At 40.7% G+C, this 144,179-nt stretch overlaps 1 long non-coding RNA gene across 2 annotated transcripts; it reads left to right on the top strand.

The window, feature by feature from the left end:
• The first annotated feature begins 27,511 nt into the window (after positions 1-27,511).
• LOC141570375 (uncharacterized) lies at positions 27,512-142,259 on the top strand. 2 transcript variants are annotated; one of them, XR_012494378.1, is made up of 3 exons: positions 27,512-27,704; positions 111,375-111,473; positions 141,628-142,259. It is a non-coding gene; the product is annotated as an uncharacterized LOC141570375 (long non-coding RNA). The 2 variants fall into 2 exon arrangements; XR_012494379.1 differs by lacking the exons at positions 27,512-27,704; positions 111,375-111,473 and adding exons at positions 127,134-127,316; positions 135,784-135,882.
• The last annotated feature ends 1,920 nt before the right edge of the window (positions 142,260-144,179 follow it).

Below are 144,179 nucleotides of genomic sequence, written 5' to 3'. Positions count from 1 at the left end.
CTATACAAAAGGAGGCAAAGCCATCTGTTGAGAATGAGGGTAGGAGGTGGGGTTGGGTGGGTTGAGGACAGGGTGAAAGTTTGCTGGGTAATAATGGGGATTCATGGATGTGTTAAACAACAACAAAATTAATCTCCAAACTGAAGTCTTTTCTAAAGTAAGGTTTTATTGAGCCAAAACGCTACCCCAAAGAAGACTAGTCTTGTGGCATGGAGTCTAAACTCCCAGCAACATGGGTAGGTTGAAAAGACGCATGTCAGAATTTGTGTTTTTATTCATCAGGTGGGGGAAGTGGGAAGAAAGATGTAAACCATATAAAAGAGTTTACATTAGCTATAGGCAAGGGGGTGGGAGAAGGTGAAGCGCATCCAGCTCTCGGATAGGCCCAGGGCTCGCATAAAGAAATGTCCACTCCTGTGCGTTGACTGTGGTCAGCAGTCTGGAAAGCCCATGTGTAAACAAGCGAATCTCCTGGTTAAAATAATCTGCCGAAATAGCCACCTGGAGATCAATCCAAAGTTCTAACAGGCAATGGAAAGAAGATGAGCAGTCTTTTGTTAGCTGGCCAGCAGGCATTAACAGACTAACAGTTCTGTCTTTCACTCTCCAGCCACTGTAATTTAATTTAGAATTTTCTCCTTGTCAGATGCTAGTAGCAGCTCAGGTGGGGGACTTGTCATTTATCATTAGAGAGTTAGATTATTCCAAATTTTCACTATCACAAACAGAACAGAGAAGGAATGATTGACTAAAAACAAACTTGAAATTTTTGAGGTTAAGAAAAAAACACCTTTTAATAATTTTTCAGGAAGAGAGCCATGGAGGGTAGCATCAAAATTTAAGTAATATTTGAAAACAAAGGTCAGTAACTGGTGTCCATATTTTCCCATCAAATTTTTGTATCAACCAAATTCTGTAGTTGATTAATTTGCTTTTAGTCAAAATTGCTTTTGGCTAAATTGCTTTCTACCAAATTAACTTTTGGTTAAGTCAGTTGGAGATGGGTTTTATTGGACAGATGCAAAGTTTGGACAAGTAAACAAAAGAGCTTGTTGGTTATATATCTCTCCCTCAAATTTCATTTTTAAAGCCACAGCACTTACCTTTCGGTGTGACAGAAGAATTTTTATAGTTGAAAAAATGAAAACTTTAGGTAGCTCTTTAGTTACCTGTTTCTTATTTAGAAACAAGCACCAGCCTTCTCATCCAAATAGCTCAGACACCAGCATCACACAACTGTTAGTTGTTCAGTGGGTCTGATTTCTAGAAATCTCTCAGAATTTCCAAACTCAGTGTGAAAAATATTATTGTAAATAAGTTATCTACATCATACATTTTGAATAGTAAATAATTCTACTAGTAAATAAGAGGGGACTAAAACATTCACAAATGACGCTAAAATGTCACATTTTAGTAAACAGTGGGGACTTCTAAAATAGCAATTGCTTAAACAGCAGTCTACGTTTATTTAAAATTTAGTTTATAAGAAAGATAGCTAAGTTAGTGGAGTAAAAGCATATAAAATTTTCTGTTTCTTGGGATTTTTGATAGGAGCCCAACTAGCTTAGAATTTATTTCCCCCTGCTCAAAAATGGCAGAAAACCCCTTAGAAACAGAAATCAAATACAAATACATAAGCCATGCATAAACAAGCAAAAAGAGTTAAGCCCCTAGTTCATATTGCAACCTGGGATGGTGTATAAAGTCCAAAATAAAGTTTGGGACCTCCCGGATAGTGGCGGAATTGTTCTCCCAGGATGCCCCACAATGAAGCAAGACTTGGCTTTTGGTGCCAGCTTCCATCCTAGGTCGGGTTGAAGGTCCCTCCTGAGTCATCCAGTCCTTGATTTAACTAAATCTAAAAAAAGTTAAAAATCTTTCTCTACTTGTCCTCTGTCTCCTATCCAGATACTTCAGTTGCCTGTTGATTGATTTTTCTCTATATTCAGAGTCATTTGTCGTTTGCTGGAGCGATCCAGAGCCAGTTTTGCTTCCCATTTACAATGTTGCACAGGCAGAGAGGGCTTCATAGAACGACGCAAATACGCAGCGCCCTGTGTGTAGTGGGGTGGGGGGAGAAGCTCAGGGGGAAGCAAGGCTGGGGGCACAAGCACTCTAGAATGATGGAGGCCCACAGAGGCTCCTAGGAGCCCACGGAAGGTTGAGTCTGTTTTTTCCACATATCATGGTGTCTTTCTGCTGCACACATTTGACTCCTTCAAAGAGCCTCTGTTGGCAATTGAAATGGAAGCAGGATGTGCACTTTCCACTGCTTCAGGGTCGTGTAAAGATTTTATCATGGGAATTTCCTCTTCATGCCTATATATTATTTAAAGGGTGTGTTCTAAACATCCAGAAATTGTTTTATTTTTTTTTTAAATCAAAGAATATATGACAATTATAGCCCGTACCTGCAGAGTTCAGATAAATTTCCTTAATGGCAGTTTTTATTTAAATTTCTTGTTACTCTGACCCGATTAGCTCCCTACTTGGCTTCTTGGCAATTTCTGCCCTAAGTTCTATCCAGAAACTTCTATTTGAAGGCTGCACTTTTTTGGGTAAAATTTCCAGAATGTTCCATTTACATAATTCATTACCAGAGACTTTCCTTCTAATATTTGCTATTCTTTGAGCATCTGTGCCAGCCAAGTAGCAGTTGTACTGTTAATCAGAGTGATGTGAGATTAAGTGTAGTGGAATTTTACGGCTCTTTAGTGGTGAAGCTAACTATTCCTTAGCAGTGGGCCTCAGCTCGACATTGTACGTCATGACTGCAAGGAAGCATTTGAATTATATTTTCCCGGGGCAAGGGTGAAAAGTCAGCATGAGACTGATCTTAGATTCTCTATCTCTGTTTTGTTTCTTCATTGAGTGTGAATCAGCCATCCGTCTCAAGTGAGGATCTTTCTTGTAAAAAAATTCTGCAAGGTAAGTTTACCCCTTGCAAGTCTTCAAAGTTGTCTCTCTCTCATTGTTTAATTAATACTTGGCAAATAGTTGTAGGAGAAATCCAACATTCAAATACTGCCAACACATATTATGTACTAGGAATTAACTAGTCTTTGAGACAGAGACAAACAAGATAAGGTTCTTACCCACAAGGAGCTAATAGTTTGTTGGAGGAGACAGATATGTTTTAAATGCCATGGTAATGCTAACTCAGTCTGAGGAGTCCCCCAGGGTTTCACAACAGGGTGTATTTTAGTACATTAGGCATGGAAACATGACTGGGACTTTGGTGGGCAATATGGAAAATTGTTTTTGAATATTGGTAAAATCTGTTCATTCAATAACAAGAAATCTGTAATATTCCAAGTTAATTGCTTAAAATATAAGCTTTAGGTAGATAGAGGCAGATTACAGGGTATGTGGACACTTACTATATTGTCGTGCCAGTCTAAAAATAATAAACCCACATTCTCTAGCTACTGATCTGCCCCTTTTCTCAACCACTTGGGTCCTGGTGACAGCCATATTTTGCCCTGGGGCCTTGAACACTGTTGCCAGGACCAGAGCAGGCAGGTGATCAAGCTGGGCTGTCAGAGATTTTCCTTGGCTCTGGCCATATAGATCGGTTTAGGAAAGAACACCTGATCCAAGCTCCCAGAGTTCTGCCCCAGAAAAGTAGGTTTGGAGAGCGAGGGGAAGAGTGTGAATAAAAGCAAGTGAGAGATGCGCCATAGATAAAAATTAAAGTGGATCATTGACATAAGCTATAAAACTTCTAGAAGAAGACATAGGAGATAATCTTTGTGATCTTGGATTAGACAAAGATTTCTTTGCTAGGACACAGTGAGTAGGAACCATAAGAGAAAAAAATTCATAAATTGGATTTTATATAGAACAAAGCTACATACTCTTTGAAACGTGCCATTAAGAAAATTGAAAGACAAGCCACAGACTGGGAGAAAATATTTGCAAAACACATGTTTGATAAAGGACTCATATATAGAATATATAGAAACTCCTGCAACTCAGTAAGAAGACAAGCTACTCTCCAAAAATTGACAAAAGAATTAAACCCTTCGCTAAAGAAAAGCTCTGGCTGGCAAATAAACACATGAGAAGATGCTAAAAATCATTATTTATTAGGAAAATACAAATTAAAACCATAATCAGATACCACTGCAACCTATTAGAATGGTTAAAATTTAAAAAGACTGACAATACCACGAGCTTGGAAGGCTGTGAAGCAGCTGGAATGCTCACACAATGCTAGTGGAAACACAGCATGGTACAGCCACTTTGGAAAACAGTTTGAAAGTTTATTATGAAGTTAAACATATACTTAAAATATGACCCAGAAGTTTCATTCCTAAGTATTTACCCAACAGAAATGAAAACATAAACATAAGTCCACACAAAGACCTGTGCATGAGTGTTCATAGCAGCTTTATTCATAATAGCCTCAAACTGGAAACAACCCAAATGTCCATCAACAATGGATAAACAAATTGTGGTATATTTATGCAATGTAATGTTGCTGAGTAACAAAAAGGAACTAACCACCAATGTTCATGACAACAATATGGATATATTTCAAAAACACTATGCTGAGTGAGAAAAGTTGTGCTATATACTGCATGACTTAATTTACATGAAATTCTAGAAAAGTCAAGATGTTAGGAATAGAAAACAGATCAGTGATTGCCAGGGCTGAAAGTAGGGGAGAGCATTAACTGAAAGTAGCACAAAGGAACTTTTTGGAGTGGTGGGTATTTTCTGTAATTTAATTGTGGCAGTGGGGGCATGATTGTATGCATTTGTCAAAATTTATGAATTATATATTTAACAAAGAATACATTTTATTGTATATAACTGATACTTGATTAAAACTGACACATGCACAAAAAAAACCAAAACCAAAGACAATGAGTGTGGGGGTGGCTAGCAGCCTAGGAGCATAAACCTTGGGAGCAAGTAGGACCCTATCTTCTGCCACATGAATAGTGAAGTAGAAAAACCTGGTCTGCAGAGAGTAGAAGATAAAGTAGATGTGCAGAAAAGGCAAAGCAGGATGGGGAGAGAGATTTCTAAAGCTGAATCCCTGGTTCCAACTTGTACCTGGGGCCTAGCTGCATTCCTACCCTAGGGTTCATTCCTTCCCTAGGTTCCTTATAATAATGTTCTTTCTGGCCTAAGCATTCTCAATGGATTTCTGTCACTTGCAATCAAAAGAGCCCAAATTAATGGGGAAAATGGCACCTCTGCAGAACACTGAAAACGAACATTTCCTGTGGATGTCATCTTTAGGGACAGAGAATTTCTTGGCACTTTCCACAAGGAGTGTGTGTTTGAGAAACTATTCTTGTTAGGATTTCTGAAGGAGAGTAGTAGAAAGAACACTGTTTTGGGGTTGAGACTTTAAATCTAGGCCTCTCTCCACGACATACTAGCTGTGTAGTCTCTGGCAAGTCTCCTCTTCTCATTAGAAATTCACTTTCTCACATGTAAAAGGAGGAATTAAACTAGATTCATGGTTTGCAAACTTTTTATATAAATTAGATAAATAGCCAGATATATAAAACCAGAATGAATGGAACTGCTCTGGCCGATGGGGAGGGAGGCCTCAACCTACCTACTTGGAGTTCAGGAGTGCATTAGAAAGACAGTTTGTGACAATGGATTGTAGTGTATGAAGATTAAAGAGTGGGAAGTCATCTGTATTAGTTGGAATGTAAATATGGGAACTAAGAATGTAAACACACCTCTAAGATGATGATGGAAGGAGCTTGGCCTAAAAATAAATGTTTGGAGCTGAAGTATAAGCTAGGAGGTTGAGATAATGCTCAGAGCAAGACTGTTATCCTTCATCCTAGGGCTCTACTTCTTTTCCACCTACTAGCAACTCCTGATAAAGTAGAATCATGAGCTCCACAAGGGCAGAAGCCAAATCTGTCTTGTTTACCAGTTCCTTCATGTGCCTATACTTCCAGTTCACCCCAAAGTCCCATGAGGGCATCCCTGTCATCAACAGCTCATTGAAGGAGCCAACACTTTCTGGACATTTGGCTCCTTCCTTCTGGGAGCACCAAGCAGTTGCTAATTTCTCCTCTTCCTCTTCCTACCAGTCCTCTAGGTCTCAGGGATGGCATGAGGAGGGAGAAACAATAATGCTGCTTAGAGAGTCACCAGGGTCTTTTTACTGTGGTTCTGTCCCTCATGAACCTCATGTGAAAAGGGAGCTGCTGGGTGGACTCAAAATCTTTCCAAATCTAGCTATGGCAGAGAGAGCCAAAAGTTTGTGCTCCTCCTTACCAGTTATGTTACTGGTAAGTGGTTGTCCAGCCAACGACTACATTTTCCAGCACCCATTGCTTCTTGGTGAGGTCCTGTAAATAATCCTTGCCAATGAAGTATGAACGAAAGTGACTTCAATCAAGGTGGCGGAGGAGGTAAATGCTCACACGGCTATATCAAAATTATAACTAAACTACAGAACAATCATCACTGAGAATCACTTTAAGTCTAGCTGAACAGAAGTCCTATAACTAACGATATACAGAAGAAGCCACGTTGAGCCTGGGCTTCGGAGGAAATTTGGAAAAGCAGAATTCAGTTATTTACTTATATATACTAAAGGCAAATAGTGGGAGGAATAATCTAGTAGACTTTTTTCTCTGTAAAAAGAGATGCCTCGTAATAAAACATCTCTTTAGTTTATTGAGGCATATTGAATTAAAATTCTATCTAACTTTCCAACATTTAATGAGCACCTCAACTATGTGGCAGGCACTAAAGAGTTTAAGGGTCAATATATTTCCTCTCAAGTGTTTAATAAACATTGATGAGACCTGACCTTTTCTGACTGTGCTAAAACTTTCAACTCAGTGGTCTTTTAAGCTAAGAAATAATAATGTAACATAACAATTTGAGTATAAAATAAACTGCAGTTATTTATTTTTTGATAAAGGACAATTCTTTTTGGATATAGCTTAAACTATACTAATTAAGAATAATAGTTTATGACATTTCTGTGGATGAAAAACATCTCTAAAATATACTATCAATATTATCTTACCATCATAATTTTAAAATTATAACCCATACGTCAATGAATAAAAATCAGTGCTTTTTAAATAATGAGGGTACTATACTTAATGGCAAAATAATGAAAAACAATAAACCTCAGTAGCTTTGGGGGAAAAAAAAGACAGTGACTTGTGTCCCTTATGGATTGTGTTTGTCACTTTCCTGTTAGACCTTGGATCCATTTCCTTGCCCTCTCCTTGCTGAGCTCATTCTGTAGGGGACTGGCCCTGCCAACTACAATTTCCCAGGCTTTCAGCCCTTGTTCTGGCTGCTAGGTTGTTGTTGTTGAGGCACTGGCAGGACACGGCAGGGAGGGAGAAGGGAGAAGCCAGAGTATTTAAGCCCTTATATTTTTGGCTTCAGGTGACATCTTTGTGGTCTCAGCTCTTAACTAACAGCAGCTCTTCCATGTCTCAGTTGCCCAGCAACCTTCTCTTGTGCAGAGGAATAAGAGGCCAGTGAGCTTGTTGCTCCAGGCCTGCGAGTGGGAGTGACTTCCTGCTGATAATAATCTTCAGATTGCCTTATGTCCCATGTTTGGCTTTTCAGATCTAAATGATCTCTTTTTTTTCTGATTACCTGGCTTGGACTTTGTTCTTCTGATAAGACCCTGACTAATACGTAAGCCAAGGTGGTAAAGAAGTAGGTGTGCTCCCTCTTCTGTCTCTTCCCCTGTCTCTTGGCTGGGGCCCTCCGGGATAATGGAACCACTAGATGGAAGATGCCTGGCTTCCTGTGGAGGAGAGCCACCTGCAGGCCAGAAACTCCCACATCAAATGGCTACATGACTAACAAATGAAATTCTATGTTGCCACGCTACTGAAATGTTGAGGTTTATTTATTGTAGTAGCTAGCCTTACCTTAATATATTATACTAACCCAAATGGGAATGGAACTCTCAGATACCTTTTCCTTTAGCCTCCTACTTGTCCCTTGAGGTGGCCTCTGGGACATTGCTGTTGGCAAGAGTCTGAAATTAGGGGCGGCCGGATGGCTTAGTTGGTTAGAGCTCGAGCTCTGAGCAGCAGGGTTGCCGATTCGATTCCCACATGGGCCAGTGAGCTGTGCCCTCTACAACTAGATTGAAGACAATGAGCTGTTGCTGAGCTTCCAAAGGGGAGGCCAGATTGCTCAGTTGGTTAGAGCGTGAGCTCTTAACAATAAGGTTGCTGGTTCAATTCCCGCATGGGATGGTGGGCTGCGCCCCCTGCAACTAAAGATTGAAAATGAGGACTAGACTTGGAGCTGAGCTGTGCCCTCTCCAACTAGATTGAAGGACAACGACTTGGAGCTGATGGGCCCTGGAGAAAACACACTGTTCCCTAATATTCCCCAATTAAAAAAAAAAAAAGTCTGAAATTAATCAGAGTGGTAGAGTCTAAGTCCCTCCCAAGCTCTGTGATGCTGGGACTATGGTCACTTTAAGAACCTCCTGAGTAAGGTGATGGAGAAATTATAAAAATAAGGGACTCAATTGTAATATTCTTGAATTCAAGGCTATTGTACTTCTAAAATCATTAGTTCACTCATTAGCTTACTTATCATTTTCTGGAAGCATTTACCAAGTGCCTGCTGTTTATAAAAATCTTGCGAGGCACTGAGTTACCACTTCTAGATTTTAGTAAGGTAGGCTCAAAGGAAGGGCTTGACAGAAACTGGGCTTTGGGTAAGAGAGAATTCAAATAAAAAATGTAAATAGAAACCATGGATCTCCCGGTACAGACTCTCTGGGGCTTTTGATGCTACCTTGGTCAAGTTCATCATTCTGGAGCTTAATAAAGTGCAACAAAACCCGGTCAATGTTTTTCGAGGTAGTGTTTTGGGGAGTTTAGAGCAGCTAGTGTCATGTAACAGTCTAGCTTTCTGGTTGTAAGTCAGGGGATTGGACTGTGTCTTGCTTTTTGTGAGTAAGAAGATATGCCTGGTGTGATGGACAAACTTAGCCATGTTTTTCTTCTGGCCTATTTATGTAAATAAATTGTTACCAGTCATAGAGTAGAGAAAGGCTCATTCAGGGCCTGATTCAGGAGACTTTCTGGGTTACCCTGTGTGTGGGGTGCATGTTTGCCATGGTCCATTTGTTGCCCTGGGTCGGCTGGCTGTGCCTCGGATAGGATTGTCGAGCATCGTAGGGGACATCAGATCTGGCCGAGCTTTCAGGAGGTTCCAAGGGTAACATCCAGAGGTGGAGGGAGGCAGTTGTCAATGTGCTTAGGGCCTTTGATGGGCTCTGTGGAACTCACCGAAGGGGACGTGGGCCTCAGGCTGCCTGCGGTGTCTCGGAAAAAGCAGTCAGATGGTAGCTGTCTAGAGACTTCAGAGCTGAGTTGTTTGGGATAATTTCTTCTTTGTGCTTGGCTAAGGGGTATTCATCTTTGAAACCCCAAACATGTTATTTAACCATATGAAGTGAGAATTTTTCTAAAGTGTATGGCCTGCCCAGAGACCCTCGTGTAGCCCCCTGCCTTCCTGTGGGCTCCAACTTGACAGCCCTGAAAGGGCTCCCCAGAAGGTGCAGAAATATAGAAGAGATTGTTTCTAAAGCGCGAATAGCCTTTTCTATGTTTATAATCTGAAAATATAAATACCTGTGGAAGGGTAACACTGTAAGCACGTATCAGTCCTTTTCCTTATGAAAACACAGGGGAAAGTAGGGGGGCTCCTTCCCAGGACCCTCTGGGCAGAGCTGTGGAGCAGGCGCCTTGAAGGCAACAGTGGAGAAACCCCTGCTGGTACTTCAAGACTTAGCGTGCTCTGCTAACTCTTTTCTTGCCAGAAGGGATCAATGAGTCCATTGTTACCGAGCAGTCCTCCTCATTCGGCCTTTCTTCCATTTTGTTCACTGCAGGTTAATGTCTCTCTTTGAGACTGGTTTGTTTTTATCTTATGAATTATAGAAATAAGCGTGAAAATGCAATTTGTATTATCCTAAAGACTGGGGGGGTGGGGTGAGGGTAGCAAGGGGGCGGAGGAGGCGTGTGAGGAGGAGTCTAACTCCTGGAATGCAGGGGATGCTACAGGGCTCAGGCCACCAGCCCCTTGTGCCCTGGGCCACCCTCCAGCAGCTGCGCCACCTCCCAGTGCTCCCAGGGTCTCCGTGCCCTACGTGCCTCCTGTCACTTGCAAGAAACACCTGCGCACAACAACTGCCAAGGGCCAAGGGGCTGTTTGAGATTCCATATCCTGTTTGGGAATTGTTTCAAATGAAATCAAGGACTCTTCCCTGCATCAAAACAATTTTTTTTTTTAAGAGAGAAAAAGACAGGAGAGCAACAAGGAGTCGGACTCCAGAGAAGCAGTCTCTCCCCGTGTAGCCATCTCCCTGCCCAGCAGCCCGCACCCCATGTGACCAGCCCTCACCCCTGCCTGCTGCCTCTGTGGGCTGCAGGGCAGCAGTGAGACCTCTGTCAGGAGGCAGGAGTGTGGTCAGCTGCATGCCATCTGGGCGCCTTCTCTCTCCTTGCTCCTGTGTCAGCTTTTCCTTCTTTTCTTTACTCATTCAGTAAACATTTGTTGAGAGCCATTATGTGCCTAGGTGGGCACTGGGATGCAGACTTTGTTTCTGTTCGTATGGAGTTTGCAGTCCTTTATGCTTGCCTTCCTTTCCCTCTCTGTTTCTATTTCACTCTCCATGTATTTCTTCCTCCTCTTCTTATACTTCTCTCTTTTCACATGTTAATGGGACACCGTATTTTTTTCACTTCCATATTTCATTTTTTGGACCCACGCAGAGACAATTTAGAGTTGAGAGGGTTTGGCACAACCTAAGGCCCACCCTATGTCCCCAGTGACCTCCTGTCTTCCTTGGAGAGGATAAGGTGAGACCCAGGGGAATTCTATCCAAAGAAATAGGGATACACGGAAGCCTCGCACCTTCCATGTCTAGGTCCCTCTATTGGCTGTGAGAGAAAGTGCTGCTTCCCAGAGAAGTAGGCTCCAGGGAGGGACAGTCTGTCTGTCTGTCTGTCTGTCTCTCTGTCTGTCTCCCCCCCTCCCCCATAGGGAGTCCCTGGGGAAATGGCACAGAGAAGCACTGACTAGAGGCATTAGAAATCTCCCAAGCCCCGTTGGGCCACTCAACTCACATCTGGATGCAACCCCCAAATTTGCTCTTGAGACAGCTTCTGGCCCTTTTGGAATACTTTGTCTAAACTCCATCGGGGTGCTGTGGGCAGGAGGTGTTTTCTATCCTGGAATGTTTGGGGTCTTGCCTCTGACCAATTTGATCTAAGGACAAGTCCTCCTCATAGATGGATGTGCACAATAGGCTTTGCCTCTGCCTGTGAATCATCACTTTTCCTTTGAAAGAAAGCGTAGCTGTATTCCTGTCTTCTCTAAGCAAAATTCCAGCTGAATGGCCAAGGGGCCTGGACCAGAGCCTGAAAGGGGATTTGAAGTAGTGCTCTTCAAACCATTGGCAGCGGAAGACATGTGTGTTTTGTTCTTGTTTTTGATTTCCAATCATTTGTAAACTGATTGTATTTTTGTAAAATACAATAAGCAGTAGAGAAAAGAAAAAAAGAAAGACATACAAAATACAAGCTCTGATTTTATTATAAGATTTTATAGATAGTAAATGGCTCTGAACAATTATTATAAAAGTTCCTAAACACTTACTCTCAGTTTCTGTCCTTTTGTTGTTGCAGACCAGTAACAGATGGTGGGCTGGCAGCAGTCTGCAGACCACACCTGGTCCCCACTGCTGCCCTTGTCTCCGACCCCTGCCTGTGGCGGTAGCCAACTCCTGGCTTTGGCTGAACCACAGGAGCCTTGGCGGGCTGAGTGCTGGCTGTGGAAGTTTCTCCACATACAGTGGAGTAGGGAGCAGAAATCCCAACCTGAGTCTGATATGTGTTCTAAGATTCAGGGTTAGACAGCAATTTTAGTAATAAAGAACTGAACCTGCTCAAGTTGGTTTTAAGTACAGAACTCATGGAATCCACAGAAAAGCTGCAATGGTGGGAAGGGCAGAAGCCAGGGCAGTCCCAATGACCTTAGCAGCCCAAGTTCATGGACCTTCACTTGAGGCTGCATCATTAACATGGCTCAGTTCCCAGCTCGCTTAGTCTCTGTGCCCCTTGGCATAAATTGTCAAGAGAGAGATTCTGTGGGAAAAGGTCCACCTCAGTCTAATTAGTGGTGGGACAAGACTGGGGTCTCACAGCCTGCTTTCCACTCAGGATGGCTTGTGGAAACCAACTCCCTGAGAAGGAAGTTAACGGGAACAAGGGTAGCTTTTTGTGCGAGCTGATGCTCATGGAAGGGCTGGAACTATGTGCCAGTTCTCAAGCAGGAGAAAGGTTTTAATTACTAAATTGCAGGGAGAAATTCCTGGCGCTGCCCTGTGTAATCAGCTCATCCCTCTGGGTCTCTGAGTGAGCTGAAATGTTGCTTCCTTGCTCCTGGTCTCACCACTCATTTCGCAAACAGGAGTCTCCATGGAAGGCACTGACCTGTGATTTATGTGTCATAAAAGGGCTGGGGTATTTGATGCCTGTACTTATCTGCTTGAGAAGAAACATTAAGTGAGAGCTAATGGGCCCTTAGCTTCTAATGTGGCTGCTGCTTGCTTAATGCGCAGAGCACAAATGCTCCATTTCCACCCCGTTCCCCGGCCAGGCCACGCTGATTTTCATCCTGCAGATGTCAGTGAAGCTCAACCACAGCCACGACCCCAAGAAGCAGCACTGAAAGGCCCAGACGCTGCTGTTTGCTCCTTTCCGTACCTTCATCACGGAAGGTCTCTTGCCATGAAGATGTTTAATAAACAAACTTTCAGAGTTAAAATCCTAATGCGAAGCCAACATTTAAGGATGACATCATTTCAAATGATGATTTAACAATCTATAGTTCCAGATGGGAGGCTTCCTTGACCTTATCTTGAACGATTTCTTGTAGAGCAAGGGTTCATTTGAATCCAGAACGACTATATTTTCCTTTAGCCAGCTAGCTGGCGGTGAGTGCACAGAATTAGTTCGCTCTGGGTCTCTACCAGCAGCAGACTGTAGGTGGCACTGTAATGCAATGTTAGTGCCCTGCTATGCGTTTTAGTGTGCAGAAACCCGGGGAAGATTTAGTGCTCAGCAAGTTAAACACTTTAAGAAAAGGAGTACAAAAGTCACCACTTACAGGTTCCTGTAGAAGCCTTGGGACCACAGACCATCCTATTCAGGGACTAAATGAAGCAGTGGCGTGGATGGCATAGAAGGGAATATGGGACTAGTGATTTTCAAAGTCTTGACACAAGTTAAGAATCACAACTATCTCATGTGCCTAGGGGATAAGAAAGCAGAGAGAGAAAAAGAAAAGCCTGAGAAAACAAAATAAGATGAGAGAAGAATGGATTTTTAAATTATTACTTTATTTTAGGGAGAATTTGGTCTGAATTTATACTCTCACCGGACCATTGAATTGAATTAATGTTAGTGTAGTTAATAGAGTATAGTAGCTAGAAAGTCATGGTAAGTAACACAGATTAAAGGTACTTTTTCAAGAATGATAAAATAAATCAAGAAAGACAAAAAAACTAAATGAAACATCATTAGATATCTTTTCTCCTGGGCCACGTACTCTAAAATTTGGGCTACTCTTATGTTAGGCTTATGATATAAGGAGTAATTTAGCCCACCAGGTTTATATGGTTTGGGAGGTACACATAAGCTTACTATCTGAAGCTTATTTACCCCTACTTTGCAAGGATTTGTTCAATTTCTTTCTTTTTTTTAAAAAATAATTTTTTGGTTTTCAATTACAGTTGACATACACGTACAATATTATACTAGCTTTAGGTATACAACATAGTGATTAGACATGTATATAGCTTATGAAGTCATCACCTTGATAAATCCAGTACCCATCTGACACCATACATAGTTATCACAATACTATTAACTATAGTCCTTAAGCTGTATTTCACATTTCCATGACTGTTTTGTAACTACCAATTTGCACTTCTTAATCCTTTCCCCCTTTTCACCCATTCCCCCGAAACTCCTTCCTATCTGGCAGCCATCAAAATGTTCTCTGTGTCTATGAGTCTGTTACTGTTTTGTTTGTTTATTTTGTTTCTCAGATTCCACATAAAAGTGAAATCATATGGTATTTTTCTTTCTTTGTCTGACTTATTTCACTTAGCATAATACCTTCTAGGTCCATCCGTGTTGTTGCAGATGGCAAGATTTCATTCTTTCTTATGTCTGAGTAATATTCCATTATGTATATGTACCACCTCTTTAACCAATCATTTATTGATGGGCACTGAGGTTGCTTCCATATCTTGACTATTGTAAATAGCACCGCAGTGAACATAGAAGTGTGTATATTTTTTCAAATTAGTGTTGTGGATTTCTTCAGATAAGTAGATAAAAATAGAAACAGAAGTGGAATTGCTGGTTCTATTTTTAATTTTTTGAGGAAACTCCACACTGTTTTGCATAGTGGATGCACAAATACACAATCCCACCAACAGTGCATGAAGGTTCCTTTTTCTCCACATCCTCACCAACACTTGATGTTTGTTGGTTTATTGATGATAGCTATTCTGACAGGTGTTAGGTGATATCTCATTGTGGTTTTAATTTGCATTTCTCTGATGATTAGTGACATTGAGCATCTTTTCATATGTCTATTGGCCATCTGTACGCTGTATTTGGAGAAATGTCTATTCAGGTCCTCTGCCCATTTTTTAATTGGATTGTTTGTTTTTTGGATGTTGAGTTGTATGAGTTCTTTATAGATTTTGGATATTAACCTCTTATCAGATGTATCATTGGCTAATACTTTCTCCCATTCATTAGGTTATCTTTTCATTTTGTTGATGGTTTCCTTTGCTGTTCAAAACCTTTTTAGTTTGATGTAGTCCCATTTGTTTTTCTTTGTTTCTCTCTCCTGAGGAGGTATATCACAAAAAATATTACTAAGGGCAATGTCAGAAAGTTTACTGCTTATGTTTTCTTCTAGGATTTTATGGTTTCAGGTCTAACATTTAAGTATTAAATCCATTTTGAGTTTATTCTTTCACATAGTCTAAGAAGGTGATCCAGTTTCATTTTCTTTTTTGCATGTATCTGTCTAGTTTTCCTAACATCATTTATTGAATAGACTGTCTTTACTCCACTGTATATTTTTGCCTCCTTTGTCATAGATTAAATGTTCGTATAGACATGCGTTTATTTCTGGGCTCTCTATTCTGTTCCATCGATCTATGTGTTCGTTTTTATGCCAGTACCATGCTCTTTTGATTACCATATCCTTGTAGTATAGTTTGATATCAGCTAGCATGATACCTCCATCTTTGTTCTTTATCAAGATTGTTGTGGCTATTTGGGGTCTTTTATGGTTTCATATAAATTTTAAGATTGTTTTAGTTTTGTGAAAAATGCCATTGGTATTTTGATAGAGATTGCATTGAATTTATAGATTACTTAGGTTAGTATGGACATTGTAACAACGTTAATTCTTCCTATCCATGAGCATGGTAAATGCTTCCATTTATTTGTATCTTCTTCAGTTTCTTTCTTCAATGTCTTATAATTTTCTGAGTATGGGTCTTTGACTTCTTTGGTTAAATTTATTCCTACATATTTTATTTTATTTTTTGATGCAATTGTAAATGGGATTGTTTTCTAATTTCTCTTTCTGATAGTTTGTTATTGGTCTATAAAATGCAACTGATTTCTAAATATTAAATTTATATCCTGCTACTTTACTGAATTTATTTATCAGTTCTAATAGCTTTTTTTGGTGGAATCTTGGGGGTTCTCTCTATATCATGTCATCTGCAAATAATGACAGTTTTAGTTCTTTCTTTCCAATTTGGATGCCTTTTATTTCCTTTTCTTGACTGATTGCTTTGGGTAGGATTTCCAATACTATGTTGAATAAAAGGGGTGAAAGTGGGAATCCTTGTCTTGTTTCTGATCTTAAGGAAAACACTTTTAGCTTTTCACTGTTGAGTATATTAGCGATAGGTTTGTCATATATGACCTTAATTATGTTGAGGTAACTTTCTTCTATTCCCACTTTGCTGAGAATTTTTATCATAAATGGATGCTGTATTTTGTTAAATGCTTTTCCTGCATCTACTGATATGATCTTATGATTTTTATCTTTCATTTTGTTTATGTAGTGTATCATGTTAATTGATTTGCAATATTGAACTAAACTTGCATCCCAGGAATAAATCCCACTTGATCTTGATCATGGTGTATGATCTTCTTAATGTATTGCTGAATTTGGTTTGCTAATATTTTGTTGAGGATTTTTGCATTTATGTTTATTAGGGATATCTGCCTATATTTTCTTTTTTTGGTAATGTCTTTGTCTGGTTTTGGAATCAAGGTAATTGTGCTCTCATAAAATGAGCCCGGGGGCTTTCCCTCTTCTTGAATTTTTTGAGAAGGATAGGTGTTCATTCTTCTTTGAATATTGGGTAAAATTTACCTGTGAAGCCATCTGGTCCAGGACTTTTGTTTGTTGGGAGTTTTTTGATTACTGATTTGATTTCATTAGTAGTTATTGATCGGTTCAGATTTTGTTTCTTCTGATTCAGTCTTAGAAGGTTGTATGTTTCTAGGAATTTATCCACTTCTTCCAGGTTGTTCAATTTGTTGGCATCTAATTGCTCATTGTATTTTCTTATAACCCTTTGTATTTCTGTGGTGTCAGTTGTAACTTCTCTTCTTTCATTTCTGATTTTATTTATTTGGGTCCTCTCTCTTTTTTTTCTTGATGAGTCTGGTTAAAGGTTTATAAATTTTGTTTATCTTTTCAAAGAACCCCCTCATGATTTCATTGATGTTTCCTATTTATTTTAGAATCTATTTTGTTTATTTCTGTTCTAATCTTTATTATTTCCTTCCTACTACTCATTTTGGGCTTTGTTTCTTGTTCTTTTTTTAGTTCCTTTAAGTGTAAGGTTAGATTGTTTATTTGAGATTTTTCTTGTTTCTTGAGGTAGGCTGGTATTTCTATGAATTTCCCTCTTAGGACTGCTTTCACTGTGTCCCATAGATTTTGTGTCATTGTATTTTTATTTTCATTTGTCTCAGGTATCTTTTTATTTCTTCCTTGATCTCATTGTTAACCCATCATTGTTCAGTAGCATGTTATTTAGCCTTCATGTGTTTGTGTGTTTTTCAGTTTTTTTTCTTGTAATTGACTTCTAGTTTCATACCATTGTGGTCAAAGAGGGTATTTGATACAATTTCAGTCTTCTTAAATTTATTGAGACCTGTTTTGTGGCCTAACTTGTGGTCTATCTTGGAAAATGTTCATGTGCACTTAAAAAGGATAAGTGTTCTACTGCTTTGGGATGAAATGCTCTAAAAATATCCATTAAATCCATTTGGTCTAGTGTGTTATTTAAGGCTGTGGTTTCATTGATTTTCTGTCTGGAAGATCTGTCCATTGGTGTCAATAAAATATTAAATTCTCCTACTATGACTGTATTACTGTTGATCTCTTCCTTTATGTCAATCAATATTTGCTTTATATATTTAGGTATTCCTATGTTAGGTGCATAGATGTATACTAGGGTTATATCCTCTTGTTGGATTGATCCCTTTATTATTATGTAATGTCCTTCTTTATCTGTTATTATAGTTTTAGTTTTAAAATTTATTTTGTCTGATGTAAGTATTGCTACCCCAGGTTTTTTTTATTTTAATTTTAATTTCAGTTTCCACTAAATATCTTTTCCCATTCCTTTACTTTCAGTCTGAAGTGGGTCTCTTGTAGGCAGCATATGTATGCATCTTGTTTTCTTATCCATTCAGCTAGCCTATGTTTTTTGATTGGAGCATTTAATCCATTTACATTTAAAGTGATTATTGAGAGGCACAAAGTGATTGCCATTTTATTATTCATTTTTATGCTCTCCCCCCTCTCCTCCTCCTCTTTCTTCTTCTTCTTCTTCTTCTTCTTCTTCTTCTTCTTCTTCTTCTTCTTCTTCTTCTTGTAGTCTCTTTAACATTTCTTGTAACACTGGCTTGGTGGTTATGAATTTCTTTAGCTTTTGCTTACCTGGGAAACTCTTTATCACTCCTTCAATTTTAAATAATAGCCTTGCTGGATAGAGTAAATCTTGGTTGTAGATCTTTGCTTTTCATCACTTTGAATATTTCATGCCAATCCTTTCTGGCCTGTCAAGTTTCTGTTGAAAAATCAGCTGACAGTCTTATGGGAGCTCCCCTGTAGGTAACTAGCTGGTTTTTCTCTTGCTGCTTTTAAGATTCTTTCTTTGTCCTTAACCTTTGGCATTTTAATGATGTATCTTGGTGTGGGCCTCTTTGGGTTCATTTTGTTTGGGATTCTCTGTGCTTCCTGGACTCATATGTCTAGTTCCTCCACCAGGTTAGGGAAGTTTTCAGTCATTATTTCTTCAAATAGGTTCTCAATCACTTGCTTTCTCTCTCTCCTTCTGATACCCCTATGATGAGGATTTATTTAGCTGTTCCAATTGGGTGTATTCTGCTTTCTTATTTTCCAAATTGTTGATTCAGTTCTCTCCTTTTTCTGTTGTTGATTCCTTCTAGTGTATTCTTCATTGCAGTTATTGTATTCGTCATTTCTTATTGGTTCTTTTTTTGCATGATTTCTATGTCCTTTTTTATGCTTACTATCTATTTGTTGAAGTTCTCATTAAGTTCCTTGACCATCCTTGTACGAATTGTTTTGAACTCTGTATCTGGTAGGTTGCTTGCCTCCATTTCATTTAGTTCTTTTTCTGGAACTTTCGCTTATTCTTTCATTTGAATGTTTCTTTGTTTCCTCATTTGCACTGCCTTTCTGTTTGTTTATATATATTACGTAGATCTGCTACATCTTCCAATCTTGGTAAAGTGGCCTTGTGCAATAGTTGCCCTGTGAGGTCTACTAGCACAGTCTCCCTGATCACTTGAGCTGAATGCCCCCGGTGTGTCCCTGTGTGGGTTGTGTGTGCCCTCCTGCTGTAGGTGAACCTTGGCTAGGTAGGTGTTGGCACAATGGGAGGAATTGACCCTTGAGCTGATTGGTTGTGAGGACTGGCTGTGACTACAGTGGAGGAGCTATTGTGCAGGGGCTGACCTTATGGAGCAGGATTCACTTTAGCAGGGCTTAGTGACTACCCAGTTTGCCCTTTGAATGTGTCATTTGTGGAGGTGGTTGGGTGGTACTCTGGTGTGGTCTGAAGCAACCACTGGGTGTGTTTGTTCTTGGAACTCTTTGGAGGGTCTCCCGTGCAGGCCCAGGTCAGCTGCTGCCTATGCCTTGCTGGGGGCCACTTGGTATAAAGTACAAAGTGATCTGCAGATGGTTGCCCCTTGTGCTGGGCTTAGAGGTGGCTGTGATTGGCTAAGCTGTGAACTGAGGCTGGCTGCTGCTAGTACCATGCTTGGGAATGCCTAGTGAGAGGTATGGGGCATGCTGAGTCCAGATGCTGCTTGTTTGGGGTTTGTGGACATTTGAAAGGTTTTAGGAAAGTCTGCAGCATGAACCAAGACAGGCCATTTGTATTCAAAAGTCACTGAAAGTAGCTTGAATTGGCCCATGAGTTGGGTGGGGCAGAGTCTCAGGGTTCACTGGGGCAGGGTGAATTGTGTTAGCTAAGTTGATGGAGACTCATATGTGGTGGCTGCCTATGTATGCAGGCTGGGTGAGGGAAGGCCTCACCAAAGGGACAATGGCTTCTGCCAGCACTTCTGTTGGAGAGAAAGCTGCTCCTCTAGCCCTCACCCTGAAGCTAGACAATTCAGTTCCTCCTCATATGTCTCTGGCACCTTTTAAGCTGCTGCCCCATTGCTGGAGCTCAGAACAAAGGCCCTTTAAGAGGAGCATCTGGAACTGCAGCCACCCTCATCTCACTCAGCCACAATCTCTGCTGGTTTTCACAGCCAGAAGTTGTGGGGACTTCTCTTACTGGTGAACCCTGGGCTGGGGAGCCTGGTGTAGGGCTGGTGTGCTCTTCAGGGGAGACCTACACAGCCAAGAGTCTTTCCTGATTTTTAACAGCCACATATGGGTGTGGGACTAGCCTGTTTCGTGTCTCCACCCCTTCCTACCATTCTCAACATAATTTCTTCTGTATATTCTTTGTTATAGGACTTCTGTTCAGCTAGATTTCAGGCAGTTTTCAATGATGATTGTTCTGTTATTTAGTTATAAGTTTGATGTCATGGTGGGAGGAGGTGAGCACAGCAGTTACTTATTCCCCCGTCTTGACTGGAAGCCTATTTCTGTTTCCAATGGTGCTCTAAATCAGTGGTTCTGCAAGTGTGGTTCCTGACCATCAGCATCATATGGAAACTTGTTAAAAATGCAAATTCCTGAGCCCCACTGAGACTTCCTAATTCAGAAACTCAGGATGGGACCTGAGAATCTGTTTTAGCCAGTCTTGCAGGTGATGATGTTGTTGATGCATGCTCAAGTTTGAGCACAACTGCTCTAAAGAATCCCTCAAGTATGTGTGGGGGGAAAAGTGAGACTACATAGATTTTTCAGTAAACATTTGAGCCCCAATTGATTTTAACACTGTGATGATTGCTGGGGTGTAATGAAGAAAACATTGTTTCCCTCTCAAGCTGTTTGTAATTTAGTGGGGAAGCAGGCATACCTACAACTATAAATGTAATAACTGCTATATGAATATAGTTATTCTGCCTACCATTGAGGGAGAGGAAAACCTTAAAGGGTGGTAGGGGACATTTGAGCAGAGTCTTGTAGCTTTTAATGTTGTCTTTCATTATTGCCAAGGAGGAGCTTTGTCCACCTGAAAAATTGAAGGAGGCAAGCATGCTGAGAGAGACTATTTGAATCTTTCTTCCCCTACCATTTGGTTAATGACATGGGCTTTGCATGTCACTTATTAAGATGAAAATCTGGTTGGCTTTGGAGTTAACTGAACTCCAGAAGCCAATAAAGTAATATACACAAAGCTCTGAGAGAAAAATTGGCTCAAGAATATTATACCCAGCAAAGATGTTGGTCAAATGTAAAAATAACAGGTAAACATTATCATCTACCAACAAACTCAAGAAATACAGAAAGCATGAAAAATTCTTGGAAAAAATTACTTACTGATAAGATTCAGCCATATAAGAGGTGAATGAACACAAAGGACTCAGGAGTGGAGTAATTATAGTAAAAGACTAACGGTAATCCTTACCAGGGTATATGAGTGGAGGAGAGAGAATACAAATTTTCTCATCTTTCTTAGCAGAAAGTTGATTTTTAAAAATGACTAGCTACTTTATACTTTTTAATAATTTTTTTTTAACCTAGAGGGTTCTTTTAAGAAATAATACCATTTATAGTAAAGAAACTTCTGTCTGGAGTTTATTTTCCTTCACTTTCTTTAGCTTCATTTTCATCTAACTTCAAGTAAAAGTATGTTTTAAAATTTTCCAAAAATTAAAGCTAGTTAATAGAGTATATCTCATTTTAATTAGCTTATTTCCCCATCCATTCATCCATCCATTCATCCATCCACCCATCCACTTATCCATCTATCTTTCTATCCATCTTTGGCTAATCTCTTTCACTCTCATGGTTTTAGTATCACTTATTTGCTTGTGATGTTCCAAACTTACCTAAAGCCCTAATGAGTCTTCTTATTTTCAGATTTATATGTCGAGTAGCCTGCTGGACAGCTCTACCTTGGATGTCCAATGGGCACTGCAAACACCATATGCTCAAAACCAAAGTTATTTTCTTCATCTTCCAATTTACCAATTTGCTCTTCTTCCTATATTCCTATATTTCCTATCTCCATTTATGATGTCACCATCAACTTGGTCATTCAAGCTAGACTTGGAATTATCTTAGATTTCTCAACTTTTTTTCCAAGCAGTCAATAGCATCACTTCCTAAATATTTAGTTTTCTCTCTCCTCTTTATCCTAGCAACCATTGACCTAGGAAGTATCCTCACCAGGGTCTTTGTCAATAGCTTCTTAACTGGTCTCTGGGCCTCCTTGGCTTGTCTCCATTTATATCCATTGTTTATATTCCTGCCAGAATGACCTTTCTGAATGCGTGTTGATCTTCTTACTCTGCAGCTAACATCCTTCAGTGGTTCTCTATTTCCCTTGAGACAAATCTCAGGTTACGTGAATATACATCATCCTCAGTTTCGGGACTAATACTTTTATCCCCATTGTGCTGTGATGTGAACAACTGCTGATCCTTCTACCTGGAATTCCTTTGTGTCCTTCATAGCCTAGATGACACCTGCTTATTCATTGGAACATAGCTCATGGGCCACTTCAGGAAGTTTTCCTAGACCTTGGACCAAGTTTATCTCCTCTGTTCTCCATAGTGCCCTTCACATACCTCTAATATAGCACTTAGCATTTAAGAGCTGTTTATGTGTTGGTCTTCCCCATTATCATTTCATGTTCCTCCATGTTAAGATCTGTGTGTGTGTGTGTGTGTGTGTGTTTAAACACAGTGCCTGTTATATCCCATGGCACACAGTAGGCATACAGAGTCTATTGAAGTAAAATAAACAATCCTGGTATGTTTTTCTATCAACTGCCAGATGCAATCCCTCTCTCCCTTGGGCACAATTTGATAAAGACTGCCAAATCCAATAGTGCTCTAGTTTTCTGAACTCTGGGCACATCACCTTCTTTTTGTGGATGCATTCTTTCTTTAGATATGTTAATACTATTGATTAAGTTATAGCTCTCTTTTAGAGCAATCACATTCCAACCATGTCTCTTTAGACTGCATCCTACACTCCTTAATTGGGTTTCTTCATTCCTTCATTCATTAGTTCACTTATTCTATTCGTGGAAGGCTGTATGTTTAAAAGGTGTCTGCTAGGTTTTCAGCAAAACTGTGCCCTTTGTATTACCAGCCTTCACTGTGGAGCAGAAAGTATGAGCCCAGTGGATGCTTCATTGGGTGGGATGTATGTCTAAGGTGGGGGCCAGTGGCAGGGGAGGGCAGGAATCCTGTACGTCTGCTAAGTCCAACCTCAGGCAAGTCCCTCAGGTTCTTGAGAATAGTCTTAGGTTAAGAGCTCTGCTTTTAGAGGGAGGCAGACCTGGTTTCCAATCTCAAGTTTAGAGCTAGTGGACAAGTTCCTTACGGTGAATCTCTTTAACTGTTAAATTGGGATAATAGGACTAACCTATTAGAGTTCAGATAACTAAAAGAAATAATGTTGCAACGTGCATGGTGGGTGATAAGCATGAAACAAATGGAAGTCTATCTCATTTTTGTTATCATCATCATCAACTAAGAACAACAAATGCTCTGCATCTGGACTCAGGCTGACTGGTCTTTAGTCTCTCCTCCCCTTGGGGTGTGATTTGGTCGATAGTGATGGGAGCCTGAGAAAGATCTTATGACCATCCCATCTGCCAATTGCCTTTTTCTGCTTCCTCTGTTAGGAAATGCTTTGGGTTTTTAGGGACTCTGTTTATACAGGCATTATTTAGCATTTTTATTCTCTGAAGGTGCTGGCATAGCTTCAGTCTGTAATTCTAAGGAAAAGGCGTTTAGCTGTGCCTTTCTTTGTTTGTAGGAAACATTTCTGTAGATAAGCACCCTGCACAGTAAATAAACTGCATTGTTATTACATTGCCTAGCAATTTACCTGTAACAGACGGCTGTGCCTGCTATAATGACATGATAGCTAATCCATAGCCCTGCATGATTTTATCTTCTGCCAGAGGAGACTGGCAAGTTTAAAGAGGGCACCCTCAAGGATCAGCTAGGGGAAACCAGGTCTGGTTTCTGTGAGTGAGTTTTTTTGCTGGGGTACACCAAACGTCCTATGTCCATATTTTGAATGATTGTTTAATTTCAGGATCAATTACCTTAAGCTTCCCATAAGTAGGTTCTACCTAAAGCTTCTGTTTGATTTAATTAAGGAAGTCCCTCAGTCCTCAAGTCTGGTTAATGCAGAAGATAATTTATTTTCTTACTGCATTAGAGGTTTTGGATATGTAAATAGCTTATCATCCAACTTGTTTTAAAAGCACATAACAACTGCCTTTGGCAATCAGTAAATAATGCTGCTTTCTTTCATTTAACTTTGTTATTCACTGTATACTTTTTGATAGAGTCCTCAAAGTGACGTTATTAGGTCCAATGGCAAGAACTACTTCATAGAATTATTAGTTCAACACTGCTTATCAAAACACCAAAACAATTTGTATTATCACCATAATTTTCAATGTAAGCTACAGAACTGGACTTTCAATTGTATCTTGTTTCTTATGGTTTGCTGTTTGTTTTTCTGATTAGACTGAAAGCTTCTGGAAAAGGGAAGGTTAGGTTTGGACTTGTGCCCACTCCTGGAAAAGGAACAAACTTGGAGTTCAACCTGGGTTCAACTTCGGGCTTTATCCAATTTGGGTAAGCCCTATAACCTTGCAAGTTATTTTCCTTTCTGTGATCTTTTTTGTTGCTGTTTTCCCAAAACTGGTTTAAGATCATACTTGAACATCATTTAGCAATTACTTTTCTAAATGGACTTGGATACTTTTCACAGCTTACATATTACTGGCAATGCTTATTAAAAGAAGAACCAAAACAAGTTTCAAATTTGGGAAACTTCTCATAGTGGTGCCAATCACTTTCCCCCCATTCATTCCTCTGTGACCTTTCTCCTAGGAAAGAAAAGGTGTCTCCCTCCTCCCAGTGATGGTTAGGTAGGGTAACTGCTTGTTGATGGCCTATTTATATCTCTCTAATCTGTCTGTTTCTCTCCGTCTCCAGTGCTACCAGTAGCTAACATTTGTTGAAGGCTTACAGTGGGCCAGGCACTTCACAGCCATGATCTCATTTAATCCCCACTAAAACCATTATTATTGCCATTTCACAGGTGGGGAGTTTGAGGCTTAAAGAGGTGAAGCAAATTACCCAAGGTCATACAGCTAATTAATGTTAGACTCAGGTCGATTCTCTCTCCTAAACTAGAGTGGAGGACTGGCAGGGGCACTGACAACTATTCCCAGTATTTTGCTTTCCTCAGGTCAACCTCTTTTCCACATGGAAACAACGTGAGCTTTTGCAGAGAAAATCCCATCTCTCCTTCTATCACCGTCCCCTCCCCCACATGTTAATCTGTGCCATCTGGCTTCTGCCTGCCTCCCCTGTCTCATCTGGCACCTCCCTGCCCTTGTTCCCTGCTTTTTGTGACCTTCTATCAGTTCTGGGATGTGCCAGCTCTCCTTTGTCCTTAGATTCTTTGCAGATGTGGTTCCCTCTGCTGGAATAGCGACCCCCACCCTCCCCCACTGCTGTCTCTTTGCCTGTTTCCTCGTCCTTTCCTTCTCAGCTTTCTTCTGTGAATGAAAGACTGTTTAATTCCTCCTACTGATTGGGATGTTGCTTGATGGTGGACCACTTATATCTTTCTAGACACTACTGGTTCTGTAGCTCAAAGCTCTGTTCCTGAGCTCACATTAGGTAAGATTCCCCTGGTATGTGCTCTCAGAGCAGGCTGTGTCTTTTCTTAATGGCACTTAAGAAAAGGAGTTACAGTTTCAAAAGTTTTATCTGTGTGGTTATTTGGTTAATGTCTGTTCTGCCCTGATGGGAAGTTTTATGAGGACAGGCATTGTGTTCTCCTTAGCTCATTTTGTATCCTCGGGGTCTAACACAACACTTGGCACGTGGTATTGCCATTTACCATGTTGGGTAAAAGCTGAGCTTTAGACACTGGGAAATGCTAATGATCAATCCTGGGGTTTCTTAGCCCTTTCCTGTTCCTGGAGGAGCAAGCAGCATGTACAAACTCTACAGCCTCTGGGTCTCTTCATGAGAGTGAGAGAGAGAGAGAGAGAGAGAGAGAGAGAGAGAGGTGTGCATCTCTGAATGTGTGTGGCATGTATACATACACGCGGACACACACCCTCCCTCTCTCCATTACAGGCAGCTGAACAAGGAAGGTGAAGAATATTTTTCATGGCGTTATTTTTATGATAATCTATTTCGATGGTTAATTTGGTTTAGGACACTGATTTATCACCAGTTGATAGATCTCTCTCTCTCTCTCTTTTTATTGTCCTATTTGAATTATAAGGACGGCATGTGTGAAATGGAACTTCTTGGCCTATTGTTCTGCTTCTCACGCAACCAGTGTAGTTCAGACAATAAAATGATCTATAAAATTAATATATACACAGAGTAAGAGGAAAGAGAGGGACAGAGACAAGAGAAAATGGGTAATGCTTTGGAATTGGATACCATATTTGTCTCTCTCTGGTGAAGTTCAGAATCAAAATTTACATGTGGAGGAGGCATAAATGAAGTATGAAGATTTTGTCCTCTCGTGTGGAAAGAGGTCTAGAATTTCTAGCTTACCTTTGTTACACAGAAAATGTATTTTGCTCTTGTTTTTAACAATTCTAAGGGCTTATAACTGCTGGACTAACTTTAGAAATATGTACTCCAAAATTATGACTTGAAAGAAAATAAATACTAGGCCACTTAGATTACATAATTACTTAGTCTGCCAGGTACTTATATAGTATTATATCACTAACAGGCATCTAAAATGGATATGTGCTTGTGAATTTTTCCCAGCACCTGGTACACACCTGGCACATAGCACGTATTCAATACATATTTGTAGGACAAAAGTGTAACTGAATGAGTGCTGGGGACGTATGGCTGCTTCACTGGTACCTTGAGGTACAATCCTGACCTCACTGATCCTTCACCAGAGGAAAGATTATGTTTCTTTCCCATCATCCTCTCTGGCAGTTATACCACGTGACATATTTTTCTGGATAAGTCTCACTTCTTTTGGCTCTTGGCTTCCTTCTTGGTTTTGTTACTCTTCCCACACTAGTTATTGACGTGCTCCTTTCAAAAAATGAGATGGGAACAATTCTAGTGGTGCTGTTTATCCTTCTAATGTGCTTTCTGAGAGGGAAACAACAATCTTCCTGCCTTTTGAGGAAGTAATTTGAATGACCAGGTGGCAGTTCCCAGATGCGATTTCACTTGAGGTTCTTGGATTGACTATTTATTGCTATGCTTGAAATGATGGTTATTATTGTTACAAATATTATTATGCTGAGGAAGCCAGCTTGCAAGCACAGACAGCTGCGTTGTTTACAAACATAATTAATGAGGTGATTTTTAATATCAACAGCTCAGCACCCGCCTTCCTAAAGACTGTTTATGGCCTGGGCCACAGAGCCATTTGTAACTCGTGCAGCACTTCCATGACAGGGCCGCCTCCAAGAGTCATTTCCTTTGACTGGGCCCTGGTTTATTTTATGAATGACAAAAATAAACTTCTACTTGTTGCTGGTGAGGAATGGTTTATGTCTAGCAAGCCCAGGTCCATCAAAAGATAAACACAGGAATACTTTTCTAAGAAGTGAAGGTGCATTTCTTAGCAGCTAACTTCTATATTTATATAATAGTCATCCAACTAAGGTGGCCGTTCTGGGAGACTGGGAGGGAATGGCATGTTCTCTTTCTAAACATGGAAATGTTTTGTGTGATAGGATGCTCCGTAAATACCTGCAATATATCAATACTCAGAAAAGTGGCTTATACTTCAAATAGGTTTTCAACAGCTTAACAATTGAGACCTTTCACATGACCTCAGACTTTTATTCCATTTAATTACACTTGGGTGAAGGATTTGAACAAAAGTTTTTTTCTCCTCTAAATCTGGCCTGGCCTTTCAAAATGGACTTGAAAGCAAGCCCTTCTTCCTTGGTAAGTATTAGGTTGAACTCACCCTTTTGTCTTTATTTTTCCCCTTGAACTCCTGATTTGGAACTTTGAGGTTCTGTCAGTGATTGGTAGTTGGTGTACCCCAAATTTGAAAGATAAAGTTATTTTTATGAATTGCCTACCTGTGAGTACCTTTCCAAGCAAATAGATATATGACTCTTTCACCTGTGAAATAAAACGGGAACTAATCACCCTTCTCGGCTCTGCTGTATTCAAAAGCAAGAAAATGGCCATCAGCCTGGATTCCTGGCCTGTTTCTTACATTTCAGAGATTGGATGATTTAATGGTGTGCTTAAACTTGCCTTTTCTTTTCTCCTTCACAAACTCCAAGGGAATTATTGTTATTCTATTCCCTTTTGACCACGGAACTGCCTGATTATGTCTGGTCAGTAAAAGGCAGTAAGAGACAGAAAGATGAAAAGATTAAAAGTAATAAAAATGACTGAAGATAATTAGACAGCCATCTTATAGTTTTCTTGTAATTCTCAGGCAAATGCCTCTGAAACATAGTTTTATGATCCCAACTCCAGGTATCCTTGTTTATTACCTTAATCCATTGTTGGCTCTGGAGTGGATGATGGGAACTTTGTGAATTCCCCAGGTGTCATAACTTTAAGTCTTGACTAAGAGTGTTTATTTAATATAAGCCCACATTTGCTGAGCATCTGGAGATATATACACCCTACCCTCAGGGAATTTAACCATCTTTCAGAGGAGATAGAAACAAATAATTAAGATCTGTCTCTATATGGGCACTAATATTCTTCTAAAGTGAATTGTTTGTTTGATCTGTCTGACTTTTGGGATTTTCATTGTGCTGATTATAGTAATGAGTAAACAGGAAAAATGGAAGGTGCTAGAGAGAGCCAAATTGATTTATATACGAAAAGACATGAAGTTACCAGTGGAACAGAAAACAATAAATCTAGAAGGTAGGAGGAGGGAGCCACGGGTGGGGGTGAAGTTTAAAGAACTTGTCAGAGGAAAAGTTTGGGGAGCCAACTGCCATGATGACAGAATTTGGGGGAACAGAGAGATCCTGTGAGAATTTTGTTTTATTTTTAAAAATTGAGATATAACATAAAGTATACAAATGTTAAGTGAAGGACTCAATGCATCATTACATATGAATATACTTTATAACCACCACACACATTGAGATATAGGATATTTGCATTACTCCAGAGGGCTCCCTCATGCCCACTCCGGGTCAGTAGCCCAAGGGCCATCATTATTCTGATTTCTATCATTGTAGAACCGTTACCCATGTTTTTAAACTTCACGTATGTGGAATCATATAGCATGTAATCTTAGTTTCTAACTTCTTCCACTCAACATTATGTCTGTGAGATTTATACATGTTTTTGCATGTGTCAGTAGTTTATTCTTTTTCATTCTTGCGTAGCATTCCATTGTATGATTATACCACAATTAGTTTTCCCGTTCTCCTGTTAATGGACATTTGGGTTGCTTGCAATTTGGAGATTATTTTGAATAATGCTGCTGTGAACATTATTGTACATGTCCTTTCTTTTGGTTATATACCCAGGAGGGCAGTTACGGGGCTGCAGGATGTATGTGTATGTTCAGCTTTAGTTGATACTGCCAAATAGTTTCCCAAAGTGATTGCACCAATCGGCGTCCGCTAAAATAGTCTAAAGTTCTCCAGTTGCTCCACATCTTTGGCAACACTTAATGAGAACTTTAAGGGAGTCTTCCTGGGTGTCATGTGGTACCATTCTCCCCTTTGCTGCCCTTTATGAAGTTTCAGGAAAGACCCTGCGTTTGGAGTCAGTTTTGTGTTGGATTCCTCACATTCCCTGCCAAAAGCAGCAATCCCACGTTCCCTGGGTTTGAAACCTGGCTTCTCCACTTACTAACTGCATTCTGAGGTGAGGGTGTGTGTGTGTGTATGTGTGTGTGTGTGTGTCCTTTTTGCCTGCCGAAATTTTTATTCTTCATTTGCATTTGCAGAATGGGAATCATTCCATAGGGTTTTTATGAGGATTGAATAAGATCGTGTACATACAGCCCTTTGCCAGGCAGATAATTACATACAAGCCCAGGCAGATAATTAGTGCTCAAAAATATGGTCACTTGTGTTACCACTACCAGAAGTGAGAAAATTCTATGGAGAAAAGTTAAACAGGGATAGGTAAAGTTGGGAGACTCAGGCCAGCTTTCCTTCTCCATTTGGAGTGTCTCCTTTCATAGCTAACTCTGAAAAATTTTGGGGTTTGATTAAATAGGCAGTAATTCCCTATTGCCAATGACCTGTGCCCATTTTTTTTGCACCCAGGTGGGCAACTGTGAGTTTTTAGTCTCAGCGTGTATGAAGACACAGATGTGCTAAAGCCATCCTTGTCATGTGACATCATCAACCACCATCACTGAATAATTTTAGAAATAAGACTTAGAATAAGTAGAAATCTCCCCTCAAAGAAAATAGTAATATGCAAGCTCAGAGAAGACTGAGGAAAAAAAAGAGAAAAAAGAAAAAAAAAAGAAGCCTATTTAATTTTATGGTTGATGCAACTTGTTACATGTGTGTCCTGCCAGAATAAATCGGATCATCTGATTTTCAAATTGCCGGGTCTATTGTTTCAGAAATAGAGGATGTAAATAATTTCAGTGCAATCTCCCGGATCTAGACCTCTTTCATCCAGAACTGTTATCAGCATTAGCATAATTTATGGTGCTATCTAATAATGAAATCACTGAACACTGATTGTATAGCTTCTTAAAGCTATAATTATTGCTCATTAGGAATGGATTTCATATTGTTTGCTCCTGGCACATAACAAGTTATTGAAAGGGAAATGTTGTCAGTAGAAGTGAGAAACCAGGGAAGACACTTGTTTTGGCTCTTGAATATTCTCCCTGATGAATCCAGCCTGAGATTTGTTTTTCATAATAATAAATAACTGGCCACCCAAGATGCCATTCATTGTCTTATTTCTTTATTAGGGGAAATTATTTTAACTTCACATCATTCTTCTTTTTCAATCCATGAGGTAGTAAGTGCTCAGTAAATGTTTGTTGACTGAGTGTGTAAGGAAAGGAAGGAGTGTAGACAAAAGCCACAATGGCAGCAAGTTACCCTTGAACATTGTGTGTTTCATACAAACACTGACAATAGCAGTGCCCATTTATCTCACCCAAGAGGTTGGAATTGGCAGTTTTTCAGAGGTGTTATTCTGAAATAAGTCTTAGTGTATTCATCTCAGAACATCTTAAAGTGCATTTTTAAAAATTACAGAAGCAATGCTTGACTTTTTCACTGTAAAAGATTTGAACAATACATACGTATACTGAGTAAAATGTGGCAGCCCCTGGCGCTTGCTCTGGTGGATCGTTTTCCTGAGGGCATGGCCAGTAACACTATATGTATCCTTTAAGCCCTGATGTTTCACCTGAGGTTGAGCACTCATTGCTCAGAACGACAAAGGAAAAAAAAAAAAAAGAAAGAAAAAAGAAATCTGCTTTTGTTGGCTAGCAAATCACTTCCAGATGGACTGTAGGCTTGGGAAGGCTTAATGTTAACTCTGAAGATAGAGGTTTAGTTAATGATTCCTACTGAATATCATGGTTGGGGAGAATGACACATTTCAGCATGGGAAGTAGTAGTGACAATTATACGTTTGCAAAGTAGAGGCTACTTTGTTCATACTTCTAGGAATGGGGAAAGGGGCTTACCAATGAAGATTTGAGTTCATTATTAAGAGTGCCTTTAGCTGCGGTGGCATGAACTTCACTGGGATGTATGAGGTACTAGCTTGGCCTTGAAACGGGCCAAGACCAGATTTTGTAGCCTGGCTTTTTCCTATGCAGTTCTAGCATTCTTAGGTCTTTTGGCATGGGACCTGAAAGAGCTAAAGAAATCAAATTAGTGTATCTTTAATAGATTCTTTTCCTTACTTGTTGATAACTATGCTCTTTTCCTTAAGTACCCTCTTATCTAGGGCCTTCTCGTCCCTGAGAGTACATGGGAAATGTCAGATATGAAGAAATAAAGAAAACCTTATTTTTTCACTGGAAAATTTCAAACTTTAGTAAAACTGTAGAAATGTTTAAATTGCCTTCCAATTTTGGAAAGAAATTGGTTTCCTTTAACGCTTAACGAGATAAACTGCTATTTGATTCAAGTCATTTTTCTGCCTCTCCTTGTTGACAATCTGAGCTCCGTTTTTTTTTTTTGTTTGTTTCCTCTTGCTTTCTGATTGACTTCAAGATTGCATCTAATCTTTTTATTCTATCTTGCACGAATGCAGCCTGCAATGTGTTGTGACAAGGAGCCAGACCTCCTATTAGCATATATTTATACCTGGCCACATGCAAAGTGATGCTCGGGGATTATTAAACCAGGCTGAGCTCTGAAGGCACATTAAAGTCATCAAATTCACCCCTCCCCCTGGAAAACCCTCTATCCCAACTGTCTAACCATGTGGAGATCTAATTGTCTGGAGAAAGGGATAAATGAGGGGAACTATAAGAGCAGTTGTGGATGAAGTTAATATGATGGAAGAATTATCAGATAATCATAGGCGTGGGGAGACAAGAGAGATGATACTGTTCTCAAAGGACCTGGAGACACCTTGGAGGGAATTGAAGGTCCATTCCGTGAATCAGTTGATAACACGATCAAGTTAGCCTGGTGAGGAAGGAACTGGAACATGGAGGGATCTGGGCAGAGGTCTGGGAATAGCTAGGTTAGAGGTATTTATAATTTATAGGATTCAGAGTATGAATTCAAAGGGCCAGATGCCAGGAGATGAAGATAGGGCCTAGGATTTTAAGGCAGGGTACCTTCTGAGGTGGCTTAAGGAAAGGGGATAGGCCATATCTCTTCAGGTTCTATTTTTGCCTCCCACCCCCGCCAAGTAGAAATAAACAGAGCAAATTCTGAGCAGTATTGTGACATATGCCTATACATTCCTTGGTGTTCAAGTTTTGTTTCAGTGGGATTCTTCGCCTCCCCAGGCTCCCAGGGTTTATGAATTACTAACCTCTGTCTGCTATCAAAACTGGCAATGATCTGACATCAGTCATTTACACATGGGTTCGACCTAATTTCCCTTTACATTAACATCCCACAGCATTTCTATTTTAAGCTTGTTTAATTGCAGAAAGACAGGCTTTGTCTCCTCTGAAAGAAATTTTGAGTGTTACTAAAAAGTGAAAGAGACAATTTGGGGAAAGGAAGCTGTTCTAATGATTTGTATGCTAAGGATTCGTCTAGAAGAAACAGTATTTTTCTCTCTCCCCTCCCTAATAGTTATACCCTTAGGATGACGAGTCCCAGGGACTGTTCATGAGTGTTGCTGAGTTTTGAGGAATTTTTCATTATGATGCACATCTCATAGTCTTGTATACATCTGTCTTTTCTAACTGTCTCCGATCACTCTTGGGGTGGTGTCTTGTTCATCTGTGTTTTTCCATTGACAGTTGGTGGCCAATACACAGTTTTTGAGCTGCCCATCACAGGCATCACCTTTCACCCCAACCCCGCACCTTTAAATATTTCAGCCTTTGAGATAGGAAGTTATATTCAGGGTGCTGTTTGGGCTGAATGCCTGCAGTGTATTTGGGTGGGCTTGGCCTCACTTGGTCTGTTTCTCCAGTGGCTTGGAATAGTAAGCTGGCCTTTTTTGTTCTGGGGTTCAGCACTTAGGGCAGCTGTCCCCCAGCCCAAGCCTGCTTGGCATTTGGAAGACTTATTGTTATCTGGCTTTTTCTGGCATCTGTGACTTGGGCTGGCATATGTCCCTTATTTGGCCAGTTCCTGTCCCCTCTGTGATAAGACGTAGGACATAGGCTAGACATAGGGAATAGTCAAAGAAGGGCAAATAAACTACTTTGGGCTTGGCCTAATTAGGTCTGAATAGCTTATGAGAAGAGAACTTTCACAGTGTTCAGAAATCATTACTTTGCTGTCCTTTGTATACATCTCCCTTGGGGATCTCAGGGTTTGGAGAAGTGGCTGGGCTAAAACAGAATTTAAGAAAACTAAAAACTTGATTTGACTATATCAAATGCACATTTACAATGGACATATTTCATGGCAGGGAAGGAATGATTAGATATGTCTGATTTCCAAAGTTTAAGACCTTATTCTGTGGCAATTAAAACTCAAAATGTATATGAATAGTGACTTTTAAGTAACAAGACCAATTTCATAAGTTATGTATAAATATTAAGCTCACTAGACATTTGAAGAGTGGTGTAGGAAGTGATCAGAAGTTGTTAAGGCATTTAAGTTCTTGTCCATAATGAGGATATATATATATATCCATACACACACACACACACACACACACAAACTTGTTACATGTAAACCAGAATTGATATATGACACGGAGCATTGTCATGATGGAGGATGATTTACAGCACAGTTTAAAACAACCTCCTCTCTACTATAGCTCATATCAGACTGACTGCATCAAACAAATTGAAACTTGTCACACACTGTTACTAAGGTTTGACATGCTGCTTCCTGTATTGAAGATCCCTGCCTTTCTGTTTGGTGGCACTTGGCAGCAGCATTCACCATATTTGTTTATCACAACAGAAAGGCTCATTGTCACACATCGCTTCTGGTATGGCAATTTCTGTCAAATAAAAACATTACAGTGTGTCTTCATCCAGTTTATTCACCAGATCTGGCACAGTGTGACTTCTGGTTCTTCCCCCAAAGTCAAAATGATTCAGGACATCAAGGCAGCCACGATAGCGCAACTGAAGACACTCACAAAAGAGGACTTCCAGAACTGCTTCAGAAAGGGGCAGAATGATAGGATGAGTGTATTCAAAGCGAGGGGGAGTATTTTGAGGGGGATTAATGGCAGTGTGTCTTTTACTGTAATAAACTTTTAAAATTTAAATATTCACTGTACTTTTGAGTGATATATATATATATATATATATATATATATACATATATATATGTACATATATGTATGTAAATGTTAGACATTTTTAGCAAAAATGAGCAAAAGTATGGATATTAATGAGTTCAGGCAACTACTATAACAATAACTATGAGAGTGTGACATTTAAACCAATAGAATACAATGTAAACTAGTTAAAGGAAATCAAGGAAGATTAAAAAAGTAATAAAAGGAAAGCACAGCAAAAAGCACTAAGTAAGACAGAAAAGTGAATGTCAATGTAACAAAAATTGCAAAAAAATAAGTGAGTTTATGTGATCAAAAGACAGAAAGGCAGATTTTAAAACAATCTGAGGTCTACATATTTGATACACATAAGACTTATAAGTTTTATGTGCAGAAAGATTAAAAATAAAGGAATGAAAAAAATATACACCACGCATATATGAAGGAAAGAATCAGAGGTAACACTGTTAATATAAGAGGAAATGGAATTTTGATCTTAAAATGGACATTGTATGTTAATAAAGAAGATATAACACAATAATCATGAACATATCTGCTGTTAACAATAAGATCTCAAAATAGAAAAAAAGAACTGACAGACCTAAGAGAAGAAATAGATAAATCAACAATTGTGGTTGGAACTTAAAAAAAAAACCCTCTTAGAAACTGATAGAGAAAACAGATAAAATAAATAAGAAAAGATAGAGGACAAACATATAATACATTATTTTCAGGCTGATGTGATATAAGTAAAAAGGAAGTTTAATAAACACCAAAGGCTTAACTTCCTACAGACTATGTTCTTTAACTATCATGTGATAAAACTAGAATTTAATAACAACAGGAAAGGTAACTAACCTGAAGAGTAGAAACTAAAAATCATATCTACAATTTGCCCAAAGATTTTTAGATGTAAAAAACAAATTCAAGAACTTTTTTTGGATTCCAATCAAGATGGTGGAGTAGATAAACGCTATGCTTGTCTCCTCTTGTGACCACATCAAAATCACAACTAAACTACAGAACAACCATCATTGAGAATCATCTGAAGTCTAGCTGAACTGAAGTTCTATAACTGAAAATATACAGAAGAAGCCATGTGGACATTACCAGGAGAGGCAGAGAGCTGCTGAACTGGGCTGGTCCCACAGTCAGGTGTGGCGATTAAAAATTGGAAGGGATATCTTGGCTGCGGAGGTCCATCCTAAGGAGCAAGGAGTCCTAGCCCCACACCAGGCTCCCCAGCCCAGTGTTCCATTGCCAGGAAGAGAAGTCCCAACAACTTTTGGCTGTGAAAACCAGCAGATATTGTGGCTGATTGAGATTAAGGGCTGATGGAGTCCCAGGCATTTCTTTTAAAGGATCCATGCACAGATTTACTCGCTGACAGATTCACTCGTTCTAAACTCTAGCACTGGGTTAGGAGCTAGAAAGGTGTCAGGAACACACAGGGAGGAAATGAATTGTCTAGCTTTAGAATAAGGGCTGGAGGGTCAGCATTTTTGCAGACGGAAGTGCTAGTAGAAGCCACTTATTTTTTCTTTGAGCCCACTCAGCATGCAGAAGCAGGCAGCTGCCATATCTGAGTCTCAACTAATCTGGCTAACACTGTTCATCCTGCCCTGGTGATTTCCTGAGACCCTGCTCCACCCATCTGTGGGCCCACCCAAGCCACTCCCAGTGGTTTTTCCATACAAATGGCCTGTCTTGGTTCATGCTGCAAACTCTCTTAAAATCTCTCAAAGGTTCACAAACCTCAAACAAGCAGCATCTGGCTTCAGTGTACCTTGTACCCCTTGCTAAATAATCCCAATCCTCATAGTAGAGGCATCTGGCCTCAGTTCACAGCTTCGCCTCTCCCAGCCCCCTCCACGCAGAGCACTGGTAGCAGACATCTGTGGATTGCTTTGTGGCTCATACCAGGTGCACCAGGCAGGGTACAGGTTGCATCTAAAACTTGGCCTGCAGCAGGGCCTCTCCCAGGAGGTTCCAGGGCTGGCTTCAGACTGAATTGGAGCACCCTCCAGCTGCCTCCATGGATGATACACCTAAAGGGCAGACTGGGCAGGCACCAAGCCCTGCTAAAGTGAATCCTGCTACATAGGGTCAGTCCATGCACAATAGCTCCTCTACTGTGGTCACGCCTAGTCCTCACAACCAATTAGCCCAAGGGCCAATTCCTTCCATTAATGTGAAAACAGCAACTAAGACTCAACTGCAACAGGAGTGCATATACAACCCACATGAGGGACACACTTGAAGCACCTGCCTTACATGACCACGGAGACTGTGCCACAGGGCCCTATAGCACATCTACTACATAAGTCTACTCTGCTAAAAAGCAGCCATACCTAATACATAGAAACAAACACAGGGAGGCAGCCAAAGTGGGGAGACAAAGAAACAAATGAAAGAAAGAACAGAACAAAGCTCCAGAAAAAGAACTAAACAAAATGGAGAAAAGCAGTTTGCCAGATGCAAAGTTCAAAACACTGGTTATAAGGATGCTAAGTGATCTCAGGAAGTTCAACAGAGAGAAAGGAAACATAAAAATGGAGATAGAAAACATAAAAAAGAATTAGTCAGAAGTAAAGAATACAATACCTGAAATGGAGAATACATTAGAGGAAATCAACAGTAGATTAGATGAAGCAGAGGATCAAATCAATGATTTAGAAGATAAGGTAGCAGAAAACAGCCAATAAGAACAGTGAAAATAAAAAAGAATCCAAAAAAAATGAGGATTTTTAAGGGGCCTCTGGGACAACATCAAGTGTAACAGCATTCACATCATAGCAGTACCAGAGGAAAAGAGAGAGAGAGAGACAGAGAGAGACAGAGAGAGACAGAGAGAGAGAATGAATGCAAAGAATTGAAAATGTATCTGAAGAAATAATGACAGAAAATTTACCTAATCTGGTGAAGGAAATAGATATACAAGCCCAGGAAGTGCAGAAAGTCCCAAACAAGTGAACCAAAACAGGGCCACACCAACATACATCATAATGAAAATGCCAAAGTTTCAAGACAAAGAAAGAAACTTAAAAGTAGCAAGAACAAAGCAGTTAGTTACTTACAAGGGAGCTCCCATAAGACTGTCAGCTGATTTCTCAACAGAAACTTTGTAGGCCAGAAAGGATTGGCAGGAAATATTCAAAATTATTAAAGCAAGGACCTACAACGAAAATTACCCAGCAAAGTAATAATCTAGAATCAAAGGACAGATAATAAGCTTCCCAGACAAGAAAAAGCTAAAGGAGTTCATTATCACCAAACCAGTATTACAAGGAATGTTAGAGGGACTTCTTTAAGATGAAAAAGAAAATAAAAAACATGAATAACAAAGTGGCAATAACTATATATCTATCAACAATTACTTTAAATGTAAATAGATTAAATGCGCCAATGAAAAGATAGGGTGGCTGAATGGATAAGAAAACAAGAGCCTTACATATGCTGCCTATAAGAGACTCAAATTCAGATCTAAAGACACACAGAGACTGAAAGTAATGGTAAAGAAAAAGATATTTCATGAAAATAGAAATGAAAAAACAAAAACAAAAAATACTGGTGTAGCAATAGTTATACCAGAAAAAATAGACTTTAAAACAAAAGCTATAACGATAGACAAAGAAAAATCCAGTAGTTCCATCTCTGGGTATTTATCTGAAGAAACCCCAAACACTATTTTGAGGGGATGTGTGCATCAATATGTTCATTACAGCACTATTTGCAGTAGCCAAGATATAGAGGCAACCTAGTTGTTCATCAGTGGATGAATGGATAAAGAAGAGGTAGTACGTATATGTAATGGAATATTAGCCATAAAAAAGAATGAAATGTTGCCATCTGCAACAACATGGATGTACCTGGAGGATATTATGCTGAATGGAGCAAGTCAGACAGAGGAAGAGAAATGTCATATAATTTCATTTATATGTGGAATCTAAAGAACAGTATAAATGAACAAACAAAACAGAAACAAATTCATAGGTTCATAGAAACAAATTCATAGAACAAAGTGATGGTTACCAGATGCAAGGGTGAATAGGTGACTGGATGAAAACAGTGAAGGAATTAAGAAGTTTAGGTTGGTAGTTACAAAATAGTCATGGGGATGTAGGGTATAGCATTAGGAATATAGTCAATAATATTGTAATAACTATGTATGGTGTCAGATGGGTCCTAGATTTATCAGGGGATCACCTTGTGAGCTATATAAATGTCAAACTAGTATGCTGTACACCTAAAACCAATATAATATCATATGTATACTATAACTGAAAAATAAAAGAAATTATTAAAAAAAGAACTTTTTCTCTATATTAAGCCTGTGTCAACATATCTTTTCATTCAGGCTCTGGTGAATGTGTTTTCTGGTGTAGAGAGTGGCAAGCTCTATGATGAATTAAGATTAACTTTTGAAATAAAGAAACTCTTCTATTTAGATATAACTTCTGTAGTTAGATGGAAAATTTTTGGAAACTATGAGGGAACAGAGAACTCTAGGCAGCTCCTTAACTAAAGGTGATTTCTCTTTGGCATGATGATAGGAAATAGAGCAAATGGAGCTGCAGTGTTACCTTGGGGTTTCGGAGAACCACAATGTTTACATCAGAAACCATGTAGAACATCAAGGAATCAAGAAAAAGACTGAAATTCGTAAGTATATGTGGCACATTCAAAAGACCCTTTAAGAGAGCCCAGGAAATAGAGTAGGGCTGGAATTCGAGCTATTTTGTTTTGTGGAAGATCACTGATGTCATCTGTATTTGCCTCTAGGCTGGTGTTGCCTTGGAAAACATGAGTTACTTTTGAATTGAAATGTTTTTACCTAGGAAATGCGAGGAAATTATAAATGTTGGTATGATAGGTATAGTGGTGGGTTTCTTGGAAAGCCAACTGTGAGATGGTTATTAGCATATAAGAGGTTTATTAGTGAGTGCTCTTGGGGTCAACACTTGGAGAAGGGAAGGTGAGGAAAGGAGGAGAAAGAAGCAGGATTAGGCATAAGCAGAATCTGGGTGAAGCCTCAGCAGAGCAGACATCGTATGAGAAGTTTTGAAGCTGGGATATAATCCTTTAGAGTAGTCTTGAGTTGTGACTTTTAAGGCTCTTTTCAGCCAAGGCAATCCCCGTAGACATAATAAGGCTAATAAATCCTTCATTCCCGAAGGGAGGTATGAATGTCACATCACCGTGTCTGTCACCATAGCAGTATAATTTTGGTTCAAAACTATTTTTCTCTGAAAAAGTGAAGAGGTGGAAGAAAATTCTGGGTTCAGTAAGCAGTTGAGGGTGAAATCCTTCCCAAGCTAACACTTGATTTTACCATGGGCATACTTTAGGGAAATGGCATTATGAACTTGAATTGAAAGAACTATGCTTTATAAAGCTGTAACACAGGGAGTCCGAACATTTTCCCTCTTCGCCTCACCCCAAGCACTCTCTTTCCTGAATGTAACGCTAAAGGTGGGAGTGTACTTCCGGTTTTAATTATATTTTTTCCCTACATGTAAGAGGGAAAACATGAAATGTACTGTGTGTTTCTTTGTAACACTTTATGCATTAGTTTTGGAAAGAATTTAAAAATTCCAGTGAATACTCTTGGATTTGTTTTTTACCTGAGGACAGTCAGGGATGATTCAAAGGTAAGAAGAGATAATAGCTTATACCTAGCTCTGAAAGGCTTATTGCTAATTACTACTTTCTACCCTATCTCCCTACTTCCTCCTGGGAGGCCACAATAAGACCAACAGTGTGGTGTTGGCAGGAGAAGGACAGGACAGTAAGGGCACTCTTCCGAGTGAATGATGAAAGTTGTCTTCATCTTTGACCCCTCCTGATGTAGCTTTTATTTACTTCTGGTGCATAGAAAAGATGTACACTAGTCTTTGGACACAGATCCCAGCCGTTAGAGCCTGCACCCAGCAGGCCAGCCCATCTTGCCTGAGCACGTGGGTTCCGGGGCCAGATTCTCTGGGTTCTAACACTGGCTTCACCTCCTGCTGGTTGTGTGGTCTTGGGCAAGGAGTTTAACCTCTCCAGTCCTTAGTTTTCTTGTCTATAAAATGGGCTTGATAGTACGACATAAGTTTGTTGTTGAGAATTGAATGAATTAACCCTGTGAAACCACTTAGAACATAGTAAATACTCGTAAATACTATTTGCTGTGTCAGGCTACCTTTTCTGTTCCTTGTGTTTTCTACTTTGACAAGTACCTTTAAAATTACACACAGGGCTGCTGTACACCCAAACCTCCTACTCAGGATTCAGGGTCCAACACCTTTTCTGCCCATCATCTAAGCACGTATACAGAGGTGACCATATATTCTTACTTCTTGCATATTTATATTCTAACACAAATAATTTCCCAGGTAATCTACAGACATAATTATCTGTCCTTATTATAATTATTTCTACTCCTGAACTACAGATGAAGTCATTAGTCTTATAGATAAAAAAGGTGGGATCCTTTTTCAAGTATAGATTCCCCCCATCCCCTCTACCTCTTCCTGCCTCACCTTGATTTCCTTGGAAGATGATTTTTTTAATGAAAAAAATAGATAGACATGGATTAGAGGTAAGGACTCCCATACTAGACTAAATTTGTCCCTGATCGTTTATCCTTGATTGTCCCTCAAGCCTTTTTCACTCTCCTGATCTCTCTCCTCGTCCTGTCCTTCCTATTCCCCTTCAAGGAGGAAAAAGCCAAGAGAAGCAGGCTGGGAGACTATAAAGGATGAGATCCATTTTCATTGACTCAGAAGCAGAATAGAATGAAAGACTTTAAAAAATAAACACGGAAGCTTCTGAGCTTTACTTTATTGGCCTTAAACCTTGAAGATGAAATGTACAAAAACATATTTTAGTTTTCAGTGATAATTTATAATTTTATACTTGTATTATTTAGAGAAATAATTATTCCTTCAATTGGACTGTAGGTTTTTCCTCTGTAAAATATTAATTAAATATTTATTGAGCAAATATTTTGTTCCAGGCATCACCCTAAATACCTGGGATACACTTGTGAGTAAAAAAATAGATATTAAAAGAGGTCAAAGCTCTTAGGGAAGTTAGAGTCCAGTGGAAGGAGACAATAAATAGATTAACAAATACATGCTATGTTGGGTGGTGATGAGAAAGAGAAATAAAGTAAGGTGAGATAAATAAATAAGAAAACTAAATAAGAAAAAGAAGGAAAAATAAAGTAGGGGGAAGGGCCAGAGAGTGACAGTTGTACATGGGTATGTGCTTTTTTGGATGGAGTATTCTGGGCAGGTCTCTCTGAAAGGGTTTAACTTGAGCTGAGACCTACAGAGCATAAGGGAATGAGGGAATGTACTATATGGATGTGGGCAGAGGGAGTGGCAAATATTTGACACAAATTCTTTAAATTCAGTGATACTGAACCTTTAGTTTGATTAGAAACAACATTCCTACATTGAAAGAGATTACAGATACACAAACACAGGTTTTCTTGTCATGGTCACCAGATGAGATTTGATGAAGAATACCTAGAATTTCTTTAGACACAAGATTTTCCCTATTTGTACTGTGGTCACGTTCATAGCAAGGTTCCACATGCCTCTTCTTAGAATATATCGATGATCATTACAACACTAGAAAGTTCCTTTTCTATATTCATTTTTGTTCCACCTCGTGAGAGTGTAAAACACGGAGCCAAATATGACTCATTATTTTGAATGTTCTTACATTTGAGTGCGGAGATTCAGTACCTAAATTTTGTATTTGTTTGAAAAAATACATGTCTGTCTTTATTTATTTATTTATTTATTTATTTTTTAGAGCTAAGATTCAGAATAGCAGTAACAAGAAGGAACCAGACTGGTAGCTTTGGAACTAGCAGTTCCAGTGACTTTTATGGAAATGCTTTTTATCTGTGTAGAGTCTCTTCCAAAGGGTTGCATAGATCTAGGGTTTGGTCATCCTTCAAACTTACCTCTCTCTGGTGGCCACTTGAACACCTAAAAATCCCAATGCCTCTCTATGAAAGTCTCCTAAAGGAGATAGAGGGCCTGCTGAGTTGGGTTTTTATAGTAAATTCCCTTTGTATGTTTATGTTTCATTATGCCTTGCATTCTTACTACGTTCTCATTCATCCCGAACACACGCAACATAAAGCTATTTTTTTTCTGCAATGATATCCATCTGTCTATGACAGAAGTAGTACAGTTATTTGGGAGTGGGTGGATGTTTTTAGACTTGCAGTCCAGACTCCAGTTTTATCTTGGGAGCAGGTAGCATGCTCAGTTTGTGCTGTACTGTATTTCTCGGCTGTTTTGCCTTGGCTAAAGTAATTTTTAGAGGGTGAAATAGGTTGTGCCATACCTTCTTACATAGAATATTGGTTCCAAGACCTATAAGAGAGGAAAGAACCATCCTACATTTTACTCTAGGGCCACCAGATGGGACCCTTTCTAGTGATGGTTTGTGGGAAATAGAAGAAACAGGTTTGAGAACAGTGGAACAGATGGGCTTATTGACAGGGAAGAAATACTTTTATTATTTTCCTCCTTTGCTGATCTCTGCCCCAAGCTTCTACAAGTTCTAGTGAAGCTTTGCAAACCAATTTCATTTTCAAAGATGTATTGAGAGCAGAATCTCTGGTAGGTTTATAATAGGTATAAAGATGTCTGTGGGGTCCAGGAGTGTAAAAAGAGAACAAAAGTAGCAGGAACAGAAAAGAGAGCAAGAGACAGTGAAAAAGTAGAAAGGATTATGAAATCAGTGTCCTTTATATATTCCTGAAATATATTAGAAGAAGTTGATCCTTGAAGAGAAGAAATAGTAGTGGTGAAGGGAGGTGGTGGTGGAAGTGTTGGTGGAGGTGAAGAATACAATGGAGATGATGGAGGAAATAGTCCAGAAGGTTAGGGAGGAGGAAAAAGTGGTAGAGTTGGGGACAGAGGGCATGGAAGAGATGATGGGAGAAGTAGTGGAGGTGGAGGTGGTAGAGATGATGGTAGTAGTAGTGGTTATTGTAGAGGTGGTGAAGGTCACGTTTGAGGTGGTGCAGGAGATGGTGGACATTGTAGTGGAAGTGACAGAGATGGTAATAAAGATGGTGAAGGTGGAGATGGTGGTAGAAGAGTTGGTAGAGGTGACAGAAGTGATGGAGGTAGTGACCAAGAAGGTGAAGGAGGTGGTCAAGGTAGTCAAGGGGGTGGAGGAGGTAGTAGAGGAAGTAGAGATTGTGGAGGAGGTGATGACGTTGGTGGAGATGGTGATGGAGTTGGGTGACATACTGGAGGTGGTGGAGGACGTGGAAAGAGTGGCGCAGAAGGTTGTGGAGGTAGTAGGGGTGTCATAAGTGATATTTGTAGTGGTACCTGACATGGTGGAGTCGGTGGAGCCATTGGGTTACATAAATATTCAATCTTAATACAATGCAGAGTGGAGTCTATGTAGCAGTGCATGGGAGAACAAGTCACCATTTATAGTACTTGTAAAAAAATTCCTGCACAAGGTTTTCAGATATTTTTCTTACTAATTGCATACATTTTTGCTTTTGAGTCTAAAATTCTTATATTCTTAAATGACTCAGAGAGCAATTAAACAATATTAATGCCTATTCACTCATTCTAACTGGGTGCCTTTTATGTGCCAGACTGGATCAAGCATAGGTAATCAAAAATGAAAAACACTTTTTTTATTGAGGAGATAGACCTATAAACAGATAATTATAATGCAGTGAAGTTATACAATGATAGAGATGTAAGCAGCCAGAGAGAAGTGATAGATAAAAAAGGCGGGTAGTGTTGGGGTTGGGGGAGGCTTCCTGGGACAGGTAACATGTTAAGGATAAAAGAATTGGGGAGTAGTTCCGTGGAGAAAATGAATATTACTGGTCAAGTGAGGAACAGTGTATGTTAAATACACGGAACAATAAATAGTTCTCTAATTGACCTTCCTTCTTAAATACCTGGGTATATTCAGTTCCTTACATTATGTTGGTATTTAGAGTCAGGTTTGAACGCATCCATGGTTGCAAAAAGTAAATCTTACGTGGAATTAGGGTCTTTTGGTGCTTAGTAGTAACATGTTCAAAAGTAGAGACAATAAAGAGGAATCTAAGAGCTGGTGCCACGAAATTTTTCAACCCCATCCATTCTCATAGCTCAAGAAGTCAGTGTGAAGACAGAATTTGAATAGTTTCCTATCAGAGGAAGCAGGACAAATCGTATTTAAGCTGGGATGGGTGAACAGGCATGTAGTATCTGTGTAGAAGTTGTGTTACTCAGACGACCTGATATTCAAGAAAAAGTCAGCCAAAATAATGAGTCACTCATTAGCCTCTTTAGAAGGAGGATCATGTCAAGGCAGGGAAGGTAAGTAGCCTGGTTTACTAACTTGGATTAAGATGTATCCTTAAATATAACGCTTCTCTAAAAATGAAAAAAAATCTCAAATCTCAAACCATTATGTTGTATATCTGAAACTAGTATGTTAATGTCAATTGACCTCAGTAAAAAAAGAAAAAAAATTCTCTAAAAAAGCACAACACACACATCCTTGACCCAATTAAAATATAATATTTAAAGAAATAAGCAGATAACATATGGTTTGTCAAATGAGTGACTCAATAGAAATGCAGGAAATAGATTTGAATAGAGTTTCAAAGGTTGTTTTTCAAATAGAGAACTTATTAAAGTCTATGAAATAGACTTTAGAAATTGATTTCCTGGAATGCAGACTGCAAATGATATTCAGAGACCAGGAAGAGGGAGCTTTCTGATGTATCCCCTAGGCCACAACTTGTCCCTCAAAGGATGAGAAGAGAGGGCGATGTCAATGCATCTCTTGCCCATGGTGCCCCCACAGGGGACAGGATAAGGCCAAAAAGGCTGAATAGTGGCTTGATGCTATTTATGCAGAATTTCCACATCAGAGAAGGCAGCTTCCCTATCTGAAAGACTTGGTGTCTTTGCCCACCTACCCTGAAAGCAGGGTATGGATTGCAACAGATAAACTATTCACAGTTGACCTCTGAACCACATATTTAAATTCATTTCTGGCTTCTTCTTTCCAAGTAGCATCGAGTTTGACAATTGTGATTCAGCCATCTGCAACCCATGTTTATAATTGTTCACGCTATCATTGTCTCTGAGATTTTCCCAGTTAACGTTATTAAGGGGTGGATATATGATTTCCTGGGTGGTGCGATTCACTCTTCTGGCCTGGTTTGATAAGAAAGTGTCTACCTGCCTCAATGAGGGGCTTTTATTGGCATTTTGGATTTTCGCTTGTGAGGAAATTATATAGCAGAACTTAACCACTGCACCGGTTGCCTTTCAGGTATAGAATTCTGATTTGCAGAAATCATTTATAAATTTGAACTATTAATTCAGCCCTTTTTGCTTGCCTTACAAAGGCAGCTCTTAGGAAATAAAGCATTTGGGACCCAGTGGGAAAGATTCCAAGCTCATACTGCCGAATCTCCTGAGTTATCCTGACGCCCACGTGAGATTTGGGGGTTTTTCTGGTAAGAAGGAAGAGGGAGGGAGGGACTGGCCCATTTGGAACAGAAATGATAGAGAGTAAATAGACTTGTATGTTTTTCAAAGATAATTGTGGGTTATGAAACAAAGCTAGGTAGGTAACAAAATCCTACGCAGGTTACAAAAGATGTTTTACATTTCTGCATCAGCACACGTAATTTTAGGCCCCTAAGCAATGTCTAGTAGACCAGTTGAACATGCTAGGACAATTGTTTAATGAATCCAAGAGTAGCAATTGTTGAAATTAGATCATGGATTATAGATTCCTGGAACCGGAAAGGACTTGAGAGATTTTCTAGGCAAACCCTTTGGCTTTACAGCTGAGGAAATTGAGGCTCAGAGAAGCTTGGCTATTTCAAGAGATTACTGTGGTGGGCGGAGCCTAGGTTTCCTGATTCCTAACACTGAGCTTTGGGGTGGGGTCAACTGGACTTCAGATAATGGTCTACTGCCTTCACTGTGGGTGTTTCCCAAAACACACGCCATGGCAGGCACATGACTCTCACAGCTACTCCTGCTATTCTAAGATCATGAAGCATCTTGCTTGCATTTGTTTTGGCCAGACCTCTGCTAGGAGGGCAACATTCTCTGCATTGATGAGCCTACAAAGCCCAGCTCTGCCATTAGTTCAAGGGAGGCTTGGGGAACTTTGAGAGCCAGTTCCCAGACTGGTGCTTTCCACCCCAAACTTGGTCTTTCCCTGGGATTCTTTTTCAAGCTGAGGAGAAAGGTAGATGCTCTAGGATTTTTGCTTTGCTGAAAGGTTGATAACACTTGCAGAAGTCTTTGTCAAGTTAGTTAAACTCGCTGAGATTTCATTTTTTATATGTAAAATAAAAATAATAATTCACAGGGTTTGTGCCAAACATAGTCCTGAGTGCAAGGGAAGCATTTAATAAATGTTTGTTTCCTCTCTTGCCTTTCATAATAAAATTTCTGAACATGCTGATTTCAGATTAAGGGACATGCTTTTAATTGTTTTTCTTGCTTATGAAGATATACATCTTTATTGTAGAAAATCAAACAGTGTTGAAAATAATGAAGTCCCTCTGAATACCTATCATCCAGAAATAACTATTCTGCACACTTTTACAACATTCTACTCGTCATCTCTCTATGCATCTATGTGTATATTTGTAATTTTACATAAAACCATAATATAAACACTCTTTTGCAATCTACTCAACAAGAGGTCAGTTCAAAGAAAATGCTAATTGATCTTTTCTGCCAAATCTGGGAGCAGTTTTAGTCTTAAATGTAGGCTACAATGGATGACACAATCTTATCTCATGGGTTAAACCTTTGCTAACGCCTAATTGGCACTTTTCTCCCCAATTATCGTTTTCCTCTATTCTCCCCAATAGAGCATATGTCATTGAGTGTATACAATGTAACTTCTGGAGTTTGCAAAAGATTTGCCAACCAAGGAAGTCTTCTGCTTTTATTTACCTAACAAAGGCCTGGATAAATCAATGGTATCTACTATTTTAGTCCCCTCAGTTTGACCCTGCCCTCATTTTCCTCAGGACTCACCCATGGGAGGGCACAGATTGCTGTGCACTTCAGTCCATTGGGTCTTGCAGACCTGTAGCTATGAGTAACCTTGGTGGCCCAGTGGTTTGCCCTTGTCAGATAGACAGACTGACATTAGCCATGCTCTTTCTTCACCTGCCTCCCAGATTTATCCATATTCTCTCCTTGGGTCTATGGTAGTAGTGATCTGAGTGATGATTTAGACCAAGTATGAGGAAGGCATGCAGACCAATTCTGCCAAGCGTTTATGACGTGATACTGCTATCTGCCCGTTCATGTCAGTACCCGTTAGAAGAAAAATAGAACCAATTGAAAGTCTTTGGATATTGGGAGCCTTGGAGCCGACTGAGCAGGTGAAAAACTTCAGTATTATAACCTTGTGTGGGAATATTGAAAGGTTCTCACTCATGAAGGGAGGATGTTGTTATAACATTCATGTGTTCTCAGCTCACCAGTATATGTGAAGACGGCCTTTCTTATGCTTTGACTTCCTGTGATTAGAGTTAGCAATTTAAAAGTAGCATTTCCAGGCTTTTTCTGTTTTGTCATAATTGGGCCACCCTCTTTCCCAGAGTTTGAGTTTAGCACTTCTTTCCAGCCTCCCCTCTCCTCACCACAGGAATCTGCACTGATTAATTCATGTCAGACCTATTGAGGTGGTTTTGTTAGGCAGCTTTCATCTAGGAAGAGGTGGGCTGAGCACACCCACTCATTTCCCACCATCTTCAGAAGCAGCAGCTTTTAACTATGACTCATTGACTCCAGGGCTTCTAACTGTGACCTAAGGATGAAAGGCCCATCACCAATTTTATCTGCTCATCAAAAACCAGACAGCAATGGTCATATGCATATGAGCTCACTGGCACCTCTAATACCTGCCCTGAGAGGGTTCTACCAGGCCCCGCTGTGGAGATAAAGACATTCTGGAGTCACCGGGGTGGTTCTGGAACTTCTGATCTCCTTGTGCCAAGATTCTGTCATAATTTAAAATTATTTTGACATGTTCTCATTGGGAATTTTGGTAAATTTGAAGGAGATATAATATTTTTAAGTCAGAATTTTTTACTCTTCTGAGCTTCTCTTCCTAGAGAAAACCTCTAATTTAAATGGCTTCTTTCCTCTAAGGAGGGTATGTGTGTGTGCGCATGTGCGTTTTCTCATTCCTTTGCCCTCTGTCTTCAAATGGGTTTGATAGTAGGTGATATCTATGGTATACTGGAAGGTAGGAGGAGAGTGAGACCAGGGTATTTTTTCCCCTCAGTTCCCTTCCTACTAGGTTGCTATGGGTTGGCTATGTCCATCTACCTATGACCACAGCTCCTATCAGGAAGTGCCTACTCTCTCCAGGATAAGATAGATGCTTCCTCCTCTTGCCTTTTCAGCTACAGAGTAGTAACATCTCCTTGCTGTTGCTAGACCCAAGGTTGGTTCCCTTACACTCTGCCCTTCTTTGTAAATCACCCCTTTATTAGACTTCCCTCCGTTAGTATGTTTGATGTATCATCTTTTCCCTGCTGGATCCTGATTATTATATTTGGTGAATATTTTATCATTTGATGATAAAGAACAGAAGCTCACACATTCTAGTTCAAGTACAAAGTGAATTTACTGAAAGGACACAGGGCAGGTAAAGGACATATACCACCAAGTCACCTGGGAAGTCAGTACATGAAACCTCTTCAGTCTCTGGAGGCACCATGTCTTCTCTGATCTCAGCTCTTACTGTACCTCTGCCCTCTTCTGCAGCTTTCGGCATATTGGCATTCTCTGTATGTCCCATAGATTTTCTGATTTTGTTTGGTTATGGTACAAAGTCTGGCTTTGACCCTATTTAACCTTTCATTTCAAAGAAGCCCCACCATTTAACAGTATTTCTCTGCGTCCTATTGACAATTTCATGAGAGAAAATCTGACTGACCCTGTTTGAATTTGCTCCATTTATAGCCCACTCAGTTATGGCAGTGGAAAGGGGTATAAAGGATTGTCCTTTCCAGGAATGTGAACGGGTCCTCCAAGAAAGGTATGTGGTTGCTGGGAAATTGTTGGCATCGCCACATAGTAGAGTGAATCAGTTTCATGAAAAATATCTGTCTCAAATCCTAGGTGAGAGTGATGGCTGACCTTGTCTGACGTTATTTGGAAAGGCAGTTTATCTGCTTCGTTCTTTAAAAATTTCAGTGAAGGATATTCAATAGTTCCAGAAGCTTGGAAGAGAACTCTTCTAATGATTTCTCCTATATCTAATCTGCTGTACTCTTTGCCTATTTATTTCTCCTTTCCCACCTTTAATGGTAACCAATCCATCCACTGTTCAATGTGACACTCACAGTATCCTTCTTGGTGACTATGACTGAAAGTCATTACTGAGATACAAATACAATTCTGATCATTCTTTAGGAGAAACATGCTATCATACTTGGGGGTAAACCTATATTACAATCAGCATTTCAGTCCCCACTGCAATATGAGAAGATAACCAAAGATTATAAACCTTTTGAGAAGAGCCTCAAAGGAGAGAGAGAGAGGAACAGAAACAAAGTAACTTAGATGATCATAGACTAAACCAGGAGATAAACATTTTAGAAATTAAGGCTTATTATTAATAGGAGGAGATGGGGGAAGATATTGCAACCATGAAATAAAAAAAGAATACTATTTAAAAAGGAACATTCAATGGATAAAAAGTGACTCAGAATTAAAAATATATAGCAAAAATAAAAAATTCAATAGAAAGATTAAAGATAAGTTTGAGTAAATCTCCCTGAAATAAAGCAAAAATAAAAGGAGCTGGGAATAGGAGAAGAGATATTAATAAAAATCATTTTTAAAGATCAGTTTGAGAGGTCCAGCATCCAAATAATGAAAATTCCTGAAAAAGAAAACAGAGAAGAAACAGTCATCAAATGATTCTAGAAAATTTTATAGAGAACGGGCATAAGTTCTCAGGCTGAAAGAGTTCAGGGATAACCCTCAAAATATTTGGGGGATTTCTGGTCAAGATGGGAGAGTAAGTAAACGCTGTGCTTACCTCCTCTCAGAACCACATCAACTACAACTAAACTATAGTACAACCATCAATGAGAATTGCCTGAAGCCTAGCTGAACCAAAGCCCTACAACTATGGACATACAGAAGAAGCCACCTCGAGACTGGTAGGAGGGGCAGAGACAGGGAAAAGGCTGGTCTTATACCTGCATGTGACCACTAAAAATTGGGAGGGATGTCTCGGCTGCAGAGATTCCCCACCACCACCATTCTCCACCAGAGAAATGAGGGGTCACAGTCTCACACCAGTCTTCCTAGCCCAGGGTTCCAGTGCCAAAGAGAGCCGTCCCCATAATTTCTGCTGTGAAAACCAGCAGGTATTGTAGCTGAGTGGGCTGGAGGGTGGCTGCAAGGCCTAGGCGCTCCTCTTAAAGGGCCTGTACATGGACTTACTACCTGATGAACTCACTTGCTCTGAGCTCCAATGCTGGGGCAGCAGCTTGAAAGGCACCAGGGACATTGATAGAGGAACTGAGTTATCTAACTTCAAAGCAAGGGCTGTAGGGGCAGCTTTCTCACAGATGGTGGAGCTGGCAGAAGCCACTGTTTCTTTGTTGAGCCCTCCCCCTCCTTGCATGCAGACAGAGGCAGATGCCATATCTGAATCTCCATTAAACTGGCTATCACCTTTTGTCAGCCCCATCCTAGTGATTCCCTGAGACTCAGCCAACCCAACTTTCAGGCACACCCAAGACACTTCCAGAGGCTTTTCCATACAAACAACTTGTCTTAGTTCATGCTGTGGACTTTCTAAAATCTATCGAAGGTTCACAAAACCCAAACAAGCAGCTTTTAGCTTCAGTGTGTCCCATACCTCTGGCTGAGCAGCCCTAAGTCTGGCACTAATGACAGCCAGCCTGGGTTTACAGCTTGGCCTCTTGAGGCACCTCCAAGCCCAGTGCAGGTATTGGTCATCTGTGGATTGCTTTGTGGCTCATATCAGTTTGGCATGGGCAGGGCACAGGCTGGGGCTAAACCTGGCTTGCAGCAGATCCCTTCCCAGGAAGCCCCAAGGCTGACATACCTGGTGGCTAGCATTGGACCAAGCCACAGCATCACCCAACCACCTCCAAGGATGACATACCTAAAGGGCAGACTAGGTAGGCACCAAAGTGCCGCTAAAATGAACCCTGCTCTGTAGTGTCAGTTCTCGCATGACAGCTCCTCACAGCCAATTTTCATAACGAATCAGCCTAAGGGTCAATCCCTCTCATTGACATACAAACAGCAACCAAGATTCAACTACAGCAGAAGGGCACACACAGGCACACACAACCCACTCGAGGGACACATCTGAAGCACCTATCTCTTGTGACCAGGGAGACTGTGCCACAACACATCTACTATATAAGGCCACTCTAATAAACTGGGAGATATAGTAGCCATACCTAATATATAGAAACAAACACAGGGAGGCAGCCACAATGGGGAGACAAAGAAACATATCCCAAATGAAAGAACAGAACAAAACTCCAGAAAAAGAACTAAAGAAAATGAACAAAAGCAAGCTGCCAGGTGCAGAGTTCAAAACACTGGTTATAAAGATGTCCAGTGATCTTAGGGAGAACTTTAACAAAGAGAAAGGAAACATAAAAAGGGAGATAGAAAACAAAGAATTAGAAATAAAAAGTACAATAACCAAAATTAAGACTACATTAGAGGGAATCAATACTACATTAGATGAAGCATAGGATCGAATCAGCAATTTAGAAGATAAGGTAGCATAAAACACCCAACCAGAACAGAAAAAAGGAAAAAGAATACAAAAAAATGAGGAGAGTTTAAGGGGCCTCTGGGACAACATCGAGCATGAGAGCATATGCATTATAGGAGTATCAGAAGGAGAAGAGAGAGAACAAGGAATTGAAAACCTTTTTGAAGAAACAATGATTGAAAACTTCCCTAACCTGGTGAAGGAAATAGATATACAAGCCCAGGAAGGGCAGAGAGTTACAAACAAGATGAATCCAAAGAGGCCCACACCAAGACACATCATAATTAAAATGCTAAAGGTTAAAGACAAAGAGAGAATCTTAAAAGTAGCAAGAGAAAAGCAGTTAGTTACCTACAAAGGAGCTCCCATAAGACTCAGCTGATGTCTCAACAGAAACTTGGCAGGCCAGATGGGATTGGCAGGAAATATTCAAAGTGATGACAACCAGGATTACTCTACCCAGCAAAGCTATCATCGAAGGATAGATACAAAGCTTCCCAGACAAGTAAATGCTAAAGTAGTTAATCACCACCAACCAGTATTATAAAGAATCTTAAAGGAACTTCTTTAAGACAAAAAAAACAAAAACAAAAATATGAATAATAAAATGACAGTAACTACATATCTATCAACAACTCCTTTAAATGTAAATGGATTAAATGGCTCAATAAAAAAATAGGGTGGCTGAATGTATAAGAACAAGAACCTTATATATGCTGCCTACAAGAGGCTCACTTCAGATTGAAAGGCACACACAGACTGAAAGTAAAGGTATGGGATAAAGATATTTCATGGAAATGGAAACAAACAAAATAACCTGAGATAGCAATACTTATAGCAGACAAAATAGACTTTAAAACAAAGGCTATAATAAGAGACAAGGACCCAGTAATCCCATTCTGGATATTTATCCAAAGAAACCCAAAACACTACTTCAAGAGAACAAATGCATCCATGTGTTCACTGCAGCATTGTTTATAATGGCCAAAATGTCCATCGATAGATGAATGGATAAAGAGTACGTGGTACATATATACAATGGAATATTGCTCGGCCACAGAGGGGAGGGTTTCTTGCCATCTGTGGCAGCATGGAAGGACCTAAATGGTATTGTGCTGGGTGGAGTATGTCAGACATAGAAAGACAGTTTCGATGTGATTTTGCGTATATGTGGACTCTAAAGAACAAAATAGACAAACAAACAAAACAGAAACAAACGCATAGATACGGAGAACATTTTGATGGCTGCCAGATGGGAGGGGGTTGGGAGTAAGTGAAAAAGGGGCAGGGATTAAGAAATACAAATTGGTTGTTACAAATTAGTCATGGGGTGTAGGGTGTAGCATAAGGAGTATAGTCAATAATATTGTAATAACTATATATGGTATCAGATGGGTACTGGATTTACCAGGGTGATAGATAGGAGAAAGGTTGAGGGCAGGGTGAAAAAGGTGAAGGCATTAAGAAGTACAAATTGGTAGTCACAAAATAGGCATGGGGATATAAAGTAAAACATAGGGAATATAGTCAATAATATGGTGCCAGATGGGCACTAGACTAGTCAGGGAGATCACTTCTTAAGTTATATAAATATCTAACCTCTGTGCTGTACATCTGAAATTAATATGAATAATATTGAATGTCAAAATAAGTAAATAAAGTGTAAAAAAGAACCCTCAAAATGTTTCAAAATAGATCCACATCAAGGGCCCCTCATTATATGATTTCAGAATATTGAGGACAAAGAAGATTTTACAAGCTTTTAGAAAGATCCTACTGCTTTTAGAAAATAGGCCACATACAGGATCAGGATCAGAATGGTTTTGGACTCCTTACAAGCAAAATTAGAATCTAGGAAATAATAGAGCAATATGCCTTCTAATTCCAAGGGGAAATTATTGCCAAGTCTACTATTTGATACCTATTCAAAGTATCAGTTGGATGTGGTAGGTGGGAAAAGACATCTTTAGATACACAAATTCTCAAAACCATTTTCTTCCCACATTCCTTTTCTTAGGAAGCCACTGGTAGATGTGTTCCATGAAAATAAGTGTGTAAACCAAGAAAGAGGTGGGTATAAGACCCAGGAAAATGGGAGCAAAAGGAATCTCTAGAAGGACGGTAAAAGGAGACACCAGGAAAACAATGAGTGTACCAGGCACTGAGGGATTGGAGCAGATCAGAAAGCTCCAGCACACACGTCTTCAGAAAGATGAAATGAGTAGAACAGTCCATGTGTTAAATGTCTTGATGAGAGATTTAGGCAGCTGTCCTAGATAAACATTAAATTTGTGATAGAAATGTAGAAAACTAAGTAAATGAAGACAATAAGGCAATTACTAATTCCAGGGAAAATAAAATCTGTACAGAAAAGGAGCAGTAATTATAGTTATTATATGGCTCATCTGTGAATAGATTTACATAGTAATAATATTATAAACTCCAAATATTAGTCTACCTAAAATTACAAAATTATAATTATATTGGGGCGATGAAAAGATGGAAAAGGTGATTAGTATAGTGGGATGGGTAAAAGAAAAAGAATAAAACTTTAAATTTTAGAGTAGAAGGTCAATAAATAATGTGTAAGATTGGAAGAAAAAAAGCAACTAAGTAGTGGAATAAAAAAATGTTATTTAGAGACCAATTTCATTTAATTGGTGAAAAGATATGAAAGTAATTACCTCATGAAAGGGGGAAAGGGGCTGAGGGAGTTAAGAAACTACCATTTTTTTTTGTAATAAACCTTGTAGAATTATTTGACTATTAACTTTAAACATGAATGTTTATCTGATTAAAAGAACAAAAAATATAACAAAAAGAAAATTAATTAAATAATTAAAAATATGCATACACCCCAGGCAGCCACTGCTAAGCAGATGGAACTGGCAAACAAAGTAAAGCCGTCTTTATTTGGGCAACATGAAAACTATGAGGGTAAGAAAATCATTTTATGAGTATTATTAGAGCATTGCTTATTTTTAAAAAAAGGCTTGTGGAGTTGGACTAATTATCAATCGACATCTGTCACAGCAAGGTGTTTGGGGCACAAGCTTCAGCTTACTTTGATGTTTTCATTGTGGGCAGCTAAGTGACAGGAGCCGACTTCAGGTCCAGGCAGGAAATGGGGTCAGTTCCAGGGTGATCACTTAAGGTGAGTACTAGAGGTCTGGGCAGGTGGCATCCAAAGGCTGGGTGGTCAGAGACAAAAAGAGGGACCAAAGTGAAGACTTCAATTCTGCTCTAAGCGGAAGAGAGTCAGACCTCGTGGACTATTTCATATTGCTTACCATGCATAGGCGTTTGGAGCCTAAAGGAGGTAGAGGCGTGTAGATATCCTGATCTTTGCCCTCCATGCCCCATTCTCTGTGACCATTCCAGCTGGATTACTTCACCTTTGTCTCTATGCTTAGCTCCACTCCAGAATCTGGGCCCAATCCGACATCAGCAGTTCCCAACCTTGGCATCATCATTTTTTCAGGTCACCCTCTGATGTTGGCTGTGCAACCGGATCCCTGTCTTGTACCTCAAATTTCCAATGTCTGGGTGCCCTGACTATTCTGATACCTGATTTCCTAAATGTACTCTTACATAGTAAACGTCCACAGCACCTGAAGGTCCCTTGTTCCTGGCTGGACCGTAGACCTGACCGTCACCTCTGCCCACTGTGTTATTTGTATCTCATCTTCCTTTTACTCATGTGGACTGATTATCCAGCCTCAGGCTGAGCTTTGCCTGTCAATCGCTTAGTCCAATAAGGCCCAAGTCTTAGCCTTATTCCCATGCTAGGAATTTATTGAACATTTACAATCAACCTATGTGGAATCCTCTAAACACTGTACTGTGCATGGTTTACATGGCTTACCTGAACATCCTGAGGTTGTAGCTATGATTACCAAAGTGTTTTTTATATTTTTAAAAATATAATAATAATAAAATAAATTTTATTAAATTTATTGGGGTTACATTGGTTCATAAAATTATATAGGTTTCAAGTGTACCATTCTATAATACATCATCTATATATTGCATTGTATATTCCCCACCCTAGGTCAAGTTCTCCTTCTGTCACCATATATTTGAACTTCCCTTTACCCTCTTCTACCACCCATACCCCCTTTCCATCTGGTAACCACTGAACTGTTGTCTGTGTTTATGAGTTCTTGTTTATTTGTCTTGTGTTTTCATTTGTTGCTTTTGCTTTTATATCCCACATATGAATGAAATCAAATGGGCAGAGGACCTGAGCAGACACTTCTCCCAAGAAGACGTGTAAATGGCCAACAGATATATGAAAAGATGCTCAATTTCACTATTGGGGAAATGCAAATCAAAACCACACTGAGATACAAGCTCACACCTCTTAGGAGGTCTGTTATCAACAAGACAAGAAATAAGTGTTGGAGAGGTTGTGGAGAAACTGTACTTTAATGATATCTTGAGGGGACTTGTCTGTGGTCAGAGCATGAGGAGAGGGCAGGAATTCAAACACAGGTCATCTGATTCCAGGCCCGAGCTGTGATTACAAGGCTCACTGCTTCCTGAAGTCTTTGTTCAAACTTTAGGATCTACGTGTATGCCCAGGCCCAGCCTTCCCTAACTCAGTTTATCCCTACTTCCAAACCCTGGATCTGGTAGCAGGTGAATCTTCCTTCTGCCTGAGGTGGAGGACGATGTGCCCGGTTGTCCTCACAGGGTTATTTGCTTCCATGAAGTTCCCAGGTGATTCCATCAGTCTACATTGTGGTCTAATGTCCCAGGGCAGTGGTTCTCAAAGTGTGGTTCCCCCGCAGACCAACTGGGAACCAGTTAGAAACACAAAATTTCAGACCCCACTCTAGACCAACGGAATCAAAACTCCGGGCAGGGGGGTGGCAGTAATGTGAGTTTTAACAAGCCCTCTAGGTGATTTTGATGCACACTAAAATTTGAGAACATGGTCCTACGGTCCTGATCGAATGTGTTCAGGAAAGAGAGGAGCAGGAACATGTGTTTCTATCTTGGGTTGCCATGCCACCCAACTAGTGGTTTCCTCCACTGTCCCTATCTCATCGGAACAGGAAATGGAAGGAAAAAATGTGAGAAATCTCTTTGTTCAGCACCTGACCCTGTACCATGGAGTCATGAAGAAACTGTTTTGGATTCCTATAATGATGATGATGGGAAAAAACCAGAGTCGTCTGAGAGGCTGCAAGTCAAGACAGACAGAAAAGAGTCTTATGTTAATGTTCATGAAAACTGAAGAAAGCTAGAATCACACACTGATGTTCTGGTGTTAATACCCAGGTCTCTTTTAGTTAGAATTTACCTTATGTCCCTTGTGGCTGTTTGATAAACCTTTGTGGTAGAATAGTAGCCATCACAGCACTTTTCAGAAGGTATACATGAAGCAGTTGGATTGAGACTGAAAGCTGTGACTTACCTTATTCTTGTAATAATATGAGGCAGTTCTTAAATGTAATAATTTTTTCCTTTTGCATAGTTTAGTGATCGGAATAAAAAAAAATCTACCCACTCACTGATCTTGACATTCCACCTTAGTCAGTTCCTACTGTTTGCTAGTTTGTATTTTGTCTACATGTTTGGGGGTGTTTGGCACCTGTTCCACACCTGTGAGAACATGCCTGTAGAAGTCCTGGCCCTGGGTGTAAAACCAGGGCTTCTCTAAGCTTTTGAACAGCAAGCTTGTTGATACTGTCTAATTCCATTCTGAGTAGGGATTCCATGATTGATGATGGGAGAGAGTAAATAAATTTCGGTAAGTACACACAAGAGTGGATCAGGACAGTAAGTGCTTACCATGTACAATCAATGGGCATTATTTTAAAGGAGATTAAAATTTCCTGGACCTAATCCTCCTGCTAGAGCAGCGTTGGTGGCAGACAATGAGTTACTGTTTTCTCCAGGGAGGTAGTTAGAAGAGCATCTGTGCCTTTCGAGTAAAAGCATGTAGTAAAATAAGCAGTTTAGAAATCTGTTCAGTTTGGAACTCAGTTCTCTGACACAATATGTGTCTGTAGTATATGAAGTGGAAAAAGGTAGTTCTGGATAGCAAATGTCTGGAGACTGGAAGTGACACAGCTTTATTTCTTCCTGTAACATTCTTAGGCGTTGTCATGGCTTCTTCATTTTACAGTGTACACACGAGGATAGAATCAGACGTTTAGTGGAGGTTGGTGCTGGGTCTTTGCTCTTGCTCATCATTCCAGAGTGTACTTCATTCCAATAGTGAGAGGCATTGATATAATAAGGTCCTGGCTGAAACTTGAACCCTCATTTTTTCCTAAACTTAGTGATTTTGTTTTCAGAAGCTGGAAGGACTATCACTTAAAATTTAAAACAGTGTCTATTTCCTGAGAGGTGAAAGCTTGAACTTAGCTTTGGGGCTTCTGTTAAAAAATCTTGAGTCCCTATCCATTATTTGAGGGAAACTGTGAACTCTAGATTTTCCTGACAATAGATGTTTAAATATGATTAATATAAATTATGTGCATATTTTAGCAAAATAAAGATTTCCAGACATTTTTATTTCTTTATGAAAAAGCTTTTCTCTATTAAGATTTAAACTGCCCTATGCCTTATATTAGGGTTGGCAAACTATAGACTGTGCTACAGATCTGGCCCACTGCGTGTTTTGTAAATAAAGTTTTATCGGAACATAGCCATGTTCATTTATTTGCTTATAATCTATGGCTGCCTTCTCACTACAACAGCAAGTAGTTGTGACAGAGACTGCATGGCCCTTAAAACCAAATATATTTGCTATGTAGCCCTTTACAGGAAAAAGTGCCAACTCCTGCCTTCTATTATTGTTTGTTCTTATGTAGGTGCTCTTACTTAAACAGTTGCTCGCAGACATTGGAACCACAGAGAACAAAATGACAGGAAAGCTATGCAGGCCTGAACTTCATGTCACACTTGTGAAGAGACTTTGAAATAACTTGAACCTGGCTTGGCATTAGCCGTGCTGGCTGCACTGTTGATGTTATTCCAGGCTGAATCACCCTAGTCATATTGAACTACGATTTTCTGATGTGATTGTGTCATGAGAGTCACAGGACCAGACATCCCTCTATGCCTTTTGGGTGGGTACAAGTAGGATTTCCCTTGAAGGGAGTGTGTTTTCTCATTGTCAGTCATCCTGGGAAGAGGGTGATTCTGGGGTAGAAAATGAAGACTCAAGTAACATGCCTTAGGCTAAGATGAAGAGGAAACTCCCTCTGCTCTTTCACTTCATTGTAGAGGTTGGGTGTGAGTTCGGGGAGAGCAGGAAGGCCCAGGAGTACTTCATTTGTGGGAGGGGATTTTGTCATTGCTTCTTTTTAAGCACACAGGAGATGACATCCTGGGGGATTGCTCAGCAATATCTGAGTGACATTGGGAGTTGGAGAGAAGAGATTGATGTCTGGGAGTATACTGAAAAGGGCTCAAACCATTGCTGCATACTATCGATGGTCTATCCAATAGCTAACACCCTCTTTTTCCTTGTTAACAGCACTATGCTTAGTTCAGGCATTGGGTGATCATCTTCAGGGGAGGTTGGGCCCGTTTTTAGCCCCAAGGTGAGGAATAAATTTTGATTAAGTCTATCATGGTAATTCCACCCCCCTTGCTGTTAAAAATGGGTGTACAATACAATTCTGGCCAATGAAAAGCAAAGGGAAGTTTTCTGGATCACTTGTGGGAAAGGTTTCCTTGTTCTTAAAGATGAGAAACACAAGAGAAAGATGTTCTTTTCCTGCTTTGAATGTGGATGTAGAAGGATGTGATGCCAAAGAGCTGACACAGCCCATCTTGAACTATGGGAGGGAGTTGCCAATGTGCCGAGAGTGACAGGACAGAATATCTAAAGAACTTGAGCCCTTGATGGCATCGTGGAGCTACTGAGTTAAACAGATGTAGAACAGATGTGGAGCTTCATGAGCTGTGAGAAGATAAAAATCCCTTTATTGTTTAAGCCACTTTTTATTGGATCTTCTATTATTTGTAGCCAACCAATGCTCTTAAGTATTTAATAAAATATGACCTTGTTATATTTATAGGTTGGTGAGACTCAGAAATAGTAACCATATTGTTAAAATATATTCAAACAAGGATAACTATAATTTTGGTCACCACGTAGTTAAATCCATTAAAATGGAGAAATCTAGTGACTCTGAATAGTGGCATATATACCACAAATCCTTTGTAGTTGGTAAGAAATCCATAAAATTGTAGTCTTAGATTTCATAATAAGAGTAAACAAACAAACAAGAGAAAGACCAGAAAAAAATTGAGTAACTTGATCAACTTGGCAGTATTTTATTTTGAAAATAAGTTATACAATACACTCTCATTGTAAAAGTTCCAAACAATGTAAAAATATTTAAAGTTACAAGTGATCATTGTTCAGTTGGCTGTTTGAGACCTACCAAGAAGAAGAACTAGGGTGCTGGCCAAGGAACCAGCAAGGATCTGTGGGACACCAGGAACCAGGCAGAAGTGCAGTTACAAAGTTGTGGGGGCCATTGTCCAAGATGGCCCCAGTGATACTGGCCTCCAGGAATTCATGCTCCAGGTAGTTCCCTCCCTTGAATAGGGCTGACTTGTGTGAACCCACAGGATCTTGGGGAAATGATGTGCCTGACTTCTGAGGCTATGCCATAAAGGACACTGTGGTTTCTGTCTTGTTCTTGTTTGATCACTTACTCTGGGGGAAGCCAGTTGCCACGTTGTGAGGACACTCAGGTAGACCGACATAGAAGTCCATGTGGCAAAGAACCAAGGCTCTCAGTCAAGAGCTGTTGAGTGAGCCATCTTGGTAGCAGGTCCTTCAGCCCAAGGACAACTGCAGTCTCAGCCAACATCTTGATTCTAACCTTGTAACAGACGCTGAGCCAGAACCACCCAGTTGTCCCTGGATTCCTTCCTGACCTTCAAAACAATATGAAATAATAAAGCTTGTTTTTTTTTTTATATTAATACATAGTCAATTGCCTCTAATATACAAAAGTGGTTAATTCAGTATAAATAAAAGTAAATTCTATTTGCAATTCAGTGAAAGGAAACTTAAACTTATTTTCTTCTTTTGTTTGTCCTTCTGCAAGAAGCAAAGCTATTCTTGTTTCTTTTTTATAATACTAAATCAATAATTATGTCTTAAATACAGATCTCTTCTTGAACATGAGATCAGTCAGCTACTTTTTAAAGAATTTATTGGGGTGACAATTGTTAGTAAAATTACATAGATTTCAGGTGTACAATTATGTATGACATCATCTATAAATCCCATTGTGTGTTCACCACCCAGAGTCAGTTCTCCTTCCATCACCATATATTTGATCCCCCTTACCCTCATCTCCCAACCCCCACCCCCCTTACCCTCTAGTAACCACTAAACTATTGTCTGTGTCTATGAGTTTCTGTTTCTCATTTGTTTGTCTTGTTCTTTTGTTGTTTTTGGTTTATATACCACATATCAGTGAAATCACATGGTTCTCTGCTTTTTCTGTCTGACTTATTTTGCTTAGCATTACACTCTCAAGATCCATCCATGTTGTCAAAAATGTTACTGTATCATCTTTTCTTACCGCCGAATAGTATTCCATTGTGTATATATACCACAACTTCTTTAAACATTCATCTATCGAAGGACATTTTGGTTGTTTCCATGTCTTGGCCACCGTAAACAAAGCTGCAATGAACATTGGAGCACACGTGTCTTTATGGATAAATGTTTTCAGATTTTTTGGGTAGATACCCAGGAGAGGGATTGCTGGGTCATATGGTAATTCTATTTGTAATTTTTTGAGGAACCTCCACAGTGCCTTCCATAACGGCTGCACCAGTCTGCATTCCCACCAACAGTGTATGAGGGTTCCTTTTTCTCCAGAGCCTCTCCAACATTTGTTACTATTTGTCTTGTTGATGGTAGCCATTCTGACTGGGGTGAGGTGATATCTCATTGTGGTTTTTATTTGCATTTCTCTGATGATTAGTGATGTTGAGCATTTTTTCATATGTCTATTTGTCATTTGTATGTCCTCTTTGGAGAAATGTCTCTTCAGGTCCTCTGCCCATTTTTCAATTGGGTTGTTTGTTTTTTTGTTGTTGAGTTTCATGAGTTCCTTGTATATTTTGGATATTAGCCCCTTATTGGAGGCACTGTTTGCAAAAATCTTCTCCCATTCAGTTGGTTGCCTCTTTATTTTGTCGATGGTTTCTTTTGCTGTGCAGAAGCTTTTAAGTTTCATATAGTCCCATTCGTTTATTTTAGCTTTTACTTCCATTGCCTTTGGAGTCAAATTCATAAAATGCTCTTTGAACCCAAGGTCCATAAGTTTAGTACCTATGTTTTCTTCTATGTAGTTTATTGTGTCAGGTCTTATGTTTAAGTCTTTGATCCATTTTGAATTAATTTTGGTACATGGTGACAGATAGCAGTCCAGTTTCATTCTTTTGCACGTGGCTATCCAATTCTCCCAGCACCATTTATTGAAGAGGCTGTCTTTTCTCCATTGTATGTTTTTTGCTTCTTTGTCAAAAATTATCTGTCCATATTTATGTGGGTTTATTTCTGGGTTCTCAATTCTATTCCATTGGTCTATGTGTCTGTTTTTCTGCCAATACCATGCTGTTTTGATTATTGTAGTCCTGTAGTACAAGCTAAAGTCAGGGAGTGTGATACCTCCAGTATTGTTCTTTTTTCTTAAGATTGCTTTGGCTATTTGGGGTCTTTTGTGGTTCCATACAAATCTGATGATTTTTTTGTTCTATTTCTTTAAAAAGTGCCATTGGGATTTTGATGGGGATTGCATTAAATCTGTATATTGCTTTGGGTAATATGGCCATTTTAACTATGTTGATTCTTCCAATCCATGAGCACGGAATGTTCTTCCATTTCTTTGTGTCTTCTTCAATTTCTTTCAAAAATGTCTTGTAGTTTTCAGCATATAAGTCCTTCACATCCTTGGTTAAGATTGTTCCTAGGTATTTTATTCTTTTTGTTGCAATTGCAAAAGGAATTTTTTTTATTTCTTTTTCTGAGATTTCATTGTTAGTATATAGGAATGGAATGGAGTTTCGTATGTTGATTTTGTAGCCGGCAACTTTACTGTACTCGTTTATAGTTTCTAATTTATTGTTTTGGTGGAGTCTTTAGGGTTTTCTATATATAGCATCATGTCACCTGCAAAGAGTGACTATTTAACTTCTTCATTCCCAATTTGTATGCCTTTTGTTTCTTTGTCTTGCCTGATTGCTCTGGTGACAACTTCCAACACTATGTTGAAAAGCAGAGGTGATAGGGGACAGTCCTGTCGTGTTCCTGAATGTAGAGCAAAGGGCTTCAGTTTTTCACCGTTAATTATGATATTAGCTGAGGGTTTGTCATATATGGCCTTTATTATGTTAAGGTATTTCCCTTCTATAGCTATTTTATTAAGTTTTTTTTATTTATTAGTTTCAGGTGCACAAGACAAAGTAATACTTAGACGTTTATCATTTATATCCCTCACACTGTGTGAACCCCCCTCTCCCATCCAGTATCCCTCTGACATCGCACAGAGCCATTACATTTCCACTGTCTCTATTCTTAATGCTATACTCCACTTCTTGTAAGTATATATATATATATATATATATATATATATATATATATATATATATATATAAACTTGTAGTTGACATGTTGACATTCATTATTGTTCAGCTTCAGCTTCAGGTGTACAATGCAGTGATCAGGCATCTACATCATCCCTGAAGTGGTCTCCCTAATGAGACAAGTGTCCATGAGATACCCTACAAAATCTTTACAACATTATTGATTACATTCCCCAAATTAATTTTCAAAACCCCGTGGCCATCTTGTGGTTACTGACTGTTTTCTAATCCCCTCACCTTCCCCTTATCCCCACTCCCCCTCCCATCTAGCAACCCTCAGTTTTTCCTCTATGTCTCCAAAACTGTTTCTGATTAGTTCATTCACTTATTCTTTTCTTTAGATTCCACATATAAGTGAGATCATATGGTATTTGTCTTTCTCTGTCTGACTTATTTCACTTAACATAATGTTCTCTAGGTCCATCCATGCTGTTGCAAATGGTAAGATTTCTTCTTTATGGCTGTGTAATACTCCATTGTATAAATGTACCACCGTTTCTTAATCCAGTCATCTACCGATGGGCATTTTGGTTGTTTCCATGTCTTGGCTATTGTGTATAGTGCTGCAATAAACATAGGAGTGCATAAAGTTTTTTGAATTAGAGTTTTGGATTTCTCCAGATAGATACCTAGGAGTGGAATTGCTGGATCATAAGGTAGTTCCATTTTCAGATTTTTGAGATACCTCCATACTGTTTTCCATAGTGGCTGCACCAATCTGCAATCCCACCAACAGTGCACAAGGGTTCCCTTTTCTCCACATCCGTGCCAGCACTTGTTGTTTGTTGATTTATTGATGATAGCCATTTTGACTGGGGTGAGGTGGTATCTCATTGTGGTTTTTATTTGCATTTCTCTGATGGTTAGTGAGGTTGAGCATTTTTTCATATGTCTGTTTGCCATCTGTATGTCGTTTTTAGAAAAATGTCTCTTCATGTCCTCTGTCCATTTTTTAATTGGGTTGTTTGTTATTTTGGAGTTGAGTTGAGTGAGTTTTTTATAAATTTGTGATATTAACCCCTTATCAGATATATCATTGGCAAATATCTTTTCCCACTCAGTAGGATCATTTTTTGTTTTATTGATGGTTTCCTTTGCTGTGAAAAAACTTTTTAGTTTGATGTAATCCCACATGTTTACTTTTTCTCTTACTTCCCTTGTGTAAGGGGATATATCAGTAAAAATCTTACTCCGGGTAATGTCTGTGAAGTTTCTTCCTATATTTTCTTCTAGGAATTTTATGGTTTCAGATCTTACATTTAAGTCTTTAAGCCATTTTGAATTTATTTTCGTATATGGTGTAAGGAGGTGGTCCAGCTTCATTTTTTTGCATGTGTCTGTCCAGGTTTCCCAGCACCATTTATTGAATAGACTGTCTTTACCCCAACATACATTCTTGCTTCCATTGTAGATTAAATGGCCATATAGGCATGGATTTATTTCTGGACTCTCTATTCTGTTCCGTTGATCTATGTCTGTTTTTTATGCCAGTACCATGCTGTTTTGATTACTGTAGCCTTGTAGTATAATTTGATGTCAGGTATCGTGATACCTCCCACTTTGTTTTATTTCTCTATTAAGTGTTTTAATCATCAATGGATGTTGTATCTTGTCAAACACTGAAAAAGGGAATTCTTAATAAAAATGTGAAAGCTATTAGTGTACACATTTAAAAGGAAGAAAAGACTGTATGGGCAAGAGAGGCACTTCAGACACTGAATCCTTGTCTGTCCTGCCTTTTCTCCAGAATGAGAACCATGCAGATGAATATCTCTTTGGAACCCAAGTCTCTTAGTTCTCTTTAGCAGCTCATCATTGGTGTCTATATTTGCTGTTTGGCTCTCTCTCCACTTTCTCTGTCCTTCTTGTTTTGCACTAAAATGATATTACTTGCCTTTCTAATCTTGAAGGTGTATCTTGTATGAGGATATAGACTTCGTCAGTGAGCTCTTTCCTGTTCCCATCACTCATAATTCAATGAGCTGTTCTCAGTTCTGACTTTTATAGGTAAAAACCTTGACAGCAACTTCAAATTTGAACAATTGCTCTTGTCAGTATCCCTTTTCCCTTTACCAAGGGCCAGCAACAAGGGCTTTGGACGTCAGTTTAGAGTCTGAGTGGGCAGAAGGCTTCATCTTCCCGTACCGTAATCTATGCAGCTAATTACAGGGCCCAGGATGGTGTTTAGGGTGATGTTTTCTAGAACTTGTCATGTTACGGAGATTTAATTTTGGGTTCCTATATATTGGCAATCTACTAAAGAGGTCACAGTGGGAATGAAGTACAAAGGAAAGAATATAGGCTTTTAGAGCCATGCATACCCCAGGACTTCTAGCTTGAAAGACCCTATAGTGAGGTGGTCCGGGCAGGTCTGAATCCCAGTTCTACTATTTACTCAGTATCTAAAATGGGTTAGTAATAGTGCCTTTTTCACAGAGTTGCTTTGGGAATAAAATGAGTTCAAACATGGTGAAGTGTTTGGAACAGGGCCTGACTCAATACTGTATTTGCTATTTGTATTATTGTTATTAGTATTATTACTGACTGCCATCTTGAGCTAGTAAATTGACTTCTCTAAGCCTTAGTTTCTTCAGCTATGAAACCAAGATGGTAATAACAATCTCTCCATGGTTCTTGGAATTAATGTCTGTAATACTTCTAGCCCAATTTCTGATATATAGTAGAAGCTCTTTTTAAGGATATTTCATGTTAATATATGACTAATAACCTCACCTGATTTACCTTGCTGTGTCACAGGCCTTGCAGGAGACTTAAATGAAGAGACAATAGTACTCTGTGTTATGACAGTACTGGGACACATGGAACTGAAAGTGTCTCCAAAGCAGAGCTGCTGCTCTGCAGTGAGGTCCTCGCTCCCCAAGGTCATTAGAACCCCCGTTCTCAGCCAGTCTTGATTTCCATCAAATGTCTCCTCCTGGAACAAGTGAGTCTGACTCAGATACTTGCTCTGTAATCTTTGTGATCACCGAAAGGAAGAATAAAATCCACAGCTTCTTTTAAACCAGGTCTCCAGCAGTGACCTTTGTGAACTTTGGGACCCAGTGAGAGATCTTGACGGTTTCTGCTAAGATCTTGTATCTGGCTGAATTACTCTAAGGCTTAACCTGGCCAGTGACTATTAACATTTAGCACCGAAGCCCGATTATCGTGTGATAATCACTCTGTTAGCTCATGTTGCCGCTGTTGTTCAAAAAAGCCCTTCCTCGTCACTTCCAGACCCCTTGTCGCCTGCCCTGACCTCTCTTTCCATGTACGTTTGAAATATTTCTCATTATCTTGTTTAACTTGGCTTATTATTCCTCTGAACAACTCGGGTAATCTCTTGCAGTCTTCAAAGTATGATATTCTGTTTAGCCCACGCTGCCTCACCCTCCTCTAGTGTGTTCCAGATGGTTTTGTGCCAGGCAGAGCATATGCCCCTTTCTTCCCCTTGATTACTCTTTGCATTTCTTCGCTCATCTGCATTGTCCTCCATTTGATTTACTTCTGGAGTATTTATTGCTGGGGTGACGCGCATAATGAATACCCTTGGGCGTTCATTAAGTTGAGCTTTGAACAGTTTCTATTTCCCCTCAGCGTCCTTGATGTCTAATGCTTTTGGTCACTTGCTCATAGAAGCCTCACAGTTTGCCGGTATTTATTCCAAAAAAATTCATACCACTCTCTTTCAGGATATGCTATTTTTTTTAAACCTCATGGAAATCTTTAGTTAAAAATGATGCCTTACCGGTGACCTTTAGGATTTCCTTTTCTGTTCCATTCTGTGTAAAGGAATTGCTCCAGATACCTATTGTTGTATAACAAACCACTTAAATCTTGGCGGTTTAGAACACAATTATTTTCTCTCACGGGTCGTAGGTTGGCTGGACTAGCCAGATAGTTTTCACGTGGGATGTCTGCTGCATTGCACTCAGGTGTTGGGTAGGGTTGCAGTTATTCATCAGGTTCACTCCTGTGGCTGCCAGTTATGCTGGCTGAGGACTCAGCTAGAGTCGTCCTACTGAAGTGACAACACGTAGTCTGTCCATGTGGCAACTTGGACTTCTCAAAGCACGCCGGCCAGGTCCTGAGAAAGTGCATCTCAGGAATGAGTGTTTGAAGGCAAAAGATAAAAGACTTCTTGTGCCTTAGTCTTGGAAGCCATGAAGCATAACTTCTATTGCACTTGCCTGGTGTGAGTGGGCTACACAAGGGAGTAGATACCAAGAGGTGTGCTTCAGGAGGGTAGACTAGGTACCACAAGTGTGAATAGTTATTCTGTTCTGCGCCTTATTCCTTATTTTAGATTCAGACAGGCCCTTTTGGTATTGTTTTTTTCTCTAGCCTCTTTTGGTGACTTAAACAGCAGGTACAGGCAGTTTTGCCTATTAGTAAACTCCGGTTATGACATCCCCAATGCCACCTGTACCACCCATTCCTACTGCCAAAGTGGCTATCATCCTCCTTGTGACTTATGTTGGGAAACCTCCGCTATGCTAAAGAGGTGAAGTACAAAGCAAAAAGCTTTAGCTTCGACCTTAAGAGATCTGTGTTTTAGTCTTGGCTTTGGAGTAACGTGACTGACCTTGAACAAATCACTTGATCTCCCTGGACTTGAGTCTTTTCTGAAATCTCCCATAAGCTCTGAAATTCTATAGTTCTAAGTAGCTACCTTGAATGTGCATCTCTATTGGATCAAATACTCTAATTCACCCCGCTGAATGGATGAAGCACAGATTTCAGGGCTGATAGAGAAACTGTCACTGACGATCACAGTCTTTGCACATATACATTGAATAAAAAAAACTTGGGGGGAATCATTTCAAAAAAAATTTTCAATTACAGTTGACATACAATATTATATTAGTTTTAGGTGTACAGCATAGTTATTAGACATTATATAACTTATGAAGTAATTACCCTAAGTCCAGTACCCATCTGATACCATACATAGTTATTATATTATTGACTATATTCCCTACACTGTATTTTACATCCCCGTGACTGTTTTTATAACTGGCAATTTGTACATCTTAATGTTAAGGGATGAAATTTAAATCTAGAAACCTAGATAATACCATTGTTTTTAAGATCTTGGTGGTAAATATTGACAGATTATGTATTATTACTGTTTTAATTTGAAAGAGCATAACCTTGCATATGTTAGGCTTTGCTTTTAGAGCTTGGAACTTGTTTAACACAATCTCTGCGTGTGTCCCTTTGCCATTTAACAGGCAGTTCTTTGTGGCTGTTGACAGATTGATATTTTGCAAGTCACCCTCATGCCCTGATCCTCACCGTGATTACCTCAAGCTGTAGCAACTGGAGGGACGCCAAGGGTCTGTGATCATCTGAATTTTTTTTTTTTTAAGGTGCTAGGCTCTTTAAACATTGATCTCTCTCCCGTTGGGATAGTAGAGTAGAAAATAAGTAAAATCTGTGGGAGTGGAGGAAGACCAGGTTAAATGTAAAAATGAAAATATACACCCTGGCCCCGCCAGTGGAGTGTGTCAGTTCCTAGGTTCCCTCCAAGTAGAAGCTGACCTTGAGTTTCCTGCCCCCATCACCATTTAACATTTGAGAGGACAAAGGGCTTCATCAGGAAAGGCTTAACTCTGTTAATGGCTACAAATCTTTGGTCCTGGAGAGCTGAGGTTCAGAGGGGTCCTTTGCCACCTTCTTTTTATTTTATGGGAATCAAGTTTCAAAGAGACTAACTACCCAGGCCCCCAGGATTTCCTGATGGTCTGGGAGGTTTCCAGGCCTCAAACTGGCCCCTTGCTTCCTCTTTTCAATAAGATGACATCTTAAAGAGAAAATATAGCTCAGCTCCAAAAGAGACTTGGGACTTATAGAAGGAAGCAGTATGAAGTGTTCTAAATTGAAGGGTTTTTTTTGTTTCATTTTGTTGTTGTTTGTTTTTAAATGACAAACACATGAAAAAAGAAAAAGGAAATATTCTCAGTTGGCATAATTAAAATAGGCTAACAGTCCCAGCAATTCCTTTAAGAAAAAGTCAGGGTAGGTTTTTTTGGGGTGGGATGGGTGGGTGGACTGTGGTCATTACTTAATCTGAGGGGCGTAGTTGAAAGAAGACTGTTTTTCTGATCTGCCTGACTCCTATCTTTACCCATCCCCTCTGCCAGTCATATTTTATTTATTTTGGCTATCAACTTTAGCAAACATTTTTGTATCATTTATGCTTAATTAAATACAACCTATTCACATTCTGAGTTGGAGGAATAGAGATCACGAAACAGCAGACTTTCTTGCCAGGCTTTGCTGAACCCTGTTAAGCAGCGCTGGCCCCAGCTCCCAGGCTGGAAAAGGCATTCTTGACAATGTCAATGGTTTTGACCTCTGAGGTCTAACATTTCACCAAAAAGTACCAAACATAAGAAGGAAAGGACAGGAAAGCTGGTGCCTAGGGCTAAACTTTGACCCCAGAACAGAAAAAGAGAAAGGGTAGAGTAATTCTGCTGAGGTAGAATAATCTATAGAGTGAAGTGAACTATAGAGGGAAGATAAAAACAAGAAGAATTTGGGGGCCACCCGATGGCTCAGTTGGTGAGAGCATGAGCTCTTAACAACAAGATTGCCAGTTCAATTCCTGCATGGGATGGTGGGCTGTGCCCCCTGCAACTAAAGATTGAAAACAGCAACTGGATTTGGAGCTGAGCTGTGCCCTCCACAGGTAGATTGAAGGACAACAACTTGGAGCTGATGGGCCCTGGAGAAACACATTGGTCCCCAATAAAAATTAAAAAAACAAGAAAAACCAAAAAACAAAAAAAGAAGAATTTATCATTTCCCTATTGACTAAGAATTACTTGCAGTCTGTGGTCTGCAGAATGAGAGCACAGAGTTGGAGCCTGGAGGACACAACAGATCTGCGGGAATTCGGTCCTGGCCACCTAGGTGAAGCAATGTAATATGGAGGTATTATTTGCCTGGCACTAATAGGTGGTTAAGTGGCATCTTGGGAGTCCTGGAAATAGTTTTCCTCACCTCCAAAAGTATTATGAAGCCCACCAGGAAATCTTGAGTATTAATCTCATCAGGAAATTCTGGGAGTGATCTTCTCCAATTTGCCCAAGGGCTAGAGGGAATATTGATATTTTCTCATCTACCAGCTTGAGTTAACATCACCTAAAGGCCTTTCCCTTTGTTTATAGCCTAGGGAAATCATTCCATCACAGAATAAATTACAAGACATTTCCAATAAACTCTGCAGTATTTTTTCAGATTAGAGGAGAAGTAGCCTGGGATGAGAATCAAGAAAGACAAGGCTGACTAGAATGATATAAACAATTTTGGTCAACAATTTGAAGACACTTATTTATCAAATGTCTCAGCAGCCAGAGCTTGGCCTCAGGAATAAATTTCTATCCAGAAACCTGTTTATGTCCATCTCTTCAGGGTCTCATAGGTGCAGTACTTAAGACCTTCCACCAAGCGGTTCAGCTCAGACCAGGCCTAGTAATCTTTCCAAAGCCCCATCTCCATCAATAGGTGAAGTCTTCTGCTTGTCTGCTCATTTCTGGTATCCCTGGGGCATATCCCACCCAGGGGCCCAGCCACTGGAGACTTTTCCCACAGTTCCATTGGGAATCTCCAGATCAGATAATGATGAGGATAACACCTTCTAGTTTTGAATGTTTCCTCTGAGTTAAAACATTTCATTAAATGTATTATATAATTTGTTGTCATTTAATCTTTGCAACAACCTTGCAAGGTAGTTATTGCTATTAATCCTGTCTTACAGACGAAGGTTAGAGAGATTGAGTGACTTGCCCAAGGTCACACAGGAAGTAGAAGTGCTGGGACCTGAAACCCACACCCTTAAAGAACATGTAATATTGCTGGGTGTTTTTCTTGATTCCTTAACTTCAATTAAGAAATAGGAAGCTCCACTTCATATTAGGGGCTCCCCCCTGCCCTGAACCCAAAACCATTTGGTTAGAGCCTTACCTAACTCTTGCCAACTCTTTTCCCAGGAAGAGGATACCACGATTGGCCAAGGACTCTTTTCAACTAGACAGATCTTCATAGAACCATAGTTTGTCCATGTGAATGATTAGAAGTAATGATTATATAAACCCAGAAGCATCTGATACCATACCTGACCCATCAGATTAAACCTCCTGGGTAACATTCCTGGCCCAAATCAGACCTTTAGACGTTGTGATTTGAAGAGTTGGTCATCTTGAGGAAGCCAACACTATAGCTTGGTTGATACCCAGCCCTGCTCATTCCTGAAGTACTTTCTCTCTAGTCTTTTGCTGTATCATGTCTCACTGGATAGTCCATGGGTTATAGCAGACTCTGAGCTTTGATGATTCTGAAACTCACTTTATCAGCTTGCTTGGGGCAAGTCATTTTTGGAAAACCTGGTCCATTCTAACAATCTCAGGAAAAGAAGTTTATGACCAATAATGTCAGCTTATTCATTTAGGATATTTTTTTCTTTTTCCTTGTTATTTCATCTTGTTCTAAGGCATTTCATTTAAGAATTAGAACTCCAAGTCAGATTAGTTGGCAGGAGGCTGATTGAGAAGCCCAGAATTAGAGCAAAGGAAATGGAATTGTCTTAAATGATATTTCATTTAGACCCATCTCTGACGTTTTGCTCTTTTCAGAGAACAGAAACCTCCTCCCTGCCAGTAAATCTGAAGATGTGGTTCAAATCCAGGTGCTACCATTTATGATTTTGTTTCATGGTCAATAACATGGAAGTAATAATATCTTCTGTATGATTCACAATGTTGAAATCAAGGTTACAGATAAGCATAGAGCTAAGTTGATTTTTTAAAATTTGAAATCTTGTGAAACCAGTTCCTTGCAAGTCACCAATCTGATCATTCACCCCAAACTGCCAGTTTTCTAGGGGAGGGTGTGGTTGCTTCACAAACTTCCATGTGACATGAATCTCCTGGGTGGGCCTGGGAGTCTGCATTCCTAACAAGTGCCCAAGTGATGAAGGTGCTGCTGGCCTCACTTCAAAGCAAGACTTCAGATGCTTTTGGCAGGTTCCTGTGCAAATATTTAAGAGACCATGTGTTTAAATATCAGCATGACTTCTAAAAAGCCAAATCCCAAGATCACTCTGTGGGCTCAGCTTAGGTGACTGTGTAACACTGTTGAGCTTCCGTGCTCTTTCTCTTTCCTTTGCCTTCCATGGCTTTATGCTTTCTTAATTCTCTTCTTACATTTCTGACTGTTCCTCCCCAGTATCCCTCACAGATTCCTCTCCATTAGTCCTTTAATGTGTGTGTTTCTTTGGGTTCCCTCCTTTTCCTTCTGGTCATTTTACTCTCTGTGGTTGAGCTCAAGAGTTTTCTCCTATGTAAACTCGGCTTGTCTTGCCCCGGGTGACTTCACGCATCCTTCTCCTACATTCCTATTGGAACCATCAGCACATGATAGTTTCATTTTGTTGCATGAGTTTCTCATGGTTTAAACTTACTTTCTTGAGAGCAGTGAGTGCATCTTTCCGTATCTGTGTCCTTTGTGCCTAGCACAGTGCTCAGATTCCATAAGTGTTTGAATAACAAACAAAAGCAAACCCAGACTTCAGTGGAGACATCGGAAACAGCCATCTGAGAGGGCCAGATGGCAAATGTTAGTATTTGGACACCCTGTGGAAGCAAAGAACGCACTTAAATTCTGTTGTGTATGCATATGTGTGTGTAAATTACCTCTCTGGATAGTCTCAAGATACCAATAGCATTTGGGGAAGACACCTGAGCCATGTTTCCTCTGTAAATTATTTCTGGGCTCCTTTTTCAGACTCAAACAATAGGCTGTCAAAATTGTCAAAAAGAGGAAGCGTGTTTCTTATGGGAAAAACCATTTGTCATGCTCTTCTATTGTAACAAAACAAAGTGAGCCCTTTCAGAGAAGGAAGATTGTACTCTTGCCAAAATTGTGGTTTCCAGGGAAAGTTTTACTACATTTGCACTCAAAGAGGACTCAGAGACCATGAAAATGACTGTCAGCAAGTGAAATGTTTTCAGTCCAAATCTCACATGGGTTTAGTTTCAATTCAATCCAATAAACAATAATCAGTAGACATTTTCTTTGTGTCAGGCTTGTGTTAGATTAGGGATAGGAAGATAAAAAAAGACATGGCCCCTGCCCTCAGAGAGCTCATAGTCTAGTTGAGGCATGAGATATTTAGACAAATAAGAACAACTCAATGTGATGAGTGTTTAATAAACATACACAAAGTACTATGGATCAGAAAGGACAGAATAATTGGAAATACAGAAGAAAAAATATTTTGGGAAGGTTCTCCATATCAAAATCCATATCATCTTTTGGACTACCATGAAAAATTAAACTGCAGATATTACCCACCCCTATTATTCATGTACACAAATCATATTTAATGTTTTTAGTGCTTAAGACGTGCCTACCATGCCCTCAAGATGCTTTTGATGTAGGGTCATATATATAAATAATATATATATTAAATTTTTTTTTTTTTTTTAAATTGGGGAATATTGAGGAACAGTGTGTTTTTTCAGGACCCATCATCTCCATGTCAAGTCATTTGTTTTCCTTCTAGTTGGGGGGGGGGTGCAGCTCACTGGCCCATGTGGGAATCGAACTGGCGACTTTGGTGTTATGAGCCCTGTGCTCTAACCACTGAACAAACCGGCTGCCCTAAATAAGATTTACTAGAATGGGAAATGATAGGACCATTAGAGATGCAAGCAGCATGTGGTGGGACTATAGAGAGGGCAGCAATAAAACCTGACTAGGAGATGTGGAAACCCTTACCAGGGCCTACTGGAATTTGGCATGTTTCAATCCATGCTTCCCCATAGTGGCTGTGGGCTCTGCACCTACATTTGTATGTGATTTTGCATCTTGGGCAGACCTTATAAAACCAAAGTTCTTAGAGAAGATGGCACAATAACTAGGTCATTAACTTCTTCTGGGAATCTAGAATTGAGGGCAGCTGAATGGTAGCTGTGTTGCTGGGAAGACACGAAGGAGGCTGATGCAGCCATGTTTGGATTTGGAGAGAAGATAAGTAATGCAGAGCAGGAGAGAGAAGGGACAAGAGGACGGGAAGAGAGAAGAGAGGGAGGAAGGAAGAAAAAGAAAGAGGGAGAAGGGTGAGGGTGAGGGAGAAGGAGAGAAAAGAAGAAGGAGAAGAAGAGGAGGAAGAAGGAGGAGGAAGAGTAGTAATAGTAGTACAGGGAAGAGATGAAATGCGATGGGAAGGGAGAGGAAGGGAGAAGAGATGATGGAAACACCCAGATGAATAGGGGTGGGTGGGTATATTGTTGAGGAGTCTTTGGTTATAGGTTCCTGCACTCAATTTGAACTTTTCAAATGGAAACTAAGCCTTTATAAAAAGCAGAGAACCATGTGATTTCACTGATATGTGGTATATAAACCAAAAACAACAAAAGAACAAGACAAACAAATGAGAAACAGAAACTCATAGACACAGACAATAGTTTAGTGGTTGCCAGAGGGTAAGGGGGGCGTGGGGTGGGGGGTGGGAGATGAGGGTAAGGGGGATCGAATATATGGTGATGGAAGGAGAACTGACTCTGGTGATGAACACACAATGGGATTTATAGATGATGTAATACAGAATTGTACACCTGAAATCTATGTAATTTTACTAACAATTGTCACCCCAATAAATTTAATAAAATAAAATTTAAAAAAAAAAAAAAGAAACTAAGCCTTTATTATGAGGAACCAGATACAGGGGGATCACAGAACCCAAGGGCAGACATGCAGCTGTATAACAGGAAGGGATTGAAACTAGATGCTGAAGAGTCTGGCCGTTTCTCACCACCCTTTGTCTTCATCCTTTCTGTTTGCAGACTGGCCTTCTCTGCTAATTGGCTCACCTTATGGGTACATGGCAGCCACCCCACAAATTTCAGGTTCATATCTTCCTTGATCAAGACACCAGGTCAGATTGAATTAGAATCTAACTTGTAGTCTTACTTTCAAATTCATATTGCCCCAGAGGTTACCAGGTATTTCTTCTTGGTTTAGTACTTGTGGCCTCGGTGTGGGAACAGGTTATGAGGCCTGTACATGGCTGTTGGGGGCTCAGTCTTGTAGAAAGAGGTCAGCCTTAACTGAGAAACCACCTTCAATGGTTTATACTCTTAACAAGAGCACCACAGGTCAGGGCGAGAGCTAACTTTCCAGCTCCTGTTTGCATTTCCTTTGTGAGGGCCTTTGCATTCTTCTTCAGAGATCTGGATCACTTCTATAAATCCTACTTTATTAAGCTAGCTTGAGTGGGTTTCTAGTCCTTGCAACAAAAGAGCCTTAACTAAGATTTCAACAGGCAGAGAAGGGGTGAAAGTGGGCACCCCGACTTCAGCAACAGCACTAATAAAAGCAAGAGAGTGCGAAAGTTCACAGTGGATTGAGAAGAGTTCTGCGCATGGGCATTGCGGCATAGGGTGTGGAAAATGAGGCTGGAAATGTGGTTTGGAAACTGGGTCATCTCAACCTTAGAAATTCCCCTCTTAGTAGTTTGGAGTAGGCAATGTGAGTGCGGCAGGTGTTTGAGTAGCAGAGTGACGGAATCTGACCAGTGTATTGTGACTGTCTTCTGAGAGAGCGATAAGTACCAGTCTGTGCCATAGTTTGGTGGTGGTTGGGCTGTAACTTCAGTGTGACATCATAAACAAAATTCCACTTTTCACTCAAGTTGAATCGCACACTATAAATATCCCAGAGACCTTATTTACTGACTTTTTGCCAAAATGTAGTGGGTGCCTGTGGTAGATGCTATTGATGCCCCACTCAGATCCCCTTTACCTGCCGGTATGCGCATTCTCCAGCTGCTCAAAGTGCTGCAGCTGAGGTCTTTACATCTGTGACCCTCTCGGTGTCGCCTCACCTGGAGATACATGGAAGTTTTCACGGCTTGACTCTCAAGACCAATGACTGAATGATTTATGGGGGGGTGCAACAAACTGGCCCCCTCGCTTCAAAGTGGGACAATGCTGCAGTATGATTTGTGCTCTAGAGACTCGTGGATCAGTCCAGACTGCATGTTACCTGAGACCACATCCTTGCTCAGCATCTTCCCTTTGTCTGTCCTGCTTCCCTCGCTAGCTTACAGGTTTCTCCTGAAAAGCCTGTCCTCAATAGATCACATGTATCCAAGTCCCTGTCTCAAGGCTCTACTTTAAGGAAATCTTCCCTAGGACAGTGCCATATTTCAATAACCATCCAAAATTACACAGGTGGCTGTGTTTTCACTTCCATAGAGCATAGTGGTCAAGAGACCAGATTCTGGAATAAGACCCACCTGCATTCAAATATTGACCCTGCCACCTAAGCATATTGACATTGCTTAGTCTCAATGTCCTAATTTGCAGTAGTTGTAGTATCCTAATTTGCAAAGTGTATCCCAATAACATCCTAATAATGCAGAATCTAAATGGGATAATAATAGTCCTTAAGATTGACGTGAGGATCAGATGAGACAATATATGTTAAACTCTCAGCCCAGCACTTAGAAAAGTAAAGAGCTCATTAGCTACTATTAGTACTTCTAGTTCTCTCTTTGACAGAGTTACTGCATGTACTTATACAGGTTGTGCACTGTACCAGGGTCCATGTCTAAGGGGTAGATTTACATATTTATTATTACAATTCTCAACAGATGGAAGTAAATGCCTTAAGGAAGGGGCACATGTTCCTAATTTTTACAAAGGTACGGTGTGTATTAGCAGCAACCTGGCCTGAGGCAGAGTTCAGATTTTCGTTTTTGCTTCCCTTCATCAGTGTGAAACTGTGGCTCCCTACTTAGTCTTGACTATGTGGTTATACTTGGAACAAGCTGCCATAGCCCTTCTCTTTACACCTGTTCTAGAGCCCAGTGATAATCAATGACTGAATTTTTACTAACCCCATGGCTCGGCAATAGCTACTTCTAGTTAGACTGATTTCCAAGTTACCTGAGTCATCTGAGGATCTGAGCTGTGCCAAGGTCTAAGGAGGGTGATGCCTGAGCTAAAGAAGGAGGCGTGGAGATACCTAGCAAGGAGGATGGGCAAGAGGGAGGCAGAGGTAAGGTCCTGGCAAGGGTAGCTCTGCATGTCTGGTACACTGTTGATGCGCATTGGGCCTTGAGGTGGAGAAATAATAGGTGACGATACTGTCAGTTAGTGTGAGATAACCAAACATACCCTGGGAGAGGGGGCTTTCCTGCAGAGAGATTTCCACAGGAAGGGGCTTTTTGCTGTGAAGAGCTCTGCTTCCATTGCCCAGCCTTTCCTCAAAGCGCGAACCAGGCAGATGTGTTCTCACCCCTCTGGACATTGCTTGTCAACCCAGTAGGGGTAACAGTAGCAGTCCTGTCTTCCGGTTCACAGAAGTGACAGTTTAGAGCCACGTGGCTGAGCATATGGCTTAGTTCAGCCAAAATTTGTCAGTCCCCGGGAATAAGTTCCCACCTGGTTATGGGATTCAGTCCCTGAGCCAGGCACTGGCATGAGAGCTGGAAATGCCCCATTTCATAGAAACTGGGCTAGGGAGCAAAGAGGTGAGAGGCGTTCTCACCACATTTCTGTGGCACAAGCTGGCACAAGCTGGCACTGGAGGAAACCAGGCCATAGGGAGAATGTTGAGAAGTCTGACTTGTGAGTGCTGTGTATGTGGGAAAACACACCTTTTCTTAGAAGTAACCTGATCTGAAGTGTATCATAGAGTGTTGCTGTAGCTGGAACACGCCGGAGGGAAGCCTTTCCTTCTTGATGAAAGAAATAACCCCATACTTCAGTACACAAGAGAGCTGTTTTCCTCCTGTGTCCCTTCCTACAGCACCTCCTCCCCAACCAATAAAATGAACAAAGGCCCTGGAAAACCACAGCTCACACACTTTAGGTCTTGACTCGCAAATTTGTAACTGGCTGGGGTCCTATCTCAGATATTAATAACATATGAAGAAATTTGGCCTAAGTTCTGAACTGTTGCAGAATCACGGCAAGCTAAGTACTGCCAGATACCCAGTCAGAGAATTCAAAGAATTCTGCTGTGTCAGACACTTGCTCCTATAATCTGGGATGACCCTCCCACACTTGGTGAACCAGGTATTTCGGGGGATTGTGCTTGGGTTTCCCAAGTGGGATAGGACAGAATCCTCATTTCTGCTCCCTTGTGTGGGACAACAGGTGGCATGTTGTCTTCCTCCTCTTTGCTGCTTTGGGATAGAGCATGTGGCTTGCCTGTCATTGTCATTAGAGTTGGATGCAAGGCCTCTTGTATGTGCCTGCAGAGCCCCAGGCAGGAATCCAGCTGGTTCCAGGGTGGTCAGGATGCCTTGTCCTTCAGTCTGGATCACTTACTGCATATAATCCAGGTTCGTGCAGCCTCTTCAAAGAAGAAAGCTTATTTTGGCCTTTGGATATGTGCTATGTGACTCCTCCTAAGTGGCTGCCACGCTGAGTGGAAACAGCCATATTTGAGAAGTAGCGGAGGAGAGTGTGGACCACCCATTCTTCATCATGCTTGCTCGCCAACTTGCAAAGTGTAAGGGTCCGCAACTGTTTCACCAATGGAACTAGGATTTGGAAGCCATTTTCTTCCCTTCATATATGTCTTTTTATATCAGGGGTTAGGGCAAGTAGACTAACCCCGTGGGATGAAAGTCCACGTTCTGCTGGGGAGAGAGGAAAAGAGTCAAACTTACTTGGAATAAGTTCACTGCATCAAACTGTGTTCTACTTTCAGCCCAAACCCTGTGAAGTCTCATGGGCTGCGAAGTCCAATTAAAACAGAGCTGGGCACAGTAAGAGGCTAGCAGGCATGCATAATTGTGAGAACCAGGATTTTAGTGGGGAAAGAAAAAAAGCCAAGGAGAAGTCAAGGCCAATTATCAGAACTGCTAATTTTCACCAACCTAATCATTAATGAATACCATGTTTCTGAAAGGAATGCTAAGAGAATAATTGTATTTCAAGGGCTTGAAAACTGCTAAACTCTGAACTTGTACAATTTGTGCAAATTAATATGATAAAAAGAGACAATTAAGGTTTATAATTAACAGATAAATACAAATGATCTGGTGAAGACAATCTAAGTTTCTGCTCTGTCTTACGAAGCAGTGTAATTGATTTTTATAAATGCTAATTTACAGTACATGCTCTGTTAACCATTAACACAAAGAAAAGAACGTGGAGTAAATGGAAGTCAAGGAGGGATGCGAGCCAAATAACTAACGCACTAGATCTAGCCAAGGAGAAGAAATAGGAAAACATGCCAAATGCTGGAATGTGACTTTGAAAGGAGAAAGACAGCATCCAACAACAATCTTCCTCCCGTCTCCCCTTGATCGTCCACTCCCTTGGAGCAACAAATACCCTCAACAGCCTATACAAACACAATTAAGTTTTTGTCTATTGTTTCTATACCATTCAGATTTAGCTAGCTGGATGTTCCTGAAATTCGCAGGCTATGGTACAGGTGCAATGGTTTGACTCAAAATATAAGCCATATGTGTAAATGCACTTCAGCGGAGATAAACTTCAAAGGTAAGGGCAGCTGAACTGTCCAGAGAGAGGCCTGTATCACTTCTGATCAGGAACAGCCTGCCATATGTAATCAGATGCTGTGGACAGAGGACACCCATGGTGATTCGCATGTGAGCTGCAAACCGAATGTCACAAAGGCCCGCACTCCAGACTGTAGGCAATGTGGGATCGAGCTGCCTCTCACTCGGGCAACTCAGAGCAAGTGCTCCAGACAGCGCCAACGGGGATTTAGCTATTTAAAGGTGGAGAACAAGCTTCCTGTGCCACTCCAAGGAGGCCAGACAGATCACAGCATAAACATTCCTTTTCTGATGGGGAAGGAATCAAGGTGAAAAGAGCAAAGGGAAGTGAGAGAGCATTGAGGAAAAAAGAGAAGGGGAGAGATGGATTGCTCTGTATGTCCCCATGAGACTACATGCCTCCTGATGACGTGGACTGTGTCTGTTTTATTTTTGGCAGACTGGTGCAATGTTCTTCCTGTGATTGACACTTGAAAAAGATTTGTTTTGGGTAATGAATACAGAGGTCTGGTCATTCAGATTCTTTACAAAAGAAATCCTGAAAATATGACTTTTTCTTTTGGCAGTTCAAGAGTCCAGAGATTTTTACCTGAGTCTGATTTTGAGTTTTCGAGTTGAAATCAGCAAGAGGCAAAAAGACACTGGATGAAGAGAGCATTCAAGGAAGTCTGGAGAGGAGCATCATTTTTCTAAGGCTTAGGTTTAGGAAAGTTAGGAATTGACCTTGCAGTTACCGTTCCTGCCAGCCAGATTCCATTAACCTGTTCCTGGTGAGTTAGGAGTCCCTCCAAGCATTTCCAAATGTACCCTGCTGGTGAACATGACATCTTTCTTGATGCTTCTGAAATTCCTAAGATGGAAGTGGTTTCAGTCTTCAAGTTCAGAGAGGATATTTTCAAGAGTGCCTTTCTCTGATAGAAATGCAAAGAAGCATCTCCCTGGTAAAACTGTATGTGACAACAATAAGATGTAATATTGTCAACACAGCAGTATCAGCATTATACATCAAACCCGGGGATAACATACATGCTTTTGTAAAATAAGTGGGTGTGGGGTTTACATTGCACTTGACTGAGTGTTGCCTCTTGTAAAGTATATGATAGAGCCAATGCTCCCTGTCTCAGCTCTTGAGGACAATACAATTTCTCTGGAAAGAATCAATTCTTTCAGCAAAGATGTACTGTTGCTTCCGTGTGCTGGGCACAGAGAGAAGCACTGAGGTTGCACAAATAAGCCCAGCAGGGATCCTGCTCTCAAGGAGCTGGTCATGTACCCAGGATGATAAACAGGTAACTGATACTGTGCTAGAAGGCAATGGAAGTGCAGAAGAGAGAGGAGGGGGAAACTTCAAGAAGTGTTGAACAAGTAGAATTTTTCTTAGTAAAGGAGCGAGGGAAAGTTATTTTAGGCAGAGTGTTGTATGAAAAAATAGGCAGAGGCATGAAGTGCCAGACTTGTCGGGGGAAAGGGGACACCAGCTTGGTAGGAGTTTCGGATACTGGTGGGCAGAAAAAGGTGAGGCCCGAGGGTAGGCTAGGGGTCCTGTGAGGGGTCACAGTGCTGCTGAAGAGTTTGGACTTTTTCTCTAGGCAATGGAGAGCTATAGAAGACACAAAAGGCAGGAGGGTGGAAGCACATTGAGGAGGTATACAAAGGCCTGAGGTGGAACATGGGCACCAGACAAAGCCCTGAGGAGGCTGTGCCAGCAGCTGAAGAAACAGATTATAGAGCAGGGCTTCTTGGTCTGATGATGAACTGACGGAATGCAAGGGTCCAGGGGAAGGAAAAACCATGTTCTGGCAGATTTTAGAAAAATCTACAAATCAAGTTCCACTTTTTTTTTTTTTTTTTTGCAAACTGAGAATGTGTTAATACTGGTCCATGCTGCAAAAGAGCTCCTCTTTACTTCATTTTAAAGTGTTTTTAGAATCATTTACTTTGACACTATATTAGAAACTGCTTGATCCACAACTTACTTTGAAACAAATCATGTGCCTTGTTGAAACGTCCCCCTGAATCCCAACTTGAGGTTCTCACGAAAGTTAGTTACTTCCTAAATATCATCATTAAAACATACATACAGAGGGGGGATGGGTTGGAATAGTCACAGCTCAAGGCCAAGTGTTTCTAAGTCTGTTTGGTCTGAGTCAGATCTCTGACAATGATTGAAGGCTGGCACATATTCCTCCGAAGCATCTGTCGTGCGGGGGGACCCTGCTCGCTGCGCCATTTGTCGTGCGGGGTGGCCTGCAGGGGCTCTGGTCGCGCTCCCCACATAAGAATGCAGGATATGATGAGGCCAAAAAGGAACACTCACAGAGCCATAGGTAGGGGAGTCATACCACTATATTCTCTCTGGCCGCCAGGCGAGACACACGCAGTAGTAGCCACATGATCCGCAGTCTGCCACTCACGTCTCTACCTGCCAACCAACCAACCAATCACTGTAGTCCTGCAGTTACATCAGTAGCCAATTGGCTAACCCGCTACAGCTGATGGCCAACCAATCACAGTTGATGGTCATTCACTACCGGACCCAGCACCTCCCCACGCGAGGCAGAGAGCCTGGAAACTGCTTTCTGGGACTCTGTCCCCACAGCATCCTGTGTTCTCTGAAGTGATTTTACCATGTAATGGACAATGTCAGGTAATTTTGGATAGGAAAGTTCAAAAACCAGGCAGGCAAAGCTGTGAATTGAAAGCCTATGTCTTTCTTCATGAGAAATAGGAGAGATTTAATTTGGTTCTCAGAAATCTCTGTAGCTAAGGCTAATGCTGTGACCAAAAAACCTTATCAATTTTACCACTGGATTAAATTACTGGGAAGGGTGAGCAAAGGGGCACATGCCTTATAAAAACCTCTTAAGAGTAGGCAGTTCTATAGATCCACTGGAAACCTTGATGTTTTGCAACAAGCTATTTTATATGTAGAAGTTGTTAGATTATTTTAGGCAGCACAGACCATTTTTCGTTTAATTGCAGCCCCTCTAGGAATCTGTGCCAAGGTACCACTCGCCACTAAGCTGCACAGAGAATGACCCAATTGTACCTTTAGTTTCCTCTAAATACAATCTATTGATTTTTCTTTCTCCCACAGTAAACAGGGCGATCTTGGTTATTCCAAAGCAATTAGGTAGAGTATTTGCTTGGACTCTTCTTCAACCTTGAAGGATTCTATTTATTCTCCTCCATTATAGCTGAAAGCTTTAGTTTATATAGCCAAGAGTTGCTTTTCTGCGCCAATAAGCAAAAGCATTACAATATTAATAACCCTTGGCCACGGGTTTGGCTTCCTCACCTTCTCCCCATGCTTGAATGATTTCCTCCGCATTTGAAGTAATCAATAGTGGCCTGAAATTCATTCACGCTCTCACACACTCCATGAAGTTTCCAAAATAAGCCAGTGACAAGCATTTAATTAGCTCATTTTGTTTTTGCCAGGGCAGAGATGCAGACTTGAGGAGTCCAAGGACTGGTATACAATATAGCTGTTACTGAAACCTTCATGCCTTGGCAGTAAATAGGAATGGGAATCAGAAGACTAGCAATTCTGTGCTTACATCCGCTCTGCGGCTTTAGATACGTTTCTTTGCCAATCTGGACCCACATTTTCCTTTGGGTAAAAAGAGTAAGTATCACAAGTCTTTTAGGGAGGTTTCTTCCAGCAGTAGAGTCTAAGTACCAGTTACCATGCCAGTGCTGAGGATAAAAGATGCACAAGACACAGCCAAATGGGGAAAGAGGGAGACAGGCATAGTGACCAGTATTTCCCCCTGCCTGGGAAGGATTCTACTATAAATATGTGGAGAGTGCAATGGGGGCGTCTGCAGGGCTGTCCCTGGGGCAGCACTAGGCTGAGGACACAGGAGCTGCATGGTGTCTACTTTCCCTGTGGTCTTCGTAGCAGGGGAATATTTATTTTCTCCCCATGCCCAGTGAACAATATTTATGTTCATACCCTGCAAAGCCTCTGAAAAAAGAAGTATCTTTTCGGATGTTTATGTGAGGCTTTTTGCTGATAGCTATCAGTGGTTTTGAAGTCACGCCACTTCCCATCAAGATAACCCTGTAACGAATCTCATGCACACACAGGAAAAGGCTGCAGCGAGTTCCAGGTGGATAGGAAAGCTGATATTAGATGGCCTGGCAAGGCTTCCAGCTACAGACAGGCAGGAAAGTCTGGAAGGGCATTCACAGGTTGAAGGTGAGAAAAGTTCCTGATCCCTTTCGTTGGTTCATGAAGAGAGCTACAGATCTGTGATCTGAAGATAACACCCCCAGCATGTTTGCACATCTCTTGTGTGGACATCTAACCCATGTTTCCACTGGGGAAAAATACCACATAGGCAACAAGGCTCTGTTCCCCACATCTAGTCCCACTTCCTCACCCTATTAATGGTTTATTTAAGCTTCACTTTGATCCAGAAGAGTGAAGAAATTTGCATGAATATATACATAATAAAATAAAACTTAAAATAAGGGGGTACTAAGGAAGTGAATATAAATGCTGACCCTTCCAAAATGTTTATACCTTTTGACTTCGTAATGATATTCCTAGAAATTTACCCTAGAAAGGACAACAAAGTCGGCTCAAAGATTTATCTTTGTTTTTCACATACTTGTAACTTCTTTTCTCTGCTTTTTAAATTGTGGAATATCTTAATAGATCAGTGTAAAAAATATACATATATATATGTACTGTTAAAAGCATAACAATGATGCAAACACTTGAGTATCCACCACTCCGGTTAAGATAAAGGGCACTGGTATCGTTTTAGAAGCACCTCTGGGCCCTTCTCTAGTGGCATCCCCCATCCCATTCCCCACCAAATCTCTTACACATGTGCAATATTAAAATTATCATTTTGTGATAATCAGTCCATTGCTTTTCTTTGTGATTGACTTCTTATTACAAATATTATGTTATTGAGATTTTAAAACATTGATGCCTATAACTAAATTTCTTTTATTTTCTCTGTTCTATAGTATCCAGGATTTGAACATACCGCAATTTATTTACCCAATCTACCATTGATATTTAGGTAGTTTCCAGTTTTTGCTATTATAAGCAATGCAGTTATTACTATTATTGTACCTATAGAATATTGTACATGTGTAAGAGATTCCCTAGAGTACACACTTAGGAGTGAAATTGCAGGGCTGTAAAGCCCATGGTCAGCTTTACTCATTGTGAAGAGACAAGTGTGATTGTCTAATAAATGCCCCTGGGAGTTCAGGTTGCCCAGCGCCAAGACAGCTGGGATTAGAAGAAGGGGCTGTGCCTCCACCCAATTTCCCATAAGGTCATGGGATGTTAGGGGTGTTGCCAGACAATTCTGTGAATAGCTGGCATCTAAATTCACATTGCTTGACACTGATCAACAACATCCCCCCAAACACACACACACACACACACACACACACACACACACACACTCTTTTACCTATTAGCAAGATCATTCTCATGGGGTCCTGCCTCTGGTGTTGAGCCCCCTGATATATCCAGCAGTACCTTGGCCCTTCAGTTTGCTTTAAGTTTTCCCAACAAAGTCAGTTCTGTGCCTACATATAATGATCTTATTTGACCTTACCACCTTTCCATACTAGGTAATGTTAAACTATTTTCCAAAGTAACTGCTCCAGTTTAGGTTTCTGCAGTGGATGAGGAGTCCTTTTGCTCCATATCCTCAGCAATGCAGTTTAAATATAAAGACTTGTAGATTTTTATCAGTCTTGTGGCTATAAATTTGTAACTCATTGTGGATTAATTTGTATTTCCTTGATTGCTAATGAAATTGAGCATCCTTTCATATGTTTATGAGTCATTCAGATATCCTCTTTTGTGAAAGTGCCTATTCCAAGCTGTTTTCTGCATTGTTTGCCTTTTAAAATATTGATTCATATGAGTTATTTATATATTCTCGTTATGATCCCTTTGTGGCTTTTATGAATTGTGAATGTTTTCTCCAATTTTATGGTTTGTCTTTTCTCCTTTGTTATGGGATCTTTTACAAAGAGAAGTTCTTAATTTTAATGCAGTCAAATTATTAAGCTTTTACTTTATGGTTTATGTTTTTGGTCTTATTTACAAACTGCTTTTCTGTCCACGTGCAATTAAGTGATTTTTCTATATTTTCATCCAAAAGTTTCATATTTTACCATTTGATTTTGGGACTTTAATCCTGGAATTGATACTTGTGGTGGGAGTCCAATTATACATTTTCCATGTGGATGGTTGTCTAGCAACATTTACTGAAAAGTCCATTTTTTTTTTCTTAGCTGATTTACAGGGCCAACTATGTCAGACATCAAACATATATATGTGTATGGGACCATCTTTGGAGGCATTATTTAGTTCCATCAATTTATTTGTCTATCCCTGCACAAATACTATATTGTCCCAATGTCTATAGTTTATAGAAAGTATTAATATTTGGTTGAACAACTTATCTCACTACATCCTTCATCAATAGGATTTTGTCTCTTCTCATATTTCCATATAAATTTTAGAATCAGCTTCTGAAGTTCCACAAACAAGTAAAGAAAAGGTTGGGATTTTGGCTGAGATGACGTCAATTTGGAAAAAATTGACATCTTTAAATTATTGAGTTTTCCAATCCATGAACATGGTATAGCTCTACTTTTATTTAGATATTGAAAAATATCTTTGACTATGGTTTATCATTTTCCCTATTAAGATATTTTTAAATGCTATTGAGAATGGTATTTCTTAATTTTTAAATTTTTATTTGTTTTTGTTGCTGTGTAGAATGCAATTGATTTTTGCATATTGATTCTTATTAATTCTACTAATTTACCTATAGAGTTATTTTCTACATACACAGTCATATAATCATCAAATAATGATTGTTTTATTTCTTCTTTATCATGCCTTTCTCTGTTGGCCAGGGACAGTACAGTGTTGAATAGAAACCTTTTCTTGTTTCTGATCTTAAAGGGAATGTGTTCAACATTATTAATATGTTGTTTGCTATAGATTCATCTTTAAAAATTCTTTATTAATAGGAGGGAAGGAAGTTCCTTTCTATTCCAAGTTTAAGATTTTTCTTTATTATCAATGGATGCTATATTATATACATTTTTCTTCACATGGATTCAACTGACTATATAATTTTTCTTATTTAATTTGTTAATATAATGAATTACATTATTCACATATTTTGTAATGATAAATTACCCTTACATTGTTGAGATAATTCTAATCTGATTATGATATTTTTTTGTGTGTGCATTGCTTTAATCAGTTTACTAATGTTTTTAATATTTTTGCATCTATGTTCATGAGTAGGACGGGCTTATAATGATTTTCTCCTTACTGTTCTTGACAGGTTTTGATATTAGGCAAGCATTATTTTTGTAAGTGGATAAGGGTAATGCAACAAAGGAAAAATAAGAAAAAGATACAAGTTAGGTAATGGTGCAAAATTTATTCCATAAAATCTCTTTCATGGCTAGGAATTTGGCTCTGAGCTTCCTAGCAATGAATTCAAATAAATTTTATGATTTATAAAAATCAATGAGGCAAAATCAAGCTAGCTGTTCAGGAGCAGAACAAATTTTTAAGAGATGGTATAGGATGGTGGTTTGGAGACTATTCCTTAGATCTGGAGTACATGAGTTCCAATCTTTACAACTTACTAGCTGTGTAAATTTGGACAAATTACTTAATCTCTTTGTGTTTTAGTTTTGTCACCTGTAAAACAAAGATAATTATGGTTATCTACTCACAGAAGTGTTTTACAGATTAAATGGGTTAATACACATAAAGTACTTTGAAAAGTAATGGGTTCTTGGTAGCACTCAATAAACACTAATGTTTATTATAATTCCTGATAGTGAGACCAGAAAGAAAATTTCTCCTTGAATCTCTTTTGAGAGGATACTGTTTAATGTAAAGGACAATGACCTGAACAAAATCCTTGTAGGATTATTATTATTATTATTATTATTATTTAATCATTTTGAGGAATGTATATCCTTTAGGTAAACTTTCATAAATAATGCTTTTCTAATAGAGTTTTTGATAAATTTTGAAAGCAGTGTGTATGAGATAATACTCTATGAATGGTACCTAGAATACGGCCATGTACATACATATTTTTACATAGAGGGGTATAAATAAAAAGACCACCTTTCTTCCACAGGGGCCAAGAAGTACTTGAGGACATGACCAAGAACCTCTCCTTGAGGAGTTTTGGGTATGCAGCAGTGCACAGTCAAAGGGGTGGTCAATGTCCCAGTGGCTTGGGAAAAAATTAATTTTAGCTTGGGAAAAAATTAAAATCAGATATTACAAACTATCACCGTGGCCATAAACTGGTTATTAAAAAATGTCTAGGTATAGATACTTACCTTAGTGAAACTGGGTAACTGACTACACTTTCTAGTCAACTAATAACATTTACAACTCACGCTTACATTGAGTTGACTATGTGCTGTACTGCACTAAACATTTCTCATATACTGACTTATTTAACCCTCAGAAAAAGAACATGAGGCAGATACTGTTATCATTCCCATCTTACAGGTAAGTCATTCAAACTCAGGTATATTGGCTCCTGAGTCCAAATGTTAGTAAGATGCCTACTCAAAATGATGACTTTATTTTAGAGTAGTTGACCTGTAGGTAGACCTTCTTTGTGGCGGGAATTTTATAGCAGTTCAGTATATTCCAAATGCTAAAAGAAAAAGATCTGTATGTGAGAGTGTTTTTCCTTCTCTATTCCATGAGAAGGTACATATCCAGCCAGACAAGAATGGTATGAATATACAAAGTGAAAACAACGGTGGCATCTTTCATGCAATTTTCACCTGATCAGTTATAGATCCTAACAGTAGATTAAGGAGCAGGTTCTTTTAAACATCAGTAATGAGGATCAGTAACATATTGATCTTGTGATCTCCATCCATAATAAATTCCCACCTACTAAAATATAAAGAAGAATCTGAAAAGAGCACACACAATCTTGTGTAAGTAACTCTAAGATACTTTTTTACAAGTTAAAACAGAGTTTGTCAATGATTAGTAGTGGAAGAGCGATGCCTAAAGGCCTTCTCCTTCCGCATAAAATATTGGCTTGCTGGGCCTAAACTTGCAGTTTATCAAGGAGGAAACAGGCATGCTGCTCTTTGTACAGCCCCTTTACTGTGGTCACAACCTCTAGCTCTCTTTATCTGGCTTCTGTCAGCATGCAAGTTCTCTGTAACATTAGCTTTGGATACTGCAGAAGCGACATTTATTTATAGCTGATAGGAAGCTTACATAGTTGTGATCGGGTGGGAATGGTTGCTAGAGAGCAGTGGGAAGCCTGGAGGCATTTCTTGCTTCTCTTCACTTTCTTGGCAGCCAGGGTTGGGACAGTCTTGCTCCCAAGTGGGACTCTTTGAGCAGTCATTGCCCATATGTCTTTCCAGGGTCTCATCAATGATGCCCTCCAAAAATGGTCTCTTCCTTGATCTTGGGACATGTGTGCCTGGAGGATACCATCATCTTTGGGTGATTGCTCTTGGAGCTACCTTTGCTAATACTCTGATCCTACAATGTGGGAATGGTAAAGTTGTCCATTAAAAACTATGATTGACTTCATGATGGTTTTAGCTAGGTGAGGAGTTAATAAATATATTTACAAACAACGAACTAAACACACTCATCCAAGCAGTTCTTTAATAGTTCTGGGAGCAGGAAGTCTCCCCAGGTACTCTATTTGGTTTATTTTTGTAAATCAGTTGTTCACTACTAGGGGTCACTACCTAGAGCCAGCAAGAAAGCAACCTGGAATCTGCAAAGTTACTTGGGTTCACAGAGCTGGGAAAACTAGCTTTCCACAGTTAACCAAGACCTGGACTTCTAAGACCTCATTCATCAAATTCATAGCTCTGATAACCGGCCCAGAATCTGCCTTCATTTCCCCATCTAATGGTCAAATTCAGATCTTAGCATATAGATTAATTGCAAAGTATTTTTAACGCGGTAAGTTTATAATAATGTTTAAGCTGGGAAAACTCCCGAATAGTTCTGATTATCATGATGTAACCTTTACAAATTTGTTTTTATTTTCTTGTCTAGAAACCCTTGATTCTCTTTAGTTTATAACTAATGAGCACTGGAAGGGAAAGTCCCATGTGGTTGGGACTCAGTGTGGGTGGGGCAAGTTTAAGTTATTAGCAACAATGGAAATGAAAGGAGCAAAGAAATTTCTTCCTTTGGGCATTGAGGCAAATTTCTGAAAGGTTATAGATGACAGTAGACCATTAGTAGGAGTTGAAAGTATGTGTGTGGACATAGTCTATATCTTGTTCCTTTTTTTCTCTTCTAATAATTATCCAACTTTAAACCACTAATAAGGAGAGATTAATGTCTTAAAATTGAGGTTTCTTACAAGCAGGTATTAGAACCCACTTTAAAAAGTCACTCAATTCCTTACCTTTGCCACACTACTATGTTTCTAGGAGAAGACTCTTATGCATTAAGGGGAAAACATCAAGGACCTTACCAAGTCCAAAGAAAAGTGATTGAAGACTTAGAGCATATCACCAGTTAACCTGTTTCTTCAGGTGACCTGGCTTTCCCCACATCTAGCAAGTTAAGTCTATGGTGGAGCACAAACCAATTCGTGGAATTAGGAAATGCTTCTGTTTTTTTGGGTCAGCTCACTGATACCAGGGTAGGGCTCAGTGATGAGTCATTAATACCATGAGTCAAGAATTTCCCCAGAGAGTATGGTGTCTGACAATAGTGGGTTTGGGTGACCTGAAGGTCTTATCCTTTAGTCAAGAAAGAACCAAGGGGAAATTTGTTTTCCAAAACTAGGGATGAGAGATGGCACAGTGACCCTCACTGGAATTTTACAAGAGGATCTAACGAAAGATATGGGGAAGAAAGATAACATTGTCACTAAAGCCAAGGTTCTGAAGTTTGACTGACTTATCCTTCAGGACCTATCTATTCTATAACATAATCTTTTTCTCCTTGAAGAAGCCAGACAGAGGATCTAAGACCGCCTGCCTCAGCTACCATCTCTTTGTACACTGAGAGGTATTCCAGGTATTACATTGGCATATGCTCTGAATTGAAACAGGCTTTCCTGATTTCCTATATGGACCTGTGTTGCCTAATGCAACTGACCAGAAAAAGCATGGCTCATAATGTTTCTTAAACAGTTGAAATCGTACGCATTCTGGCTAGCAGTAACTCTCATAAAGAAGGCAGTGAACTCTACAATAAGAGTTTGACTTTTTCTCCTTTGACCTTGCTGAGGGGGAGGGGCATGGAATAACCTGGAAAGAAATCTATTAGAGGATGGCTGGAGCGTGGAGCCCAGAAAAGAATCCTCCACTATTTTCCTCCCACAAGAATAAAGATTCAAAGCCAGCTAGCTCCTCCCCACCATTAGCCTACCTTCCTTTTCATTTGTGCATTTCCTGTTGGTACAATTCATTCTAACTCTCCTTTACTGAGACTCACCAATTAGTATTTTCCCCACCTGCTTTTTCATTCGCATGTGTGCTGCTACTCACACACAGTCTTTCTGAACCATTTGAGTGTAATTCTACACAAAAAAGAGCTTTCCATTTCCCTTTATATATTTATCTATATCTACATGGATTCATGGATTCCTCTTTCTAGTCAGTGAATTATAATTCATTACTATCATTATTTATTTTGATGACCGCAAACTCCCAGATTTGGCTAGTGAGATATTGTAGACTTTTACTCCTGATTTCTTCAGTGTATGGTTTTTAAGAACCAAGTCATTCTTTTACATAATCACAGCATAATAATAAAAATCAGAACACTTAACATTGATAAGTTATTATTATCTAATACACAATCCATATGAAAATTTGTCAATTGTCCCAATAGTGCCCTTTATAGCTACATTTCCCCTTCAGGATCCAAGCTAGGGTCACCCATTTCATTCAGCTCTCATCTTTTAAATCTCTTTGACTCTGGAATAGTTCTGTAGCTTTTTTTTTTTTTTTTTGTCTCTAATGACCTTGGCATATGTGGAAGAATACAGCCAGTTATTTTGTAGAAATTCCTTCAATTTGAGTTTAGTTGATGTTCTCTCATGATTAGATTCAGATTATGTATTTGAAGTAGAAATGTTACAGAAGTGATACTGTATTCTCAGAGCATCAGGGGAGAAAACATGGCCTAAGTTGGTGTCCTGCAGATTTCCGTACTGAAAAGTTACTATTTTTTATTTTGAAATTAGTAAGTGACTTGGAGGGAAATATTTTGATGCTATGTGTATATCCTGTTCTCGTCAACATTTTCCCCACTAGTTTTAGCATTTGTTAATGGTCTTTGCCTAAATCAGTTATTACTATGATAGGTACAAAATGGTATTTTCTAACTCTATCATTTGTTCTATATGTATTAGTTGGCATTCTACTATAAGGAAGAGTTTTCCATCATGTATATGTATGTATGCATTTGTATTATTATCATTATTTATTATTCCTTTGTGGATTCATGGATTCTTCTCTTATTCAATGAATTATAATTTATTACTATTATTATTTATTTTGATAGTCAAATGTCCCAGATTTGTAAAGTGGGAACTCTTCCAAACTGGGTCCAGTGTTCTTGTGACATGTCTGCACCATTATTTGAGTTTTCTTTTGGATACAAGATATTTCAGATTCATCTTGTATTTTCCTTGCCTCAACCCTAGAAGCAGTCATTTCTCCGAAGAGTCTTGGTTCCTTTTAATGGAGAATGATATTTAGAAACTGGACTCTGGGCAGCAGATGTGCTCATTGCTACTAGGATCTAAAAGCTTTGTCAGCAGAGATAGCTATGAAATAAATATACCATGTAATTATGAACATGTATATCTATATTATATATTTCATATATGTGTGTGTAATATGTAAATATATGTGTGTGACCACACTCACACATATGCCACGAGTTAATACTAATACCGTGTTTCCCTGAAAATAAGACCTAACCAGAAAATAAGCCCTAGCATGATTTTTCAGGATGACATCCCCTGAACATAAGCCCTAATGCGTCTTTTGGAGCAAAAATTAATATAAGACCCGGTCTGATTTTCAGGGAAACACGGTAGATCTGATTGTAATCCAGCATTATAGGGTTTATTTTAGGCTTCCTTTTCCATATTTATAACTCCCTTCATGACAGCTATATTTTAAAAGTCGCCCTTAAAACTAGGGTAATTTTAAGAGAAAGTCTGGAGTGGTGGTAGGAAGCCAAAGGGAAAAAGTCCTTTAAAATCTACTCATGGAGTGGGCTTCCCCCTATTATATTTCTTGTTGACTAATATTAAAACCAATGAAAACTTTTAAATAAAGTTGTAATAGAAACATGAGAAACCACTAAAAAAGTAGAGTGTAAGGTAGGAGAAAAAAAGAGCTAAGGAGAAGTAAAAACTAAGTTCAGAAGTCCAATAAAGGTAAAAAGTTCAGCTTTTTAAAATAACAAGGTACAATGGATGAGATTTAAAATAAAAGGTAGGCCCTAAATCAATGAGGTTAAAGGGTGAAAACATAAAACGTAAAGAAGATAAAATCTAAGACAAAATACATATGCTCCATGAACCAGAAAGTTAAAATACTGAGATAAATTAAAGGTTAAAAAAAGGAAATATGAAATAAAAAGATAAAAATTAAAATTCTCAAAATAATAACAAATAAAAATAGTGGGGGAAAATACTTAAAAGAGAAAAAATCCCCAAAAGTTGAAAGACCAGAAAGGTGGCTGAGAAGGGAGAAGAGAGGGGTTGTGTCGAGGCTGAAGAAGGAGGACGCACGACCAAGTTCTGCTTTTCTTCATGGAGAATGAATCTCCTGCTGAAATACAATTGCCCTCTATGAAGCCAGAGCCAGCACTTACTCTCTGTGCTGGGACATGCCATTATAAACTCACTGTAAGGAGGCAACAGCCAGCAGGAGTGGAGGATGGATGGATGGGCCGACAGTCTCACAGCCAGCAGTCAGCACAAGCAAAGGCAGAGCAGCCTGAGTATTAGGAGACCCCTGTTCACTTTTCCTTCTAGAATTGCAGTTCTGCCCTGAGTGAACCTGGCTTGGAAGTCAATCTGATGGCACTTTCTGAGAGTTCAGTGTGGGATAAGGCGAAGATCAATGGCTTGTAATTTGGGAGACATGGGTATAGTCTCAGGGTTAAGGTAATGCAAGCTTGAATAAGCCATGTACTCTTCTAGGACATGGTGTTTATTTATACTTATATTTATCTATGTGAGACATAAAAGGAGAGACAGTAATGTTTTCCGATCAATATTAGACCACAGACAAGCAGAATATCAAATTTTCCATTGTAGATTCCTAGATCAAAATCTTCTATCATAGATTTCTGAAGAGAGGTAAGAATGAGACGAGAGGTGTACGTGGAACTGAGCTGTTACTTAAAGGGAAGATGGGGGAAGAGGTGCCTATGAGGCAGTCAATGTTTGACTCAATAATTCTCAAACCTGAGGTTGGGAAAGAATGGTCAAGCTACTGAAAGACTTAGCTTCATCAGATTTTTTCTTTTTTTTTTAACAGTGTTGGTAAAACAAAAAGTCCATTGGGAAAGCCCAAAGCTCTAGCCAACAGGGAAGAACTTAACGAGCCTGGTAGGTATCCAGATCATAAAGTTAAAACAGGAAGTGGAGCCAATTCTATCTGACGTGTAATCTGAAGTTGTAGTCACTACACTCCTGTGAGGATACTTCTAACTGGCTCTTGTCCACGGGCGTCATAGTAACTAACTGGAACGAACTGTGTGTGTGTGTGTGTGTGTGTGTGTGTGTGTGTGTGTGACTGATCTGCCCTTTCCCACATCACACTGAGCATTGTATCAACACAGCAGGGTTCTGTCCTCTGCACACTAGAAGACCAGGATCCTGGGAATGAGGGTAACAGGATTGTCAGCACCCCCAGACACCAAGGAAGGACAGGACAGCAAGCAGGGAACGTCAGAAGAGCAGCGTCCCAGCCGTCTTCTCTTCCTTCCTCCCTCAGTCCTGAGCTTACCTCTAACTAGAATTCTTGGTTTCGTCTTCTTGTGCGTGTTTTTGGGTTGGGTTTGTTGTGGTTTTTGTTTTGTTTTGTCGTTGTTCCCTTGCCTTTTGGGAGGAAATTGTGGGAGGAGACTGTAGGACTGGGAAGAAATACAAGCGATTTCTTCTGGTCCTTATTTGACTCCAATTCCCACTTATCTCTATGTGTCCATCATGTTTTGTTAAGTCCGCTGAGGTCGCTTCCCAGTATGAGTCAGAGGGCTTCACAGTATGAGAACTTTTCTTTTTTGGTTTTCTCCACATCAAGCACACTTTACTGTCCCTGTAAGTCACCCCTCACTCTAACCTTCAACAAACCTAATGCCCTCTCTGAGACTGGAAAGTAGTAAAAGGTGTGTGCAGACCATCTAAGAACCTACAGACTGTCCATTCCATTTAGTCAGCACATTTCTGGTGATGATCACCATGGACAGGTGGCCCATGGGAAGCATAATGGATAATCCCTGCTTTCCAGACTTCACAATCTAACTGGGTAAATAGGTATCTTTTGTGTGAACAGTTGAACAGAGGAGCGTTAATACCAATATCAGGTGGCACAAGACAGTTTGTGGATAAATATCTAGTGAATGGCATAGATTTGGAATATTAAACAGTTTGGGGGAGTGAGGGAGATTTTCGTGTGGGGCCCACCTGAATCCTAATATGGGTGGAATTCAGTTGTGGTCACCACCTTCCATTTGCATGACACTTTAAGGTTTACAAAGCACATTGCCCATTTAATGTTTAAATCATAGGTCTTCCCGCTGAGGAAACTGAGGCTGTGCCAGTCACATGGAAGCAGTGACCCCAGGTTTCCTGACCACAGGACTAGAGCTCTTTGCACTAGAGGAGGCACCCCAGAAGAAGGTGGCCTGAGCAGTGACTGGGAGCAGAAGCTCCAGGAGCCAGACCACCTCAGGCAGGGAAGTGAATCTGAAGGATGTTGAATGTGGAGGTGGGAGTCTCTGTTAGAGAAATAATTGGCTCCAGCACACATAGCAACTGACCTGCATTATACCTGCCATCCTCTTAAATTGATGGCTGGGCCAGATTTATTCTAAAGACGTTTGTTAAGTCTGCCCAGTGGTTTAAAATGTCTGCATTTTCTGCCTGTTTTAAAAAATGAGGTTATCTCTCTCTCTCTCTCTCTCTCTCTCTCTCTCTCTCTCTCTCTCTCTCACACACACACACACACACACACACACACACACACACACACACAGATTGCTAGCTACTCTTGAAAACTGGAATTCCTGATGACACAGAACTATCCATTCTAATAGCAAGTGTGAGCTGGGCCTGTGTAGCAGCCACCTCTTTCGGTGGGGCGCGTGCTCTGCAGTTCTCTAGGGCTCCACAGGGCTTGGCCCCTAGTGGCTTTTGAATTTGCTCCCCTGGATAATTATTGTCCTTTCACAGTTCCTAGATTTGAATGTTCTGTTACAAATTTGAGAGACAAGTATGATGTGGTAGAAAGGGGCAGAAAGTCTGGATTCAAGCCCAGTTCTGCCGTATACTGATTGTTTGACCTCAACTAAAAAGTTCACCTCTTGCAATTTCAGTTTTGTGATCTTTTGATTGGGCATAATAATACTCACTTGCAGTGAGAATTATGTGAGTTAATAACAGTGTATGTGACACCTATAGTGTGTTAATGCTTATTTTTGCAAGTACGTACTCAATCCAAGATGCATTAGTTCTACAGGATAGTCCTCAAAATAAGCTTCAAATCTTTGCATTAAAGTGTCAGTTTTGGGGAAAAGCTACAAGAGTCTTGTGTAACTTTGAGGGTTTCATGGATACAAGGCAGGGAACAGCAAAGAGGTATTAGAAGCACAGCTGCCCCCTCCCAGCCCTGTAACTTCCAGGCCATCACCCTGTTGGCCATCACAGACACACTCCCCAATTTTGCCAGTTGAACAGGATGTTATACACTGTTATATATCAGAAAAAGGATCAGAATCAAACAGAATTGTAACTGGAGCATTTTTTTTTTTATTTTTTTTTAATGAAATCCACTTTCAAAGTAGGAGAGCATTTTAGAAAATCAAAACTTGGTCAATAGGGAAGAACAAGCAAATTGTTCTTCTCATCCTTGGGACAGCTTCTAGTGCCTGTTGTGAATTGATTTTAGGATTGTGACAATCATCCCAGCATTCTTTGAAGATGGCAGCATCTTGATAAAAGCTTTAAAGAAGCAGATTCACATACGAAGTATTTCAGGCCCAGATTCTCTTGGGATGCCACTTTTTGGTTTGTCTTCTGTTCCGGCTCACCGAGTGGTTATTACAGCCCTCGTGTGGGTGAGTGGTAAAGTGGCCACAATGACAAGTGCTTCCTGACGCTGGTGTTCAGGTGTATAATTCTGTTCCTTCTTTCTTCCCACCCTCCACTCTCACTCCATCTCCCCCAAACCCTGTCAAACACTGCACTTAAAATGCCATTTTGCCTTCTCCTCGTGGTTCCTTTCTGAGCAGAAATCGGAGTGACCACATACATGATGCTTGGAGACATCTGTCATCTTCTGGCTCGAACAGAAAAACCTCAACTACATGATTGTTGAGCACTGGGCCATATTTACCCAACTTTCCAGACACCTGAGAGCTCATGTAACTCAGCATTTATAAAATTGCCATGTGTTCAGGCAAGCTTTTTCCTTCCCTACTTGTTTAAAGCTCTGCTTCCTGAAAAATATTACTGAGAAGGATGTCTGGAAATATGTGAAAGTAATAGCTTTGGGGACTGAATAGGTAAGTTTGCATCCTCAGGCCACAGAGCAAGTGTATGTTTTCTCTCTTTCTGGGAAATTGAGAGTTGCTGGACAAAAAGTAGCTCAAGTTTTCATTATTATGTGCTTAAAATAGGCTGGGCTCAGGGTCTTTCAGAAAATGCTAGTCCTTGGACTGAAACCAAACATGTAAATTTCCATTTAAATAAGTGCTTAATAGGGGAAGCAAAGGGGTAAGCCCTCGAGGACCCACTGCAGGCCTCTGGTGGCCTTAGCTCTGGTTTGCCACTTCCGTTTTTACTTTAACTGCCCCGTTTTCCTGGAGAACAGCCTTGACTTGGTAAGCAAGGCTCAAGCGTGGGCCATGAGTTTCTTGCTGTGGGAAGAGGGAAGGAAACTGCCCAGCCATCCATGGAAATGCTAGTGAGCTGAGATAGCCCTGGGCTTTTAATTCAGATGTCCTGTAATGTTTGCTTTCCTGATACTGTTGGAACATATTTTTATATTACTTGATAATAGGAAGATGGTGAAATGCAAATCCTACCAGGCTGAATTGCTTCCATTGCTTCTCTAGCCACTCATCAGTGACAGCGAAGCTTTACATCAAGGGTGAGGGAAACAGTTTCACTCTGTTCTGGGGATTGGCCTCAGGCCAAAGTAGAAGTTGCTTCTTGGCCTTTCTCAGTGCCAACAGGCCTGTGCTGTGGCAGGAGGTGGCCCTGCTCGGACACCAAATTTCTTACTCTGGATTTGTACTTGAGCAAGTTGTTCTCCTGCTTGTACATGGATTACCCGGGAAACTGAGGGCAGTCGGGGAGAGGGTGGCAGTACTTTTTTGTCTTCCAGACTGCTGTTTCCACACTCTGGTGTTTCCTGGTATCTGAGGAAACGTAACTTATGTCAGGAATTTAATGCCTGCTAAAGACTCCAGGCAGTGGCTTATCTAGGGTGAAGAGAAGCTACTATTCATGGTCACTACTCAACTCTCCTGAGGAAAAATACTCTTCTGGAGAATATTATTGGATTATTGGTCCAATTTTTAAGATCCACCATGTCTACAGTGTAAATGAGAAGCTTAAGAAAATGGGTATCTTATTAGAAACATGCCTCAATATAGAAGGAGAAAATGTCCTTAAGCAACAGGGTTGGAGAAAAGCAAGGTATTAGTAGACCGATGACCTGGGCATGTGTCTCTTGACGATAGAACTGACAGGCCCCACTGAGCAGTAGTTTTCAGTCTTCTGTACCTTAGTTCTGGCTAGTCATTCTAATTGTGTGAAGTTGTTCAAAATCAGGTTTTACCTCATTACTAAACCAGCCAGAGATGTAGGGAAAGGGCTCCTAGGCTGAGAAAAAGGGCCCAGGCCACTGGGTTTTTTTGTTCTGTACCTACACATGCCCTCTGTGTAGTCATGAGGGGTGAGCCCCATGACCTCCTGCTAGATCAGGTCCACTTCCATGTTTGGCTTGGGACACAGTGAATAGAAAGGACAGAAGCACAAAGAATAATTTTTTGACAGGTAGATTGTATTCTTGCTGGTAGAGAGAGAGAATGAAGAATCAGGAGATATGGAAAATACCCATTATGTGTGTAATCAGGTAGGACCTGCTAATGCTTGTAGGTGTATGTGGGAGTTGAGGAAGAAAAGGTCTCAGGCACTTTTATGAAAGTCCTGTATCTCTCCTAGACGTGGGTGGTGAACACTAATGGAGAATGTCGTCTGAGAAAAGTTTGTAGACGGTGACCTCATTCATTTCTTCTTTTATTCAGCAAAAATGTCCTAGGTATTATTATTAGCAAGGTGCTGTAGGTAAACAAGATATAAAACACCAAGTTCTTGGTTCTCAAAGAGTATCTGGTCATCATAGGGACATAATCTTTTATCTTGCTTAATGCCACCCCCTCATCTGTGTTCTGTCCTGAGAAATTGCTTTTTGAATTTAGTCCCAAGAAAACCTTGTCTCCTGTGAGGAAATTGTCTAAATTCTCTTTTTTAGATATGAGAATTCTGTAACTTACCACGTTTCTATTTCTATCCTGTGAAAAAATCTAGGGTTCTAGGTTGCAAACCACAGAAATCAATTCTAGCTGTCTTAGGATAAAAGAGAAATTTGTTGAAAGGATATTTAAATCAAACGATATACATTCAGGACCTGGTTATATCACTGACTTGCTCAGGGGCATTGGACAAGTCATTGATTCTTTTCGGATTGTATTTTACTTTACATTCAAGGAACGCTGTACCCTCAGAGTGGAGCTCCCAAAGTTGGCTTAAAGACCAACTTTGGAAAATAGATAGGAACCAAAGGTGCTCTGGAAAGTGAGGCCATAGAAACTGGTTCTTCATGCTGCTAGGCCAAGGTAAGAAGTCCAACTGCCTCTGTGATGGTGGGTCACTCACTCAATATTCAAGTCCGAAGAAAACTTTCCATTTGGCCAAGCTTCAGTTTGGGAAGCTAGTCCCCTTGATGTCCCTTAAGAGGAACAGCCACTCTTGAGATTAATGAGGTAGTCTCCAAAAGGAAGATTAGCAGACTAATGGAAAGGATAGTTGGATGCTGTATAACAATAAAAACAAATGTCAGGAAATACAGAATCAAATTGATGTTCAAACACAGAAGCAGGATCAACACTTATAAGGACTTTATTTGTTCTTCCTTCCTTTCATGATTTTTTTTTCTTCCTTATTGTACAACATTCCTTGAGTGGCAAATAAAGTGAGATTTGAAAAGGATAAATGACTTGCTCAGTGTCCTTGAGCCAGTAAGTGGTATAGCCAGGTCCTGAATTTATATATTTTGATTTTAATTTCAGTCCTCTTGTCTTTCCTATGAGTTGATGCAATGCAAAGTGGGTAAATGTCCCAGATAAATGTCAAGAAAGGTACACCCCAGAAGGTTATGGTTGTTCTGAAGAATACCTTCTCAGGTTTGGAGAAGGTTATAGTGATGAATAAGAAATATGTTTTCCTAACTAAAGGAAGAGTGCACCTGTTCTCTCTGTAAACCAACTTCCTTACCAGCACAGAATGTTCTGTCATTGCCAGGAAGGTTGCCACAGTGAATATGGGGAGTGGTTTCTTGAACTTTTTCTCCCTGGCTGAGATCTTCTCAGGATCTTAGGTCTATGTTTAGACTATTCCTCTCTCCTGAAAAGACCTATCCTATCATCTGAATAAATCAGATCTTAATTTTCTTTTAAAAAGTGTTTTCTTGGGGGCAACTACACGTTTATTATAGAAAATTTGGATAATACATAGATTTAAAAAAAAGCAGCCAATCAGAACTCCACTGTTAATATTTTGGCTATTTCATTTTTTATATGTATGTGTGGGTATATACATAGTTTCCTTTTTGAAAATTGAGATTATATGATATAAATGGTTTGATATTCTTTTATCACATGACAATCTTTTATGCATCTCATGACATGAAATTTTTGGCACTTGAATTCTTAATTCAATAAACATTTATTGTATTAGGTTGCTGCAAAAGTAATTGCAGTTTTTGCAATTATTTTTAACTTTTTAAACCGCAATTACTTTTGTACCAACCTAATATATCTATTTTGGGCTCACCACTGTGGATCAGAAACCTTCTCTGTCCTCAAGGGGCCACATTCTCCTCCACTTTTAATCCATATGGGGAGGAGGAAAGGGAAGAAGCCAGGAATCAAAGGCTCCAGAGACCAACACTGGGCACCATGACTTCAAACTGATAATTATTTTTCTATATTATAGATACCAAGGAGTTCAAAACGCTTCCTTACATATTTTTTGGAAGTAGAGGCATATGACTTGGCTTTTGCATGGAACCACATCTAAAGCAACACAGTTATGCAGAAATGCCGTGTGTGTGTGTGTGTGTGTGTGTGTGTATACATAATTGTTTATATATTATATATAATATATTTAAATAATTAATAAAATATATTATTTAATTATATATTAATTAAATATATCATAAACAATTAATTAACTATATTATCTATTTAAATAATTATTTACCAGGGTCTGTCTAAGAGTTCTAAACAGGATCCAGTTCATAAGCCACATGATGGAAATTACTTGTCTCCTCTCTCTCTTGTCCTCCAGCCTCTGGAAGGTGCTCTGGACCATCTCCCACACCAAACCCACAGCTCTCTCCTTTCTCTGCTCTTACACCCTCTTTCCATTTGGTATACGAATCACTTAGCCTCTTTTCTAAAAAGTAAGAATCCTTCCTTTATAAGAGGAGAGAGGAAGGGGAAAACTATAGGAATTTAGGATTCTCTTTAAATAGCAGGGGACAGAGGCCCTGTGAGCACTGACTTCTTAATCTTTACGGTCTGTTTCAGTATCTTGCCTCTCTGTCCTCTGAAGTGACCAGCACTGGCATGTGCATCCGGGCAGAGCTGGGGACTCTCTTGCTGATGGAATTGACCCTGAGGAACCAAGTGCAAGGCAGAGTCAGGGTCAACAAGGCACATTTCACACACAGGTGGTGGCTTGGTCTGGGGTGGGGACAGAGGACAATAGCAGTGGTTGTCCCTGAGATGTCCTTGATGCCTAGTCATGTCCTCCTCCTTGCCACGCTAGTGATGACCTTCAAAGAAGCACTGGGATGGCATTCCCCTGTCAAAGCATGAAAACTCTGTCATATTGAGTAATGGAGGGGCTATGGACAGGCAGGAAATGGATGTGGGGTTAAGATTAGGATTTAAGCTCTTATCCTCTCCGGCTGCTGGCTTGACCGTACGAAGCTGCTTGCTTTGGGCTCTGTCAGCTCATAGAAGTCAGATTTATGGAAGAATTTCAGAGAAACTTTGATTTCTGCAGTCACTGTGCCGGAAAATAGACTCATTATTTTGTAAATGGGAGGAGCACTAACTCTGTCAGGACCTTGTTTGTTTCTATCTTTGGTGGTTTCCTTGGCCTCCGTTCTGATTTCCTGGGGAGAATCATGGTGTTGCCTCAGTTTATCCAGTTTCAGGCGTGGTTGTGCATGCTCTACTGAGCATGGTCGCTGGCTCGCCTTGCCGTGTGCCCAGCTGGTGAGTGAGTCAGCAAGGGCCATAGGCCCTCTTGCTGACAGGCTGCGTAAGAAAAGTTGTGTTATGTCCCAGTGGCTGTTGGAAAAATGGGGGTTGGTTTCTGAGTTTTGATTGTAGAACTCTCTTCAGGGTTCTACTTTTCTTGAAAATCAGAAAAGAATCATAATGAGAAAATATGAGAAACAAATGACCAGAAAGCTGGGGATCTTGAATATTCATTTGTTCATCCTTAAATTCTTTCAAGAATCTTTAAGCATTCAGACTCCAGAGTCAAACAGACTTAAATTTGAAGACTCTTTTTGCTTTAGTCAGCTGCACGTGCTTGGAAGAATGACTTTACCTTTTCTTTTTCTCCTCCCCCACCCCAAATTCCAAAGTGTTTATTTTTATATGTAAAAATAGTGACAGATATTCAGCCTTTACAAATTAATAATACTATTGATGGTATTATTAAGAGTCTTGAAAGGAAACTCACCTATTGAAATAAAACAATGAGCTCGATCCAGCAGAGGGTATGTGAACGCTGTGCCCGGCCCCCTATGGAAGCACAGCAGGCATAAGCCCTGTGTCGGTGAACCTTGGCAGAAGCAGCTACACTCAGCTCCATCTCTCTGCCCTAATTGCAACTCTCCTCAGAGACTACAGCTTGCTTGATCCTTGACATGATGCAGAGTGCACGCGTGGCTTAGCCAGTCGTTCTGTGCTGAATCTATCTCTCAGCATATATTTTGAAATTAATTTGTTCTTCTTTTTTTAAAAAAAAATTTTATTAAAAAAATAGCTAACATACAAAATTATATTAGTTTCAGGAGCACACCATAGTTATTCAACACTTATATACCTAAAGAAGTGATCCCCATGGTAAGTCCAGCAACCATCTTACACCGCACCGTGCTATCACAATATTATTAACTATATTTCCTATGCTGTATCTTACATCCCCATAACTTATTTGGTTTACACCTGGAAATTTGGATCTCTTATTCCCCTTCACCTTTCCACCCCTTTTAAAATTTTTCAATTACAGTTGAAATGCAATATTATTTTATATTAATTTCAGGTGTACAGAATAGTGGTTAGACATTTATATAATTTAAGAAGTGATCCCCTGACTAGTCTAGTACCCACCTGGCACTATACATAGTTATTGCCATATTATTTACTATATTCCCTATGCTTTACTTTACATCCCCATGACTATTTTGTAACTAGCAATTTGTACTTCTCAATCCCTTTACCTTTTCTCCCTGTGCCCAACCCCCTCCCATCTATCACCTCGATAAATCTAGTACCCATCTGAAACCATACATAGTTATTGTAATATTATTGACTATATTCCTTATGCTATACCATACATCCCCATGATTACTGTGTAACAACCAATTTGTACTTCTTAATCCTTTCCCCTTTTTTACCCACCACCTCAACTCCCCTCCCATCTGGCAACCATCAAAATGTTCTCTGTATCTATGAGTTTGTTTCTGTTTCGTTTGTTTATTTTGTTCTTTTTGTTGATTTTATATAAGCAAAATCACATTGCATCTGTCTTTCTTTGTCTGACATACTCCACTTAGCACAATACCCTTCAGGTCCATCCATGCTGCTGCAGATGGCAAGAACCCATTCCCTTCCAGGGCTGAGCAATATTCCATTGTATGTATGTACCACATCCTCTTTATCCATTTTTCCATCGACAGACACCCAGGCTGCCTCCACATCTTGGTCATTGTAAACAATGCTGTACTGAACATATGGATGCACATATTCCCTCAAAGTAGTGTTTTGGGGACTTTACCTTTCAAAGGCTCAGGTTCTTTACATGTAATGTTACGAAAATTATAGCAGTCTCCTCAGAGAATGTTATAAGGACGAAGTGAGGATGTAAGAAATGCATATATGTAGAGCATTAGCCCAGTGCCTGCTACCTGGTCTCAACTGTTGGCTGGTATTATTTTTCTTAAAAGCACCATCCCAGAAGGACGTGAGGTTGGTGATAAGGATAAGTTGACACAGATCATGCCCTGATGTAGCTTATGATGGGTAATCGTGACACAGGACATGACAGGAGCCAGAGGAGAAGAACAGGGTGGAAAGGGACACGTAACAAATGGAATCAAGGTTCAAGAGGAGGATCAAAGGAGCCAGTTGTTCAAACATGATGGGGCTTCCAGCTTTCAGACAGAGCACAGTGGGTGAAGGCAGAAAAGAGGAGCCGAGGGATAAATTAAAAGCGAAATAGGTGAGCAGGCTTGTCACCAAGGTGACAGGACTGAGAAGATAAGCAAAGGGGAAGAAAGCAGGCTGGGATAAATAAATTAGCAACCAATGTAGCGATGATGATGGCCCACCCGGCTGAGACAGTGTGAGGCAGACTGTCCCAGAGGCAAGAATTGGGCTTGAGCTTGAAGATTACAAGGAGAAAAATGTATGCAGACTTTCACAGATTTTTCTGGTACTTTTGATTGTTTTCCTCCCACAACACTCCAAAATCTACCTTGGATTTTTTCTCAGAAAGGATTGCCCTTTGCCTTGGGATTTAATAGTGAGGTTCTTGGGATGGGATGGAGTGACATCAGAGAGTGACAGCACAAGTTGCTAAATTTCAGGGACCCTGATTGGAGCAGATGCTGGCTGTGCGACCCATGTCTAGACATGGAAATTGTGTTCCTAATCTCTCAATCTTGCTTTCTCTACATTCTCTAACAAGGCGCCATCTCTGTTAAACATTCTCGCCACAGGAACGGAGCTGGAAACACATGTGCAATCAGCAGCCTCAGCAGCTACAAAGAAGGTTATGAAATCTGTTCAAAAATAGCCTGCTTGCCCCATAGGCATGCAAAGCAGCCAAACAGCCAGGGCGAATGTGTCAGGTGGCAGATTTTGCTCTGCATTTCAAGAGGCTTCCAGTGACCTGCCACACTTAGGCACAAAGGAGTTCACTGCTGGTCAGAAATGTCCGGAGGTGATCTGTGCCTATGGACAGAGCTCCCTGCACAGCTGTGAGCCACGTGTCCCTGGTGTCAGTTCCTGCTCCAGGAGAGGCAATGCCCAGCCTCCCAGGAGATGCCAAGTCTAAGCCTTCCTGTCCTACCTACCCTGAAATACCTTAGTCCTGGCAATGGTTATTTGGGTTAAAACTTTGAGGTCGTATAGTGTTACCAGAGGCAAGAAGATAAAAAGTCTGGCTCCCACCCTTAGAGTCTACTAAGTGCATCAATGGGCGGGTCCCCCTGCAGGGTCGAGGGGGGTACATTATTACACAGTGGGTGAGAGGGAGGGAAAAGTGATTTGGCTGGGTGCTCAGAGGGTCAAGGAAGATGGGGCTTGCCGGTGCAGGGCCACTGTCTGCAGAGCGCTGGGTGAGAGGTGAGAATTGCTCTGATCTGGGTGGTGCAGTAGTTGTCTGTCTCCTTGCATCTCCAGCTCCAACTGCTAATGTGACCTTTGGCCCAGTCACTTAAGACCTCTTGCTTCTGCCTTTTTAGCCAAGTAGGAAGGTGCTCTTTCCTCTGTATTTCACTCATAAAGGGGAAAGGAGTCAGATGGCTGTCCCTCACCATGTGTCCTCGGAATCGGATGTCAGTCAACTCAAAGAATGATTACATTACTGAATGTGGCTGCAGAGGTCCTGGACATATTTTTGTCATCCCTGTTCTTTATGTCTGAAGAGACAGGGTGTCATCTCTATTCTTGTGGGAAAGACGACTGGGCTGGAAGGCAGGAGCCCCGGGCTCTGAGCCAGCTCTGTCAGGTTGCTTTGCTACTCAACCTCTCATGACTTCCCTCGCTGAGCGCGACCAACACTTGTGTAGCTCAAGAAAGGACCCTTGGCACTCACAGGGGCTGGGCTGGGGCAACAGAGTGTGATGAGGGTGGCGTGGAGGGCACAGCCAAGGCACAAAGAGGTCAGCTTTCTCTTTTATAGGAGCTCAACATGAACTTTCTTCCCCTAGCCTGCCTCCCATCCACACCGACTGCTTCCCTTTCCCTTTACAGGCAGCTAGGTTAGCTGTGGTCCAGACTGGGTTTCTAGTTTGTCAAACTAACTCCCAGGGTTCTGGTGGGAGGAGAACACCACTGGGAGTCACATGACCTCATCTATGGTTTTGGGGTGGAACTTGAGTTGCTTCTCCAGGTGCATCATGGCTTGTAATAACCCCTCCCTAAAGTGCTGTACTTTACACCCTTTTACGGGGAGCACACAACTTTCCCTCTCACCCCAGGTGTGGATTGGGTCCGCAGGACGCAGGCAAAGCATTTGAGACAGCTGACCCTATTATATTTAATATATTTTAGCCTGGCTAAAACTAGCCAGGGGACCCCATTGTCCTGTGCCTTATAGTTGAGTCCACACTTGTTTTTGAGGAGTCTCTTTAAACTCAATCTTCACTCTTTCCTTTGTGCCCATTTTAGGGCAAAGGGAAAATAAAACCTGGTCCTTCAATGACTTCAGCCATATCTCTTTTTTGGTTTTTATTTATTTATTTAATTTTTAAATTCCAGTTGACCTTCAATATTATATTATATTTGTTTCAGGTGTACCGCATAGTGGTTAGACATTTATATAATTTATGCAGTGATCCCCCCCAATTTGTCTTGTACCCACCTGACACCATGCATAGTGATTACAATATCATTGACTATGTTCCCTATGCTGTACTTTACATCCCCGTGGCTGTTTTGTAACTGCCAATTTGTACTTCTTCCTCCCTTGCCCTTTTTCACTCAGCCCCGCAACCCCCACTCTCATCTGCGAGCTGTATCTTAAAATCAGAGTGGTCGCCCATCCTGGTTTCTGGGAGTCAGCGTTGTTGCCCGGGCTGGGGTCCTGAGCTACTGCTCCCCATATGCTGCATGCCGATTTCTCCCCTTAGTCTCCTGTATGTTCCTGGGGTGGGGACACCCTAACCTCTGCCCCTCCATCACATTTGTACTTCAGGAAATCTGTATAAGATGCTACCCGCCATTGTGGCTTCTTCCAATGGGCTTTGACAGTAAGAAGCGGTATCTATTTGTATAGGATATCACAGAAATGGAGTATCTGAAATTCACAATTCCAGAAAGCTTGAAGGCTTTGACCTCCTCAGACGTGTTCTTCATGTTGAACACCAGGCAGCTTGGGTGAGAAGAGCCGCCTCCACCAACCTGGCTGTGAAGATCTGGCAGCTGCTCAGGCTAAAAATAGTAGTTGCTTTGAGTTTTAGTTGCAGCACGAGAAGGTTCTCACGTACACACACCCTGACATGAGAATCTGGGCTCAGAGACAGTTCCGGGCATCAGGGTTGAGTTCACCAGTGGCTGTGAGGTGAAGCTGTAAATGTGCTCTGGTAGCCAAGAAGGCAGATGAGCTGAGGGCCTCTGTCACGTGGGGTTGTCACTTCCTTTCTGCAAACATCAGGTGAAAGGAGCCACCTGAGCCTTGGTGGCCAACGGTCGTTGCACTTGCAGACTGGGACAAGCTTTAGGAAGCAGAGGAAAAAGCAAGTTTATTGTTTTTGTTTTAGGCAAAACCTTTAGCATTCTCCCTTTAGCTCCAAATGCTAATCTTTCAAGTGTTTAAATCATTATATATGTATATATTTCTGAAAGCAATCTGCTAACTAGGCTGCTGATGTTGGCATGGAAAGGCACAGGGTCTCCCCTCTGCCCATGGTGCCGTGTCACCTCTCTCCCAGTTTTCCTCTCACTTCTCAGCTATATCTCAGGTCCCTGTCCTATACTCACTCTAGGAACTGATTAGTAGCTCTTAAAACACAAGACAACATGTCTTCAGATATTTAAACCCATTTATAGAGTGTTCCAAGCAATATCTACAGCGTCTGTCTGTCTCGGCCTCTGTCCTTCCTTCCCTTCCTATTTTCTTTCCTTGAGAAAATAGACTCTATTAGAAAGGTCACTGTGCAATGCTCTAAGAAGATTATTATTGATCTGTATTTATTTCCCTATCATGTCCCTCATCTAGGCGGCTAAGTGGACCAGCAGAAGGTGCTCAGGTATTGGAGAGATGCATTTGGCTCTGAAGCCCAGCAATGCTGCTATTTGCAGCTGTAGAACATTGGGTACTTTGCCTACATTCTTGGGTCTTCTGTAAACTTAGAACAATCCCTGCTTTGCAGGACTTCTGTGAGGTTTCCATGGGACAGTGTAAATAAAGCAATGGGAACATATTAGCACCCAGTGAATGGTGTTTGCATTCACTGAGCGATCACTGAGCATTTTTGAGACTCCTAAAGAAAAGCAAACAGTGTGGAGGCACAAAGGACTGCCGCAGGCATGGCACACACCAGCAGCCCGTCTTGCCCATCCAGTCTGACCTTGGGTCACTAGCAAATGTCTCCTCAGCAGGCTACGTGTGAGGGAACTGGGCTGCGGCGCCATTCATTTCTTATGTTAGCTTGAATCTTCTCCCAGGCAGAATTGGGACTGAAATTGCAAACTTTGCTAGAGTCCAAAGTTGGAGTGGAAGTTGTTGAAACAATTTCTTTAATGTTTATACAAAGTGCTATAAATAAAACAAATTTAATAAACTATTCAAAAGACATGGCAAGCTCATTGCTTACTCTGTCTGTAGAGAGGATCAGTCATTTTAAATCTTCCCTCAAAGGTACAGAAAGAAGCAGATGGCATCTTGTGGTATAGAGGAGAGAGCCTGACTAGGAGCCTGGAGACCCAAACTCAAGCCTCAGCCGATGACCTCGCGTATGTCATTTGCTTTCTCGACACCTTGGTTTTCTTATCTGTGAAGTAAGGATGATGATGAAAATAATAGTTCTAGATATCACATCTATCTCACAATACTATCATCAAAACCAACTGCGATCATGTACTTTAAACTCTTCTGCAAAGTGCAAATGCAAGGCCTAGTTGTCGCACTTTGCAGGAAGGTCTTGAAATCTCTCCAGCAGCCTTTTTCTCGTAGCAGGTTTCTGGTGTTGATGTATATGTTTGCAAAGGTGTAGAATTGGTCTGTAGGCAACGCTTCTATCAAAGGCTTGGAGGTAGTCATAGGGCAGAGGCTTCTCAAAGGGCAGAGGATGTAAGGCTGAGGGCCAGCTGTTAAATCAGGGATAGACTCAGATTCCGTTGGGCCTTGATAACTGGAAGCCATCACCTTTGCCTTCCAGTTAGCATGAAGAGACAAATTAAAGCAGAATAAGCAACTTCTAGTTTTACTGAGGTATAATTACCTTGTAGAATTTTGATCTGATGTTTCCAGTGTTTCTAATTTAATTCTAACACAATTTTTTGTTGTCTTACAAATGAACAGTCCAAACAAAATACATCTTCAGTCTGTGACTTGCTGTCCTCATCTGTAGAACAATCTCATTTCTCACCTGTTCTTGTCACCACCTTACATATGTTTTGCACTCTATTGGTGTTCCCCCCACCCCAAACCCCTTTAGTTTTGCAATCTTTTGTGCATGGAATGGTAGACATTCTGCTTTCGCTTTCACCCTTGCTCCATTCCCTCCTAGACACACATGATTGCATCAGGAGGCTGATTTGATTTTATCTGTGCTCTCTTTTTTAAAGCATTTTACGAAGGATAAGCAGGAAGTCTTTCAAAGTCAGGTTTTCAAAAGTGATGCACTGTCTAAAATGTTCTCCACACTTCTTACACTCTTGCTCTGCCAGGGCAAGATTCAAGGCACTCAACAATTCACGCACGCAACAATCAGTGGACAAATATTTATTGAGCATCTAGGAGCATTAAGACTATGCTGAGTGCTTGGAGGACTACAAAAGACAGAAGACAGCAGCTCCTACTGTCTACTGAGGGGGACAGCCTGTCTTAGGGAGCTACAGCCTGACCTCATACTTCTTGAGGAGTTGAGGTACAATGTGAATCTCCATGCCAGCAAGATATTTGCTCAGATAACTGAGCAAATCTGGCCTTTACATACCGTTTGCATCCTTCTGGTTTGTGTTTTCCCTACAGGACTGGTAAACACTGTGTGCAGGACTCTGGGAGCCTGAAGCAAATTCCGGTTGTGGCAAAATCATCACTTGCTCTTGTGCACTGGCACCAACTCCACAGGTGAGCTCAATCCTTCTGTGGTTACAGGAAGTGACCAGGTGAACACAGTGCTTTTCTGGTGCCTGAGCTCCCCAGCGACAGTGACAGGACACCGAGCTGGTAAAACTGTGCTGAGTGGCACAACATTGGACAGGGTCTCTATTTGAGTTCCAATTTGTTCTGCCCAATTCCCGTGGTGCCTGGATCCGTGCTATACACATAGTGCAAATGGAAGTTCTTAGATGAAGATAGTTGTGGTTATTACAGTGAAAATGTATCGAGTGCTTACTTGGCACTATGTCAAGGTCTGTGTATTGATTATCTCATTTTATCTTTGCAACTACATGTGAAAGTTATTATTATTATTATTATCCCCCACATTACACACAAGAAAAATGAGGCTCAAGGTCACACTTCTTACTGGCAGAGGCAAAATTGGAACCCAGGAATCCATTCATCTTGTACATGCTATCTGGGTGAAAACTCTATTCATGAAAGCTTATAACTTAGATTAGATTTCAAGGCGTCCTAATGTGGTTTTAGAAAACACATGTGCCTTAATTTGTGCAATCAATATGGTCCTGAAAAATTGAATAAATAATGAATATAAACATCCTAAGGGCAAGGGGTATGTCTTTGTAACATCTGCAGTATTTAGCACTTGGTCTGGCACAGAGACGACCTGAAACAAACATTTGTTAAATGAATGGATAAATGAATGAAACAATTATAAGTGTTAATCTGGATTTTAAATGTACTCAGTACGACCAGTGTTTGAAGGGACCTGCAGAGTTACCAGACCGAGTTGATCTAGGTTGATCTGGTTTATTTAAAAAATAATGTGTAGAAATATGAGTGGAGGGATGTTTCAAAATTGGATGTTTACTTTCTTTGTAGACTTTTCTGTATTGTTGAGTTTTTAAAAATTGAGGCTATGTCTGTCTTCGTCTGGGTCCCACTTGGTGCAGAGCCCCATGGAGAAGGACTTGGTGTAGTGAGTTTGGAACATGACCCCAGGAAGAGGAGTGAGGGAGCAAGGAGATGGGAAAGCCCACGTCCGGGTGTGTAAAGGCCGTGCGCTGTGTGATGGGAGCTCCTTGCTATACATAAGGACTTGTCTGAAGGCCAGGAGACTGGAACAGTAATCCACTGGCTCCCAGCCCTCCTCATTGGCACAAACACCCCCCCCCCCAAATTTTCCAGGCTCTACTTTCAAGGACCCAGTGGGCTCTGGCAACATCAGAAAAGGCTCCGAGTCTGACGGCAGAGACCGGTAGGGTCACACTGGTGGTGGGGCACAGTCAGCACCATGGGAGTCGGAACTTCTGGAACAGCCCACCCCAGCTGTGGCTGACATCTGAGGTGGGGACAGGGAATAGGAGGCATATCTGGTATGATATGATTTTCCAAAAACCAGTAAAACAATTTTTAAAATAAACAACAAGAAATTTTTGTGGCGTAAGGACTGGTTGTCTGATTTGACTTAGCAAATCTGGACTTTCCCAGCTGAGGTTGTTTTCAGTGAGTTCCTTGTGTGCAGAGTCTGGTTCCTGGGGAAGCGGACTCGAAGACAGAGGATCGGCACAGGTAGTGTACTGGAGAGCACTCTGGGATCCACGCCTGTAGGGGAAGCAGGACTGGGCATGGGGAGAAGCTGGGCATGGCTGCAGCTGCAACAAGGCCTTATTTAGCCAATGCCATGGGGAGCTCTGAAGCCGGATGGCCCTGCAGAGTTGGGGCGAGAGGGCTGGGCTTATAAATGCATAAGCATCCTTCAGGCACTGGATGCTAGATGTCCAGAGGAGGGGACACACCCTTGAGTGAGGCAGCTGAAGGCGACTCCAGGAGAGGGTTGAGAGCTGACGGCTGCCAACTGGGGTTCTGGGAAGCACAACCTAATGCCTACTGCATGTGGCTCTTAGCAAACATGCCTTTGAACATCTGAACCAATCAATACAATTGAACAATTCAAACCAAGGGGAAAAAAGCAAAACTTGATTCAATAGCAACATTCCTTCCTCACTGTGGCAAGCCAAATGGAAAAGATGCAAGGACTAGGCTGAACTTATTTCTCAGATGTCAAATGAAGATTTTGAACTAGATCAGGAATTACAAACTGGTGGCCCATAAGTTGAATCTGTCTTTTATTTGCATGAATAGCTTTTCAAATCCAGATTTCTGGCTTCTCTTGAAAATGTGGAGGATCTGGCTCATGGCCTCACATTCTTTCATGGCAAGTAGCAGCTAGAGTGGGGAAGAAAGTGACCTCTTTAGTCCCTGTCCCCTCCAGCCCACTTCAATCATTTATGTTACTGCCTGAGCCCTGAGCCATTTAAGTTTGTGAACTGTGATCTATACGGTTCCACCTCGCTCTGATGAGCTGTGATTCCGCGTGAATAGTCTCTCATACTGCTGAAATAGGTAATTGACTTCCTAATAACACAAGGACACCTAGAAACCTTTGACTTCTTCCTCAAAGATGCATCTCTTTCTGGGTATTCTCTTTGGGCAAGTCAGACCATTTCATTGTAGGCTAGCTTTATGCCTTTGCAAATGAGGATCTCAGTGACTCTGATCTTTGGTGGTTGTGGGAGGCTCTGTGTGGGATTTTTCTAGCCACTAGAATATTATTTAAGCCTCATATCCCGAATTTACAAAAATACAAGTTCTCAGATTATTCTAGGCCCCTCTGATTCAGAAGACCTCATCCGAGTAAGTGGGGTCCAAGAATCTTTCTTTTTAATTGGTTTCTCAGGTATCAGATTTAGGAACCACACTGACTTCTCCTACTTACTTGTATTTAGTGCTTAGTTCATTATTATAAGCTTCCGAGCTCTCAGTGCTCAGGGGTCCTTTCTTATTCATCTTTTTATCCATCCCCACCCCTTACCGTTACCACTAGTGCAGTGCTCTGCGGGTCTTATGCAGTCAGTGAATGTCTAGTAAATGAATGATTGAATGAGTGAATAAACATTTCCAAATAGCTTTCTTCTTTAAGAGGTGAAGAGCACAAACCTCCAACATCATATATTAAAGATCATTTGATTTAGAGAATTTATTTTATAAATATGGTGTCAAATAAGCCAGAAAGGGGAAGAGTCCTAGCTTTATCTTGGGAGGTTTTTGCCTTGGGGATGTTAGGAAATAAATGATTCCTTCTAAAAAGAACTTATGCTTTTCATCAAAAGATAGATTATTCACCCACCCAACACAGTGTATGTGAGTTATTTGTACAATATTTCAAAAACAGCAAATTGACTCAATAGAAAAGGAACTTTCTAAATTATGCTGAAATTTTGCCTTGAAATATAAACCTTGGAAGAATGAGACCAGGAGCTTCTTTCATACTAGGAGATAGATGCAGTGATACAAATTTAATTTATTGCGTTATGGTTTATTTATCAGGTGCTCTGCTTCCAAAGAGTTCAAAAAGCCTGCGTCTTCAGAAGGAAGGCATGGAAATTCCCCCAGTTAATTTGAACTTTGAAGGGGGAAAATCCAGAAAATTTTGGCTGAAAGAAAATTTAGGAGCTTGTTTTGTTGTTTATGCCATCTGCCCTTCCCAGAGGCCCTTTGCCTTCTCTCTAATTTCTGGAGTTGGGGTCCTTCCAGAGGAAGCCTCAGGATTCAGCAAGGCTGTGGGTGGGTGAGACGGAGAATGTGATTGGCCTGGGCTTGATTGGCCGTGGTCTACCAGGCCCGAGCCAGCAGCCTTGGACAAGTGTGGTAGTTTGTTTAGAATGCTGGGGATGAGGAAGTATTTTCGTTTTTTGTTTTTTTTCCTCAAGTGCTCAGGAGTCTCTGTTAGGTAAATGTTAAATGAGTTTTTTGGCACCACTAATGATTTCTATCTTGAACTCAATTAGAATGAGTTCATAAAATCTGTACTTTGCATCATTGGCACCTACACTGTGTTTTTCATTTTCTTCTTCTTAAAAAAACAAATGATAACATTATACTGCAATAAACCACTCAAATTAATGCTGTACTGACAAAGAAGGTAATGGTGCTGAAAGTAAACCATTGGCAGTTATTGCTGTAGCCCCATGCAATAACTTGAAATGCTCACTGTCAGCTGAAAACTGAGAGACATGGTATGAAAGATGAGTGGGAATGTCAATGTTCAATACTACACACTTCACAAAGGATATTGTCACTGACGTCGGCTATGGACTGGTTGGAATATAAATCTAAGCACTGGCCCAGTTGTTGTCTGTGAAGTTTGGGATTTTGGCTACTCATGATCTAGCTATTTTGTGTCCCGATCTCTGTATTTGTTAAGAGCTATTCTGACTACTGCTGCTACTGCTACTTCTACCATTACTATTGTCACACTCTCTGTTGTTGTATCGGCTGGCCCAGGCCGTCCCACCAGGGGACCTTGAGAAAGCCTGAGGTTTGTCACGGGCATACACTCCATAACTATGACTAGATTTGGACAAAGCGATGAGAAATTTGATCAGATATTCATTTAAGACTTGTGAGGTGTGTGGCCTTACTCAGTGAGGGTATTCAAAGAAGGCAGGATTCCATCGAGTTCGAAGGTCTGTAGAAATAGGGAAGACTTTTTAAAATCTTAAGAATCAAAGAAAAGTGTGAAGGGGTAATATTAGAGTGGTGGTTGCAGACTTCCTGAGAAATTGGGTCATGTGTTACTTCAATCTTAGGCTTTCAGTGGTGAGACCTCTCCATTTTGAGGGCAGTGACACAGTAAGTCTTCACAGGGCACAGTGTGTCCTATTAGCGTTCTGAACATGAATCCAGTTGATGTCCTGGCCAAGGAGCTCTGTGGTTATTAAGAAACCTTCCCTTGCTTAGGAGGGGACTGCAAACTTGTAGAGAAGAGACCCCAAAATAGTTTGGGATGAGTTCTCTAATGGGTATGCATCGTTTAACATTGAAAAGATTCAGATTTAATTATAGAACTGTTTGAGAGAATCAAATTCATACTAATACAATACTTTCCCTGTAAATAATCAGGGCCATTTTATATTTTAAGCATTATCAAGGTCATCAAGGAGTGATTTTCAGCCTGAAAGTAGCAGTAGAGGAAATCTGGCACCATGAAGCTCAAGGTTTTCAGCTCCCACCAAAAGCTTATCTTTGTCACTGCTGTCTTGGTTATCACTGAGAGATATTTATTAAGGACTCCATTGTAAAGCAAGCTAATCAGCTCTGATCTGTTCTCTCTAAATCTAGCAGTCCTTTTAGTTGGTGAAAACCAAATTTTATAGGAAGGATGAAATAATTTATATTAGAAGCTTACTTTAAACAAGGTCACTGTCCAGGTAATATTTCAGAGAAGTTAGGTAGAGATATGCTATAGCACACTAAAAATGACTCCCATTGGTTTTTATTCCAGCAGAGATGTGCTCTGACCATTGAATTCAGCCTAGAATTCATATCTTCCTCTCTGCAAATTAACAATTCACATCAAGCATAATAATGGTGTTTTGATGTGTGTCAAACAGAAGAATGGTAAAGAAATTCCAAAAAAGTGAAATATAGATGAGATAATCTCTTGGGCTTCAGGAGATGTCTGTAAGACTCGATCATTCTACTCTGTATCCTAGAAAGTTGCTGAGTAGAATAAAATTGAGATATGATAAGAAAATGACTTAAGACACTTTTCATTTTGACCTTTGGACATTTTATAATTCAAAGCAAGAGTTATCGATCTTTCCATTTCAGTTTTTGAAGGACCAAATATTGTACATATGTTGGCCAAAGATAAGACACTAATCAAGCTGACTGTTTAGTTCATCTTTCATTTAGTTAGTCAACCACATTTATTGGACATAAAAATGTATTAAGCACCTTGGGAAATTAGGAAAGGAAGATAGACGTTTCATCCTGGAATGCAAATGAATAGACCTGTCTCTGGGCTTTTATTACAGACTTTGGCCCATCTTGGGCTCCTGGATTGTAAGTTACTTGGGGAGGAGGACCCTTTTGTCCATCTCCACCAGCACTTACCCTGCGCTCTGTAGAATGCCACTTTCCCCAGGGGAGCCAAGCTAGCCATTCTTTCTTCATTGTGGGGTAGGAGCAGATAGGTATGTTTCTCCCCATTTTGCTTATAGCGAAAGTGAAGCTAACTAAATTATAAAGGTCACTTCAGATGAATTCATCTGACTCAGAAATCTGAAGATTTTGCTGCAAGTAATGGAAGGAAAAGGGTTACAAACAGCAAATATGAGGTTTATTTAATATTAAGTTCTCTATTGTCATAAGCTGTGCTTCCTAGAAGAGTGCTGAGAATGTGCAAAGTGGTGTTTCTGTGTATCTATGAAAAAGAGAAATGTTAAAGAAAATGGTGAGCCCACCCATGTCTCCTGTGACAAAAGAGAGTCCGCTGACTTTTCAAAGTTAGTTTTAAAAAAGCCATGCATGTGCTATCTTGAAAGCTGCAGTAAAAGAAAAAAAAAAAAATCTCTTCCAACAATAGACATATTTAGTGGAATTCTTCAGAGGGATTTGGTAATTTTATAATAGAAAACAAACAAATATTTAAGGAATGATAAACTCTTCCAGTGGAAATTTGTTTCCCTTCCCAACATGGCATGTGAGCCTGCAGGCTTTTCTAGTCAAAGAAGCCATCTGCATCTCTTACCTGGTGAATATTCAGGAAGACTCTCAGAGCTTCTGCTAACTTATGTCTGTGCAATTAAGATCATTATTGGAAAACTGCGCAATAACGGGACCGATAAGCAGGGACTTAGGAACGGTAGCATACACTCAGAAACCCCTCTGGTGGGACAGATGTGCAACTCGAAGGGAACACACATCCCTCTGTCACTTAGGTTTTTAGGTACATGGCCTGAGAAAACAATGAAATCAGCTATTTAGCAAGGGGGAGTATGACACAGTAAAATCTCCCATAATGAATGTAGCTCAATTCACTTGGAAAGCAACGGGTAGAGGCCGAGAGAGAATGGTTGTATAGTTCTGATTGCTCCAAGAAATTACAAATGGACTTACTGACTATATCTCAGAACAACTACCTAAGATGTTTCCTTCTAATTGTACCATAACCAAGGCCTTAAAAAAATAATTGGGCATAGGATCTGGATGAGAAAGAAAAAAACTCCACGTATATATTTACATTAATTTTGCAGGATGCATTTTGGCCCTTCACTTCTTGTCTCTAGCTTATCTTGTTCTCTGAGAAAACCTGCATATATCTCCAACTGGAAGAGGGTGAGGGAGAACTTGGAAAATGTTTACTTTTGATCCTTTATACTTGAACTTGTTCTGCCTCTCAGAGGCTTATGGGATGGAAGAAAAATCCTTCATACAGGACACAAAGACTAGACACTGATTTACTTCCCTTCCCACAGGTTCCCTTATATCCCCACCCCATTACCTCTCACCACCCTACTTGCACTGACAGTAGGTCTGAAGTGTTGCTATGGCCTGAGACATATAGTAACGTCCTTTTTGTAGAATGACTATAAAACGGAAGTGGGGTAATGTTGGGCCAGCCCCCGGGGAAATCCAAGGTTCCTACAAGACATCTGTCCCCAAACCATAATTGTTTTTTCTGATTTCTGATGTTTCCCATTTCTTTGTGCAGCACAAGAGAAGGTTTGAGTTCAGAGAGTCTTGAGGTACTTTTGTTTCTAGGAGTTATATTAGTACAGGTTACCAGGCCGGAGACTCAGATCACCATTTTAACACTCACTATGAATGGTTATAGTCAGCATGTGGCCACCTGTGATTCCAACAAGATCCAGAGAAGTTGAGGAGTTGCCATCAAAGGGATCAGCAATGGTGATAACAGTGTAGACTGGGCTGGTGCACATTCTTTTTCAGCCCAAAAGGCTGAGTGGAGGCTGGTAAGATGCCCTTCCCTTCACAGACTAGAGGTGGGCCTGAGATTGCAAACAGTATTCAGGGAATTGCAACACTGAAAATAAGCCAACTTCCCTATTTTCTGTATGGAGGCGGTACATCAGGTATTGATGTAGTTGATTTGCTCTTTGTGTCAGCCCATCTCCATCTTGCAAAGTGCTGTTTGGGGGCTAATGACACTTGGCTAGCTTTAAGCAATAGGTAACACAGGTCTTGCCCCAGTGGTGTACTTGAGCCAACGTAAGCCTGCTTAGGAAGATTTGTGTGTTCTTTTCCCAACTCTGTGTGCAGTGATATCATATTGATAGCTTGAAATGGGCCATGGAGGAAGTATTTATACCATGGAAATTGGCAAAGTCTACAAATCAGAGTGAGTTGTCAAACATTTTGCAGCACACTGCTGTCTTGAGCCCTTCCATATTGAAGGAATGAAATAGTTTGGACTAAGGAGTTCACTCCCCCCTGAGAAGATCTGCCTTTTGCCTCACAATCCTTGACACTCACGTCTACGTCTAACGCTACTCCTATTCTGTTTGCCTTTGGTTAAAGCTCTCTTTCCCCTCTTGATTCTTCCGGCACTTTCTATATTCAACACTCTTTGGACAGTCACACCCTTTATCTTGTTTGGGTTTGTTGTTGTTGCTTCTGTTTTACTGTATTCCTTACACTTCCAAATAGTGTGTGAGGACGGGGAAAATGGGTACTGTTTAGGGGCACCAGCAGTGGTGGTAACAATGACGGATGGGGTGCTTCCATAAAGGGCAGAGAGGAAAAAGTGACCTGAAAGGCATATTAACATATTTTAAAGTCTAGAGGTAACACTCATTCAATATAAATGACACGAGGGAGAGTACATTCTGAAGATTCTCAAATGTTCTCACAGTGTGCTTTCCTTATGAGGCTCGGTTAGTGATACTTTTAATCCTTACTGTTGGCTCCCAATCAAAACTGCCTAAGGAGTGGCCTTCTCTACGGAGAGCAGAGGACAGTGTACAAGGAGGAAATTGGAGCAAGAAACTCACTACCTACTTGCTGCTCATCCCAGGAGATTCTTCAGGAGAGTTCTGGAATGGAAAGAAGGAGGGAGTAGTAGCTAACTCTAACAGCTTCTGCTGTTTACCTGCCCGGTGGCTGTTATCAGGAGGTTTTCCTCCTTGCTTCTCCTGTATCACTCTCCTCTCAGCCCCCACTCCTACAGACGTGTGAGGGTGCCCAAAGAGTCCCAGCTGGGTTCTAGTTCTCCATCTTCTGTTTCTAGAACTTACAGTCTTCTCTCCAAGGAAGCCTTCTCCTGAAGAGATCCCAGCTAAAGGTGACTTATCAGAGGGGACCAGCCATCTAGTTTACAGAAGCAATTTCAAAGGAGGCCCTAGGGCCTGAGCCCCCAGTGGAGGAGGTCTGGACAACACAAGATGGGCAACTTCCCCTGTGAGTTACACTAAGATACCGTGTCAGAGTCTGGCTTTTCTGGTGAATGTGAGTCTTTGGGGGGTGGGTTGTCTTGATGACTGTATCAGCGTGTCTGTGTGGGTGGGGGGAGGTGGAGGAGAAGTGCAGGAGAGGCGAGCACAGGCTCTGCAGTCACCCTGGGACTGCCAGTCTTTGCTCACAAAGGCACTGGAAGAGTTTGCTGCTCTGGTTCTGCCTCTTAGTCATACGGGCTGGGTTAACCAAGGATCCACTAATATGTGGAAGCCAAGAAGCAAAGAAGATGAATGAGGGGAATAGTAATATAGTAATAAAAAAAAGTGAGAACAAAGGAACAGGTTTATGTTAAACACATATTCCTTTCCCCAGAGGGGCATTTTTGCCTACCTGGAACATATATTGGTGTCCCACAATATGGTTTTGAGATTTTTTTTCAAGCAAAATAATGTCTGCTGTGCAATGTCCATACCTTTCTACATCACCATTTCAAACAGATCAGTAAATTACATTACTCTCCAATGGGCTTCTATAAGTGGAGTTTTGCTTTGAAAATACTCAGAGAAGAGGATAAGAGGATAGTTGACATCTGAGTTATAAACAAAGACATTTTCATTTTGAATCAGCTTTCTCACCTCACTAAATAGACGCTGAACAAATAGTAAAAGAATATTGGTGGAAGGGATGCTAAATTATTAGCTTATTTAGGGTACTCACATGTTTTGACTTGGCCTTGTGAATGAATGAATGAATGACGCTTCGGAATAAACCTCACTGGTTTCAGCTATTTTAGCATTAAACCTAGAGGGAAAAAAAAATCTTTAGTCTTTGAATTAAGGAGGTAGAATTGTATGTGTGTGTGGCGGAGGAGTAATAGATCAATATGTCAAAATAGTTGTTCCTCTCTTAAAAAAAAAAACAAAAAAAAACAAACAAAAAAAAGCCACCTTGCTTAATTTTGATTTGACTTAGTCCTTTACATCTACTTGGGCTCATATACCTATATCAAGATCTGGAGATGCCTAATTTTCCACAAACACAGATTCTCTACTTGAATTTTGCTTTTTGTCCTTGGGTGAAAGCAAATGCAATTGCAGGTGATCACAGTTCTAGGGAAACAATTTAGGCCGGGTGTCTCTTTATTCAGGTATCTGGCTCCTTAACACCATAAACGAAAGCATGCCCTGACGCACAGGGTATGATAAACACAAGGGCTTTTGACACCAGGACATACAATCCTGTTTCTACATGCTCCTCATAATTGGACAGCTAACAATACTCCTTTTCTTCCTTCTGATCCTCTGTATGGCTGTGGAAATCTGAGCAAAACTGTGATAATTGCTATGATTGTGCACTTGAAATTCCTGAGCTCAGCAATGAGGAGGAGAGGGTAGCAAGCTCTTGGTGGTTTTCATGAACTCAAGTAAAACCTGGGATTGATGGCGGCCATTTTTACTGGTGGTACTAGGTGCTACACAGTTAAACTTTTGAAAACTCATGTTTACCAGTGAAATTCTTCTATATTGACCAAATTTTAAGTATTGTTTCATTTGTATTTGTTGGAAGGCACTTATCAGTGCCCTTTGGCTTCCATCATGTGCAGCCTTCTAACAAGGAGGCCCACTGTGGAGAAGAGGCTACACGGCAAAAGGTACTGACTGTAGTTTGACTGGCTGCCTCTCTCTGCCCTGACCCTAAGGTCTGTGCAGGACCAGCTAAGCAATCTGTGGGTCTCATTGCAAAAGGAAAGGCAAGGTCCATTGTTAAAAATTGTGTTGAGAATTTCAGGGCAGCAACAGCAGAGCAGTAAATCAAGCATGGACCCTTCTAAGCTAGGGGTCCTATGTGATTCACAGGTCACAGGCCTGTGAAGCCAGCCCTGGCTCTGACCTTCCTAAATAAGAATATCTTCATGGGTTAAGAGGGAAAGGGCCCTAATCGTCCCCAGCACGATTTACAGCATGTGCCAAATGCTCACTGGGAAGAGCTGATGTTTCATTGAGGGCCCAGGGACCCATTCCTCCCACGCTTGGTGAACAGGAGACAGAGAAGCCTGGAATGAATGCGTGGGTTGCCTGCAAGATTCCTTCTAATCCTGAGCCTATTTCTTCAAAACCCTTATCCTGAAGGGACTCTAAGTCTAAGGTGCCACACTTTATTGCTCTTTGCAAACTGAGGATCGCAGCTTTACCACGTATGAACAATCTTGACCCGAGGCTGGTGATTTGTCATCTCTGAGCCTCAGTTTCCTTGCTTATAAAACAGACATAATACTTGACTCATAAAGTGGTTGTTAGGATTAAGTTAAACGACAGATGTAAAGTGCTCAGTAGAGTTCTGGGTACATGGTCAACTCTCAATAAATGGGATTATTATCACTATTGTTATGGTAACCTCTTGCTTTTGGAAAGGTGTGTGTGTGAGAGAAGAGCCTTCGTTGTGTGCTACCCACTCAGGCCCCTGGTAACAGCTTGGTTGAAGGCTTATGCTACCCCACTAGGCCATCTCTGACTCCTTTTTTCCCCAACTTCCTTCAGCTTAACTCTTTTCAAATGTAGGATCTTTTGAATATGATGAAAGTCCACACACTAACAAAGCCACTGCTGCCAGCAAGGTCGCCCAAGGAGAGACAGTCTTGTCCTCTGGGCACGCAGAACAATGTGCATTTATTCAAACACTCTGGAGGCTGACAGGACTGCACTGAGCCGCAGTGCCTGTTCCCTCTCACAGCCTCTTTCCAAGGCGGGCAGAGGGCGTCTGTTAAGTTCTTGACTTTGCTTGGAGGAGTCATGAAGATTCATGTGTCGGCGTTGTTGGTGACCTCAGACCCTTTCACAGAGCCCTGTTCTGACCAGAGCCCTTGGGAGGCACTCATTTTCTCTAAGAGAGAAGGAATCCCTGTCAATCATCAGGCCTCCTCTTGCCTCACAGAATGGGGGCGGGTGGTCTGAGTCAGGTCAGTGCAGCATTTTAAGGCAGTGGGCCGACTCTGCGTGAAACCTTTCTGATATCCACACTTGCTCCCTCAGGATTGAGGGAATCTCTTAAACCCGGTTGATCTCCCCACCTCCATCCCTGGACCTTCCACTGCCTGGGAGAGCCCAGCCCGGGCCCTACCATCTTGCTCTTTGTGGGATTTGACTTCTCTGCCCCAAATCCTCCAGGATGTGGTCCTTCTCTCCAGGAAAGAGGGCTTTATTTCAGCAAATTCACTTTATTGCAACAACTGTGCTGTACCTTTGCTTTAGTGTTGGAACAGATGGCTGAGTATAGACTTCCTTGGAGGATCTTTGGCCCTAGCAGATTTGTCAGAACAGAAAGGAAACTAACGTCTGTCGAGCACCTCTGGGTCCCTGGCACTGGACTAGGGTTGCTGTTATTTATTCTGGGAAGGTGAAAATTATTATCTCATTAAAAAAATGTTTTTCCTGTCGATGAAGAAACAGGTTGTTTCAGTATGTTGCCCAAATACACATAGCTGGTAAGTGGCAGAACCTGCACGTAAATCCAATTCTGACTCATGTTTCTCTCAGCTCTTGTTTGTTGCCTGACCAGACAAGCATCCTCAAGTGGGAATATTCATCCTAACGCGTGGGGCGTCAGCTGAGAGGCAGGCACACGTTCTGTGCACACAGGCAGGGAGGAGCAGGGAAGGGCGACCTGGTAGGGTGTCTGCTCTAGTAACACAGACTTCTGGAGGGCACAGACGTCCCCAGGGTGCTGTTCACTGGCACTTGGCTTTCGTTAGAACACAGAGTGAACATGGGGCTCAGAGAACCTTGGGGACTGCCTAAACATGTAGTTTCCCCATGATTAGCTACGAGAAGAGAAGCAACTACAAGTAAATGTCAGGATAATAATACCCAGAGACATAGTATTAAGTTGGTGCAAAAGTAATTGTGGTTTAAAAGGTTAAAAATAATTGCAAAAACCGCAATTACATTGGCACCAACCTAATAGAAAGAGTTCCATAGAATCCTGTAGCACATGAACTCAGGGGAGGTATAAAAAGCAGCTCCTTAAAAACCTGGATGAAGAGCCGAACCAGATACCCCACTGGCGTCTCTGACAACATTGTTTTGGAGACATCCTAGTAAGTGGGGTGGGACGGCTTGGTAGAGAGTCTTTGGGCAGTTTGGCACAGCAGCAGGTAGGTAGCATAGAAAACCTGGCCACGCCAACATGAGCCAAGGTTCACTCTGCTTTAGAAGAAGCCCCCTACCAAGATCCATTCCAGACCCCTTCCACTGATGGGAGTGATACCTCAGGGCTTCTGAGATCTCATATGGTGGGTGGTTTGTACTAGGCAGCTAACACCTGGAGAATAGAAGGCCTCCACTAACAGCCCTGACTATGCTTGCCCAGATGATAACCAACACTAACTTGGTAGCCATTTTGAATGTGGATTTTCCAGCCCATGTCAAGTGCCCCAGTTTATGCCACGTGGCAGAGATGAGTTGCCCCACCAAGACCTGTCCGTCAATGAGTTCGTCAATAAGACAAATGATTGTTATTGATTTAAGCTACTAAGTGTTGGGGGTAGGTTCTTACCTACCCATGGATACCGGAATATATACATTATGTCCCCAGTAGAGGGACACAAATAACCCATGATAACTTGGCAGGGCCATGGTAACCTGGCAGGATAAATACTCTGGCTTTTCTCTCCTCCTGCCTACTTATTGACTGTCAGTGACCTCCACTGGATGAACCCAAGGAAAGCGGGAGGACAAGAAACTTGATGCCCTCCTTGTAGGTCAGCCCCCTGGCACAAGTGTGGAGGGGAGATCTGGAGGGACAAATGCACAGGCACGTGGCGATTTGAAGTTAGTGTCATGATAAAACTCAACTGTCCCCCACAGCAGAACACAAAACCCTTAAACGACAGAGGCCAGTGTCAGTTTTGAAAGATAGCCTGGTATGATCAAAAAACCAGAAAGGAGAAAAATTTGCCTAAGACATTTCTTAATCAGACAGGTAGGCTGTATAGTAATAGCCTATGAACGCTGGCCCCTCATGGGCAATGCTGTGGCTAAGCTACCCACTCCCCAATTTCCTGAGTGGCTGTCTGAGGGGAGCCCTGATATCCAGTGGAGGAACTGGTTCTGCCTTTATGTCCCATAAAATAATTATTTATGCTTCCAGGGAAATTGGGGTAATTTGGCTAGGGGAGAGGGGATACCCTCCAGGGGCAAGAAGCCCCAGATAGACATACCCTGGGTGACCTGGGCAGAATCAAGACTCATGTTACTTTGCTAGTCAGAGGCCAGTGGCAGTAAACCCACCAGCATCTGGAAGAGATCACTGGTGCAGTGTGTGTAGAGGGAAGGGCTTCTTGGGGGGCAGGATGGCCACTCTCTGGGCTTTGGGACCAGCTGCAAAGCCAGAGTGGTGCTCACCAATATCCAGCAGAAATTTTTCAAAACCTAGTGAGTGGAAGCTTTGGAAACTGCCCTGGCTTAAAGGGAGGTGGGAGAACATGATGGTTAGAGCTGGGGTTCAGGCAGGATGTTAGCTACCTGGATTCAGAGTCTGGCTCTGCCTCTTGCTAGTTGTATAACCTTACTTACCTCCTCTATGACTCAGTTTTCTCATCAGTGAAATGGGGATGCTGGTGCGTACGATGTGCAGGTTTTGTGAAGGATAAATGAGCTCATACCACACACTGAGGGAAAGAACAGGATGAAGTGGTTTAAGAGGACAGGCTCCGGAGCCAGACGGCCAGGGTTGAGTCCTAATTCCACCATTGACGATATGCGTGATGTGGGACAAGTTATTTAATTTCTCTGTCTTGGTGTCCTCTATTATGGGGGTAATGGCAGCACCTCCTTTATTTGGTTGTCACGAAGACTAATGAGTTAATCTATGTAAAGGGTTTAGAGTGGGTGGAGGCTGCACTTAGCAAGAACTCTCTTGGCTGTAATGAGCTTGATGCCTGCTACCTGCCAGCGTGGGTGTTTGGCTTACAGTAACCTTGCAATCGTATTTGCGTCCTGCTGGGAGCATAGACTAGAGGGAGAGAAACCTACGTGCTCAGTTCAGATTCCACAGGAGATCCCTGGACTGCCCTGCCTCCAGGTTGGTTGGCTCTGTGGGTAGTTGAGCTGTCTGTTCTCACAGGTGTGGTCACACTGGCCTCTTTTTTTTTTGCTTTGCTCCAGTCACATCTTAGCTTCTGGGCTGCCCACCAAAGACATTGCTCACCCCAGTGGCACTCTCAGATCCAGCTGGGCTGAATGGGGCTGCCACTGAGAATGTGGAGTGACTGATGGCTCACCAGGAGCTGGGCTTCCCTTCTGTCCTCGGGCTTGGTTATGAAATAAAGCAAATGAAAAATGGTAGCAATAAAGGAAGACTGTTCCTGGTTAGACAATGCCTCTTTGTTTCCAGGTAAATGATAAGGCTTAGGCCTAAGACGGTGGAGTCTGGAATCTGAGCAACCGGGTTCTCTTTCCAGCTTCTGGAACCCACTTATGATATTGCTAACCTCCCTGTGCCTTACAAAACGCCTCCTCATGATTTGTCTGGCTTGCTCCGATAGACAGCTGCAGGGGAGGAGGTGGCTGAGACCCACAGCAGCTACCGGTAAGTATCCCACAGCACCAACTGGCAGGAGAGAACACTCGTCTTGGCCCGTGCTGACAGGCTGATTTGAAGTCCCATTAATACTTAACTTCCTTGGGCCTCTTTTTGCCAAATGAAGGCCATGTTAACTGATTTGGGGAGTATCCTGAGACTAACGAAATCCTTGGAGAAAGAGCTAAGGAGAAGCAGGTGGTGGTATTTATTGCGTTGACAGAGCAGTTATGCTCCTCAGATTCCCTGATTTTACGGTCTGGGGGGCCATCCTCAGGTGGATAGTTCTCCATCCTGCCTCTACTTCTTCCTCTCTCCCTTCCTTCCTGTCTCCACCCTTCTCCAGAGACCAGGAAGGTTCTCAGGAAGGTCTGTCCCTTGGACTGGTGGAGGAGCAGAAATTCTAGGAAGAAAGCCACTCAGGGAGCATGGCCTGCTCCGGGAGTGCAGTGGGTTTACCTTTCCGGGTGAGTCTGCTGAGAGCCCAGGGAAGGGCTGCCCTCATCCTCCTCACCCAGGCTGACCTGGAAAAACTGCAGCCCACAAATCATGGCCTGTTTCTTAGCTCTGTGCTTTCTATAAAGTACCATTCCTCCTGAGAGGACAAAACTGCTCTTCCAGACTCAATCTCACGCATCGTGTGATGAAAGAGGTGGTTCAGAGGACAGCAAATAAACTTACAATTTGTAACATCCAAGCAAAGAGCCTGACTTCAAAATGTAGCCATTTCTGTTAAATTGAAATTTTTTGCAGGTAAAATTTTCAGTTAGCCACCAGAGGGTGCCCACGGCGCTCTCTGAAAATGACCAAAACCTGAAGAATTAGAGAACAAAAATTTCCAGTGCATGGAAGACTAATACAAAATATAGCTCCCCCACCCCTGACTCAAACAAATACGCAGGCCAGCTAAGGAGCTCTGAATTTGCAGGGGAAGAAGAGCCAGGGTGGGAGGGATAGAAATTGCCTGAATTTTAGCTAAACTAGTTGCTTCTTGATTTTAAATTGGCAATTGCAATAGCACTTTGAGGATTGGCCCAGGGCACATTTTCATTCCTTGGCAAAACTCCCTTCCCCACCCTTTCCCAATTCTTGTATACAAAGAAAATGCAAATACATGTAAATATTAGCCTAAGCCACAGGCTTCTTGGAAGGTAAGGCTGCTGCCACTCCTGCTGCTGCTTTAAAAATAAAATCCTATAATGCAAGTGAAAGGACAGAGATTTTCTGAGCCACTGCTCCTGCATGGAGTGGGTGGAGGTCTCAGAAAGAAGCAGTGGAGAAGCCATGGTTCTCTGAAGAGACCGCCTTGTCTGGTGTGTGCCTGGAATGAAAGGAACAGAGCCACACTACCACCCTCTCCCCAATAGGGCCTGTGTCTGGCATCCCTGTATCTCCAGGGCCTGGCATGGTGACTGACACACAATAGGTGCCTGTAAATGTTGAATGCGTGAACAAATGAATGGAAAGTGAGCTGGAGTGGGTGGGACACAGCCTGGGATGGCTGAGAGCTTTCCCCAGGGAGCTTTCCCCAGCCCTTTCATTGGGAAAGGGCTGGGTGAGGGTGGAAGGGTACTTTTCCAGGGAGGAGAGGTCCATGTTCCATCTGGGTTGCCTCTGCCTCGGGCCAAGACTCCAGAACAAAATGTTTTGACTTTGTTCTGATGCTGGTCAAACTGCTCAGTGACCCCATTCATTCGTGTGGTCTACTCGTTCACAGTTATTGAGTACCTGATGGGGACCCTGGAAGTTATCACTGTCCACGCGCAGGGGACTCCAGTCTTTGTTAGCTGTTCCTTGGTAAACTGGGGATATAAATGCTGGAGGAAGTGAGCACATAACTAACCTGGCAGGGGCTTTGGCTCTCTGGAAATCCAGCCAGCCAGCGTGGGACTGGGCTTTGGCACTGGTTGCTGGGCAATTGGGCCATTCATCTCTGGGCAAGTGCAAGCAATAAGTGAGTATATGCATGCATGTGTGTGTGTGTGTGTGTGTGTGTGTGTGTGTACAAATGTGAGTTGCAATAATGCCTTGCCCTTGCACGGGGGTCTACCATTTATATAGCCCTTTGACAGCACCCAGGGCCTTTCATACAAGGAAGGGAAGAGGTGATTAACATTTAAATTTAGAAACAGCTGCAGTCTGGGGACAGAAACTATTTGACTTAGGTTTCTACACTGCCAGTTCATCACAGAAGGAATTATGAGGTTCATGCCTTGCGGGGTGCAAAGTAGTCTCTACATGCTCCCTTTCCAATATCTCTCCTTTGGGGTCGCTTTAATGTAATTTGGGGGTCTTCACATGAGCCAAGAGGCTGGCTGACTTGGAAGAAAGAGAACAGTTTTAAGAATTAACCTGCCCCTCTCCTCTGCTACCCATAGCTAAGTCTGCCCATCTGATTAGCACGGTAATGATCAGCTTTTCCCCACCAAGTCAAGACGTATGATTTCTAGGGCTATGACCCTTTTGGGTCATGAATCTAATACCGATGAGGCTCTGATGATTCCCGGGCCCTCTCTGAGCTGTGGCCCAGCAGGGCCCCACACTTTGTGAGCTCTGTGATGACAGAGGTTATGCCTCCTTCTAGCCCTTTTTTATTTCTGATCTGCAATAAGCCCTGGCACAGCTTTGTTGACTTGGGGAAGGTTAGACCCGAGTGAGAGGCTATTAGGAAAGAGCCTCAACAAACCAGCTGTAGCTAAAGTAGCGGAAGGTTCTAGAAAGCTAAGCAGGCTCCTAAAAGAAACTTCCATAAGATTGTTTCTATCAAAATAATATCTTCTCCAGGGAAAAAAAGAATCTTTTTTTTTTTTTTTTTTTTAAGGAAACTAGTAACGAGAGGCAAAACGTGACCCAAACAACCTCTTTCTTTGCTGGAGCTCTCTGTCAAGCAGGATCTTAGTGCAGGCCAAAAGCTTATGCGGTTTGGATACCAATGGACAGTACAGATCAGGGAACTGTTTACCTTAGAGACACTGATCCTGGAGCACAATGAGGTTATGTGGATTTGAGTGCCATTTTCATCAAATATATAGAGATAGTCTCTTTGCTATTTCTAAGAATGAGCTAAGGGAAGGAAGTCAGCTTTAAAATGACCACTTTGTCAAGAAAGAATAGAGCAAGCCGTATAAACATTTACCTTTTTCTTGGTCAACTGAATAGATACAATTCTATAAAGTTCAACTAATTACCTTTTATTAAGCAAACATCTTGAAATATCTGTATTGTCCCAGGCATTGAGACCTATATTCAGTGGAGGAGACTGATGAACAACACAACAGGATCTGAATTTCTTGCCCTCGAGGGATTCACAGTCTAGTGAGAGAGGCAGAAAAATGACCAGCTCACATCAGAGAGGCCAAGCTTTGCCTGCACACCTGCAGCCTCTGCAGGGAAAATCTGGCCCATAGCCTGTGGGAGGGGCAGGGCTCCACACCACGGGACTCTACCTCTCATGTACTGTCAAAGATGGCATCCGATGACTGGCCAAGGGTCCAGTCCTTGGGTAACTAAGCTCAGCCAACCAATTTTTTCACTTGAAAATCTGTAATTGGGATGCTGAAAGACAAAGTCAGTTAGATGTGGAAAGTGAGCGTCAAGTTTATGGAAACTAGGAGCTGAAGCCAGCTTGATGAGCCATGCATACCCAGACAGTATCTGAAACAGAGGAAGTCAGCCAGGAGAGAGGATGAGAGAGGGGAACGAGCCACTCACCGAGAGAATTTAGGTGACTCTTAGAGATAGAGGGCCACTTCCTTTCCCAGCCCTAGTTTCTAGCTCCAAAAGCCGGAGGCTTAATTCCTTACATTTGTGTTCTGTGAGACTGCATTTCTTTAAAATAAATCTCTCTCTTCCTGAACTAACCAGAGTGAGTTTCTTTTTCTTGAAATCAGAAGTTCTCCAATTTTGATTCGAAATGTCATAGGACAATGTATTAGTTTCCTAGGGCTGCCGTAACACATTATCACAAACTGAGTGGCTTAAAATAGCAGAAATGTATTCTCTCACAACTCTGGAAGCCAGAATTCTGAAATCAAGGTGTCAGCAGCATTTATTCCTTCTGGAGGCTCTGTGGGAGAATCCGTTCTGTGTTTCTTTTCTACCTTCTTGTAGCTGTCAAAAATTCTTGGTGTGCCTTGGCTTGTAGATGTGTTGCTCTGATCTCTGCCTTCGTCGTCATGTGGTCTCCCCATGTGTCTGTAATTCTTTGCATCTGTCTCTTGTAAGGATACTCATCACTGGACTTAGGGCCTACCCTAATCCAGGGTGATCTCATCTAGAAATATTTCCCTTAATTACATCTCCAAAGGCCTGTATTCTACATAAGATCACATTCTGAGGTTTTGGGTAGATGTATCTTTTGGGGAACACCATTCAACGCATTAGAAACAAGATATGAATGTGTTTATTGCTATGTTACTCAATTGGAGGACAATGCATGTGCTTAAACAAGCAACAAAGCAGGGGTTAGGGAAATAGGAAAGAGAGAGGAGAGAGACTTTTTTTGGGAAAGAATTTGATATTTTACAAAAATGAAGTCCTTGTGGAAAAAATTGTAATTTATGATTGTTTTTAATTTAAATTCCATATTGAAATAGAAATAAATCATACTTTCAGTGCCTGGGGTCTTTAAATATATTAATCAGTGTAATTAATGAATTATAAATGGTTCAATATAGCTGGAAAGTAGAATGTGGGAGAGTCTTTTTTTTGCTGTTGTTGGTTTTATTCTATTTTGTGTCATACAATTTAAAGGCCAGTAGTAACCTTCGCAGGAGCAACCACCATTTTGTTAATATCAGTGGGTTGGGGTTGAGGATCGAATGGAGTTTCGAAGATTGGATATCTTTTGCAAGAAGGTTGATTGGGAAGTGATAGAACGATTTTGGGGCCTCTGAGATGTGGTGTGTGACCTCAACATGTTAATTATAATCTGTTGTTTGTATTTCAATGCTTCAGTCGTGTCAGAACTTCTTACGGATGGTATCCACTGATGTTGTCTCTTAAGTTGTACAAACTGAAGTTGCTAACTAGACCCAGGTGCCTTCATTCCCTGGGTAAAACAGTGCCCTACCACCACATTTACCCAATAGGTGATATACAGGATGCTGAGCGTGCCATGCCAATGTCCTCTCCATCCTTTGTATAGGCTCTTTCCCCTGCCTGGATGTCCTTCCTTGATTACCTCCTTATCTTTCAAAGCTCAGCTGAAATATACCCCCATGAAGTTGCTGATTCTTTCGAACTCCCATAGCATCCTTAAATTATATATACCGCTTATCACTGTACTATGGAATTACTTAATTTTCTGCATCTCCCATTAAATCATTGAGATCGGGATCCCTGTCTTTCCTTATTCCAGTCCTCAGCTCTTCACCCAGTATTGGGCATATAATATAAGCTCAATAAGTGTTTATTGAATAAATGAGTTTGTAGTTAATACATCACTAAACACTATGTGTGTGTGAAGAGGGACACTGTTCGATGTCTAGCAAAGGAATCTAGCCGAGAGAGAGAAAGAGAGAAGGAAATGGGACAGACTCATTATCAGAATCCATTACCCACTTTTATTACTACTAGAACCCAGGTTTTGTACAGGTATCCACCCTCTTCCAAGCAGCCATGTGCCTTAGAGGAAACTTACCCTTCCCCAGCCCAGGGGTGGGTCTGATTGGTCTAAAGGTAATCACATTCTTGTTGTCAGTGATTGATTCAGGAATGGGCATGCCACCCAATTCTGGAAAATGAGACATGGAAACTGTTTTTAAAATTAAAAAAAAAAATTACAGTTGACTTTCAGTATTATATTTGTTTCAAGTGTTCAGAAGAGTAGTTAGACATTTATATAACTTATGAAGTGATCCACCTGATAAGCCTAGTACCCACCTGATACTGTACATAGTTATTACAATCATACTGACTATATTCCCTAAACTGTACTTTATATCCCCAAGACTATTTTGTAACTGCCAATTTGTATTTCTTAATCCCTCACCGTTTTCACCCGGACCTCCAAACCCTCTCCCATCTGTCAACCATCATTTTTTTCTCTGTATCTATGAGTTTCTGTTTTGTTTGTTCATTTATTTTTTTAGATTCCACATATAAGTTAAATCATATGGTATTTGTTTCTCTCTGTCTGACATTTCATTTAGCATAATATCCTTTTGGTCTATCCATGTTGTCACAAATGGTAAGATTCCATTTTTTTTTTTTTTATGGATGAGTAATTTATTTGTATATATGGACCATCTCTTCTTTATCCATTTGTCTTTTGATTGGAGCATTTAATCCATTTACATTTAAAGTAATTATTGATAGGTGTTTAGTTGTTGCCATTTTATTATTGTCTGATTGTTTTTGTATTTCTTTTCTGTTTCTTATTCTCTAGCTTTCTTCTCTTGTCTGTTGATGGCATTCTGTGGTGTTGTGTTTGGATTCCTTTCTCTTTAATTCTTGTATCTCTCTTGTAGATTTTTGATTTGTGGTTACAATATGCTTTATATATTCCAAGCTATATTTATAGCAGTCTGTTTTCAGTTAATGGTTGCTTATGTTTGAACACATTCTAAAATTACTACCATTTTTACTCAGCTCCTCCATGTTTATGTTTTTGTCATTATTTGTTACTTCTTGTGTGTGCCTGTATTTGTGTGTATCCCTTAATTTACTGTTGTAATTACACATGATCTTCCTACTTTTGCCTTTTAGCCTTTGTACTAGCTTTAGCGTTGGTTGATCCACTGCTTTTATTTTGTTTGCCTTTGTTAGTGAGAATATTTTTTCTTTGCAATATATTCTTATTCATATTTTTTATTTTTTTCTTCTTCTTCTTAAAGAAGTCCCTTTAACATTTCTTGTAATACTGGTTTGGTGGTGATGAATTCCTTCAGTTTTTTCTTGTCTGGGAAGTTCTTTATTTCTCCTTTGATTCTAAATGATAGCCCGACTGGGTAATCTTGGCTGTAGGTCCTTGCTTTTTATCACTTTGAATATTTTATGCCATTCCCTTCTAGCCTGCATAGTTACTGGTGAGAAATCAGCTGTCAATCTCATAGGAGCTCCCTTGTATGTAACCAACTGTTTTTCTCTTGCTGCTTTTAAGATTATCTCTTTGTCTTTAACCTTTGGCATTTTCATTAATATGTGTGTTGGTGTGGGCTTCCTTGGGTTCATCTTGCTTGGGATTCTCTGCACTTCCTGGGCTTGTATGTCTATTACCTTCACCAAGTTAGGGAAGTTTCCAGTTATTAAATTTTAAAATAGATTTTCAATCTCTTTCTGTCTCTCTTCTTCTGGTACCCCTATGATGTGAAAGTTGTTATGTTTGATGTCGCCCCAGAGGTCCCTTAAACTATCCTCATTTTTTTGGGGGGATTCTTTTTTCTTTTTTTCTGTTCCAATTGGATGTTTTCTACTACCTTATTTTCCAAATTGCTGATTTGATCTGTTTCATCTAATCTGCTGTTGATTCCCTGTAATGTATTCTTCATTTCAATTATTGTATTTTTTATTTCTGACACTTTTTTTTTTTATGGTTTCTGTCTCTTTTTTTTATGTTTCCTATCTATTTGTTGATGTTCTCAGTGAGGTCATCTATTCTTCCCATAAGTTCATTGAGCAACCTTATCACGAGTATTTTGCATCTTGTATGTTGTTCACCTTCATTTTGTTTAGTTCTTTTTCTGGAGTTTTGTCCTATTTTTTCATTTAGGATGTATTTCTTTGTCTCCTTATTTTGGCTGCCTCCCTGTGTTTGTTTCTATGTATTAGGTAGATCTGCTACATCTCCCAGTTTGGGCAGAGTGGCCTTTTGTAGTGTCTACTGGGTCCCAGTGACACAGTCTTCCTGTTCACCTGAACTGGGTACTCCAGGTTTGTCCCTTGTGTGGATTGTGTGTGCTCTCTCCTCTTGTAGTTGAATCTTCATTACTGTTGGCATGGCAGTGAGTGGGATTTACCCTCAGCCTGACTGTTTTTGAGGACTGGGTGTGACTTCAACAGACAAACTGTTGTGCAGGGGCTGACCTCATGGAGAGAGATTCACTTTAGTGGGGTTCTGGTGCTTGCCAAGTCCACCCTTTGGGTGTGTTGTTTGTGGCACTAATTGGGTGGTACTCTGGTGTGGTCTAAAGCCCATCACCAGGTATATTGGTTCTGGGGCCCTTTGGGAGGGATTTGCATGCAGGCCAAGGTCAGCCACTGCCTGTGTCTACCCTGAGGCCACCTGGTGGGAGCAGTCTTGATGTGGCTTCTTTATATCCTTAATTATAGGAGTTCTGTTCAGCTAGTATTCAAATGGCTCTCAAGGGTGATTGTTCTATAATAAAGTTGTAATTTTGATGTGGTCATGCGAGGAGGCAAGCACAGTGTTTACCTACTCTGCCATCTTGACTGGAAGTTTCAGCAGACTTCTGAGAAATGTTTCTTTGCTCCAAAGAAAGAGAACAAAAAGAGATGTTGTCTCTTCTTTCTCAAGGTGTTGTCATGTCTGGAGAGACACTTGGAAGTACCAAAGCCATCTTGCCATCAGCCTGAGAATGGAGCCAATGCCTGAGGATGGCAGACCAGAGAAATGGTAGAGCCTGGATGTGTAATGACATGGTTGGGCTACTGGAACTGCCTTACCTGACTCCCACCCCTTGAGGATTATAGTTATCATAATTAATGCATTTACTTATTGTGAAAGGCTGTTTGAATCCGTGTCTCTGACTTGAGCCAAAAGGATTCTAACTGAAACAACTTGCCATATAGTAAATATTTATTAAATATAAGTGGGTCTTAAAGCTATGGCCTTTGAAAAAAAGGAGCATGTTTCCTGTGACCCTGTTATACACTAAAATTTGGAAAATTGAGATATGGTATTCCTATGGTCATCTCCTTACAAGTCCAAGGTTACTTAATTTACTTGACTATGGTAGAGGCTAAATTTCTTTTCATGGAAGATTAAGAAAAATCTGGTCATTAACTATCCAAGGGAAAGTAAACAAAGTAAACAAAGTCAGGAAGCCTTGTTTCTATTGGATCACTGACCCAAGGGAAAAGTTGCTTTGGGGAGATGCATAAATAAAGTTTTAAAAATTGAAGTACAATTAATTTTAGTTAAGTGAAAAAATTTTAAAACGGGTGCCACTGGCACATGAATAAAGAAATAAAACAGAATAGAAAACAAAGAAGTAAAGCCAAATGCACATAGTGATTTTAGCATATGATAAATGTCTCATTTCAAATCAGTGGGGAAAATAGAAGTTTTATCAATAGTGTTTGTGCAACAGGGTAACTGAGTATAACAATAAATAAAGAAAGTTGGATCCAGACCTCACACCTTATCAAAGAAATTCCAGATGGGTCACAGATTTTAAATATAAAAATGTAAAGCCATGAAAATGTGAAAAGAAATATGAAAGATTTTCTTGTTTTATGAATTTATGACTGAAGGAAACCTTTTAAAATATGACAGAAATAACAGCACTCATAAAATAAGGGATTGAAAAATTCAACCCTGTTTTAAAAAATGTCTACATGCAGAAAAAAACATAACAGCATCAAAAGTCAATGGACAAATTGGGAAACATATTTGCAATTTATTGCTATACAATCATCAAGAAAAGAACAGAAATACCGTATGATTTTGATATGCCACTTCTGGGTATTTATCCGAAGAATATGAAAACACTAATTCAAAAAGAATTATGCACCTTTCTGTTCATTGTAGCATTATTTACAATAACCAAGGTATGTAAACAGCCTAAGTGTTCACTGACCTGGGATACTACTTGGCCATAAAAAGGGATGAAGTTTTGCCATTTGCAACAGCATGGATGGCCTTGAGAGTATTATGTATACTAAGTGAAGTAAGTCAGATGGGAAAGGACAAAAATCATATGATTTCACTCATCTGTGGAATGTAAAAAAAAGAAAGAAAGAAGCAAATGAATAAGTAAACAGAAGAAGAACAAACTCATAGATACAGACAACAGACTGGTGGTGACCAGAGGGAAGGGGGGTGGCGGAAGGGTGAAATGCGTAAAGGGTGTCAAATGTATGGTGACAGATGGAAAGTAGACTTGATGATGAGCACACTGTAGTGTATACAGACATCGAATTATAATGTATGTCTGAAATTTATATAATGTTATAAATCAATGTTACCTCTATTAAAAAAATAAATAAATAACAAGAAAGAAAAAGACCAAAAATGCAATAGAAAAAATGGGTAAACGATATTGTGTCAGGTGATATGGATTGGCAATTTGGCAGTATCTATCAAAATTACAAATATACATAATCTTTGATTCATCAATTCTATTTATAGGAATTATTGTAGTAACTTAATTAGTAGCAGTTCTATTAAACTACAGACGTACTCCTATATGTGGAATTCACTTATTGAACAAGATTAATCATTGCGGCATTGTTTGTAGTATCAGAAAACTGGAAATAATAGAAATGATCATCAATGGGAAAGTGGTTAGAAAAATGATGCTATGTTAATATAATGGATTACTACCCATTCCAAAAAAAGATGGTGGAGCTCTTTGTGTCCTGGTGTGGAATAATTTCTAATATATATTAAGTGACAAAAAGCAAGGTACAGAACAGAATAGTGAGTTACCATTTGTATAAATAAAAGATGGTAAGGGGATGCCTTATACAAATTCACTTGTATATTTCTGCACAGAAAAGGAGGAAGTCAGTGTCACTGATGCTTCTGGAAGGGGAACTGGGTGGTTGGATCATGTGGGTAGGAGGGAGACCTCTTCACTGTATATAATTGTATGTCTTTGACTTATGAAGGGATTACCTATTCCAACTCCAAAATAAATACATTACACTTCAAAATATTTTGAAAGAGAAATATAAAACCCCCAATGCTTTAAAAATAAAAACTGAAGGTGAGGAACTGTAAATCTGACTCAATAAATGCAACACGACCATATCCAGCATGTGTAGGGCCTAGCATCTCCACCATCTTCAGCTCTCCACCAACCTCAGAAAAGCTGGGGGCTCGATTTACCAGCCCTTAGCCCCCCACCCACCACTTCTCATTCTCCCTGCCCCAAGGTCAAACTGTCTGCCAGGGATTCGCCTCCATGCTTCTGTCTTCTCCACACTCAGGGCAGAGCACTAAGCTGAGGGCATTCTACGTTTCTCTGGTGGGCACAACTGATGGGTGCAATTGTCTGTTTGAAGGCTGGAGGAGTGGTTGAGACACTTAATTTTGGAAAATTAGACTAAGGCAGAAGAAGGTGAAGCAGGTCAAGGTAGGAGATTTTCACCTGTTGAATGTTGTAACAGGGCAGGTGAGAGGAAATATTAATAAATCATAGAAAAGAGGAGAACCACCTATTTGCCACACTTTGGCTGAATTTTTCTCTCCCCAGAGCTCTATAGTTGATGCTTTATTAACATCAGAGGGGATTTGATGACTTGTCATATTCAGTCCTGACTATTGAAATGAAAAGGATAGAAAATGAAAAGTACGGAAAATGAAAATCAATTGCATTCTTTAATTTTAGTCTTCCCATTCCTGGAGCATATTGAATACTACTCTGGGTTCTTTCATTGTTCAGGTTATTAATAACAAAGAGCCAAAGTATTTCACATTCCAAAAGAGTCTTTCATCTCAAAGGAGCCAGTGTAATTCACTAATTCAGTTACCTGAACTACATTTGGTAATTATTTGAGGATCACTTCACCCAGGGGTGAATTTCAACGAGTTGTGTGACACAGCCAACAGTCACTTCATTTTCGAGACAGTGCGAAAGAAAAATGAATAGCTAATGGGGATGTCCTCCTAAAGGATTTGCCCAATGAAAACTTCAGGGAGATGGATGCCGAAAGAATGTAATTAACTGCCCAAAATTAATACCTCCAACCTTACTCAAGGTTTCCTGACCTCTTTACTAGAATCAGGGTGGAGACGTGTCTTATCTCAGAGTGGGGCTCCCTGGCGCCGAGAGACCTGTGAACAACAGTCATTCCATTGCTGTATTTTTGACTGATTATAAATAATATTCTATTTTTAATTTGTTTCCCTGTTAGAATATAGAAATACAATTAATTTTTCTATTGTTACAATTGATTTTTGTATATTGATCTTATATCTGCAAACTTGCTGAACTTACTTATAGGTTCAAGAAATGTTTTTGTTTTTTTAAAAGATTCCTTGGGATTTCTGGGCAAGCCATAATGGGATCTGCAAATTAGGAGCAGTTTTAGTTCTTACTTTCTTATCTGTATGGCCTTTACTTCCTTTTCTTGCCTTATTGAGCTAGCTAGATCACAGTTTAATGACAGTTGTAAGAGCAGACATTCTTGCAGACGTCTTTACCTTGTACCTGATCTTAGGGAAAAAGCATTCAGTCTTTTACAATTAAACATAATGTTAACTGTAGGCTTTTGTAGATGTTCTTTATCAAATTGAGGAAGTTTCCTGCTATTCATACTTTTTTGAGAGGTGTTTTATTTTTATTTATTTTATTTTATTTTATATTTTATCATTGGAGGTTTATTTTTTAAAAAATCATGAATTGTTGAATTTTATCAAATGCTTTTTCCACATCAATTGATATAATCATGTGAGTTTTTCTCTTTAGTTTATTAATTTGGTGGGTTACATGGATTGATTTTTAAATATTGAATGAGCTTTGCATCCTGTGAACAGCAGTCCTTCCAGTACTATCACATTTTAAAGTTCATTTATAAGGAATAGTGTCTCAGTTATTTGACCCTATTTATTGGGGTGGTGGGGGGGGGCAGGGGATAAGGGAATAAGAAGCTAGACCTCTTCCAGCCAAGGGCACATGGCTTGATTCATGTGCCCTTGGCTGGGAGAGAATCAATAAGACTTCTTTCTCTCTTCCATCTTCTCTCCATTATTATTATTACCCAGGAGTCAGGAAACTGCTCCCAGCATGACAGTGGCCCAATACCCATGAGACTGGTCATCAGACAGTGTGACATGGAATCTTGGCCACTGCAAAAGGTAGTGTTTGTGGGAGCATGCTCATCAGTCACCACTGACCCAGAAAGAATGACCTCCGCTCCCCTCTGCCTGCTGGATAGCACATGAGTACATTTTAATGCCAGACAATCAAATACATCTAAACCCCTAGCAGAAAAGGAGTCAGAAAAATATGGTCTTTAGTCTTCAAGCTCCTGTGATCCATAGAAAGACGTGAAAATAGATGCTGAGGGCTAAGAGACAATATTTAGCACTCCCATCTGCCTCACTGAGGCTAATATGAATTAGGACCTTCCATCTACTCTACATAATTGCTCTCTAAATTCTTCCTCTTAATTTTTAATATCATCTTTCCTCTTTTATTTCTCCCATCATTATTCAAAAACCTACTCAGATGGATATATTTGCAGAGGTCCAGTTGGGGTGGGAGAGAAGAGTGGAAAAAGAAAGAGGTAACTGCAATGCAAACAGAATATATTCTATTTTAACGAGCTATTTGAATGAACTGTGTTTGTGTTGAGATGTTTAAAAACAGTGAGAAAGGTAGGCAGACAGAGCCTGACTATATTTTGGCATCTGGGAATGGTCAGAAAGGGCACATATATAGGTTGGATTTGGGGTGCAAGAGTGAGCAAGGGTTAAAGACAAGGGCTCATGAGGGATCTGGGGCTCAGCAAAGGCACATGACCCTGACAAAGTGAGAGAAACAGACAGGCAGCGATCATGCTCAGAGACACAGAGCCAAGGAGTTGAGCAGAACAAGCTGCTGCAGCTTGATTGGCAAGTCAAGTTGAAAGCCCAGTTGGTTGGGAAAGAGAATTTGGAGTCAGGATCTGTTCCAGGGGCTCTGAAAACTGTGGGCACCAGTCCTCATCCCCCAGCTGTTTCTTTTCTTTTCTATTTTGTTTATTTTTATTTTTATTTTTTCCCCTCTTCCCTCCCGACTGCGGTTTGAGCCGTTGTTCTCAGACTAGTTGTGAGGTACGCAGCCCATGTTGGTATTATGAGCACTGCGTGTTACCCGGCTGTGCCAGTCGGTCGCCCCTCAGCTGTTTCTTATCTGAGGTGGCAGAGTGCACAGGGGAGCCTTTTATAATCAAAGGGCCCTGGGTATATAATTTTTGGGGGTCTGAAGCTATTCTTGTGGATGGGTGAAAGGTTCAGCCAGACAAAGGCTGATTTCCAAGGTCCCAAGATCTTTGGGGTTTAGCTCTTTCCCCAGGGCCCAGGTGAGATGTTCTGCTAAGGGATACCTTGATTAGAAGTCAAAGTTGTGTGTTGTGTGAGAGGCCCAGGACTGACTCTCTCTCTCTCTCTCTCTTTCTCTCTGTCTCTCTCTGTCTCTCTCAATTTCAGGTGGGAACTTTTTGTCGTGTGGAAGGTTACTGACCCCTTGGGTAAGCAAGTACACGGAGTCTGATGGGTCAGAAAGTCCAGGTCTGTGGGAGGTGACGAGAGCCACTGAATGAAGATACCTTCCTAAAGAACATGGTTCCCCAGATTCCTTCTCTCTATTTAACACTTCAGAGAGCAGCTGCACACAGCTCTCAGGCTCATTAGTTATTCTTCAGGGGGTTTTGAGCACAGCGTGATGGCAGCGGAGGTGACTAATTTTATTACTGAATGGATCAGGCTGCTTTGCACTGTTCAGTGGCCCCAGACTAGTTCCTTCAGTTGGTCTACAAGTGCGGGGTATTGTTCTCAAGAAGGATCCAACTGGCGTCACTAGATCCACTGACAATGTTGGAAAAAAATAATCTCAGGAGCAGTGGTATGCCCCAAGGTCTTCACATATGAAGGACTAAACTTTTTCTGTGCCAGTATTTTCAAATTATTTTAGCCTTTAAATTGTCTTTTCCCTTCAAATGAAATCTTACTTGGAAGCTCAATATAAAAATCAAATAGAAGAGTAACCATTCTGATTGAATATTGGTGGACTTCAGATAGCCATGTGTTCACTCCTTTACGTCTTTGAACTATCTTCAAAAATTTTCTAGGGTTTCAATAAACAGAATTTAAAAACCACTGTATTATGTGTTTTTTAAAGGTGGTTAGTACTTTTACCCAATTTTAAAGAGGAAGAAACTGAGGCAGAGAGGGGCTAAAAAACTTACTTTGCCAAGACCATGCCATGAGTTTGTATCAGTCAGGAACTGTATTTGGCAGATTGAAAATTGGTTGTAAGTAAGACAGGGCTTTATTTTCCTCTCATAAGCCATCCAGAGGTGGGCAGTGTAGAGCTGGTGTGGTGGTGCCACGAGGTTTTAGGGACCCAAGCTCTTTGAAGCTCACTATTCCACAGTCCCTCGGACGGATCCTCACCCCATGTTTGTAGTCTGGTTGCTGGAGCTCTAGCCATTTGATCAGCTTCTGGAAGATATAGAAGATGGACAGAAGAGGCCCAGGAGCTGAGCCATCCCTTTAAAGCGGGCTTTCTGGAAAGACTCAATGTCCTTTACTTACATTTCACATAAGTCATAAAAACAAAACAAAACAAAAAAGAAAAAACCAAAGCTGGGAATGCTGTCACTGCCAGCAATATGGGAGCTCTGCCAGTAAGGAAGGAGAGAATCAATACTGGGTGGGTAACTACTGGTCTGCCACAAGTAAAATGCCCATACCTCTAAGGGAGCACCCGTTACAAATAATCTGCTTGTTCTCCTCATTAACCCACAAAGTCAATATTTTAGCACCTAAATGTATGGTTTTCCTATTCAGAAGTGGCTCAGATATCCTTTGTCAAATTAATGTTTCCTGAATTTTACTTTAGAAAAGGAAGTGTTCATATAATAACCTAATGTGCTCCACTTGCTTGACTCACATAATTATAAAAAAGACTGTACGTGTTTTGGCTTCTTTTCAGATGGCAGGTGGGAAGGTCTAGGTGAACAATACACGGGGTTTGTGACCAATGGTGGGACTCAGGTTATCCTTCAGTGTACACTAATGCCCTCCCTTTGACCCTTTACCACACGAAGGTCTGTCCTAGTTTCTCATGGAGGCCTTACCATGCCCCACGTGCTTTCCTGTCCACCTGATATGGGTGACGGGGGCACTGTTGGTTCATGGTCAGCCATCAATGCCTGTGAAGGATGAATATTGAACATGGACCAAAAAGATCTGGACTCAGCTTTGCCCCCTACTGGGGGCATAGCTATGACCCTTAGACAAGCCATTTCCTTTCTCCCATCCCCAGTACGCTCCTCAGTGAAAAGAGGGGGTTGGACTAGATGAGCTGTGTGGACAAGTCAAACATTTGATATTGTGAAATTGTATCTCCTGCTCCCGTCATCCTCCCTTTGACCTCAGTTGGATTGGAATGTGATGTACAAATGCTGCCAGTCATGGGGCAAAGACTCTCAAAAGTCATCTGTCCCTTTTCTTCTGCCGGGAAAAATTATAATCAAAACTAGCTTCTTTAAGTTTCACTGAAGATTTGTTTTTCAGATCTAGAAGGTTTTCATAACGAAGGTCTTTAATGAAAACGCCTCTGGTTGCAATTTAATGCCCATTTGCTGTTGCCCTGTTGATTGTATGACTCTTGTCCGGTTTTTCAGACAAAATCAAAATGCAATAGTTTTCCAAAAGAAGATATGGGATCCAGATTGCTCATCGTCTATTCATGAGTTCACTTATTACTTCATTCAGTCAATCGAAAAACCTGGGTGCCTGCTCTGCGTAAGTCACTGCAAGTGGAAAAAATGGGTTCGTACACTGAGCTGGTCTATATTACAGATAAAAGTGCCACTCTGTGCCAGGCCCTGTCCCATGGGCATCACATTCTTATTTAATCTTCACAACAACCATATGATGCAGGCATTTGTCACGGAATTCTATTGCTTTTGGCAGCCCCCTATTTTGTCTGAAGAGGCTTCACAATATTCCTTTGCCCAGTCATTTATTTACCT

Source organism: Rhinolophus sinicus, linkage group LG03 (genome assembly GCF_036562045.2).
Source record: "Rhinolophus sinicus isolate RSC01 linkage group LG03, ASM3656204v1, whole genome shotgun sequence".
Classification (NCBI taxonomy): domain Eukaryota; kingdom Metazoa; phylum Chordata; class Mammalia; order Chiroptera; family Rhinolophidae; genus Rhinolophus; species Rhinolophus sinicus.
Note: the sequence above shows the minus strand (reverse complement) of the source record. Positions and strands in the feature narration are given on the sequence as shown.